This window comes from Euleptes europaea, chromosome 11 (genome assembly GCF_029931775.1).
Source record: "Euleptes europaea isolate rEulEur1 chromosome 11, rEulEur1.hap1, whole genome shotgun sequence".
NCBI classification, from domain to species: domain Eukaryota; kingdom Metazoa; phylum Chordata; class Lepidosauria; order Squamata; family Sphaerodactylidae; genus Euleptes; species Euleptes europaea.
The window spans coordinates 26,570,875-26,712,981 of NC_079322.1; the positions used below are offsets into that span (position 1 = coordinate 26,570,875).

The 142,107-nt window shown below is 44.1% G+C and overlaps 5 protein-coding genes and 2 pseudogenes across 5 annotated transcripts; 4 read left to right on the forward strand and 3 right to left on the reverse strand.

Annotated features, from left to right (window-relative positions):
- Positions 1-27,794: 27,794 nt before the first annotated feature.
- On the reverse strand, positions 27,795-46,593 carry CRTAP (cartilage associated protein). Its single transcript, XM_056857550.1, has 7 exons — positions 46,093-46,593; positions 42,569-42,718; positions 40,958-41,129; positions 34,543-34,671; positions 33,505-33,650; positions 33,206-33,289; positions 27,795-27,924 (listed from the first exon to the last, which is right to left on the reverse strand). The coding sequence occupies exons 1-7, from the start codon at positions 46,591-46,593 to the stop codon at positions 27,868-27,870; spliced, it is 1,239 nt and encodes a 412-aa protein (XP_056713528.1). The 3' UTR covers positions 27,795-27,867.
- Positions 46,594-49,210: 2,617 nt separating this feature from the next.
- On the forward strand, positions 49,211-49,319 carry LOC130484877 (5S ribosomal RNA; annotated as a pseudogene).
- A 1,444-nt stretch (positions 49,320-50,763) lies between these two features.
- LOC130484878 (5S ribosomal RNA) lies at positions 50,764-50,872 on the forward strand (annotated as a pseudogene).
- A 5,377-nt stretch (positions 50,873-56,249) lies between these two features.
- TMPPE (transmembrane protein with metallophosphoesterase domain) lies at positions 56,250-57,637 on the forward strand. The gene has a single exon (XM_056857808.1). The coding sequence runs from the start codon at positions 56,250-56,252 to the stop codon at positions 57,570-57,572; it is 1,323 nt and encodes a 440-aa protein (XP_056713786.1). The 3' UTR covers positions 57,573-57,637.
- Positions 57,638-65,921: 8,284 nt separating this feature from the next.
- On the forward strand, positions 65,922-102,050 carry GLB1 (galactosidase beta 1). The gene is made up of 16 exons (XM_056857057.1): positions 65,922-65,937; positions 66,663-66,870; positions 68,918-69,068; positions 69,691-69,751; positions 72,421-72,515; positions 73,683-73,863; positions 75,430-75,488; positions 77,008-77,129; positions 77,216-77,256; positions 77,892-78,004; positions 84,354-84,428; positions 85,335-85,424; positions 87,454-87,567; positions 93,373-93,504; positions 95,831-96,052; positions 101,772-102,050. The coding sequence occupies exons 1-16, from the start codon at positions 65,922-65,924 to the stop codon at positions 102,036-102,038; spliced, it is 1,947 nt and encodes a 648-aa protein (XP_056713035.1). The 3' UTR covers positions 102,039-102,050.
- A 6,094-nt stretch (positions 102,051-108,144) lies between these two features.
- LOC130484153 (C-C chemokine receptor type 4-like) lies at positions 108,145-109,221 on the reverse strand. Its single transcript, XM_056857058.1, has one exon. The coding sequence runs from the start codon at positions 109,219-109,221 to the stop codon at positions 108,145-108,147; it is 1,077 nt and encodes a 358-aa protein (XP_056713036.1).
- An 18,502-nt stretch (positions 109,222-127,723) lies between these two features.
- Positions 127,724-128,788, reverse strand: LOC130484720 (CX3C chemokine receptor 1-like). Its single transcript, XM_056857804.1, has one exon. The coding sequence runs from the start codon at positions 128,786-128,788 to the stop codon at positions 127,724-127,726; it is 1,065 nt and encodes a 354-aa protein (XP_056713782.1).
- Positions 128,789-142,107: the final 13,319 nt, after the last annotated feature.

Genomic DNA, 142,107 nt, shown 5'->3' on the forward strand with positions numbered 1-142,107 from the left:
CAACCCTGGACTTCCTTGGTGGTCTCCCATCCAAATATTAACCAGGGCTGACCCTGCTTAGCTTCTGAGATCTGATGAGATCAGGCTAGCCTGGGCCATCCAGGTCAGGGCCAAAGTGCCGTCAAGTCGCAGCCGACTTATGGCGACCCCTTTTGGGGTTTCCATGGCAAGAGACTAACAGAGGTGGTCTGCCAGTGCCTTCCTCTGCACAGCAACCCTGGTATTCCCTGGTGGTCTCCCATCCAAATACTAACCAGGGCCAACCCTGCTTAGCTTCTGAGATCTGACAAGATCAGGCTAGCCTGGGCCATCCCAGGTCAGGAGTCTTCTTAAATTCCCACAACATCAGGAGGACAATCCTCAGCTTCTCCTCTGAGTCTCCCTCTTGCCAGGTCCAAAAGCCTCTGTCCAGCCTCTCCTGTGGTCAGCCCCTCCCTCTTCTTCCAGTCCCTGTTACTGTTGCGCCTAGAAAAACGCTATCTAAATGACTCTGATAAAAGATAGCGACTGGAGATCAGGAATTAGTTTAACAGCTTTTCTATTTAATAGTACCAAGTTAAACAGTTACAAAAGCTGGGATTTAAAATCTCTCCAATCCACACAGAGTCAGACTGCAAAAATAAATCAAACTTTCTGTTCTACAGGCAGTAAGCTTTATACAATTTTCAGCAAGAAAAGATACTTCTGGGAGTCACACCATCCCTGTCATCCTTAGCAATGCTGCATTAATCCAGTTCTGTATGCTGAGACATGAATGTTCTCGTTTGCCTAGATACTGAGCTAACTGTACAGAGAAGACGCTGTGTTTCTCGAAGTTGCAACATTGTGGAATGTAGTGCTTTATGCAGACTGTTTGAATTGTGTAAAGAGAAGACGGGGGGGGGGGTCTTGACACGCATTTTACATGGCGTCACGAGGGATTTCTGCACCTGCTTATGTACACAGTCAGTTAGTTGTGCCACAGGTAAAACACCTTTATCGTGGGCACTTCGTTACCGCATTATGTATTCCCACCGATGTATTAAGAGTTTGAAAATGTGTAAAAAATACTGTTCGCACTTTCTATGTATTCCCACCGATGTATTAAGAGTTTGAAAATGTGTAAAAAATACTGTTCGCACTTTCTATGTATTCCCACCGATGTATTAAGAGTTTGAAAATGTTATAAAAAAATGTCCGCACTTTGTTTGGCTCCTTTAGCTGTGAAGACGTCTTCCAACCATTTTTTAGCCATGGCTAAAAGTGATGTTTTTTATAACGTTTTCAAACTCTTAATACATCGCTGGGAATACATAATGTGGTAACCCCCTCCTGTTGCCAGGCAAGAAAACACTCCCCTGTAATCAGCACCTCCCTCTAGAGGGCAGTGTTTCCCGGTTAGTAGGGCTGTCAAAAAAAAAAAAATTCGGTACAGTTCGGATTCGGCCGAATCCGGCCCTTCTGGGTTCGGTACGTGCCGAATTCCGAACTCCCCCGCTTCGGATCCGTTCAATTCGGCCGGAATTCAAAGTTCGGAGAAAAATTCGGCCGAATAAGAACATCTCGGTCGGCGGCTCGCGGCTGCGTGGGGAGGGGCATATTTTGAGCGGGACGTCCAAGACCTTGAGCATGGCTGATTTTGACCCTAAATGAAAGGCACGCCAAGTTTGGTAACGATGGGTTCCCAGGGAGTCGAGATTATGGATCCGGGAAGGAACCCCCCCCCCCCACTGCCCATCGCAAAGCATAGACGGTCCGTGATTCAAGTTACTCGGCTGCTCAGCAGCTGCATTTTCAAGTTTGCACAAATCACTGTACACATTGGACTTTGAGAGCCCACACACGCAATCCACATACTGCATCCCGGGCCCGGGGTGAGGCGCGAAAGATAAGCATCGCATGATCGCACCGCACGACTAAAAGTGGTTGAACTTGAAGGGAAATTATTGGCCCCCCTTCCTTTTTTCTCTCTGTGTGTGTGTTTTCTCCCCCGTCTATAATCTCCCACTCCCACTTTGTTTTTTGGCCGCCGCCCGGCGGCTTCAAGCCCCGGTTGCAAAGGTTGTAGCCGGGGGTCGGGGGCGGAAGACAGTAACGCTGGATTCAAGACCATTACACGCGACTTCCCCGGCATTTGAGAATGAGGTCCGTGGTTGCCTAAGCCGTTTGATGGGACGATGGAATGGATCCACACACAGGCTGCAAGCGCTGCGCTCCAGCTCAGCTGTCCACGACGTTACGGACAGCCTGAGTCAAGAAGCTGCCCGCCCGCCCCAAGTGTGGGGGCTTCTGAAACATCACTGCAAGGTGATTCCCCCCCCCCCCGCAAAAGTCGGACGTCCAACTCAAAGCGCAACCTTCTGTGTTAATCAGAAAACCAGGCAGCATTCGCTTAGGTGAAGAAGGCAAGTGTTTGACAGCTGTCAAATCGACGGCCGCGGTCAGAGACCGAGTGCTCCCGGCCGTGAAATTGACATGTGCCAAACCCTCTGGTCTAGTCCAGACCGGTGTTCGTGAGAATCGTGACAGTTCTGTCTGTGGCGACACAGACAGAATTACTGCAGTGCAACGACCCATTGAGCATCGGAGGAAGTTGGGAGGGGGAGCAGCTCGCATTGAGTAGTACGTGTGGTTGTGTCACGTCAGCTGAGCTGTCTGCGAAATGGCTGCCACTGGAACGGAGGTTTTACTGGAACCTGGCTCCTCTCAGTCTCACAAGAAACGGCCCTTGGCTTGGCGTCTTCGTCTTGTTCCATCCTGATGACGGACCGGGCTGGTGAGAGCGGCTGTGTGTCAGTTTCAAAAAAGCCGCGCCCGCCGCGACTTCACTCACAGTAGCGTTTGAGGCGGGCGCGCGGCTGGAAAGCAGTGCTTTTTCATACCGGGTTGCCAGGTCCAGTCCTGGAGATTTAGGCAGGCCAGTATGCTATCATTTCCCCTCCTTGCCGCCTGAAGACAACGTCTGACATGCCGGCACACTTAACACGTATTGATTGAAGTCTTGCTTGGGGACAACGGGGTGGGGTTGTGTTGGCCAATGGTGTTTTGGGATGACCGTTTGTACTATACTAAAATCTTAGATTAAAAACGTGGGCCGGCTAGGGAAGTTGGACAACAACCTCTCAAGAAGTGTGCATGGTTACATTTTAGAGCTTATTCCGTGGCGGATGCATGGGTGCATAAGTCAAAGCATCCGGTTAATTTAACAATACCAAATAAAACATTCCTTTTTTTCTTAAGTCAACTTTGTTGGCTACAGTAACAGACTACAGTAATATACATGGACTCATAACAGTGTGCATAGGATACAAAGAAAAAACCTTACGCGGGGCTGCAAGATTTTAAAATTTAGAAGGAAAGATTTTTTACCCTTTTTAAAGTTACAAATAATAAAAGAAAAAAGTAGGAAGACGACATGCCTCTGGTTTATTTGTTCAGCAGAAAATCTCGTTCCCCTCCTAGCAGAAGGGTGATGTACACATTTAGCGCAATTCGCTCCTCCCCACAGTAAGGGGGAGGGGGCCTAACAAAAAGACTTCCTTGCCTCTTCCGTTGGCAATCGGCTGGGCTCGGCTATCTTCGGGCTTCTTCGGTAGCACTCTTTGTGGCCTGGCCTGTCTCGGGGGTTGGTAATGGGATGGCCTGGCTAAGGGGGCGTGGGGTGATTTACATACTGCCTTGCAAGGCAATCTGGTTGGATCCATGGACATGCTCGGGGCACAATTAGATTACTATATCATTTCACTCTGGCACCTCCGCCTGTCATCAAGGGGTCTCTTTGTCCTGGATTCCGGGGGGGAACCCTGCCTGTGCACTGGTTTTGTGCCCACTGTATCCTTTTAGGGCTGATCTACTGATGCCCTCGCCTTGCGTAGCCATTCATCAATCATGAGGACGTGCGCTTGCGCAGTTTTCACTATGGGAGCTCTCGGGGGTGGCGCCTATCCGGCGAGTCACCAAAGGTGACCTCGTTGGCTTACACTCGCGCCATTCTGGTTTCGGACCGGATGATCCCGCCGTGCGGGTAAATCCGGGCGAACCTTCGAGGCTCTGACTAACGACGCGATTCCATTTGGTCAGGCTGGAATCGCGTCCTCGGGAAGGGCCTCCATATACTTGGTAAAAGATAGATCAAACAAAATACACAAACAACAACACATGCAGTGAGACATTTATGCACAATTACTGTCTTAGGACTGGAGGGGCTGTCGTATGCAAATTGGCGAGCATACTGGCATGCTGGGGCACCTGTGGCTGTGTGGTGGGGAGGGGACTCCTAGTGCGGCTACATATCAGGTGCTCCGTTTGGAGACCTGCAGGGGCATGTGCGGGGGATTGGGTCTGTCTCTGACCTCCTTAGTGTGGGCTGCTTGCAATTTTTTGTCGGTCGCCATGTTCGGTGCGTCTACAGGTGCCCTTGATCCGGACGACTTTCTAGCCCCTACTCTTTACCGAGCCGGCCTAGTGCTGGCCGTGGGCTGGTGGTCCAAAACCGGCCTGACGATAACTCGCCTGGGCTTCCAGGGCAAAGGCCAGATCTGGCAGTTCCATTCCCGCGAGCACCATAGTGAAAATGCCATCAATTTCCTGATCCTGACTGTTCCCACTTCCCAGCCAATTTTTCCAAAGGGGCAAGCCGAGAAATGGTAGTCCCGCCTATTAAGGTCAAAGAACAGACTTAACAGATGAGGGAGAGGGGCAGGGTGGTGCAGTCACTTCGGCAGAGATCGGCCTTTCTCGGACTTCTCCGTAAGGGGAGGTGTGTAAATCCTCCCTGTTCTCGCGGCCTTTTGAGCTGCGGACCTTCCTTTAGGGATATCACGTTTGAGCCGGGAGGCGTTTTTTGGGGGAGGAGAGGCATTTGCATATGGCGAGAGAGAGGCATCCTGGTACACAATAAATTTACACTTCCATTAATAAAGCATTTTTAATAACATTCCTATACCCATGTGCATGTGAGGCTTCCTGGTTTCTTATTCTTACTCATATGAGAAAAAAGAATTGGACGAGAGGTTTAGTTGGACAGTGGACACAGTCTGCAGAAGGTAACCGGGGCTAGGGCACCAAGTCAGACCGAGGTGCACTCCATTAGCTGTGAGCTAATTCTCCCTGGTGGCATGTCCTCGCACCCACCAGTAAATGCGGTCCTCCCACTAGACCCGTGAGGGTCTCTTGGATTGCGCTCGGGCCTTTCTGGTTTTGGATAGTCAGCCCACTGAGCGGGCTAACTATGTAACCACGACCTTGAGGTCTCTTCCTGACAGGGCGATTCCACAGGGGCAGGAATCGCCTTCTCGGGGGGGGGGCCTCTCCTATACTGGTAAAAGATAGAATCACAAACACAGCAACATTTACAACATTTCCTACAAGTTGCCTTGGTATGCTCTGGGGAGGGGGCCAGGGCCCTTCATGCTCATAATGCGCAATCTCGGTCTGCACCAGAGGGTTAGGTGTATGCAAATTTTTATGTCCAGGGGCATGAAGGGTATCTGAGTGCTCCTGGTGTTTGGACAGGTATCCAGTCAAGGTGCTGTCCGTTAAAGAGATAGCGACAGTAGCCGACAGGTTCTTCAGACCACGGGAGGTGCTGGTCTGCCAGGGGTGCTTTTGTTTGTCGAGGGAAAGGGGTCCCTGTGATCTCAGGGTGGGTGTCTTTGGGAGACCATGCGGTGGTGGGAGACTTTCCTGCATTGGTGGGTGGGCCGTCCAAAACCAGGATGGCCCGAGCGTTACCGCACCCCACCCTGGCGTTTTCCTATTGGTTTTCCCAGAGTTTTTTTCACCCCCGCCATTGCACGGCTTTCCTTCATTAGCCTGAAATCGCTCGTTGCACGGAGGCTCCCGCCTTTGCGGTGGGTGCGATGACACGCCGTCAGCGGAGCTAATCCTCAAAAAAAAATTTTCAATTTTTGTGCTCGGGGTTTGGCCAATAACAACCCCACCTTCACTGTTAAAGAATAGATCTTGAAACGACGGGAGGGGGGGGGGCTCCCTTCTTTCCAACTAGAGGGGACTTTGGAATGCTGGGGCTGTCTCTTTGGGAGGGGGCAGTCTCTTTGGGACGGGGCTGTCTCACCTTCCCTTGAGAGGAGGACTACAATTAATGTGATGCCTTTGCACACACACAATACACATAATTAAAATAATAAAAAAAAACCGCTTTAAAATCGGATGACAGAAAGGAAGAAAAGGGCGGGGGGGGGAAACTTAGAGAGTTCAGTTTCCTCCCCCTCCTCCTTTCCTTTTAGAGCGGCTTATATGCTAGTGCGATTGACGACCCTCAGCTTGGTGAGCTGTCGTTTCTACCAACACCCAAGGAAAATTATCAGCATGGTAAAGCAGGCTTTTTATAACCTTGCAATATTGTGTTTGTTTCTCCCTTCTGAAATTGTTGCCCACACACATGCAATCCACACATACCGCACCCCGGGCCCGGGGTGAGGCGCGAAAGATAAGCATCGATCGCACAACTTATAGTGGTTGCGAAGGGAAACCAGTGCCCCCCCTTTTTTTTTTTCCTCCGTGTGTGTTTTCTCCCGTCCATATCTTCCACTTAGTTCTTTGGCCGCCGCCCGGACTCAGGAGGCTTTTGTCAAGCCCCGGTCGCAAAGAGCCTTGGAGGGGGGCGGGGCGGGGGCCAAAGTTACGCTGGATTCAAGACCATTACACGCGACTTCCCAGCTTTTGAGAATGAGGTCCGTGGTAGCCTAAGTCGTTTGATGGGACGATGGATCATCACACACACAGGCTGCTAGCGCTTCGCTCCAGCTCGCTGTCCACGTTAAAGACAGCCTAAACTGAGTGAAGAGGCTGCCCGCCCCAAGTGGTGGTGTTTCCCCCACTCGCGCAAAAGACGGACGTCCGACTCAAAGCGCAACCTTCTTCTAAAGTCCGAAAACCAGGTAGCGTTCGCTTAGGTGACAGCTACATTGTTTTGACAGGTGTCAAATCGCCGGCCGCGGTCAGGGGCCGAGCGGCGCTCCCGACTCGGGAGTCCCGACTCGAGTCCCGGCCGTTTAAACGACTTGTGCCAAACCCTCTGGTCCAGACTGGTGTTCGTGACTGTTCTGTCTGTGGCGTCTGGCGAGGCAGAAGTTCCACACACCTACCCAAGGAGTTGTAGTAGCAGAATAATGTTAGACCGTGGACAATTGTCCTTGTGGCGGGGTGAAACGGAAGCTCAGCCAGGCCAGCTGTCAGTCAGTAACCCCAGCGCCCCAAAATCTGAGAAGCGATATTGGTTAAGGAAGAGGGGGAGAACAGAGATCTTTGCTCCCCCACCTCCCTCTCCCTCTCCCCCGCTGAGGAAGTGTTTTCACAGACTTTCAAATCTCCCGCCCGGCAACTCCCGTCATTCCCCAACCCAACCCCACCCCAACACGCCGCGCGTTGCTCCGCCCCAGCACTAGTCCGACCTCGTGCGCTAACATGGCGGGGAGAGCAAGACGCGCCCTGCAGTGGAGGGGCGTTGAGGTCGAGGAGATGCTGAGGATAATTGTCCGTCATGGGCTGGCCTTTGACGTGACCCTCAGCGACCTCCCCCAACGCCCCTTGTTTATCAGGGTTGCGCGGCTTCTCTCTCGCGCGGGATATGCGCGGAGGACCGCCAACGCCTGCTACAGGAGGTTTAGCCTCCTAATCATCGCCCTCCAGATGTTTGACTTGTTGGGGGGGGAGCTACCACCCCACTACGAGCGGCTGATGGAGATTCGGAATGCGGCCCGCGCAGAGCTGGCCGCTCGTAGGGGTGAGTCAATCGCTTTACCAAGACCTATTGTTTTTAGGTGATGGGCTTGTTTTGTTGGCCTAATGACACATTAGGGGACATCAACGTACATTTTCAGACTTTAATGGGAACATCTGGTCCTGCCTCAGGCTTTAATTCCACCTTTAGGTAACCGTGTAGTTCCTTCCAGGTAGAGTCACCTTCCTTCTAACTTATGGATTTGCCATTGAAAGCCCTTTACTATTTTCGGGGGTTTAAGCTTTCAAGAAGAGTCCAAGCACCCACCCTCACAGCAGGGGGATCACAAGACAATGAAGACATGACACTCTGCAAATCTGCTTGGTCTTCCGGTTTAAGGTGCTTATGGAATGCAATTGAATGACCTTGCCCTCCCTCATTCTCCCTTTCAGGGCTTTTTTTTGGGGGGGGGGAATTCCCAACTCTAACTTCCCCTTCTCTGCATGCTGGTGAACCTCGGTCATCTCTGCAAAACTGCGGGTAGGGTTGCCAATGTGCAGATGAGGGTTTCCCTGGAGATTCAGGGGTGGAGCATGAGGAGGGTGGGGATTGCGGTTCATGGGCATTCATTGGGATTATGTGCCAATGTGAGGACCTTTACCGCTTACTGTTTTCAAAGTGTGCTGGAGATCCAATGTGATATCTCAAGCTAAAGCCTAGAAGATTAATAACCCAAGCACTCTTCAAACCAGACCCTGCACCCTCACACCAGCTGCACATTGCCTTCCCTGTGTCACCTTCTCATCCCAATCTCAAGTGTGCACAGGATATTCTATTATGTTCCTACCTTCTTGCAGTCCTTCACATCAACTTCACAGGCACTCAAGCAGCGCCTAGAAAGGAAGAAAATTTTACATTCTTCCCATCGTGGTTGCTGGCCCTTGATTCGAGTCAATTAAAGGGGTTTTATTTTTTTTTTATTTTTTTATGCCCCCGCCTCAGGGGCAGAGAGGATCCAAGCTTCTCCTCCAAGCTTCATCCAAGCCTTTTGTAATAATTTTCTGAAAGTCAGCACAATCTGGTTTTTGGGTGCTGCGTCCATGTCAAATGTTTGCTCTGGTCTTCATGATGAGCTTAGCTAGAAAAAATTGGTTTCTCCCTTCTGAAATCATTGCACTCTACAAGTGAGTGCATGTTATGAACAGTGAAAGGTGAATGTGTCAAACCAGTGCTTCGTATAATGGCCCAGGTATGAGGACACCACGGGGAAGCGTAGAAATTTTTTTTAAAATTTTTATTCTGGGGGCATCACATTCCTGGACAATTTTCAAGCACAAGCCAGGGTGCCATGTTTCCCTGGACTTGGGATCTCTCGCATCTAATGCCCCTTCTCATGTCTTCAGCATTTCCCCGTCAACACAGAATGTTGATCTCTTGAAACGGGATGCTGAAATCATACCTTTAATGGAAAGCTTGGTATTTTGAGCGGTGGGTGGGGTCTCCGTTGGGACGGCCAATTAATTACCCCCCCCTGGAAATTGCTCCCACAGTGTTTGAATGAAGATGGAAGGATTCAGCAGGGTAACAATAACCACCCTGCTGAAATTTCCAATCAAAATACCACATCACCTAACAGTTTAAGGCAAAATCTTGAATTGGGTAAATTTACAGGGGTTCCCAGCCAACTTCACACCTCGACAAGGAGGGCAGCAGCTCAACGCGTACTCACACTTGTGGAGCGTAAGTCTAAGAGTGGCACATAGCGCAATTTCTGGGTGGCCTTGCGTTATTGTAACCACACTCCTTCTCTATCTCCCTCTCCCCCCAGAGGCGGAAAACCGAATGGACCTGGCGGGGCAACAGGGCATTCAGCAGTGCCTCCAAGAGCGGTGAGTATGGAGTGTAGGCTGGGCAGGACCGTAACAGGAGTTGTTGCCATCCCCACCTTTCCCATCATTTAACACTCCCCAAAGGCCCACTTTCTGTGTCCTTGCCATCACCCTCCGACCCTCCAGCAGGTTTAAATACACAGTCTGTGTCTCGGACTGTGTTCTGGCCTGCAGTTAGCGGAGACTCACTGAGCCTATGAGCATTAGCCCGCACAGCATGCTTCCACCATGAATGGCCGCTTCAACATGTTGCAATGTCATCATCTGGTCCTAACTTCAATTTACTGTTTTTATCCATTTACAAGCCCAAGATTTCAGTAGCACCTTGAAGCCTTGCAAAAAAGGGGGGTTGGAGGGGATGATCTCTCGTGAGCCAGTGTTCACTTCTTCTGATAAGACGGTGAGCCGTGGCACACTCAAACTCATGCCCTCCCATCACTTATTTGTGTAAGGCTTAAGGTTTGCAACGGACTATTGCCCAATTTGACCGCCACCTGAAAATTAAGGCAGCCGCCCACTGCGGACGATCTTACTGAACAAGGTTTTCCTCTTACAGATACCCTGGTCATGGGCCAGAGTGCGAAATATGGGGGTTGGTGAGAGAGCTGCGTGCCTCCGGTGAGTCCTTGCAGTGATTTGAACCATTTTTCTGTAGTATGAGGGACCACATTGGAAGCCCACATTGCTTAACTCGCTTAGAAGCGGCCAGGCTGCAACTATCTGTGTTCTCTTCTCCAAACCCCCCCCCAAAAAAAAAAAAACACACATGACCTGCAACATGGGCCTAGCTCTACAGTTCTTCCTGAAGGCTTTCTAAGTATTCTATTTCTAAGAAAATTTTAAGCTACTTGGGGAGCTATGACCTGAGTAGCGCTGTGACTTGGGTGGCGGCTCAGTTCAGCCAACGCTTTGCCCATACAGTCATTGATACTGGCATTGCAACCCCCCCTTTCAACACATTAAAGTTGTGAACTGACATGTCAACACTGTTTCCCCCCCCCCCTCTGCAGTGGAAAACCTCGAGCAACGCGTGTCGCTCCTGGAGGAGGAGCGGCGCTAACCAGAACCACGGGGAGCCAGAGGAGAACACCAAGTTCAATAATGTTTTTGTATTTAAACTTGTTCTGTTTAAAATGTTGCTTTATTGAGGTTTTTTCAAATTTTCAAATTTTAATAAAGGAAAAGTTATTATTTGGCATTACACAAGTGTTCTCCGGAAGACTCATAAGGTTACAGACATTTCCCCAATGTTTCCTTTTTAAAGAAAAACTCAAGGTTTACACCATTAAGGGAAGGCCTCAGAGCAATCGGGGGAGAGGGGTTTTACTGCGCCTGTGTCCAGGGCAGCCCTCTCCGGTACGACACATCAACAAGCTGCGTGCAGACGGAGGAGCTTTTCAGTGTGCGTGCCCAAGGTGTCATCACTGGCCTTCGAGTTAAGGGAACCACCCCCCCACCCACATAAGCGTGAAGAACGTTTATGGGTGCGGCCCACACCTTGCTGTGTGGCCTTTGGGCCTGTGTGGAAAACCGGAACATTAATCCTTTAGAACCAATGGGTCATGAGAGGCGTGGAAGCCCATGCGACAGATCAGTCCCACAGTTCAATTACATGGCGCTCAGTGTCAGTAGAGGCTTCCTGGATGGCTCACGCCAGAAAGGAAAATCTGACCTGCGAAGGGGAAAAAAAAGGGGAAATGAGGAAGGGAGACAGACTGCCAAACAGCCACAATTCTACAGAAATTAGTCCCTCAGCACTGACAGGTTTTTTTTTTCTCAAGCCAAAACAGAATGGGGAACGACTCGTGATGAAAGCTTCTGGACTTGAATCAGGAACAGTGGTGGGGAGCAGAGCGGAAGTGGCAGCAGGCCTAATTCTTACACTGAATTCCCTCCACACACAGCCCAATCCCGAACATTACAACGGCAACTCATGAGCATTACGCGTGAAGGGGTCCCCCTTCTGCTACGTGTTGTTCTAAAGCGGGGGTCCTCAAACTTTAAACAGGGGGCCAGTTCACTGCCCTCAAACACTGTTGGGGGCCAGACTGTTGCGGGGGAGGTGGCGGCGGCGGCGCGAGCCGGCTCACCGGAGAAGCATCCTCCTTACAAGCCCAGCCCTTCCCTCCGTAGTGGTTAAGAGTGGCGGTTTGGGGCGGGGACTCTGATCTAGAGAACCGGGTTTGATTCCCCACTCCTCCACGTGAGAAGCGGAGGCTAATCTTATGAACCTGGTTGGCTTCCCCACCCCTACTCACGAAGCCAGCTGGCTGACCTTTGGCAAGTTACAGTTCTGTTAGCGCTCTTTCAGCCCCACCTGCCTCACAGGGCGTCTGTTGTGGGAGGGTATGGGAAGAGGATTGTAAGGCGATTTGAGTGTCCCTTTAGTGGTAGAGAAAGTCGGCATGTAAAAACCAAGGCCATTTATTTATTGAAGGGTTTGCCTTGGATTTGCCACTCTCCAGATGCACATTTTCCCCATCCAAATTCTCCGAACCCTGCCCGGGGAAGGGGAGAGCTTTCTTGTGAGTTCTGAGAATTTGGATGGGGAATATGTGCATCTGGAGAGCGGCAAATCCAAGGCAAGACCTCCTGTGCATAAGTGACCACAAGTCTTTTTCTTCTCCCTGGAGATATTCCCAGCCCCCCCCCCAAGGGCCGGGGAGGGTGGGAGAGAGAGGGGGAAGGGGGCAACTGGGCGGCGTGCGATGCAGGAAGACACCTTGTGCTCCTAGGAAAGGGGATTTTGGATTGGAGAGGGTGGGAGGGAGAGGGGGAAGGGGGCAACTGGGCGGCGTGCGATGCAGGAAGACACCTTGTGCTCCTAGGAAAGGGGATTTTGGATTGGAGAGGGTGGGAGGGAGAGGGGGAAGGGGGCGACTGGGCGGCGCGCAAGGCGGCAAGATGCCTTGTGCGCCCAGGAAAGGGGTTTTGGGCTGGAGAGGGAATAGGGAAGGGGGCGATTGGGGCGGGAGGGAGGCTTCTGGCTGTGTGCACGCCGCCAGGAAGCCCAGAAAAGCTCTGGGGAGGTGGGCAAGGGGGGACTGGCTTTCTCTGTCTCCGGCCCGGACAAAAGCCCTCCGAGGGCCGGATCCGGCCCTCGGGCCGTAGTTTGAGGACCCCTGTTCTACAGTGAGAATTCCGGACCAGACACATGAACGCTTGGGGAGAAAACGGGAAGGGGAAGCCCATGAACCAGATAAAGTCTCACCTTTCTTTGCATGAAGCTCGGGTGCAGTAGAAGCCTCCAGGATGTCAGCCAGAAGAAAGAAACACCAGAGCTCATCCGGGATGCAAAAAAACATACAGAGAAGGTGATTAGAGAAGTGAGGGAGCACACGGAGTTTGAGTCTTGACTACAGCTTTAGACCTCGTTTTGGCTAGTCAGTGGTCAAATTAGTCTGCAGAGGGGAATGGATGCTTTTTCCTTTTTTTTGTTTTTTAAAAATCGGGAAAGAGCGCCTCACCAGATTCCCACCGACACAGTCCACGAGGACATGCGGCGACAACACGCTTTTTCTAACCTCATCCTTCCTCAGTGTCCAGGTCGGGGAAGCCAAACAAGGGCAGGTTGACCTTTAGGAATGCCAACTGCTCAGCGTGCCAGGGTGCCAGGCTTGCGCGCTGTGGGCGAAGAACTTCACCCAAATGAGAAAATAGCCGCTCACTCTGGACGCTCGTAGGAGGGCAGGAGAGGAGCCTCTGGGCCACGACTGCGAGGTCCGGCCAGACTGACTGTTTCGCGGCCCAGTAGGTCAGCGGACACGTCATCTGTGGCTCGTAGGGCTCAGAAAGGTACTCCCTTACCATTGCTTCTCCCGTGTCCTGTCTCCTGCGCTTAGACAAAGCCGCGGAGGGGCCAACTGCCCACCCGATGACGTCCATCTCCATCGCCATCGAGGGGGTGGCCTGCAGGGGGACGGCACAAGATGCTGAAGGTGTGGGATGGGTGACAAGGGAGTCTTCCTCCCTCTCCACCTCCTCAGTGTCAATCCCCCGTTGGGCCCGCAATCGCTCAACTCGCTGGCACAGCTTGTCTCTCCAGCGCAGAAGCTCGCTGGAACGCTCTGCAATGCTGCCCTTGATGCGCGGGTCGCACATGCTCGCCAACATGTAGACTGGCTCCTGAGCGACAGGCATCAGACGGTTGGACACTCCTTCAAGAAGCCTCGTCACTAGGCCGGTCAAGGCTGTCTGATCTTCACCCTGTTCCTGGAACTGCTGCTGAAAGGTCCTCATCCTAACACGGAGCCTGTGGGCCATGGGGGTGAACAGAGCCAGCGTAGCCGTGTCCGAGGAGAGCATCTCTGTGCAATGCTTGAAGGGCTCGAGCACTTGCACAGTCTGAGCAATGATCTGCCACTCACGTTGGTTGAGCTGCCGCTCAGACCCCACGGATTCTGATTCCAGAAAAAATGCTCTGAGGGCCCTCTTTTGCTCCACCAAACGCTCGAGCATGGCGTAAGTGGAGTTCCAACGCGTGTCTACATCACCCTTCACACGGTGCTCTGGCACGCCTTCACGGACCTGCATCTCGCGCAGTGCGTAGTTGTCCTTTGGACTGCGCGAGAAGTGACTTGCAAGCTGCCGGCATTTTACCATGAGCTTCCGGAAGTTGCGAGTCTGCCCATCCATCTTGGATTCAGGTTGTGATCCGAGCCCCAGGGCATCTTTCACCACGAGGTGGAGAAGATGGGCCGCACAGTAGATCCGTGATTCAACACCCAATTGCCCTGCTGCCGCCCTGATGTTTGCGCCACCATCGGTCACCATGAATCCCATGGTGACTTCCCTGCCTAGCCAATTCTGTATGTGTGGCTTCAGGACGTCGACGATGTTGGCCGCCGTGTGCGCCTCCGCGAACTCCTGCGCGTGTAGCATGGCCTTGCAATAGCCGGGCCGGCGACAGTCTCCCTGCCTAACGCTGCCCACCCCTCCCCCACCCACAAGGTCCTGTGGTTGCCACCAATGCGCAGTGAGGGAGATGAAAGATTCCGCATTCAGACTTGTCCAAATGTCGGATGTGAAGTGCACAGTGCCGCCGGCAGCGCGCGACAGCTGTGCCCTCACATGCGCCTTTGCGCCCTCGTACAACGATGGCACAATGGATGTAGCCATTGTGTTGCGAGATGGTAACTTGTACCAGGGCGCGAAGAATTGGATGAGTCTGCGGAATCCAACCTTCTCAACAACACGATAGGGCATATCGTCCACGGCAATCATTTCGCCAAGCAGACGAGTGGCCTTTTTCGTGGCTGCTCTGACCCCACCTCTCGGCATCCTACAGACGCCATCCCCCACACCAAACATCTCTGAAAGAGTGGTTTGGCGGGTCTTTTCTAGGGGAGTCGCAGCACGGGGAGCGACGGGGAGAGCAGCAGACGCTGGCGGTGCAGTGGCCCCGGGAACCCTTGTCAGCGAAGTACCAGCCTGTCTCTCCTCCTGGAGCAGCACCGCGTTGTGGTGCTTCCGGAGATGGTTCCGGAGTGCGGTGGTCGAGAGATGCTTGAGATCTTTCCCTCGACTCACCCGCGCCCTGCAGAGCTGGCACTCAGCAATGCGGGTATCATCCTCTGCCACTTCGAAATGCTTCCAAACCGAGGATGTGAAGTGGCTCCCATGCGGCTTGTGCGCGGAGGTTGCCGCAGGAGCAACCTGCCTGGAGGTGCTCGGGGCAGACTCTTGCTGTCTAGGGACCTTGCGGGGAGGGGACGGCGGGGTAAGGGTTTGAGATGGCTCCAGCAACAACACAAAGTCTTCCTCTTGCGACTCCTCCACCCTCTCCTCACATTCCGTAGTTCCCAAACTGCTTCTGGGAGTTGGAGAAGCAGGCAAAGTCGGCGGGCTGTCCATCGAGTGTGCAAACTCCTCGACCACTCTTCTTGAAGTGGGGGTGAGATACCTCAATGCATCGGTATCGAAACATTCCATCCCGAACTCCTCCCCAGACAGCACCCCCTCCTCCTCCTCCCGCTGCCGCGTGACAGGCCCCTCCACGTCAACAATGGGAGGAGCAGGAGGAGGTACGGTCTGGACAGCAGCAGCATCAGCAGCAGTCCCTGTACCAGTGTGAGCATCACCTCTCACCTGTGCAGGATTGGCAGCTGCGGAGGCACCGTCTGAGAAATCGATCCGCCGCTGCACCCCTGAGGGTGCCACCGAAGCTGATCTACGCACAGGGCGGGGGTGAGCCGAGGCCCTCCCCCTACCCCTCCCCTCCACCCCTCTGGTCTTCTGCAGTGCTTTCCCCCCAGGGCCCCTGTTTCCTGGACGCCTGGCACTCATCTTTCCCCTTGGCGAAACCCAGAGGCGGTTTTGCTGGGTCAGATAAGGTGGCACGCAAGCACGGTGGAGGGGGTGGGATGGGGTCGCGCGAGCCTCAGCGGCGAGAGGGTGCGCCTCCGCACGGAGACCGCACGCCCTTCTCAAGGCAACCGGGGGGGGGGGCTAGGCCGGACCGTGGAACCCCAAGCAAAGCAACCCACCGCACCACTCACAGGCCACACGAGGCAAGCAAAAGCCGAAGGCGCTGGATGAACTCAAGTGGCACCCAAGCACCGGGGGTTGGGATGGGAACGCGGGAGGCCCGGCTGGCGGCGAGAGGGTGCGCCTCCGCACGGAGACCGCACGCCCTTCTCAAGGCAACCGGGGGGGGGGGCTAGGCCGGACCGTGGAACCCCAAGCAAAGCAACCCACCGCACCACTCACAGGCCACACGAGGCAAGCAAAAGCCGAAGGCGCTGGATGAACTCAAGTGGCACCCAAGCACCGGGGGTTGGGATGGGAACGCGGGAGGCCCGGCTGGCGGCGAGAGGGTGCGCCTCCGCACGGAGACCGCACGCCCTTCTCAAGGCAACCGGGGGGGGGGCTAGGCCGGACCGTGGAACCCCAAGCAAAGCAACCCACCGCACCACTCACAGGCCACACGAGGCAAGCAAAAGCCGAAGGCGCTGGATGAACTCAAGTGGCACCCAAGCACCGGGGGTTGGGATGGGAACGCGGGAGGCCCGGCTGGCGGCGAGAGGGTGCGCCTCCGCACGGAGACCGCACGCCCTTCTCAAGGCAACCGGGGGGGGGGGGGGCTAGGCCGGACCGTGGAACCCCAAGCAAAGCAACCCACCGCACCACTCACAGGCCACACGAGGCAAGCAAAAGCCGAAGGCGCTGGATGAACTCAAGTGGCACCCAAGCACCGGGGGTTGGGATGGGAACGCGGGAGGCCCGGCTGGCGGCGAGAGGGTGCGCCTCCGCACGGAGACCGCACGCCCTTCTCAAGGCAACCGGGGGGGGGGGGCTAGGCCGGACCGTGGAACCCCAAGCAAAGCAACCCACCGCACCACTCACAGGCCACACGAGGCAAGCAAAAGCCGAAGGCGCTGGATGAACTCAAGTGGCACCCAAGCACCGGGGGTTGGGATGGGAACGCGGGAGGCCCGGCTGGCGGCGAGAGGGTGCGCCTCCGCACGGAGACCGCACGCCCTTCTCAAGGCAACCGGGGGGGGGGCTAGGCCGGACCGTGGAACCCCAAGCAAAGCAACCCACCGCACCACTCACAGGCCACACGAGGCAAGCAAAAGCCGAAGGCGCTGGATGAACTCAAGTGGCACCCAAGCACCGGGGGTTGGGATGGGAACGCGGGAGGCCCGGCTGGCGGCGAGAGGGTGCGCCTCCGCACGGAGACCGCACGCCCTTCTCAAGGCAACCGGGGGGGGGGGGGCTAGGCCGGACCGTGGAACCCCAAGCAAAGCAACCACCCGCACCCGCACAACACAAACACCACAAAACACCCTCAAACCAGTTCCAGAAGATGAACACAGGTGGATCTCTCACAACTGCAACAATTCTGCTGGATCTCGCCACCAAAATGGCAAACACTGGGGAAGGAAGGGATGGGCGGCAGGCGTTTTAAACTTTCTCTTGGCCAGTTCAAAACTTCAAATCAAAGCTCTGATTGGCCAGGGGAAGATTCTGCTGGGCTACCATTGGCCGTGGGAGAAAGCGGCCGGATCAGCTCCTGCGCATGCGTCTCCGCCGAACCACCGAATTCGCCGAATTCACACGCCGAACACGCCGAACATGAAGAGTTCGGCCATCCGGATTACTCTCATTTTGGAGTTCGGATCCGTCCGAACTGAAAATCGCCGAATCACGGAGAATTCGGCTGATTTTCAGTTCGGGCCGAACCGAATTGACAGCCCTACCGGTTAGTGTTGATTAACTTTGCAAGTGAAACAAGGCAATACACTTTTCAACATAAACACAACTTTTTACAAGGTTTACACTAATATAAAATGAGAACTGTTTAAGCATGATCTATAGATAACATTAAAAATTTGATACAGAATAAATGTTTCTCAAATATCCATAACTGAAAGCAATTCTATTATTTTTCACTGGCTTTGCAAAGACCTTTCTGTTTATAACTGACCTATACATGTTTCCCAGTCTGGATCATCATAGAGCTCTTGTGTTCATAGTTTATTAATTTTAATGGGTGCAAATCTACATGTCCTAATCATGCAAATATGGATTTGCTTCCTTCACTGAAATGAAGGAAGCAATTTTTACATATTGTAGAGCTTCATATGAGCATTTGAATTCCTCCACCCATAGGAAATAACTAGAATGAGGTGTTGAAGTCTAAGCAAGATATGATTGCATGTTGGGTGCTACTCAATTAATATAGCAAACATGATATTCATAATTTCTAGGATCATGATAGAAAACTGTTGCCCTTACATTACTGCTATTTGCCATTGCAGATGTGTTAGGAATTAATGACCTTGGGAGGAGGACATGGCAAAGAGTGTGATCCCTGCATAGGGGTCGTTAAATCATTATTAAATCATTAAACAATAAGGATTTCCTTAGCCTTTATATATTTCTGTAACCCTTTAAACAATAAGGCCACTGATGAGCAGAGAGATCCGTTAGTTATTGAGAATCAAGAGGGAAAAGAGAATTTGTGGGGTCAATCCTTTTCCCTGTATTTGAGTCTGTTTGCAGTTAGTGTTTAAATGATAAAAAATAATTTAAATGGTTGCTTTTAAAAATGAAATGAATAATCCCTATAGAACTGAGAACTGACCTGACCCGGATGGCCCAGGCTAGCCTGATCTCCTCAAATCTTAAGCAGGGATGGCCCTGGTTAGTACTTGGATGGGAGACTGCCAAGGAAGTCCAGGGTTGCTATGAAGAGGAAGGCAATGGCAAACCACCTCTTTAGTCTCTTGCCTTTGGCTGCGACTTGACGGCATTTTCTACTATCTTTGTATATCAGGGCTAGGAGACCTGAAGGCTTCCAGGTCAGGCCTTGGTGTTGAGATAAAAATCTGTGTACAATGCAGACCACATCCCTCACCCCTAGCCCTATCTTCCTTTCTTGAGAATAGTGATGCTATTTACCAGAGAGATTAGGGGAAATTTCTAGAGTGTCACCTGGAAGCGTCACAGCCTCCCCAAACTCCACCCTCCCCACACCCTGCAAATCTCCCAGCATTTGCATAGGTTGTGCTGGGAACCCCAGTCAAACACTGGGCAGGAGAAAACCTGTGAAAAGGAAGTGTTATAGCTGAAAAAAGACAAGAAGTGAAAGTGTTGGGTGAAACATTAACAGCTATGTTGTTTAATGGTACCAACTTTTAAACAATTACAAAGCTGGGATCCAAATCTCTCCAGCCCAAACACAGAGTCAGACTGCAAAAATAAATCAACTTTCTGTTCTACAAGCGGTAGCTTTTTAAACATTTCCTCAGTAAAGATACTTTTCTTGAAATCACACCATAGCTGTCATTTCTTGGCTAATGAAATCAACAAGCATTTCTGCATTAAACCAGTTCTAGCTGAGACATGAATGTTCCCTTTGCCTAGATAATGGGCTAAGAGAGCAGAGAAAACCGAACCGCTGTGTTCGCGAAGTTGCAACATTGTTTGTGCTTATGCAGACTGTCAATTGAAAACAAGAGAAGACAGATCGGAAAGGAAGGGGGCGGGGTTCTTGACATGCGTTTATTTACACGCATTTATCCTGTCTAAAAGGAGGGTTTCTGTACCTGCTTATGTACACAGAGCCACAGGTAAAATACCTTTATCGTGGGCACTTCAAAATCACATTAATGTAAAAAAAAAACCAAGTGCAAAAGCCAAAGAATTCCTGGGGCTAGTCTCCACCCCAAAGGATTCCTGTAACTTTTCTGCCTTCCACAGTGCACTAGGGAATTAAGATTTGTAGAAAGAATCTGGGCCGGGGTATAAACCTACCTGAGCATATCATTAACCGAACAATGAGGTGATTTTGTTAGTTTTTAAGGTGCTACTGGAGTCTTGCTCTTTTCTACTGCTAATGATGTAATTTGACAGGGACGAGATGGGCTTCTTTTAATACCTGAACGGAGACAAAGTTTATAAAAGAAACACAAACTGTGGTCAAGGTAAATGGTGACTATGGGGCTTAACGCACGGCCAATTTGTCTCGCTTTTGTGCCTTAATAGTAGCGAATCTCTGTGGTCCACACGCACGACCGTCCAAGTGCTGCGCATCGGACCCACCTTAGTCGCGAATTAAGGCAAAAAAAACCGGGTTAAGCAATCCCTGTTTTCTAGCGATCTTTTCAGTGCTAAACCGCTACTTTTTTTAATTTCGCTACATTACTGGAACGCCGGCGTGCGTGTAATCACATGACTAGCCCGCTACTAACCTCCTTTCGTTCAAGGACACGCCCCTTACTGGTCTCCCTCACATAGGCGTAAACTTGGGGGGGGGCTCAAGCCCTCGAGCCCCCCCCCGAACTTGCGAGGAGGGACTGAGCCCCCACCCCAAGGCAAATGGCAGCTGAAGCACAGTCTTGTCCTACCTTCCTTTTGTATAGGCTGACCCGTTTTTTGTCACATTTCCTGGCCGTCCCATCTTTTTAATTAAAATGCCCATTTTGTCCTGTTTTGAATAAGCCCAGCCAGTTTTGTTGCCTCGCCCTCACAACACAGCTTTATTTACACTCGGAAGGAAAAGGCACAACTTTCCAGCTTTGGGTGGAAGCAAAACGTGGTCCGTCAATCTGATCAACGCGTTCCCATCCGCTGTGCTGTTGCGAGCCTCTGAAGTGGCACGCTGAAAAATGTACAAGGCTTTCCTTCCCCTCTCCTCTGGGCTGGCCACGAAGCAAAGAGGTGAAGTCGGGATGCACTAAAATGAATGACAGGCTAGCCGATTAGAAACAATGGGAGAGGATGCATAGCCTATTGAAGGAGCCTGGATTGCCAATTGCCTTGCATGAGCTTCATTGAAATACATTACAGCACAAACAGAGTTGCAAAGAAAATGTGGAATGGATTTTCCAGTAAGATCTCTAAACCCAGAGCTCTGGGACTGGAATGACAGCCCATGGGACTAGCACAATCCATCCTGTCATCCACACCAGCTTCTACTAGTGAGTTCGTTTGCAATGCCTGTAAACTTCTGAGGTATGCTAGCTTCACCAGATTGCCGGTTTTCTAACATCTCAGCAAAAAAATACCCACATCTTTTTTTCAGTAGCACCAACGCACCTCCCTCACTCTAGTATGCATTCCACTGCCCCACTCCAAAAAGCCATTTTATGCCTGAGAAGATCAATGCTTAACAGGTTGAGACGATGGTATACCGGAACGCTGGCGTTCAAAGAAAAAAAGGGGGAGAATCGCCCTTTGATTGGATAACCCCTCAGCCAATCCTTGGGCGATGTCACTCCCCTGCTATCCCGCACTGCGAACTATCCCACATTATATGGTTGGTTCAAACGCATGGGGAGCCTCCAGCAGCTACTTGTTTCAGACTTAATGTGGGATAGGCTGGCGTCATGCGTTTGATTATCCAGACTTAAATATTGTGGGATTAAAATATTGTGGGATAACAGAGGAGCGAACCAGGAACATTCTGCCCATGCGTTAATGCCCTATAAAGAAGTGGGCTGGCAGTTACTAAACAGTATGTGGGGAACAGTACAGTGCCGGGGGAAAGAACCCTTTCCCAGGCAGGCTCTGGCTCAGTTGCGCTTGATCAAACAGTTACAAATAGTCACAATGTTCAGTTCTTAGACCCCTGTCCTTAATCCACTCTCCTGTTATGCTAATCCTTCCAACCAAACTCTCTTCTCTTATTCCCACCCTCCAAGTCATAGCTGTCAAAATCTCAACTGACTCCACAGCTCCTATTGCCTGATTCGCAGCATCACTCTCATTGGCTCCTGCATTGCTGGCACACTTTTCACTGCCCTACCTTTTACGGTTAGCATGCAGCAATCTACACTTGGCCATACCTTTTTTCCAGTGTCTTCAAGGCCACTCTGTTCAACTGGGAAGAAACACTTAAAATGTATTTTCTTGAGCATTTGCTAACTACATTATAAAACATTACTTATTGCATTTCGGAGTCTGGTAATCAAAGTGTTTTCCCACAAAGAGCCGCAAAAAAATGAGATTGGTTAAAGCCGAATAGTGCTGTCAAAACATTTTAATCCAAACTTTAATATTATGACTTAAACCTGAGGTGGGTGGACCACAGACGGGGCTTTTTCAGGGATGGCACCCCACCTGTGGAATGTCCCGCTCCTTGAGGCTCACCTGTCATACCTACCCTGCTCTCTTTTAGGTGCCAGGCCAACACATTTCTTTTTACTCAGGCTTTTAACTAAGGAGTCAATATTTTACAATCTGCTTCTAGCCTGAGGCCTGTTTTGCACAAATCCTTTTAGGCTGCTAAACGTTTCATGCTGTTCTTGTGCTCTAATAGTGTGTTAAGTGTCATGATTTTATGCTTTTTACTGATTTTATCATGTGTTCCTTTGTGAACTGCCTGAAACAGGTTCTCTGGAGAGGCGGCATATACATTTTCTGAATAAATAAATACTAAAGGTAGACATTAAATAGTGAATATGCTACCACTTGATAGCGTTTATAAAGTCTTACCTAAAAGCTTCACTCAATTGCATAGCGAAGTAAAATTGTTGTGTGTGTTTGGGGCAGGGGCAGTTACGCAGAGTCACACACCTAACAAAAGAATATACACTTGGTCTTACATTTCATAAAATTTCACATTGGGCTGTATAAACACTGCTGTCTCCAAACGGAGTAGAAATAAAAGGCGATTAAAGGGGGGGGACGACTTATTTTAAAGCTATCTGTTTATTTTAATGCTTTAAATCGAGGCACTGAAGACAGTTGAGATACAGAATGCTGATTTGCTGAGTTGCCAGCTGTGATTTACAAAACTCCTTAGGCGATTTCTTGACTTAGCTTCTTTTTAAGCATGTAGCTTCGATTCCCCCACACTAGGTCATTCAGTCCTCAAGCTACCAGAAAAATGAAGTTGCTGTTTAAAGGATGGCAGACAACCAAGAGTTCAGACAGCTGCTATGAAGGATTAGTTGTGGGTTTTTCTCACTGCCTCGCTACAAACTGCATCACGGCTCCATGTTCAAACATTATTAAATGGGAATGTTTTCTCTGGCACCGTCTACTTCTCCTGACAGTTTGTGTATTAATTTTTAAAAAACAGAACCCAAAGTAGCTTTGGTTTATTGCAAACATTATAGATCTATCTATCTCCCCATAACAATCAGCACATCAACTGCTGGGGCTCAACAGTAGCCACAATAGAGGTTATAGAATAATTGCCTGATGGTCACACAGCCCCTTATTCTCATTATACAAAATGGGTGGGGCAATGCCTCCAACAGTATCCCTAATGGGGCAATTGAGCATGTAGAATACAGCTTACAAAGAAATCTGCAGCAGCTCTTGCCCTGTAAATGCACATAGGTCGTTTATGCATGGGAGTTTTACCTGAGGTTCGTTGCTTGCTGGACCCACACTTTCCTGTTGGGAATCTATGCATCAGTGGTCTCCAAGCTCAAATCAAGTCCCCACCCCTTTAAATGCTGCTTTGTAATTGGCTTACTTTGTAGTGCTTACTGTGTGAGAAAAAAAAACCCAAACCCAATTGCTGCATAAAAAGCACTTTAAGAAAGAAAAAAAAAGGAGCAATCTGAAAGGAGGGGGGGAGAAGAAATCCAAGCCTTGGTTTTAAAAAGATTTTCTTCTGCTCAGAAAGAGCTCGAGGAAGCAGGAAGCATTTGAATCCCTACCTCTGGACATGCTGCTTTGTAATTGGCTGTGAGAGAAACCAAACTTGCCTTATGCATGGGTTTTTCACCCGGGCTTCGTTCAGAGAAGATGGAAGAATTGGGTTAACAGAGGAATGGGAAGACCCAGACATTGCGAGGGCTGGCAGTGAGGTCATCTCTAATGGACAGAAAACTCACGCATAACTCCAAGGAACAATCAAGACAGACCGGAGGTGAATGTGAGTGAAAGTACCCATGCATAAATGACCTTGGTGTAAGCTTAAGTGCTGAACTAGGTTGATAAACAGCCTGGCATGTTTAAAGTGTTTTTAAAGCCAGTGTGGTGTAGCGGTTAAGAATGTTGGACTAGCATCTTGAAGACCCAGGTATGAATCTCTGCTCATGCCATGTAAGCTCACTGGCTGACCTTGGACCAGACACCCTCTCTCAGCCTGCATGGTATAGTGGTTAAGAGCGGTGGACTCTAATCTGGAGAACTGGGGTTGATTCTCTGCTCCTCCACATGAATGGCAGATTCTAATCTGGAGAACCAGATTAGATTCCCCACTCCTCCACTTGCAGCCTGCAGGGTGACCTTGGGCTAGTCCCAGTTTTCTCAGAACTCTTTCGGCCCCACCTGCCTCACAAGGTACCTGTTGTGGGGAGAGGGGAAGGAGCTTGTAAGCCGTTTTAAGGCTCCTTTTGGTAGAGAAAAGTGGGGTATAAAAACCAACTCTTCTTCTTCTAACCCACCTCACAGGGTTGTTGTGAGGATAAAATGAAGGAGAGCAGAACGCTGTAAGCCGCTTTGTGTCCCCATTGGGAAGAAAGGCGAGATATAAATGAGTTAAATAAATAAATAAATTCTGCCATCACGAGCACAATCGCTCTGCTTTTATAATGTAAGAGGTTCCCCCTTTGGTCTGATCCCCAAATTCATCCAACGCTAGCCTGCCACCTTTATCCAGCTGGGGGCTATCAGCACACAGAAGCAAGTCTCTGCACATGCATCCCTGCATAGATGGGGAATTGCAAACAAGTGCTGCATGTGTGGCTGCAACCCAATGAATGCCATTTTTTAAAGCTAAAATCCCACTGACCAGGCATTTGGGAGGAGTAGGAACGAGGGCCATAGGTTCAGCTAGGGGTCTTCCTCAGGCCAGAGCCCTGACATCCCTTGGGGATGCTGTGGAGTGAACCTGGGGCCTTTTGCTTTCAAAACAGCCCTCCCCATTTGAAAGAGCTATATATGTAGGACTCTGACTACTGTGCATGCGCTCTGTTAGAAAGGGACTCTTCTGAGTTAAACGAACTTAGTCCCCCTGAAGATGAGAGGTTCACACTGTCCTAAAGCCACATTTTTCAGTATGACCAGTCTGTGGATGAGCACCAAAACCCTGTGATTCTAGCAGCATGTACCTTCAAAACTCTTTGTCAACCCTTGCATGGTCACATTCACACTAGGTAGATAAACTTCACCTATGTCCTAGGGCTCTTGTACTGTCGAAAAGAACCACCAGATGAAACTCTTTAAAAGGTACTTTATTGTAACACTCAGTGCCACTCACCCACATCGGAATCAGGCACAAAATATAGCACCAACCTCCCAATTAAAAAAAGTTAAAATAAATGGGAAGCCACCCTTACGCCGCACAACTCAGTCTCTAGACTGAAAGAAAACCTGCAGAATGAGACAGTAATACAATGAATAAAAATGAAAGGACAAGTACAGCATCATCTCCCTTCAACAGCCATGCACTCAAAATATGAACATTTTGGACCAAAATGGGATGAAATGTATAAACTTGAAGTGATTTCTGTGGCTCCTCCCCTACAGATCAAAGGGCACCATAAACATTAACAGCACCGTTGTATTATTCTGCAAGAAATAGTTTTGCTATGAAGCAGCAGCTAGAATTGCCAATTCTTCCAGCAGGGTTCTTATTTATGTGATGAGCAGAACTTTAACAGGTGAAGCTTTTTCCATCACTGTATTTACATACCAGAAAAGGCTCTACCTGCTGAATGGTGCAGCTACTAAACGTACTGACAACCCTCGGCAAGCTTAGCAGCAGCCAATAAACACAAAATACAAGGACACTAACTTGAGATGGACTTCCACTGGTGCAAGGGATAAGACCTTAACAAACTATAGAAATCTATACATAAAAGCTAAAAGAATTGCTGCCTAGCAAGTCAGGGAACCTAAAGAAATCCCCTTCAAAATCACAGTTGCTATTCTTTTAACAAAAGTATTCCTTGGAGCATAGTTAATAGACAATTTCACTTGTAAGTTAATTAAATTGGATTGCAATTTTTAAATTATTCTCTAGCATGTACATTTTAGAGCCCCGTGGCACAGAGTGGTAAGCTGCAGTACTGCAGTCAAAGCTCTGCTCACAACCTGAGTTCGATCCTGACAGAAGTCAGTTGCAGGTAGCAAGCTCAAGGTTGACTCAGCCTTCCATCCTTCTGAGGTCGGCAAAACGAGCACCCAGCTTGATGTGGGTAAAGGATAAACGACTGGGGAAGGCAATGGCAAACCACCCCGTAAATATAGTCTGCCTAGTAAATGTTGTGATGTGACATCACTCTTTGGATTAGTAATGACCCAGTTATAAGTATTATATTATTAGTAATGACCCAGTTAATATTAGTAATGACCCAATTAAAAAGCACAGGGGACTTCCTTTACCTTTTATGTACATTTCAGGTATCAGAGCACTTAAGGGCTCCTAAGGCACTAGTACTTTTGAACTGGCAATATAACAGCAGAAATGAGAGTGGAACAAAAAATAGGACTAAAAATCATACATATTGCTTAAAGTGCTTTCAGTTCCTCTCTCGTGGCGTTAATGTGATTGTGTGAAATAACTTGCTTGTCCTGAAGATAGTTTCAGAGGGTAGCCACGTTGGTCTGCAGTAGAACAGCCAGCTTCAAGTCCAGAAGCACCTTAGAGACCAACAGAATTTTCACTGTTTTGGCTTCCTATTTGACAGATAAGAATCTTGTTGGTCTGTAAGGTGCTACTGGACTTAAATCTTGCTTGTCCTGGTCTCTTAACTGTAACGGAGTCCCATTATTTTTTCAACAAGAATTGCTGCTGAAATAAATACAAAAAAAAATAGATGAACTACTCATGCAGGTAAAGAATTGATTATAGAACTAGCAGGAAGTTTCCCCTGTTCTGATACCGGAAGTACAAAATGGCACTGATCTCCCCCCCTCAGGATCAGCTTCATTTGACTTTCCACATTGTTAGCTTTCCATGGTAGGTGGTGATTATGTCCGGTTGGGAAAAGGTAATGAATTCCTCACTTCTGATACAGTGTCCAAATTCATGGTATTCATGGTGGATAAGATCTGCATTATGAATATTATATCAGAAACAGGGAACTAGAAATGAGCTTCTCCAAGACTTACATATGATGAACATCAAAACCAATTTTATCAATGGATACAGAAAATTCAAGATATTTTTTTCACTTACCGTACCTCTACCCCACTGCAAAGTATCTTATAACTGGCTTGAAGATAGGAGACATAACTGATGCCTTAGTTAAGGGTGTTAAAATGAAATCATACATAAGAGATGACCTGACTGATTTGTTGGCATCCTTTAGATATGTTATGGTTTTCCTCCAAGGGTGTCAGAAAGAGCGTAATTCTCCTCAGTCAGTTCTCATGGCTTTAAGAATCAATGTAATTATTAAAATATTTGTACCCCACCTTTTCCCAAAGACTCCTGGAGACTGAGTCAAATAATGAATTTGTCAGAATAAACCAATTTGCAATGTATAAAACAGCACACCATACTTTAGAAAATGTACACGGAGTGTCTGCCTTTCTCCTTCTTTCCTTTGATTATATTCTATTAGGGAAAAACAACATTTGTGCTTGATTTAAGCCACAATGCATTTGCTGAGTGGAATGAATAGAATGAAGCTTGGTGTGTTCAAAAATTTCAACAGAGTATTTAAAAATACTGCTATAAAGAACAACAAAGCTCCAAGTGCGACAGGGTATGAAAAAAGCAATCGCTTGGTGTGGTACGGTGAAGAATTTGCAGGATGGACTAGATGACGTACAAGAAAATGTCATAAAAATCTGAGGTATTTCTAACACCTGAGCTACAAGTGGTGACTGGGGATGCGAAGGAGCAATGGTGTAATTCACTTCTTGAAAAACTTATTTTTTTAAAAAGTTTGTTAAGAATCACTGTGTTCCGCCGTCTAGTTCTAGAAGTTCATCGAGATATTCTACTACTTCGCCCTAGGAAAGATAACAAGAGAACAAATTAATTCTACACTGTGTACCCTAAAGAGCAGAAGTGTCACTTTTTAATGAAGAAAACATGGAAGTATCCGGTGAAGCTCACAGCCCAGCCAACTAACAGTGCCATCCTAAACTGAATCACATCCTTCTAAGCCTGTTAACTTCAATGGACAGTAGGACGTAACTTTGCTTAGGATAGAACTGCAAGCCTGGCTGCCAACGGAAAATTTCCCCTGATGAATACTTGTTATACATCTGGTTGTGGGCTTGGCTGGACATGATGAGAGTTGGCTTTGAGCATGTGCATGTTTTTGCACAGTTGCCACCTTTAAAAACAAACAAACAAGCCTTACTGCATTATTTATTGATATGCTGTGAAAGGCTTCACCTTCTGATTTCAAGCTGCTGCTAAGGGCAGAACATCACCCCAGGCTAGTTTTCCCTAATCAACTCCCTTTCAATGGATAATGCCTTGTGTTTACCAGAATACAGGATCTGTATGTTGTGTTGCTGAAGCCAAAATTACCTACCTGTAAGGCGCTAAATAGTTTGGGCCAGAGTAAGGACCACCCCCTCCTTTACTGTCATGCCCACCAGCTTCCTCATTAACCCTGCTCTTTGTGCTCCCACGCAGAAGTGAGGAAGCTGGTGACCAGAGACAGGGCTTTTTTGACAGTAAGCATGTCTGTAGCCGTTCCCCTTTTGGCTCAGCTGGCACCTACTTCATGTTCTTTTATGAACCAGGCCAAAATGTTTCTTTTCACCAAGGCCTTTAACTAGAGGTTTGATGTTTTTGCTTGTTTACACAATCTGCTTCTAGCCTGAGAACTGTTATAAGGATTGTTCAGGTTGCCAGATGTTTTATGCTCTTTGTCTTCAAATGTTTTTATGCTTTGGAGCTTTATTGGCTGGATTTTAATAGTTGCTAATTTTGATTGTTACCTTTTGTTTGTTTGATTGATTTTTAGGCTACCCTTTCCTGACCAAATCAGGCTCAGAGCAGCTCTCAACCCTTTAAAAACAATTTAAAATCAATCCACAAATTACAATTAAAACTAAAACATAACAAAATCCAGGTGCCTTCAAACCATAGCAGCAACAAATAGAAGAAGAAGAGTTGGTTTTTATATGCCAACTTTCTCTATCACTTAAGGAAGAATCAAACTGGCTTACTATCACCTTCTCTTCCCCTCCCCACAACAGACACCCTGTGAGGTAGGTGGGGCTGAGAAAGTGTGACTAGCCCAAGGTCACCCAGCTGACTTCATGTGGAGGAGTGGGGAAACAAATCCAGTTCACTGGATTTGCCTCTGCCACTCATTTGGAGAAGTGGGAAATCAAACCAGATTCACCAGATTAGAGTCCACTGCTCCAAACCACCAATCTTAAACACTACACCACATTATACAACAGTTACAATAACAACAAAAGCGGGAACCATTCAGAGGGAGGATAGGGAATAAATAATTTAAGTAAATAAAAATTCAGTAATTGGTCTCTGAAGAGACAGCATATAAATGTTTTAAATAAATAAAATGGCAGCTAGTTCCTGGCAAGAAGGCATACATAGATAGGGTTGCCAACCTCCAGGTGGTAGTAATCAAACGCGGCTTACAAGTGCTAGTCAGGAGTGTAGAATTCAAAATATAACACAAGACAATTATTTCCAAAATAAGGAAAACAAACAAATGCAATTCTTGCTATTAAGGTGTATATTGGAAACAATTTCAAAAGTCACAATTCTTGAGCAAAGAAATGTATATCACAATTGGTCCAATTCAGACCCCAATTCCTAGCATAAAGCTTTACAATACAAAATATAAAAGCTCAATTGCTCAATCCTTATTCATTCCGTATAAATAAATCCATAAAAGTGCGTCAGTAGGCAACGGAAACAAGACGTGATACAATGGAGATCCGGTATAATTCCATTTTGTGTAAACTTTTTCAAGCCTTCAGTCTTTCCGTGCACTATTTATTCAATGCATGAAGGAGTGTACCTTTCCTATATATTTGGACGGCAAAGTAAGCAGGGTAAAGAGAGCAGTATCTGGAATAGCATGGCTGCTACAGCAAAGACAGTTATGAAGGTCTGCTGGTGCTGAGAGCCTTGGCTGAGCCCACCTGGGCTGTAAGACTCAGCCTCTAGCAACCATCTATTACTACGGGTTAATGAAGACTGAGGGGGACGAAAGTAGACTGGATCAATGGTTGTCCTTCCTTTCCCCCAAGAGGCTTGTCGGGACTCCTGCAAAGCGGTGGTTTCAGGAATTTACAGAGGACAACTGTTTGCTTTGCTTTTAGCTGCCTCGGAACCATAAAATTGTCACGTCAGTAAACAGACACGTTGCCAAATATTATTTACCTTTCCGGTAAGTAAGCAAGTCTGCCATTACAGAAATGGCCTTCAAAACACTGCAAACTTTGGCATATGTCAATATTTGTGGACGGAGCGATTGCACTAAAAATAATGAAATCTTTTCAAACTAGCAAAAATAAACCTCATAAGTTCTCATTCAGTAACCTTGCTTTATCCCCTCCTTCATGAAAGCATATGCAAAGGTAAAAATCACCGTCCACCTTTCAGCATGCCTCCCATTTCCACATGAGCCTATACTTCATAAGATGCTTTTGTGCCTCTGTATCGGAAATGCTGTTTTTCCAGAAGCAGTTATTGCTTTTACTGGACCAACCATATCATTTGCATTCTTGACCATGCAAATACGGTATTTCCCTTGCAGTGGAACTAGATTTTTTTGGGTAACATCTAGTGTTACACTCATTTAATGTTTGGAGCTATCTAAAGTTTTCTTCCTGTCTACGTGCAAGGTTTAGGCAAACCTACCCATGTGGTTTCTATATGCTTCCTTGCTTGTGGCAGTTGGTGTGGAGTAAGGGCAAGAAGATGCATGACATGATAATGTCAAAACATGGTAATCCTGCCTCAAAATTGGGTTGGATCTAACTAGCTCTTCTGCTGGTGGATAATGAGGGGTTCCCTTTGACTATCAAAAGAACTTATGCTGGGGATCATGCAGTTCTGTATGTGCAAGGGCCATGTGGGACAGGGGCTGTAGAATGGAGGGGAATTAAAAGGGACTGAAAAACCTGGCTGGATCCAACCCATTATGGGGAGAGAAATTGACACAAAGCTGCAGTTTCAATGGAAGGCCTAAGTCAAGCATAAATTATAGTTCTAACCTCCGCTATTTCTGTAATATGTGTAGAGAAGGAAAGGTTGCAGTGGGACCTATGCTTTATTAAAAGGTTTTACTTACTCTCCCCATTTTTTTGTAATAGCTATTGTGGGTCAATGTTAGGGTTGCCAACCTACAGGTGGGGCCTGGAGCTCTCCCACTATCACAACTGATCTCCAAACAGCAGAGATCAGTTCCCCTGTAGAAAATGGCTGCTTTGGAAGGTAGACTCTATGGCATTGTACCCTGCTGAAGTCCCTCCCCAAACCCAACCCTCTGCAGGCTCCACCCCCTCAAATCTCCAGGTATTTCCCGACCCAGAGCTGGCAACCCTAATCTATGTGGAAATGCCACCTGGGATGCAGCAACATGGCGGTGGAGTAAATCCAACTCCTTCATTAGAAGATTGCTATTCTTTTCTCATTAGCACTTTCACAATATGGCATCATCATCCCTTCACGGGGAATGCAGAACCAAAACAGGGAAAGTAATTTGCAGCCAGTCGGCAAACACTTTGTTAAGTGTCAATTCCGTAGAAAGAACCCCATCTCAACATATACTTACTAGATTTCTTGGTGGCCTGCAGACTCACGGTGAAATCCTTAGCAGAGTTTCTAAGCCCTTTGACGTCAGTGGACTTAGAAGGATGGAACTGTGCTTACGACTGCACTGTAAAACACCTGGCCTTGTGTGTGTGTGTGTGTGTGTGTTTAGGCTGTCCGGCAAGAGGCTAGGTGCCCTCAGCTCCCCTTTCCTTCAACAGGAGTAGCAGAAAAAGCTAGGAGTGACCATGAAAGGACTGCAAAAGCATCATTATCTTACATAAGTATGAGAAAGTATCCTCATGCGGCTAAGCATTTTTAAATAACAATCCAATCAGAACTGGTGAAATAAAGTACTTGTGTGCCCTATATAAGAAAAGAGATTAAATGCTGAAAACGGGATTAAAAGATGAAACATTCTTGAAACCATATATCGTATCTTTATAATTTACCACTGCCCCTCAAATGCTTTAATAATACATAAGAATACCGTGAGAGTAAAGGAGAGGACCTTTTATAAAGGGAACTTTTATAATGGGAACTGCCGAATAGCACTTTTAAATTATTGATTTTTAACTGGTTTTTAAATGTAGGTTATGCATTTTATTAACTAGTGGTTTTTATGTATATTATTGTATTTTATAATTATTTATGTTGTAAGCCATCTTGAGTTCTAGAAGGTAGAAAAGTGGCTAATAATTGTATTGTGATTTATTGTATTTTTATATGATGTCAGCTGTCCTGAGCCCAGCCTTTTGGCTGGGGAGTGAGGGCGGGATACAAAACTAAATAAATAAATGTTTAAATAAACAAATACATAAATAAACAAAGAGATATACCGGAGGGGAAGTGGTAAGACCTAGTGAATGGGGACAACCAGAAAAGGTTCTTCAAAAACCTTAAGCCCTATGAAGAATAACAGCTACACTCATTTTTAATATGCTAAATGTTGCCAGGAGACAAGAAATGGAAGTATATGTTACATGGGACAAATTACTGTCTGATGGTACTGAAATAAGGTTTTTGTTCCTCTGCGCAATCTGTTTGCCAAAGTTTTCATTTCTGGTGTAAAAAACTAGAAATTACACTTCAGCTAAAACACAGGGCTGCCACCTTATTTTCTGGCCTCTTTCTGTCTCTTTAACAGCAACCCGCTGGTGAAAAGTACAGTCAAGTTGCAGCTGACTTATGGCGACCCTGTAGGATTTCCAAGGCAAGAGCCGTTCAGGGGCGGTTTCCCATTGCCTGCCTCTGCGTAGCAAACCTGAACTTCCTTAGAGGTCTCCCATCCAAGTACTAACCAGGGCCAACCATGCTTAGCTTCCGAGATCTGATGCAGCCTGACGTAAATAAAGAAGGTGAGAAAGTACAAGAAAAGTTTAACTGGCTCAATTTCTGTATGTCAGACTGCATGGAAGTAGGACCATGGAGGGAAACAGAAGTGGCAACCCTACCAAAACACTGCAAAATGGCATTCCGATTTATTTCAGAAAGATCATTTCTTTTTTAAAAGCCAGTGGCACTTCTCACTACACTTACCTCATCATCATCCATCACGTATTCTTTTGCGAATTCATACATCTCTTTTTGGAGCGTTGTTATGTTGTGATACTGAACTGCTTCCTAGAAGGAGAATAGCAAAGCTTTGGGTCAGAATAGTAAAATAACGCTGCCTCAGCCTTCACAGTTCACACAGCTTTCCACAGGCATGAAAGAGATGTGATCTACTCTCCCTGGATCACTTTCTATAAGTCTACTGGGTTTAATGTGTTAGTGCCTCCTGTGGAACAACATACTCTTGTGGCTACACACTGCAACAATCCTTCCATTTCACTTACAGGTCTCGGCTGGAAGTCTTCATCTGTCAGTCCCCATTTGTCTTTATGATACTGGTAGTAGACTAGATTCTGTTTCATCACTTCATCTTTCTGATCAAAGAGCATGTAACTAGCGACGCACGGTGCTGCGTTCTTCAAATCGTTCACTGAATTAATGCAGAACAAAACAAAAGTCAGCTTCTCAAGAGAATGTTTTTGAGCAGCTAATACTTTAACAGTCTGAATGCAGAGGTCACACTAGGGACGCGGGTGTGTGTTGTGCAATTCGAGTACCTATATGCATATTTATAAATTCTCATTTTGAAAATCTTACAGATCTACAAAGTAGGATTTTACAGACAGGTCTCAAAATCTTTTTTTCTTTCTCCCCATCCTTCCACCCTCCCATACCATACTAATGCCAACATATATGCAAGTCAGTAGGCTGGTTCCAGACTAAATTTTCCATCAGTGGAATGGAACTTTCCTGCCTCCCCCCACCTCCCCACTGCAGCCCACTGATCTCCACAAAATGCTGCTCCTGAGGGGAAACGCTACCCTGAGGAATGACATGGGGTAGGGGTGGGGTCCGGAGCCAGAGTGGAGAATCAGTTTCAACTTCCAATTTAGACTGGATCCAGCCCAATACTAGGATCTGCAGGGATATTTTCTGAGAGAGTACTGATTACCGTCGTTTGCTTCATTGTGGATACATCTCTGTGCACAAGAAATTAAAAATTCTTCATCACACAGAAAACCGATTAGAACTTTTCTGCACAACCAGAAACTGATTTACAAATTATAGCATGAGACAGGACGGTTAAAGGGATTCTGTTAGACCCAGTATTTTCAGTTTTCTGTGCATAGGTTGGAGATCTGTTAAATTTATCATCCTAGTATCATGCACTGGCTCAGTTAGGAGGCAAAACTAGGATTTTCTTTGCTAGAGAACGGAAACATTTTATAAGTGCCAAACATAAATCCAATTGATAAATTAAAGCTGTTTTACAAAGTTAGTAACAATCCCACTTCAGTTTTGAGGCAAATCCCCTTACTTACACTTGTAATAGGCAAACTGCAAATAGTGGTACATAGTTGCCACAAATTTCTCCACCATGTAGCCTCCTATAACAGGTGTCAGATCAGTTTCACACTTCAGTTTGCATTCTAGGACTTGGATATAGTGATCTAAAAACAAACAAACCAATCAGCCATGTTCTGGACATTAGATAGCCATTTCAGATTACTGACCAACATTTCTACTCCGTATAAACCTATCTCCAGAACTTCCAATTTGTTTGGCTCTTGTGAGAGTAAAGTCAAAGAAACACTGATGGTAACAATAAAACATTTCAATCGACAGCTGTGTAGAAGCCTTTCCCAGAAAAATTACTCTTGACTGTAGCGCCATCTATAGGTAGCAACTGACAAAGATTTCTTAGACACAAATGATATTTCTAATTATTTATAATCATGATATATTTATTACTGTAGAACAATATTCACATAACTTACATTGTTGGCATTTCAGGGTTTTATTCAGCAGTTACCTTGGGTGACAATGCTTACACCCAGAGAAAGAGGAGGAATATTCCTAATTACAGCTTAATTAACATAGATAATGGAGTCCTAACACAGAGCATTAAAAAAAAAACCCAGCTTAAAGTGGTGTAAAAGCAGCAGTGGGGAGGGGAGTGCTTAACCCTTTTCCAACCTGCTGTTTTTCCACTCCAGATCACTCCCCGCGTCTTTTCCATTGGCAAAACTCAGAATGCGCATTTACCCGCATTCTGCATCCTGCTGGCAAAAACCCTCTGGCGTGGGATGATTTGTTGCAGTAAGTGGGAAACCAAAGCAATCCTTTTTGCTCAAAATCCCCTCTCTGAACTAATTTTCCTTTTAAAAAAATTTTGACATTGAGGCTCTATCTCACATATTTATGCGTAATTAGACATGAAATGGAGTGGAACTAGTGTTTGTTGTTTAAATATCACTTTTAAATATCACTTTTTCCCTCCATGTGTGGCCAATCTTTATGTGTTATGATACTGATTAGAATACCATGGAAGTTTTGCCCCTGGTAGTTAATGCTCTGATACCACAGGTTGGTCTCCTGCGTGAAACATTTCTTCCCAATTCAGATTACCAAACATCACAGTATTCTGCCTTGTGGCTATTTGCTAGTATTGCATGATACCATAAATTTATACACAGAACATGGCAGAAGTAAACACAGAAAGGTGGAGAACTGTTAGATTCGAGTCCAGTCGCACCTTGGAGACCAGCAAGATATTTGGGGTCTGAGCTTCGAGTCAAAGCTTCCTTCGTGAGCTATCGATGAAGGTAACAGATACTGACTCGCAAAAGCTCATACCCCAAAAATTTCAATGGTCTCTTAAGGTGTTATTCAAATCTAACATTCTACTGCAGACCAACACGGCTAACCCTCTGAAACGAAAGAACTGTGTGGCCATCAAAAATGCAAGATGTACAAAGTGTTTACGATGAATTATTATGCCTAAAGATAATAACGGGCGCTTTCACACATGCCAGATAATGCACTTTCAATCCACTTTCAATGCACTTTGCAGTTGGATTTTACTGTGTGAAGAAGAACCTACAGTTTTAGAAGTCAAAGCTGTATTGAGAGCAATCGGGAGAAACAAATCACCAGGAGCAGATGGGATATCAATAGGGCTATTCCAAGCCACAGAAACGGAGTCCATCAAAATCTTTTTCTTTTTTTAATAAATTTTTTATTATTTTTCCAGATTAATCACATAGTTTAACAATTGACATAAGCAATAAAAAGTAAAAACAAATAGGAATCATTGTTAAAGATATTTGTGTATAATCAAAGAAATATTGACTTCCCCTACACCTCCCTCCATCTTGTGATAAATTAGTAATCTCTTTTGCATAAAATTCTAGTCCTGATATTGTTGCTAATATTTATTAATAGTTAGTACTATCATATAAAAGAAAGAAAAAAGGGAAAAGAAAATAAAAGAAGAAAAATAGTGACTCTCACTAATAATAAATGGATTAGTATAGTAGAAAACATTTAATTGCTGCCATTAAAAATTAATTATTTTGTAAGTCCTCCATTTCTCATTAACACTCATTTAATACATTTTATATTTCTAGTAAATTAATATAATATATGGTTCTATTTCCATTATAGCCAATCCTTTTAACCAGTTCCTTTTTAATCTCATCCAAAAGAGAAACTAGACTCTTTTAAATTAGTCCCTTTGTCCGGAATTTCCAGCATTTCCTTCTTTTCATCATTAACAGTAAGCGTCGAAGAGCATCTTTGGAAATTGTTGGTAGAGTCTCTTCTGCAGATAGATGATCTCCATGGTAAATCCACGTTGCAATATCTTGCACCTCAAATTCAAAGAAAAGGATCCTGACAGCCCCAGTTTTTCTACTCATTAAGTCCTCCAAGCAGATGTTGAAAAGTTCATCAGGCAGATTGAAGAGACAGAGGTCAAAGTCACTCACATTCAGATCCATTGTTGTCAGCTGGGCTATTGCAGTTTGTTTATTGTAGTTCTCGATTTCCTTTGCAGGATTCTTCTGTTCTTCATCTTTCTTGTCAACTAGAGGGCCCTTTAGTATCACCTCTGACCTCATTGTGATAATTTGGGTTTTTATGTCTTTAAGATCGTCTAAGATGATATCCAGTTTTTGATTAATAAGTTGGTATGAAATGTTCATCAGAGAATTGTTCCATCTGTTTAGTCAGATATTCCATGGTTGCTTCTTCTGAGAATTTCTGTTGAAAATAAGTTGGTAAAATCCAGGCAAATATACCAGTATAGTAAATAAAGAAGTGTTGCAGGAATCAAGGTCGTAAACCTTCCGTTCCTTGTGTTCAGGAACTTGGGAGATATTTGCCAGTACACACTAATGCCACACTTCCGATTCCAAGTTCTCTGGCTCTCTCGCGATGATAGATTGTTTCCGGGAAGGACGTGGCAGGAAAGCTTTGTTTAGTTAGAAAGACGACTCTTCGGGGTGGGGGAGATTTCTCCTCCTCCCTCCCCTTTATACGTAGTAGTTCCTGATTGGTAACTGAAGCGTCTTTCAAAAATCTTAGTTGTTATGTCTTCCCACTAATCAAATTGATAAGATTCCTGCTGGGTTATCTGATCTTTTCTTGTTTTTAAAGAGTCATTTAAACATTGAGTGGGGAGATACGGATTCAACAGATGTATTTAGCAGTCTCCCGGGACTTCCAAATCCAGGTAAACCAAAAGAATTCTTTTAAACTTACTCAGATTTTAGGAGAGTAGGTATTCTTACTTCTGTATAGTTGCTTAGATAGTAGTAGATAGGGGAGAGCGAAGCCTAATTCCAAAGAGAAGTCTGCGGCGATTTATAACCCCTCAAGCTAGGCGGGACTGCTACTGAATCTCCGAAGTGTTAAAACTCAGAGAGTTCAGGAGTCAAACCGCTCTTCATCGGCAGCAGGAGATTCCTTGACACCCGTTCCACTATTTAGGAATCGGGAGGGGCGCATTGGCACCCCTATTTAAGACGTTACTTGGTTTCCCACCGGGAGCCTCCGGGGAGACACAGTGCTTCGCTCAGCAGCCCTAGCAGAAGTTGAGGCCATAAAAATCTTGACAAGAATATGCCAACAGATATGAAAAACAAAACAATGGCCCACAGACTGGAAACGATCCATTTACATTCCAATTCCCAAAAAAGGAGACATCAAAGATTGCAGCAACTATCGGACCATCGCATTAATTTCTCAAGCAAGTAAAGTGATGCTCAAAATCTTACAGCAAAGGCTGTTACCATATATGGAACGAGAAATGCCTGATGTTCAAGCTGGTTTCAGAAAAGGAAGAGGCACTAGAGATTATATTGCAAATATACGATGGTTACTGGAGCATATGAGAGAATTTCATAGATTACAGCAAAGCTTTTGACTATGTGGATCATGAAAAGCTATGGCTGGTTTTAAAGGAAATGGGTGTGCCACTACATCTGATCGTTTTGATGTGCAATATGTACTCTGGACAAGAGGCCACAGTTAGAACAGAATATGGAGAAACGGAATGGTTTCCAATTGGCAAAGGTGTCAGACAAGGATGTATTTTATCTCCCTATCTCTTCAATCTATATGCAGAACATATAATTAGGAAAGCTGGATTAGATTTAGATGAAGGTGGAGTGAAAATTGGAGGGAGGAACATTAATAATTTGAGATATGCTGACGACACTACATTATTGGCAGAAAATAGTGAAGACTTGAAACGACTACTGCTGAAAGTTAAAAGAGAAAGTGCCAAAGCAGGACTACAGCTGAACATCAAGAAAACAAAAGTAATGACTAAAGGAGAATAACACAACTTTAAGGTTGACAATGAGGAAATTGAAATTGTTCAAGACTTTCTATTCCTTGGCTCCACCATCAACCAAAAGGGAGACTGCAGCCAAGAAATCAAGAGGAGATTGAGACTGGGAAGGGCAGCCATGAAGGACCTAGAAAATATTTTGAAGTGTAAGGATGTGTCACTGGCCACCAAGACTAGATTAATTCATGCCATCGTATTCCCTATTACTATGTATGGGTGTGAAAGCTGGACAGTGAAGAAAGCTGATAGGAAGAAAATAGATTCCTTTGCAATGTGGTGTTGGAGGAGAGTGTTATGGATTCCGTGGACTGCCAAAAAACAAAACAAATCAGTGGGTTATAGATCAAATCAAGCCTGAACTGACCCTAGAAGCTAAAATGACTAAACTGAAGCTATCGTATTTTGGTCACGTCATGAGACGACAAGAGTCACTGGAAAAGACTGTCATGCTAGGAAAAGTTGAGGGCAGCAGGAAAAGAGGAAAACCCAACAAGAGATGGATTGACTCAATAAAGAAGCACAGCCTTCAATTTGCAAGATCTGAGCAAGGCTGTCAAAGATAGGACATTTTGGAGGACTTTCATTCATAGGGTCGCCATGAGTCAGAAGTGACTTGACGGCACTTAACACACACACACACACAAGGTCTCTCATCCCTGACCTGGATGAGCCAGGTTAGCCCGATCTCATCAGATCTCGGAAGCTAAGCAGAGGCAGCCCTGGTTAGTATTTGGATGGGAGACCACCAAAGAAGTCCAGGGTTGTTATGCAGAGGCAGGCAATGGCAAACCACCTCTCTTTGTCTCTTGCCCTGGAATCCCTACGGGATCTTGATAAGTTGGCTGTGACTTGATTGCACTTTCCACCACCAATAGGTCTATCAATGGCTATTAACCATGATGACAGTGGAACGGGAACTTCAGAATTCTGCCTTTGTCATGTGCTGGAAGCAGTCGACAGATGTTGGCAGCTGGCTCAGCTTATGGGCTTCCCTGTGGCATCTGGCTGGCTACTGTTGGAAAGAGGGTGGACTACGTGGACCACTGATCAGATCCAGCAGGGCTACTCTTATGTTCATATGTGCTGCCAGTTAATAGAAGTCTAAACTCTAAAACACATGCTTTACCCATGTTCCCTTAATTTGTTTCAGCAGAACCAATCTATTTATCTGTGTGACTGTTTAGGCAGCCCGCATCTGTGTCAGCATAAGACATCTTGGGAGCCAGTGTGGTGTAGTGGTTAAGAGTGGCAGACGCTAATCTGGTGAACCAGGTTCATTTCCCCTCTCCTCTGCATGAAGCCTGCTGGGTGACCCTGGCCTAGTCACAGTTGTCTCAGAACTCTCTCAGCCCCACCTACATCACAAGATGCCTTGTGTGTGTGGGGGGGGAGGGAAGGCGATTGTAAGCCGCTTTGGCACTCCTTAAAAGTTAGAGAAAAAGGTATAAAAAACTCTTCTACACCAGCGTAGTGTAGCGGTTAAGAGTGGTGGTTTGGAGTGGTAGACTCAGATCTGGAGAACCAGGTTTGATTCCCCACTCCTCCACATGAGTGGCGGAGGCTAATCTGGTGAACTGGATTTGTTTCTCCACTCCTACACACGAAGCCAGCAAGTTACAGCTCTGTTAGAGATCTCTCAGTCCCACCTACCACACAGGGTGTCTGTTGTGGGGAGGGGAAGGGAAGGTGATTGTAAACTGGTTTGAGTCTCCCTTAAGTGGTAGAGAAGGTCGGCACATAAAAACCAACTCCTCTTCTTCTTTCTGCCCTCCTCACTTTTTGCTTCTTTCACATCGATCCTGATTAAGAATTCTGAAGAGCTAAAAGCCTGCACACTGTTTTGTGTTATTTTACAGCTGGTCTTAAGAAAAGGTGTTACGTGATGTAGCGGAAGTTTGGTTTGGACCGATATTGCTTCATGCAGCCACTAGCACCATCGAGTATCCTTTGAGTACACCTCCCCTCCCTACCTGCACCCCTGACAACCAGTGTTTCCAGAAAGGAAATCCAAAAATAGCACATATCAAACAGGAGTGTTTTAGGAGACTAAAGAAGCCTTCTAGAGCCCTCCCCCCAAATTTTAGGAAACAATTGCCCACCTGCTATGGATAGATAGAACTCTTTAAAATCTGTGATCTCCCGTGAGACTTCACAGGCAGCTAAGCAGTCATCGTAGGCTTTGAAGAAATCCGGAAGTGCCAGCTCCATGTCTGTGATGGAAGTCCTCCAGTTTTCTCCATTGTATGCCCTCACTGCCCTGATAAAGAGAGTCTGAGGAAACCAGGAAAAAAAATCATATAGCATGGGTACTATATTGGCTCTTTGATGCTCAGTAATTTGAAGACTGTGTCTCGCAGGACAAATTTACTGCACAAAAACCACTTTGGTGCAGGAAACTGCATGAATTCAGTGCGTGACAGACGTGTCTATTTTATCATGTATTCATGCAGCAGGAAACCAGTGTTGCTTCCAGCTATCCGTAAAAGGACGTGTATAACTCATAACACGTTACATATTGGCACATAAGATTTATGCAAGAAAGTGATTTCCATAGAAGAAATTTCATCTTGTGTGAAATAGCCCTCAGTATGTTACCATTATATCAGTCTCCCTCTTTTTTTCAGTCACTTCAATACCACAGTATCATGAAGGGAGGAAAATCCAGATAAATGAAACATAACTAATGAATATTGGGGAATAAGAATTCATTTCAGACAGGATACTGTAGCCGAATAATATGCGAAACTAGAAGGACACAGCATCCCTATATGTCTCAGTCAAAATCAAAACATTCTATTACACAAAGCTCTGAAGTCATTCAAGGTTCCTCAGTCCTGTTTGTCTTCGTGCACATTGAAACTGAAGAGCTACACATGAAAATGTAGCGACTAACACATCTGTTAGTCTAAAAAACTAGTCATTTGAAAATATGCTTTACGCGGCTCTATCCTTAGTTATGTCAACTGGAAGATAACAATCCTATAACGCTTTCCTCCAAGTAAGCCCCACTGAAGAGAACTGAGTAGGATTCTCATAGGCCTGCTTTAGGATGCCACTTGTATCTAGGGTTGCCAACCTCCAGGTGGTGGCTGGCGATCTCCTGCTAATACTGATCTACAGCTGATAGAGATCAGTTCACCTGGAATAAATGGCCGCTTTGGTAACTGAACCCTATGGCATTGAAGTTCCTCCCCGAGATCCGCCCTCCTCAGGCTCTGCCCAAAGAACCCCCCGCTGGTGGCAAAGAGGGACCTGGAAACCCTACTTGCATCTGTGCCAAGCTAACACAGAAGATCAGAAGTGATGCACTGAAAATCAAATGGCAAAAGAAAGTTGGTGAGGAGGAGCTGGCTTAGTTAAGATGCTACCTGCAACAGCAGGATTGGGTCCACTCCTTGCACCAGTATTGAATGCAACAACTCTTACTTCCAGTAAAGCATGGCTCCGACTAGACTATAAAAAGTACAGCAAGTGGGATGAGAGAGTAATGACAATTTAATGAATCAAAAATAGCTTTAGTGGGTGTTTCTTTGTGGGGGTGGAGGGTGTACAGAATAGAATCATAGAGTTGGAAGGGGCCACCAGGGTCATCAACCCCCTGCACAATGCAGGAAATTCACAACTACCTCCCCCACACACCCCCAGTGACCCCTACTCCATGCCCAGAGTTCAGAGACAGCCAAGGAATATGAGTAGGAAAGGAAACGTACCTCATATGATTTTGTTTCTAAATCTTTAATGTAATCCTCAGCATCGGGCAGGCTTTTGTAATATGCCATGTTCCTTTTCATCATCTCATCGTCAGGATGTTTCAGAAGAAACGTGTGTGCTGCTGCAATCGCTTTTGGAAAGTTATTTGCCTAGCCAAAAAAAGGATTAACAATACACATTTGAGTATCCCTTTTTAAAGGCCGTTCCCCTCCTTCTAGAGTTTTACAGTGAAATCCCAAGAACACATTCCTCATTACATCTGCTTAGGACTGGTCTCTTTAAGCCACTGGTTCCCAACCAGGGGTCCATGGACCCCCAGGGGTCCACGAGAACTAAATTAAGGTCCGCGAAACAAAGTTATAAACCCATAATAAATTAATATTTTCAATTAAAGGTTCTCTATTATAAAATAAAAAGGTAAAGGTAAAGGTCCCCTGTGCAAGCACCCGGTCATTCCTGACCCATGGGGAGACGTCACATCTCGACGTTTTCTAGGCAGACTTTGTTTTGCGGGGTGGTTTGCCAGTGCCTTCCCCAGTCATCTTCCCTTTACCCCCAGCAAGCTGGGTACTCATTTGACCGACCTCGGAAGGATGGAAGGCTGAGTCAACCTTGAGCCGGCTACCTGAAACTGACTTCTGTCAGGATCGAACTCAGGTCGTGAGCAGAGCTTTTGACTGCAGTACTGCAGCTTAACACTCTGCGCCACGGGGCTCCTATTATAAAATATATATATTCAAATATAATTCTAAGTTTAATGTTTAACTAACAGTTATGATTAAAGTTTATTTTCAAATTCCCGGAATTTTTATTTTGAACCTTGGGGTCCCTGCACCGAACAAAGAAGTCCTAGTGGTCCCTGGTCAAAAAAAGATTGGGAACCACTGCTTTAAGCAGATACATTTCTAAAATGGCAAGATATATAAACCAAGCTTATTTTCAAACCTTGCAAAAATCCAAGGAGTTTAATAAATGATTTGGCTCTAGAGGCACACAAGGAAATATAGACTACAAGCTTTGGACAACTAAGATGGGCAATTCACAGGACAACACATCTTGCTCTGCTGTATCTGGCACTTAAGGGCATATCTGTTTGGCTAAGATTTGAAATACCGGGGTGTTCTAGGTAACAGATATTCTGAGTTGCAGGGAAACCATGTATCAACAAGTAACATGTATGTTTTGAAGCAGACAATGGCCAGACAGGGCCGTTGGATCCAAATGGGTAAGCTGGGAGCATCGCAACAAGCCATGCAACATGGGAACAGGTGCAGGATGCAGTGCTGAAACAGACAAAAAATCTTGGATTGTATCATGAACCTATTGTGAGGTACATGAGAAAAGCTGTTGCTCTGAAAACATCGGTCCTAAATCAAAAGGAGAAAAGGCAGGAACACAGAGGTACAAAAACACACATGCCCAATTGGCTAAAACTGGGTACATGGAAGAGATATGCGAGTGAGGAATTAGGTTTATAAATAGGGGATTGTTGAACATATTTATATTTTCCAAGGAACAGCATGCCATGCCACTGTATCCTCTCAACGCCCTTGTGAGGTAGGTTAGGCTGAGAGACAGTGCCCAGTCCAAGGTTTGAGAAAAGCAGAAAGCACTCTAGGAAAAGGATTGCAGAGAGGGTTACTCTGGGCAGGGCAAGGATATTATGTCTGAGGTCATGTAGGGACATGCAGGGTGTCCTGGCTGCCCCATGACACAGGGAAGCCTGGGGTTCACGATGAAGCCCAGAGATGGGATGTATAACACAGGAAGGGCTACAGACTTTCCACTTTTATATGCAGAGACTCAGTAACGCTTTACTGCATGGCAGGCAGACACAAACCGATGAAGGTTCCCTTCCACTATGGAGATGAAGCAAATAGGCAAAATGTCATCTTTTGAGGCCCATCTTAGAACTGGTAAAGAGTTTGAATCTTTGTCCTAACACAAAGCGTAAGATGGACAACATTTGTTTCATAAAACAGGAATCCCAGTGGCACTTTAAAGACTAACAATATTTGTTCTAACATAGATTGGAGTCCAGTACGCATTTCGGCCATACTGCTCTCAGTTTTGGTCTAAATTATCAGGTTGTTATTTTGTGTTTATTTGAGCTCTATGTCCATATTTATAATTCAAGCATAGAGGCTACAGCAGGGCAGTATACAAGTAATTGATTTTTGTAGGTAATAAATTCATCATACGTAATTGCAGAACATCATTTCAAATCATAGAATAGAACCATAGAATAGAGTTGGAAAGGACTACCAGGGTCATCTAGTCCAACCCCCTGCACAATGCAGGAAATGCACAACTACCTCCCCCCCACACCCCCAGTGACCCCCAGTCCATGCCCAGAAGATGGCCAAGGTGCCCTCCCTCTCATGATCTGCCTAAGGTCATAGAATCAGCACTGCTGACAGATGGCCATCCAACCTCTTCTTAAAAACCTCCGGGGAAGGAGAGCTCACCACCTCCTGAGGAAGCCTGTTCCACCGAGGAACCGCTCTGTTAGAAAATTCTTCCTAACGTCTAGTATTAATTAGACTTAATTTTGGCCCTTATGTATGGTTGTTCTTGAACATATTAATTTTATGCCAATAAAGGAATGATGATGATGTTGAACATAAGAAAAGGCCCATCAAGTCCAGCAGTCTGATCACACAGTGGCCAACCAGGTGCCTCTAGGAAGCCAAAACAAGAAGACTGCAGCAGCACCATCCTGCCTGTGTCCCACAGCACCCAATATAATGGGCCTGCTCTGATCCTGGAGAGAATAGGCATGCATCATGACTGGTATCCGTTTTGACTAGTAGCCATGAATCGCCCTCTCCTCCATGAACACGCCCACTCCCCTCTTCAAGCCTCCCAAGCGCTTGACGCATGAACACACATGAAGCTGACTTATACTGAATCAGACCCTCGGTCCATCAAAGTCAGTATTGTCTACCCAGACCGGCAGCGGCTCTCCAGGGTCTCAGGCAGGGGTCTTTCACATCACCTACTTGCCTGGTTCCTCTAACTGGAGATGCCGGGGATTGAACCTGGGACCGTCTGCATGCCAAGCAGAGGCTCAACCACTCAGCCACAGCCTCTCCCCAAACTGAGATCACATGAAGCTGCCTTCTACTGAATCAGACCATCAAGGTCCATCAAAGTCAGTGTTGTCTACCCAGACCAGCAGCAGCTCTCCAGGGTTCTCAGGCTCTTTCACATCACCTCCTTGCCTGGTCCCTTTAACTGGAGATGCCGGGGGTTGAACCTGGGACCGTCTGCATGCTCTACCACTGAGCCACGGCCCCACTCCATGGCTCTCCAGGGTCTCAGGCAGAGGTCTTTCCCATCACCTACTTGCCTAGTCCCTTTAACTGGTCATGCCGGGGATTGAACCTGGGACCTTCTGCATGCCAAGCAGAGGCTCTACCACTGAGCCACAGCCCCTCCCCTAAGGCAGAGTAAGCCTCAGGGCTACTTAATTCTGCAGGAGAGGCGCGCCGAGCCGAGCCAGGAGGGGGAGCGCCCCTACCTTGAAGTAGGCGTACTGCAGGAACTTGTAGGGCTCGCGGCGCTGGAATTCCTCGAGCACCTCCCGGCTGGGCTGGGCCTGGCGGAAGGCCGGCAGCCCTTGCTTGCAGCGCCTCAGGCACTGCGCCCGGCGCAGCAGCGCCCCGAAGTGGCGCAGCTCCGGGAAGCCCTGGAAGCGGCCCGGCGGCAGGGGGCCCGGCTCGTCGGGCGCGGCCGCCGCCGCCGCCTCCTCCTCCTCCTCCATGCGGACGGCGCTGCAGTTGATGTGGCAGAAGGCCTCGCTGTCGCGCAGGAGGCGGTGGAGGCGGAGGCTGACCTCCAGGTAGCTGACGCTGTCGGGCCAGTTCTCGCCGGTGTACTGGTCCAGGCCGTAGCGGTAGGCCGACTCGAGGGGCATCAGCTCGTCCCGCGGGAAGCTGCGGAAGCTGTAGCGCTCGTACTGGGCCCGCGGCCGGCCCAGCAGCAGGCAGAAGGCGGCCCACAGCAGCCGGCGCCGCCACATCCTTGCCCGGGCCTTCGCAGCGCGGCCGGGACACCACGGCGCCGGAAAGGGCGAGGGGGGGAAGTTCGGGGGCGGGCGGGGAGAGCCTCCCTCCTCCCCCCCCCGTTGCTGCCAGGGGCGGCGGCTGGTGGGCTGGCCCTGCTCCCAACGCCGCCCTTGGAAAGCGGAGGAAGGGGCGAGGCGAGGCGAGCGCTGCGGAGAAGCGCGTTCCTGGAGAAACTTCGGCTCCAGAAAGCCCCTTCTTGCGCCAAACGCTCCCCATTCCCCTATGCTGGCGCTCCTCAAGTGTTTTTTTTTTAATATATATATATATAGTTATAAAAATTAATAAAAAAATTTATAATTTTTATTAATTTTTATAACAAAACAAAAAAATACAATTAAGATAATACCAAAAATATATAACAAAAGGTAATACAAAAGAGTATCCATATATACTTATTACTACATTCGTAGTTACAAAGTTATTAAGACCAAAAAGATACCCCGTCGACCCACCGCCCACCTTAAAAATGTGACCCATCACCCGACTGCCGGAGAAGTGTCCTCCAAGACCACGGTTACACAGCCCGGATAACCTACAAGAACCAATGAACTCTGACCGTGAAAGCCTTCGACAATATTTTGTCCTCTTAACAGTTTTTAAAAATATCTATCAACAATAAAATATAAAGATATTAAGACTAGTTTCTAGAACTCACTAATTAAAGTGGTAAAATCCATTTTTGCCAGTTTATCCCAGTATGTGATGGCCTTTACCCATGTTTTTTAAAATTCTTCCATATCTTTTCCGTGTAGGAATTCAGTTAATTTGGCCATCCTCATATACATCCATAATTTCTCCAGTCACAGATGGTTTGCTGGTGCTCCTCAAGTGTTAAGTCTATCAGAGGGGATTGTTCGAGGAAGGGGGGGGGAGAGTCTACCGATATTAAGTCCGGGATCGTGGGGGTGGAGGAAAGCGCGCCTCGCGCAGGCCATTGGCACATGGGAGGTTTTGCCTTGGATTTGCCACTCTGCAGATGCCCCTTTTCCCATTTACTTCCTTCCTTCTTTGTTTAAATCATTTATTCCTCTTCTCCAGGGGAATATGGCCACTTTGGAAGGGCTTACCTGCATGGCTTTCTACCCTTCTGAGATCCCTCCTGTCCCTAAAGACCTTTCCCGCTGACTCCACCCAGAAATCTCCAGGTATCTGTGAACCTCAGTTTGGCTAGCCTAGACAGACATGGGTGCATGGGGTTGCCAAGGGCCTTGGATGGCAACATTAGCCCTGTGGGATAAAAGTGTGTGGGATGCTGGCCTCGTGTGCAGAAAGCATCGAAGAGTGTTGTTTGGCCCTGCTGGAAGGGAAACTTCACACCCACAAAGCATCCGTTTACCCTTCACATACACACACACTGCTGGAAACCTTCACCGCCACTCAGAAAGCGAGCAAAACTTTGCCACTGCCTTTTTCTCCCTGGGCGCTGTGCTGGCCCTAAGGCCTGGCCCTCTGCTCCAAGCCTCACTGCAGACCCCTGGGGGTCCTCTGGGAGCATTTGGAGGTCAATGGACCTAGGGAAGGGAAGGAAAACATCAGACATCTAAAGCCTTCCTTTACCTTTATGTCGTTATTTCAGTCCTTTAATCCCTGTCTTTTTTTTTCTAGCAGGGACCCCAAGCGCCTCACCAGGTTCTGCTGTCCTCCTTTTAGTCTTCACAACAGCCCTGTGAAGTAGGTAAGGCTGAGTGCTTGTGATGCTTCCCAAGGTCTTCCATGGTGTCTTCCAGGTGCCACACACACACACACACACATGGCACTGTTTTGGTAGAATCGCTCTCCCAGGCTTGGAAAGGTGGGGAAAGTTTGCCGGTGCTGGCAGAAGGTGTGTTTTTCCAAGGTGGTAGCAGCGCTGCCAACAGGAAGAGTTCTTCTGTGCGCTGTCGAGTTTGGAAGCTTGCATTGTTGAAGCTGTGAACCCCCAAGCGATCCTGGAGTGATGATGGAACTAAGTGCCCGAAGCAATGGTTCTGGCGCCCGGGCAGAGTGCTGCTGGAGGTGACATGGAAGTGAAAAGAATTGCCCCAATGGGGAGAGAAGCACATGTGGGTGCAAAAGCAAAGCGTGTGCCTTCTTGGAGATCATAGACGTGCCCTGTTTGGGGGGCAGGCATAGGGCTTCCAACCTCCAGGGCAGGGGGCTGGAGATCTCTTCGAATTTCTGCAGATCTCCAGGCCTCATAAGTCATGTGATCCTTTATTTATTTATCATTTAATTTCCTTCCTTCCTTGTTTGTTTATTTAAATAATTTATTCCACTTCTCCGGGGGGACATGGCCACTTTGGAAGGGCTCGCCTGCATAACATTCAACCCTTCTGAGGTTCCTCCTGTCCCTGAAGACTGTTCCCCCTGTCTCCACCTTCAGATCTCTAGGCATTTGTGGACCTGGAGTTGGCAAGCCTGGGCAGACATGGGTGCCTGGGGTTGTCAGGGTCCTCGGATGGCCAGATGAGTGCTGCATAGAAGTGTGGTAGATGCTGGCCCCATGTCCAGAAAGCATAGAAAAGTGTTCTTCCAAGGGGGGGGAAGAGGGACAGCACCAGGTTGAAGTGAGGCACAGGAGGCAGTCCCAGGGCCTATGGCCATACCACCCTGAACACGCCCGATCTTGGAAGCTAAGCAGGGCCGGGCCTGGTTAGTACTTGGATGGGAGACCGCCTGGGAATACCTGGTGCTGTAGGCTTTTGGCCCTGCTGGAGTCGCTCTGGCTGCTTCTTTTTTGCTTCTTCCTCGCAGCATCAGCCAGCATGCAGGGAAGGGAAACGTCACACCCACAAAGCATCCCTTTACCCTTCATGCACCCACACTAGTGGGGATAGGAGAAGAGCATGTGAGTGCGAAATCAAAGCGTGTGCCTTCTTGGAAATGGACATGCCCTGTTTGGGGGGCAGGCATAGGGCTGCCAACGTCCAGGGCAGGGGGGCTGGAGATCTACTGAGATTTCTGTTGATCTCCAGGCTGCATCAGTGTCGTGATCCTTTATCTATGACTTTATTTATTATACTTTATTATTTATTTATTATACTTCCTTGTTTATTGAAATCATTTATTTTCCTTCTCCTGGGGGACATGGCCGCTTTGGAAAGGGTGGCCTGTAGGGCATTGTACCCCTCCGAGGTCCCTCCCGTTCCCTAAAGACCCTTTTCCCCAGGCTCCACCCTGAAATCTCCCGGTATTTGTGGACCTGGAGTTGGCAAGCCTGGGCAGACATGGGTGCATGGGGTTGTCAGGGTCCTTGGGTGGCCAAATTAGGGCTGCGTAGAAGGCACTGGCAAACCACCGCCGCTAGTCTCTTGCCATGAAAACCCCCAAAGGGGTCGCCATAAGTCGGCTGCAACTTGACGGCACTTCACACACACAGAAGTGTGTTGGACGCTGGCCCAGTGGGCAGAAAGAGGAGAAAAGTGTTCTGGCAGTGTCGTGAGTCAGCCTGAGAATTACTCTTCAGAAGAAGAGGCAGCAGAACAAGCCCTCACTCCCTCTGAAGAGATAACACCGGAACAGCAAGACGGGGCCTCTGAGCCAGAAGACCAGCCGGCTGAAACAAGAGACCAGGGAAGAGAAAGCCTTTCACCTTCAGGGTCTCCTCCACCAGGGGAGAGAAGAAGAGTAAAAGGTAGAATGGCATTTCAGCAAAGGAGAAAGTCGGCCTGGCGAAAGACGTAAGTTGGCGCAGGAGGAATCAGAGTCTGAAGCCGACAGTTGAGCTGAAACACCTGGAGAGTTACGAAGGCAATATAAGCAAGACTGACCGTTAAGTGCCTCGTGGGAGCAATGTTATTGCATGCCGCCTGTCTCTTATCTTGAGAAGCTTCGTTTGGAGTCCGGTTTGCCGTGCTGTTGAACTTGGAAGAAAGCCGTGGCCTGCAGCCAAGACCTTAAAGGCGAGGAGCTTGTGTCTGTCTGTGACCTTGTTCCTGTATTGTGAGTATACTGCTCCTGTCCTTATTAAGGAGCTGCCAGGCCCTCCCGGCAAGAGTAAAATATGCATCAGGCTCTGCTTCCTTCAGCACCGATACGTTGCTGTGTGGAAAGCAGAGACTCAGACTTGCCTGTACGCAACAGGCAGGGAGGGAGGGCAGAGGGCAGGCACCAGGTTGATGTGAGGCGGAAGAGGCAGTCCCAGAGTCTACGGCCATACTACCCTGAACACGCCCGATCTCGGAAGCTAAGCAAGGTCAGGCCTGGTTAGTACCTGGATGGGAGACCGCCTGGGAATACCGGGTGCTGTAGGCTTTTTGCCCTGCCGGAGTTGCTGTTTTGCTTTGTCCTCGCAGCATCCCACAAAGCATCCCTTTACCCTTCCTTCGCCCTGACCTGGATGGCCCAGGCTAGCCTGATCTCATCAGAACTCAGAAGCTAAGCAGGGTCAGCCCTGGTTAGTATTTGGATGGGAGACCACCAAGGAATACCAGGGTTGCTGTGCAGAGGAAGGCACTGGCAAACCACCTCTGCTAGTCTCTTGCCATGAAAACCCCAAAAAGGGGTCGCCATAAGTCAGCTGCGACTTGACGGCGCTTTACACACACACCCTTCATTCACGCAAACACACACTGCTGGAAACCTCCACCGCTGCTCAGAAAGCTAGCAAACCTTTGCCGATGCCTTTTTCTCCCTGGGCGCTGGCCCTCTGCTTCAGTGCCCCCATCTCCCCCCTCCCTGACCCCGTGGGCAAACTTCACCGCGCTCCCTACTGCTTTCCTCCGGCTTCGCGTCGTATTGAGCCGCTATACCCCACCCCACCCCGGGGGGCTGCAAAGAAAACCAGGGCGGAGAGTGCCGGCCAATCAGCTGCCTCGGAAGTCATGGGGCTGGAGGAGGGGGGCCGGGTCTTCGAGAGGCGGGGGCTGCCTTCCTTTTTCTTTTCCCGTGGAAGCCTCTTGCGGACATGCTGGCCCTTTTCTTCCTGCATGCAATATTGGGGAGCTTCGTAAGTATAACCGTGTCTCGCTGTAGTCGGGTCCCGATCGCGGACCTGTCAGCTGCTTGCAAGAGCCGCAGGTTTTCGTTTTTTGCTTTGCTGCCTGCAGTTCCGCATTGAAGTCTCCCAGCGGGTTACACAGTACCTGGAGCTGCCTTGTCATGGAGCGCAGTCCTCCCTGCAGGGGGTTGCTCGCAGGACGGGAGGGGGGGGGGAGAGGAGCTCAGCACTTGCTACTGTGCCATTAGGATTGCAGTAGTAGAAAAGGGCAAGAGTCCAGGAGCACCTTAAAGACTCACAAAAATATTTTCTGGTAGGGTATGAACTTATTTTTGTGAGTCTTTAAGGTGCTCCTGGACTCTTGCCCTTTTCTACTACTGCAGACAGACTAACACGGCTACCCACGGTGAATTAGGACTGCAAAAAGTTTTCCGGGGAGGGGCCGCTCTGCGGGAACGGATCTGAAGAAGCGCATAAGGAAGAGCCATCACCTTGGCCATCTCCTGGGCACGGAGTAGGGGGTCACTGTGTGTGTGTGTGTGTGGGGGGAGGTAGTTGTGCATTTCCTGCATTGTGCAGGGGGTTGGACTCGATGACCCGGTGGTCCCTTCCAACTCTACGAATCTAAGAGCGAAAACTGCAGGGGAAAAGAAGGAGCACCGCGTTTATTCAGGCTGAGCCTCGGCCGCTTTCCTGCGTGATCCGGAAGTATCCGGCTTGAAGCCCAGCGACTGTTATGTGGAAGTGGAGATCACGTGAAAAGTGGGTCGTCAGGGGTGGGGGGAGGCAGAAGGCTAGCATCCCATGAGTGACCACCTGCTGGGCTCCGTGCTTTTGGCTCGGTGCGGAATTTCTCAAGCGCTGGGTCTGGGGGAGCCCTGCTTGCTTCTCCCCTTTCCCTGGAGGTAGAAACAGAACAGCTAGGGTTGGGAAGAAGCTCTGGCTGTTGTGATTGGGAGTGTAAGATTTCTGCCTGGATCTTGGGAACCCCCCCCCCCCCGAGACTTAGCCCACCAGGGTTCTTGGAGCATTCCTTCTAAGGGAATGCCGAGTCAGCATGCCCCAGGGGAACTGTCAATCCCTTTTTTGCTAATCCAAACGGATAAACAGGATGGTAGTGACAAAGAAATCACCCTAGCACCCCTTGCTGGAAGGTATCTTTTCCTTGGAGGCACTGTAGTGGTGCGGCAGCCCTTTAAAGTCACTTATTTTATTAGAGGTAAACTAGGAGTTTAAATTAGTATATGGCCCTTTCAAAGGACTGAGAATTCGCAATCATTCCTGTGATTTTGCATGCTGTTTCAGTTAAAATAAATTTGTCCCTCAATTTTGTTTATGTTTTATTTTTCGCATTTTGGTCCTTACAGACTGTCTGACAATTGTGTGGTATTACCAGAATCTTTGGTGCAATATAGCGGCACACCACATGGGAATAATTTGAATAATGTTGTTTTAAGAGCAGTCTTTCTACAATGCTTAGCATCTGTGCCAGATGATTCTTTAAAGAGAGATGGCTTGTTTTGTATTTAATATTGTGGAACTGTTAGAGGTTGTCGGATGTTAAGGCAGCAATTGGCATAACCTACCTTGGCTGGTAGCATGGCTTAAGAGCAAGCAAGTTTTACGGTCAGTAGGATTATCTCTGGCAGCTTGCATACACAGCTACAGCATCCTTTTTCCTGGGCACCTCTGTCTGTGTTGGCCTACCTGGAGGGAAATGGAGTGTGTTAACTTTGACAGGAGTAGGATGAATATTGTAGGTATAGCCATAAATGTGAATGGTGAAGTGACCTTGCTGTACCCAATCCTCACAACCACAGCCTTGTGAGGGTACCTTAGGTTGAGAGATTGTGATGGGCCCAAGGTCACCTGGCAAGCTTCCATAGTTCAGTGAGGGATTAGAACCCCATCATCCCAGTTTCTAGTCTCACTTTCTAACCACTACACAATATTGGCCCTACGTGCATAGGATCTTGTTGCATGTATCTCAAAGTTACCTGCATCTCCTAGGAAATAATCCCTAAAAATACGTTTTGAGAAGAATGGAGTTAGCTGTGTTGTTGATTTGAACTTGTGGATTGCAGATATTAATTTTTTTGTTATATTGTCCAAATTTAGATCATGGTTTTCTGTATTGTCTTACGGTGTCAGAGTGCGCAAAACAAAGCTGTAATGATTACAGTTATAATGGCGCTGCCACTCTTCTTTGGGTGAAAACAGAGCACTTAGAGAGCTGTTTGGCTCGTGTGGCAGTTGCTCCTTTTCCTTTCACTCTTCGCCCAGTTGTGATGGTGCACCGCAGCAAAACTCTTGACCAGGACTGTTCTAAGCAATGTGAGAAACACATTGCATAGAGCATCTGTTGCAGCCAGCATCACTGCCTACAGGGCTGTTGTAATAGTTCTGACATATAGCAGTGGGCGATCTCTCGTGACTTCCAGATGGGGAGCTCAAGTCATGCTTGAGCGTAAGGGAGATTAGTGCCATTGTATGCATAGTTTACACAGCGGTCTTCCTGGGTGCTCAAAGCATGGGATATCTCAGAAGATCTTATGACAGTCCTTTCATGTGCATCCTTACATTGAAGAAATCTCAGTGTGACTGAGGGTGAGAGAGAGAGCTGCATAACGTTATCAATTGAGTTTGTAGCTGAGGTTTGAATTGGCAGGTTCACGGTTGTAACAACCATACCAGACTGTTTTGTAGTAGAGGAGAGGTAGACTTGAGGCACTTTCTGATAATCAGAGTAAACTATGTGGGATAGCAGAGTGCTGGCAAAGTCTAACCTGTAGCTGAATTGCTTCGGGTTCAGTTTTATTGCATATGGCCAAAGGCCGTTACAAGAATTAATCAGAAAGCACTATAAATCCAGATAACAATAATTGATAAGGTTACATTTTAGTTTCTCTAGCCCGCTGGAACTTATCAGAATAGTGAACATAAAACATTGATAACAATTTAGCATTCAGAGTTATTTGGAATTTAACGAATATAAAATAGCAAAACTACTCAAAACTTGGAATCAAAGCTGTGGGACAGAGGAAACGCTAGTAAGGAGATCTCGAGCCAATTATGATTTTAGTCTCAAACTTTAAATGACTGCCTAGATAGAGTTCACATTTGTGAACAGGAAATCTTCACATCAGCCTCTTATAAACAGAATTTGCAGTTCACGTCTTTTTGGTTTTAATACGTTGGGCCAACTTTATAAGAGACAGCTGGCTCCATATCTGCTAAGAGAAATAAGACCTTCTCTGTCACAGTACATTGGTCCAAATTGTCCAGAATTGTATCTTTAAAAAATTGCCTTAGTACAAGATGCAGTCGGCAAACCAACATATACTGCCACAGATCTTCTGGTTCTGAACCTCCACAAATGTATAGACACGGAATAGCTGATCATTGGGTATAGCATCCTTCCAGCATAGCCATTTGCATAGTTTGAAAACAAATAGATGTAAAGGCTGATAGTAATTTTTAAAATGTGATCATAGACAAGTAGTGTGCCCGAGAATTATCTACTTTAATTAATTTGTACCAAAATGAAAATTTGGATCCTAATATAAATAGCCTATCAAATTCTGCATCATACCTATATATCTGGGCCCTGCAGAGTTGCTTCAGAGAAGCCTGAGGTTTGCATATTTTATCATCATGTATCATCTATATATCTAATAGTGAAAGTGTGATCCCCATCTGCAGATACCTAAATCTGCGGATGTGGGCCACACTTAGCCAAAACAGGTAGTTCTGCAAACCTGGGGAACCCTGGGGATATGCTAGATGAAACAAAAAGGTCTTGACCTTCTGGCAAAAGACACCGATAGAGGAAGAGAGACGAATCTCCCTGGGGAGGGAGTTCCAAAGTTTGGTGCCAAGACAGAGAAGGCCCTTTCTTGGATCACCATCTTTCTAGCCTCAGATGGTGGGGGCAAATGAAGCCGGGTCTCTAAGGATGACTGAAGTGAGTGGGTGGGCTGTTATGGGAGAAGGTGGTCTTTAACATATGTCGGTCCCAACCTGTAGAAGGCTTTAAAGGTCAGTACCAGCACCTTGAAGTGAGCCTGGAAGCAAATTGGAATCCAGTGTAGGTGAAACAAGACTGGAGTGATATGGTCCCTATGACCCACTCCTGTCAGCACTGTAGCCGCAGCATTCTGTACCAGCTGTAGCTTCCATACAGTCTTCAAGGGCAGCCCCACCTAGAATGCATTGCAATAATCTAATCTAGATGTTACCAGGGCATGTAACACAGTGGCAAGATCTTTTCTGCCCAGGAAGGGTCGCAACAGGCTCATCATCCAAAGCTGCTGAAATACATCCCTGGCCACTGCTGCCACTTATTTATCCAACAGGAAGCCCAGGTCCAAGAGCACCCCTAAGCCACAAACCTGCTCCTTTAGGGGTAGTGCACCCCCATCCAGAACAAGGGATAACCCATTTCCTAGATCAGACCTTTCCTCTACCAGCAGCACATTGACAGTTTCATCCCTAAAAATGTGGTAAATATATGAATTAGGTGTCATTAGTTGCTTCTCTCTGGTGTCTACAAAGGGGAGGGAAATGTACTTTTAACATCTAAAGCTGATGGTAGTTCCTGGTTTCAGGCCAAATTTACCAAGAGGTACCTCCAGACCTACATCATTATCGACTGGAAACTCGTGTAGGAACTGGGACAGTTCATGAGTAGAGATGATCGTCAAGCAGTTGTCACTTGAAGCAAGGATTGCAGCACTAGCTGGGATTGTCTTCTTCTCCATGATAGCGTCGCGGACTTTTTTGGCTGAGAGGATTCAGTTGAACAGATTGAGATGGCTGCTGAAGTTGCAGATGGTGCTCTTTGCTAATGCCCTGATGCTCATAGGATCCATTCATATATGGAGAAGCACAGTGACGGTGTTCTGCAGATCGCCAGCTGTTAACTCTTGCTGTTTCACCTTTTGGAAAGTAGCTGTGTTAATGTTCCTGATTTTGGCCCACTCAAGCTCTTTTACAATGCTGTTTCTTGTGGCAGAAGAACCTTATTTTTTTTCTTTAGCAGCTTATACCTGTCTTGGAGGTTATATCATCCTTATCTTCTTCCTCTTCACCCTGGGTTCCTTGGAGCAAGGTTATAAGCTTTTGGTCTACAGAAACACAAATTTGGACACAGTCAACAAAAACAGCAAACTAGCAATGAAAAAAACAGTTCTGGCAGTTATGGTGACGGTTGCATTGACTGTTTGTGGTTTCCTGAACGCTTCCCAGCCTCCTGCAGTGAAATCCGTTGAAATTACTGTTCACAAACTGCCATTGTCTATGGACAAACTGAAGGTGGTATTGCTGTCTGATATCCATCTCGGGCCCACTGTCGGGAAAACCAAACTTGAAATGATTGTAAAGATGGTTAAGGTTTTAAAACCAGATATCACCGTGATTGTGGGTGACCTCACTGATTCCGATGTGAAGGGCCTGGGGTCAGCTGTGGAACCTCTTGGCAAGCTGAACTCCCCTCTGGGAACATACTTTGTGACAGGAAATCATGAGTACTACAGCTCTGATGTCAACAGTTGGTTTGAGCTGCTGAAATCACTCAATGTTCACCCTCTCCACAATGCGAACGCCAAGATTGTGTCCTCCAAGGGCAGGGAGAGCGATTGGTTTTGTTTGGCAGGCGTTGATGATATCGAGGCCAACGTGTTGCGCTATCCTGAGCATGGCATGGATTTAGAGAAGGCTTTAAGGGATTGCGATGTTGATCGTGCAATAGTTCTCCTTGCTCATCAGCCACTTGCTGCAAAATGGGCAGTCGAAGCTCGGCCAGATATAAATTTGGTCTTATCTGGCCACACTCATGGAGGGCAGATATTTCCTCTGAATATTCTTGCATATTTGGTGAATCCATTCTTTGTTGGGTTGTATAAAGTTGGACAGACCACTTTTGTGTATGTCAGTCCTGGGACCATGTACTATGGAATACCAATGAGACTGGGAAGTCGAGCAGAAATAACGGAAATCATTCTGCGCTGTCCCTGATCAGTTCACACCACTTTGTGTTTGATTTCTTTTGGGTTTGTATGATTGATCACCTTGTGCACAAAATCTGTATAACTGAGCAGTTTTTTCCTGGAATTTTGTGCTTGGCTTTGTAGGTAATCCTGTCTTTTTAATTGGCAAAGACTTTTTCTTCTTTTACTGAGTCCTGGCAGGCACGTGTTTAGAGCAGTCATATGCCTAATGATAATTGCAATTTTTTTTTTGGTTTTTCAGGATTCCTCTTTTGAAACACTCAAACAAAATTGGGTAAATCCAATCATCCTCCGAGAAGCTTTCCACCAGCCTAAGGAAAGCCACTTCCAGAGCTGCTTAAGTTGGAGGAAGGCTTCTTGGTCTGGAAGAAGTTGTCAAATTGTGCTCAGTGGAGTATTGAGACTGAGGCCGGATCCACCCTGAGAGTTGTAGCTTATTATTAGCTTATCTGATGGTTGCATTCTCTCATCAGTTTTTACCTGATATTCCACCCTTTCAAAAGTGTGATGAAAATCTGCCTAGTCATATCCTCTGTTCTTCATGTACGTGTCTTTTCTCCAATGTAATGGCTTGCACTCTGGATCTGATCAATAATCCATATTCTATCCCGGTATTCTGCCTTCAACAGTAGCCAACATGAGATTTTTAGGTACTTCAGCATACTTGGTGAAGACTTGATTTTCTGGCTGTTATGTAAGCTTTTTCAGACAAGGAAATAGCTTTTGCTTTTGACTGCCATTAAAACTGCAACCAAAGACTACACTTGAATATAAAGTTAAGGAAGAGGGGGTGAATAATAGCTTTTGGTCCTAATCCCCCTGTTGCAAGTTGGTTGCAACCAGCTCGACTTTAATTGACTTCAGTAGTACTAAAGTATCACTATCTGTAGTTGACTTGAAACCACTTTGTCTAGGCTCAGTGTTAAACCAATGATGTGAACATCTGGCCCTTTAATCGCCATTGATTCGAACATCAAACTTGCATTTGAATATGTTTGCTTTGCCTAATTTAGAAGCAAAATCTTTCCATTTGCCACTCCTGGGCACTTTCACACATGCCGAATAATCCACTTTCAATCCACTTTCAGTCCACTTTAACGATAGTTTGCAAGTGGATTTTGCCATTTCACACAGTAAAATCCAGCTTCAAAGTGCACTGAAAGTGGATTGAAAGTGCATTATTCAGCTTGTGTGAAAGTGTCCCTTCTTGTGATTTGCACCCCAGCGTGTGCTTCGTGTCCATGTTTGTTTGGTTTTTTAAAGGAAATGTGACCCAGACAGGGGCTTCCATCTTGTGGTAAATCTGTGTTAACTGAAAATGTTTCCAACAGCAGAATGGGACTTGCCTTCCTCTTCCTGCTGCAGTCCAAATGACACCCCTCCCCCCCCAATTCTGCTCCTGGGCAGAGCAGCAGAAGATAATTGGTGAAAATAGCCTCCGCTTCCTTTGTTTGTAGAAATTTCCTGTGGGATTAAAGCCAGGTTTAGTAATTTTGAATAATGTATTTTGCACTGAATTAGTTACATCCTGTATTTCTTTAAAAAGCCTGAACTGCTTGAAATTTTTTAATATTTCAGAAGTCTACATTTGAATTTTTTTGGCTCCTTTTCTTTGGAGTTGTATAGGTAAAATATGGATATCTAATATCTGTGGGGTTTATTAATACAGATACATGCCTGGAAGTTGCTGTGCACAAAATAGTTTTTCAGGCCAGTAGCCCTGTGGAATCATGAACATGTTTTTGAGAAGGAGGATGCTCATTTGTGCACTTTGGAGGTTGGTGCTTCCATCTATACTAGCCACTGGCAGCTTCTACCCAAGTCTTATATAGCTAATCACTGCTAAATAGGTTTGTCAATTAAATCCTGTGGAGTTGGGGGTTTTTGTCTTAAATTAAAACCGGACTGTAAATACCAACCCTTCAGATTTGGAGACCATGTTTAAAATGTTTGCCGTGCTTCACGTTTCTGCATCCCTTGTAAAAGCTCTTTAAAGTAGGCCTGCGTTTGTTTTTGCTGTCAAGTCACAGCTAACTTATGGCCATCCCTGGTGGGTTTTCAAGGCAAGAGACGTTCAGAGGTGGTTGCCATTGCCTGCCTCCACGTCACACCCCTGGTATTCCTTGGTGGTCTCCAAATACTTGCCAGAGTTGACGCTGCTTAGCTTCTGAGATCTGATGAGATCAGGCTAGCCTGGGCTATACAGGTCAAGGCATGCCCAGATTATCATCACTCTATTACAGATAACAGAAGGAGGCTGGGGGGAGCAGTTGCTTGCTCAAGGTTGCTGAGTTCCAGCTAAGGCGAGGCCTAAATTGGGTACTTCCTGATTCACAGTGCCTGCTCCTGGCGTCCCTGCTGCCATTAGTCTGATTTCTTGTGGTGATTAAGAACTGCCTGCAGTAAAACTGAACGATGTTGTATTTAGTTCCACAAATCACAAATGTAGATAACTGTAAGCTCAGTGCAAATCTTTGGGAAAAAATCTGCAAAACAGTTTTGTAGATTTTTTTTACAAGGTTGTGGTAAATGCAGTGCATGAAAGCACTTTCATTTTGCCTTCTCAGGTGAAGATTGCACTGTGTGTGTGTGTGTGTGTGTGTGTGTGTATAGTCAACGGCCGTAGTACCTCAGCATATACTTGAAGCATGCCATTTTCCACTTCCTTACTTTTCCCTGTGTACCCAGGATTCTTTCAAAAGTACATATAGCTAGCACTAAAAATAATTGTGCCTGTTTCAGAGTGTTTTGTATATTTGACTGACACTGTATTGTACCTCTGTGAAAGTCTTTGCAATAAAAGCAATTTCATTTAATAATCATCCCTTAACATAAGAACATAAGAAAGGCCCTGCTGGATGAGACCAAGGCCCATCAAGTCCAGCAGTCTGTTCACACAGTGGCCAACCAGGTGCCTCTAGGAAGCCACTAACAAGACGACTGCAGCAGCACCATCCTGCCTGTGTTCCACCGCACCCAAAATAATAGGCATGCTCCTCTGATACTAGAGATAATAGGTATGCAGCATGACTAGTATCCATTCTAACTAACAGCCATGAATACCCCTCTCCTCCATGAATATGTCCACTCCCGTCTTAAAGCCCTCCAAGCTGGCAGCCATCACCACTTCCTGGGGCAGGGAGTTCCACAATTTAACTATGTGTTGTGTGAAAAAATACTTCCTTTTATCTGTTTTGAATCTCTCACCCTCCAGCTTTAGCAGATGATCCCGTGTTCTGGTATTATGGGAGAGGGAGAAAAACTTCTCCCTGTCCACTCTCTCCAAACCATGCATAATTTTATAGACCTCTATCATGTCTCGCCTCAGCCTCCTTCTTTCCAAGCTAAACAGCCCTAAGCATTTAAAAAGCATTTAAGCATTTAACTGCTTCTCATAGGGCAGTTGCTCTAGCCCCCTCATCATTCTTGTTACTCTTTTCTGCACCTTCTCAAGCTCTGCAATATCCTTTTTTAGGTGTGGTGACCAGAACTGTACACAGTACTCCAAGTGTGGTCTCACCACCGATTTGTACAAGGGCAGTATGATATCAGCAGTTTTATTCTTTATTCCTCGTCTAATTATGGCCAGCATGGAATTTGCCTTTTTTACAGCAGCCGCACACTGGGTTGACATCTTCATTGAGCTATCCACTACCACCCCAAGATCCCTTTCTTGGTCTGTTGCTGCCAGCACAGATCCCATCAGTGTATATGGGAAGTTGGGATTTTTTGTCCCAATATGCATCACTTTACACTTTATTGAATCTCATTTGCCATTTTAATGCCCATTCTTCCAATATGCAGAGATCTTTCTGGAGCTCTTCACAGTCCGATTTTGTTTTAACCACCCTAAATAATTTGGTGTCATCTGCAAACTTGGCTACTTCACTGTTTAACCCCAACTCCAGGTCATTAATGAACAGGTTGAAAAGCACCGGTCCCAACACAGATCCATGAGGCAACATCCCGCCATTGTGAGAACTGACTATTGATTCCTACTCTCTGCTTCCTATTTTTCAGCCAGCTCTCAATCCATGAGAGGACTTGTCCTCTTATCCCGTGACTATGAAGTTTGCTTAGAAGTTTCCCTTCAAACCAGCTTCTGTGACACCCCATACGGTGTGTGTGTTAAATGCCGTCAAGTCGCTTCTGACTTATCGTTAACAGCCTTGCTCAGGTTTCACAAACTGTGGCTTTCTTGATTGAATTAATCCTTCTCATGTCAGGTCTTCCTCTTTTCCTGCTGCCTTCAACTTTTCCTAGAATTATGGCCTTTTCCAGTGACTCGTGCCTTCTCATAATGTGACCCAAGTATGATAGCCTCAGTTTAGTCATTTTAGCTTCTCAAGAGGGTTCAGGCTTGATTTGATATAGAAAACACTTACTTGTCTTTTTAACGGTCCATAGTATTAATAAAACTCTCCTCAAATACCACATTTCAAAGGACTCAACTTTTTCCACGTCAGCTTTTCTCCAACATCCAACTTTCACACCCATATATAATATGGGGACTACTATGGCATGAATTAACTTGATCTTGGTTGCCAGCAGCACATCTTTACACATAAGAATCTTTTCTAGCTCCTTCATGGCTACCCTTCCCAGTCTCAATGTCCTTCTGATATTTTGGTTGCAGTCTCCCTTTTGGTTGATGCTGGAGCCAAGGAATATAAAATCTGGAGCAATTTCAATTTCTTCATCATCAGCCTTGAAGTTCAGTAGTCATTACTTTTGTCTTCTTGATGTTCAGCTGTAATCCTGCTTTGGCACTTTCTACTTTAACCTTCATCAGTAGTCTTTTCAAGTCTTCTCTATTTTCGGCCATTAATGTGTCATATGCATATTCAAATAGTTACTGTTCTTTCCCCCAGTTTTCACTCTACCTTCATCTAAATCGAATCAATACAGATTGAAGAGACAGGGAGATAAAATACACCCTTGTCTGACGCCTTTGTCAATTGGCAACCATTCTGTTTATCCATATTCTGTCCCAACAGTGGCTTCTTGTACAGTTTGTACATCAAAACAGGTTGCAGATCAAAACAGACAGCTGCTGTGGCACACCCATTTCTTTTAAAACCAACCATAGGTTTTTATGAGCCACACAGTTAATAGCTTTGCTGTAAACAGATTTTCTTCTGAAATTCTCTCATATGCGCCACTAACCAATGTTAATTTGCAATATAATCTCTGTTGCCTCATCCTTTTCTGAATTTAGCATTTCATATATGGTAACAGTCTTTGTTGTAAAATTTTGAGCATCACTTCAGTCGCTTGAGGATTTAATGCGATGGTGGACCAGCTGCTGCAGTCTTTCACATCTCCTTTTTTTGGAATTGGAATGTAAATTGACCATTTCCAGTCTGTGGGCCATTATTTTTTTCTCCATATTTGTTGGCAGCAGCTAAGCTTTTGATGACTCAGTTTCTGTGGGTTTGCTCTATTGATATCACATCTATTGGTGATTTTTCCCCCCTCCCAATTGCTCTCAGTGCAACTTTCACCACTTTCTAAAACTGTAGGTTCTTCTTCAAAAGATTCTTCTTGGAAGGAACCTATCATCCTTTCATTGCTTCTTTATAGTTGTTCAGTGTATTGTTCCCACCTTTTCTTAATTTTGTCCTGTTCAGTTAATGTATTTCCATGTTGATCTTTCAGCATGCCTAACCGTGCTTTAATTTCCCTTTGATTTCTTGGATCTTGTGGAATCGATCTCTTGTTCTTCCTTTATGCAGGTTATTATAATAGCCCTCTGTCTCTAAGTGGCATTTAGACTTTAGACTACCCTGCATTTAGATTTTTGATTGTTTCTGACACCTTTTACTTTTGCTTCTTGTCTATCTTTAGCAATTTTAAGAATGTCATCAATCATTAATTGAGGCTTTTCATTCCTTTTGGCTACAGGAGTAGTCCCCATATTGGCAGGAAGAAATAGGGTGGTGCGAATTTGCAAAACCACCAGAATAGGGAAAGCAAACTTCAAAAGGCACCTAAAAATCCTATTTTAAGGTTTTTTAAAAAAAAAAGATGCATTGTATGTAAAATGTAACTCTTCATCAGTGACAAACAGTCTTTTTTCTTGGTTCTTGTAGGTTATCCGGGCTGTGTAACTGTGGTCTTGGTATTTTCTTGACGTTTCGCCAGCAGCTGTGGCAGGCATCTTCAGAGGAGTAACACTGAAGGACAGTGTCTCTCAGTGTCAAGTGTGTAGGAAGAGTTATATATAGTCAGAAAGGGGTTGGATTTGAGCTGAATCATTGTCCTGCAAAAAGTATCAAAGGTAATGTGCTAATCATTGTTCTGTAAGTATCAAGATAATGTGCTAATGAGGGTGTGGTATGTTAATATGGAACCATCGTATCCTGAAGTGATCTGTTAATGTGTGAAATCCAAAGCTAATCTGCATGGCTATTGTGGACTGTAGTCTTTGTTAGTCTGGAGGTTTTCAGGACAGGAAGCCAAGCCTTATTCATTCTTAATCTTTCTTCTTTTCTGTTAAAGTTGTGCTGATGTTTATGAATTTCAATGGCTTCTCTGTGCAATCTGACAAAATAGTTGGTAGAATTGTCCAGTCTTTCAGTGTCTTGGAATAAGACCCTGTGTCCTGTTTGGGTCAGTCCATGTTCAGCCACTGCTGATTTCTCAGGTTGGCCAAGTCTGCAGTATCTTTCATGTTCTTTTATCCTTGTTAGTATGCTGCGTTTTGTTGTCCCGATGTAAACTTGTCCATAGCTGCAAGGTATACGATATACTCCTGCAGAGGTGAGGGGGTCTCTTTTGTCTTTTGCTGATCGTAGCATCTGTTGTATTTTCTTGGTGGGTTTAAACACTTTTGAAAGAAACTTTTGAAAAAACATAACCTACAAACAGTGATTAAACCCACCAAGAAAATACAACAGATGCTACGATAGCACAACTTTAACAGAAAAGAAGAGAGTTTAAGAATGAATAAGGCTTGGCTTCCTGGTCCACAATAGCCATGCAGATTAGCTTTGGATTTCACACATTAACTGATCACTTCAGGATACGATGGTTCCATGTTAACATACCACACCCTCATTAGCCCATTATCTTGATACTTACAGGACAATGATTAGCACATTACCTTTGATACTTTTTGCAGGACAATGATTCAGCTTCAGCTCAAATCCAACCCCTTTCTGACTATATATAACTCTTCGTACACACTTGACACTGAGAGACACTGTCCTTCAGTGTTACTCCTCTGAAGATGCCTGCCACAGCTGCTGGCGAAACATCAGGAAAGAAAATACCAAGACCACGGTTACACAGCCCGGATAACCTACAAGAACCAATGAACTCTGACCGTGAAAGCCTTCGACAGTCTTTTTTCTTCCATGAGGGGCTTTCATCCTAAAGAGATTGCTTCTTCTCCTGCCCCATACCAATTTTTTTCCCCACGGATGAGTGTGCAGAATCCTGGTGCATGGTCCTGTGCAGAGGACCTGCTGCTGCATTTGCAGGTAAATGAATTGAGATATGCTCTTGCCACTGAGAGCCTGTTTGTGTACTACACTCACGGAGTGAAAAGGAGCCTATGTAAGCCAGGCTGGAGGGGATGATAAAACAACCAGCTCTCCTTTCTTCCATCTTTGCTTATCATGTCTCTCCTGTGTTCCTTCCTTTCCAAATCCCTAAAGAAAACTAGCCACTGAAGGAGAAAAGCTACCAAAGGTTATAGAAGCCCCTCCAGCTTGTTTTCAGGAAGGCTACAGAATTCAGAGGCAAGGCCTGGTCTAGGAACAGCAAAGAATGATGTGGTGGAATGGAATTTAAATAGTAGGTAGGGAAGCACAAAGAACCCTAATTTGGAAAACTAGCACAATAAGAAATGAGAGCTGGGTACAATGTTTCTACTACTGATGTACTACTGTTTGGTTGGTTGTTTTTCTTTTTTTGGCTTTTACGTATGGAAAATGACATGTTTTATCTGTAAACTGTAGTAATATAAGGGATCCTGATATAGTTTAAATTGATTTTGCCCTGAGCATTGAAGAGTCTCGTTTATTTTCTTCTGAATGCATTGTTCAATTTATATTTTCTGTTGAAACCGAACTCAGTGCGGCTGTTGGAATAACTGAAACCCTCGCATCGTTTTACAGAACTTGTATCTGTAAAATGTCATCAAAGGAGGCATAAGCACTTTGTAGTAGCAGTGTCCATGTATCTGGTGTTTTTTCCTTTGGCCATTAAAACCATAATTTGCAAATGACTCTTGTAATGATATTTTCTTTTATACTGGGTGTTCTTGCTGACTGTGTTTTGTTTTCCATGCGAATACATGTATTGCAGTAGAGAAACTCATCTTTTTTTTATTTCGTTTTGGAAGTTAAATATGGCTGATTCTGCAGGTAAGTGTTGGCATTTTTACCCAGAGGCAAGCAACTGGGTCTCAAGCCAGCCTTATCCACCAGCCCATAAATAAGAATCAATAAGGTGGCCAACAGGCCTGCGGGGGATGGATGTCCATTTAATAGAAGCCTAATGAGTGTAAATGGGCTTTTGAAGCTTTTTATGGCATGGAAGTAAGTAGCATCACCTGGTACATAATAGCCTATTAAAAAATTCCACCATATTGGAATGGACAAGTTTTGGCTCTGAGCATGGCTGCTGGAAAATAGCAACTGAAGGCCTGATTAAACCAATTCTTATCTGCGGCTTTTATGATAATTCTTATTGAGATTTAGTGTGGTGTAATGCCTCATGGGTTGTATAAAATTCCTCTTCAGCCATAAATCTTTCTGTCTGACATTGGACCACTCTCCCTTTTTCTCTCAATAGTGATAGTAAAATGAAATAATTCTATTTTAGCATCCTACTTAATGCCAAGAATAATTGTTTTGATTTAAATTTAAGAGGCTGCTGAAGATATTAGGGGAAATCTAATAGGATGTCCTCCCACGTATTATGTAAAGGTAAGTTTAGACGTGCTTTCCTGAAGTTCTTGGAGGATGAAGGAGATACAAATTAAATCAGTCATAGAGCGGAGGCAGGAATATGTAAACCAGGGGTGGGGCAAGGGACGCATACCTACTTTCCTTGGCCCTTTCTAGGCAGGACTCATCTAACTTTTTAGAAATTAAAAGCATCCATCCAAGTAACATTTCTTTACAGGTTGCTTCCCAGAGAAGCTTTGGGATCGATTATGCCAACGACCGCTTCCTCAAGGATGGGAAACCGTTCCGCTACATCTCGGGCAGCATCCATTATTCCCGTGTGCCCCAGTACTACTGGAAGGACCGCCTCTTGAAGATGAAAATGGCTGGGCTTGATGCGATTCAAACGTAGGTAGCAACAGAGAGTCTCAAACCCATCGTAACAGACAGTGAGACCCATTTGAAGCTGCACTGTGACTTTCTATTGTGGTTCTTGGTGGTGGCTGCTGCTACAGGCGATGAACAGCTTGGATAACAGTACAGGTGTGGTGCTTCAACTGTGGAAACAAAGTGCCTGGAGATGATCATTTTTTCTTCTTATAATGAGAAGGCTGAAACAACACATGCTGTAAATTGGGTATTGTGAGTGTTTGATGTTCCAGAACATAGTGTTGCTCAAGAAGAGTACATGTGTGCTGAATTTGGGATTGAGTGATGCTGTGGCAAGTGATAGCTAAACTGAACTGAGTAGCTTCCTTTATGGCTATCCTTTTAAAAAATAATATTTCTCCAGGGTAGTGCAGACTATGCACGGTAGCCAATAAAAATTTAATTCTGTAACTTCTATTCACATTGTACCTTTGAAAAAAGAACTGTGTACACTTGATCATTTTGGATAGTCTACTAGTGATGGGAAGAGTCAAAAAAGCTTGGTGGGGGATTGAAGCCCTGCTACGTGACCCTTAGAGACCCTGCTCAATTATGGTCGTGGCTTTTAAAAAAAATTATTGCCCACTCTCAAGTCTATTTTTGCAGTTTTGAAGGCTAGAAACGTGCATTCTGCATATATCATCTGTATGCTAATAGCCAAGTCAACCAAATTGGATATTTAAATCCATTTCTCTACAAACCTGAAAAGGGGACCCAGGTTTGCAGTAAAATGTGAAATCTAAAAAAAAAAATACATTGGGGGGTTTAAAAACCCTGAAAATGATAAAAAGAGTGCCTGTAGCTTTAAGCAACGGATTTCCTCAGTAGCTGTTGCTAGGCAACCACAGCATCCCAAGGCTTTGTTCTGTCAGTAAAAGCAAGGGAGAGGGGGCTATGCATTAGAACACTGTATATTGGCTTACAGCCTGTGTGTGCATCATGACATAAGATGTGATTGGATGTGATTCTTTTGTCCCTTTTCACATATCAAATGCAGGATGAATGAATGGGCCTAGGGGAAGGGATGAGAGTGTAGTGGCTAGTCCTGCCTTGTGTGCTCATGAATTCAGTACAGGAGGAAGCACCCTGTTTTGTCCAGACTTTCCAGTTGCATGTACAGAGCCTGTGTGTGACCGCTTATTCACACACTGTGTGTGTTCACTCACCTGACCTTTAGTGTATGAAAAGACTCCACTAAAGTCAACGGGCTTAGAAGGGTGTAACTCTGTTTAGGATTTCACTTGAAATGTTGTGTAGAAGCCCCCCTTCTCTGCACCCCTTGTTGCAGAATGGTAACGAGTTAGCTTGGTGAGTTTGAAGCTTCAGCTACAGACAGTTCCTCATCTTTTAATTGTGGGAAATGAAGAGAAGAAGAAATGTCGGAGGTCCGGGGGAACTAGATTATTCAGGGGAATTCACTAAGAGACTCTTCCTTAGGGGTAACAGAACCAGTTTCTCTAGAAAAATTACTGAAATGCTCTTCTGTGCTATTCTGTTGAGTATCTTGCCCCTGTTTAACACTTTGTTTTATGGCCACAGATCTGATGAGTGCCTGTGAGGAGATGGGTCTTAATGTCTCTTTTGATTTTAAAAGGAAGAAGCTCAGGTTTTCATGGCTATGAAGCAAAACCTTAGCTTGGGTCCAAAAGGCCACAGGAAGGGGGAGGGGGAAACACCACATGATGTTCTATGCCTGCATGTGCAAAACAATGCTCAAGTTCTGTGCATAATGAACAGGGTGCGACTGATTTCCATACTTGTGAAATGTTCTCCAAATCAGTCTTGCTTCCTCTCCTAACCTTTTTGCAGGCTGCTTCTCTGAAGGAAAATAGCTGATCCCATGCGCAAGCCCATTTGCAAAGGGAGAAAAGAATCTCTGCTTCACAGACATAAGTTCGTTTTGTCAATAAGTACAATTATTTCTAGCATAACGATATTGGGGATGATGAATGTTGCAGTTCTTGACTAAGAGACGTAATAAATGATGTGTGTGGCTTTTTATCATCATCATCATTATTATTTACAGGTACGTGCCATGGAACTTCCATGAACCAGAACCAGGAATTTACAACTTCTCTGGTGACCGAGATCTTGAACAGTTCCTGCAGCTCGCTGAGGAGATTGGCTTGTTGGTCATATTGAGAGCAGGGCCTTATATATGCGGAGAATGGGACATGGTAAGCATTGACTGAGTTCCTGGTTTGAATGACTGTTTTATTGATTGATTGATTGATTGATTGATTGATTGCACAGCCAGCATGATAAAATGGTTGGGTGTGTTAGACTAGGATCTGTGAGACCCAGTTCAAATTCCCACTCTGCGGTGGAAGCTTGCTGGGTGAAATTGGGCTAGGCGTACCTTCTCAGCCTAATATGCCTCACAGGGTTGTTGTGAGGATAAAATGGGAGAAGGGGAGAATGCTGTGAGCTAATTTGGGTCCCGATTGTGGAGAAAAGTGGGAAATAAATGAAGCAAACAATAAGTTTCTTTGTCAGCCTCCCCCGTTTCTGTTAGTGGATCAACAAATATTGGTCTACTGAAAGGCCCCCTCACACTCAAAAGTGGGATTCTCAAAAGCCATTCTTTCCCCAGAGGGAATTAATAATCACCATGAAGCAGAGGGATGCACTCGAGGCCTCTGTTCTGTACACTGCTATGTCAGTTCAGTGGCTCACAGAATCAAACCATTAGTTTGTGTGTGTGTATAATGCTGTGGCTGCAACTGCTTACTCAGGAGGAATTCAGACATATATTTCCCAAAGGAAATATTTTCATATAGTTTTCTTTTTCATTCCTAGGGAGGTCTGCCTGCCTGGTTATTAGAGAAAGAATCTATCGTCCTAAGATCGTCTGATCCAGGTGAGATGGAGTGTAGTATTCATCATGTGTGCTGTGCAGCTCATGTAGGTTTGACTGCATCTTACTTCTTTTTTGGGTTTCCTGACAAACTTACTCCTCCTTTTTTTTCAGTCTTGAGGAAGCAGGTCAAAATGAAGAGCTGTGTTGTTAGAGAGTTATGGAAAGTTGATTTTCTGCCAAAGTAGCTCCTCCACACAAAGAACAAGGCTACACACTTTGATTCGCAGCCCAGGGGGAAAAATCCCTTTATAAAACTGCATTGCTCAGAGCAGCATCATATCATATCTATAGAGAGGGCATGAATCAGCAGGTTAAGTAAAGTAATGTGCTGGGCTATCTAATAGCATCATGTAAACTGGCCACACTTCATAATCTCTGAATCTCTCAGATTTGGAATTGAATGAAATCTGCTCTCCCCTTTTTTTGGCTAAACTCTGGATAAGAAGCTTTGAATTTTAACCTTTTTTCTTAAAGTCAACTTATGCAGAATAGGAATGACTGGTATGCTTATGTAGGACTGATTTCTTTGGGGTATGTCAGTGCGTTATGTGTAGCGTTTTGTTTAACCATAGAACTATCAAGGTTATTTTTAAATTAAAAATCTACTTAACACATTGACTTCATTGGCTGGGAAAATACAGGGCTTTGCTTTGAACCTCGAACAAATAAATAAACCTCTGTATCTCCCTTAGAGATGGAGGGGATGTTTTGAGGGAGTATTCAGTTACTGAGCAGTGCTGTGATACAGTGGTTAATGCATTGCTTTATTATCAAAATTTATTTCGATACAACATCAGCTCAGCAAAATTAACAAATGGTAAAAATAAAAGTAAACATATATAATGTGGCAAATATGAGACAGTAAACATAAATTGAGAGGGAAACGGAGAAGAATACAGCCATCCCCCATCAACCAGGCAGAGTTGCTAAAACTAAGCCAACCGCTTTTGTATCCCACATGCCTGCAGGCAAAATTTAGCAACTTTATAAGTTATCTCCTGAGAAGAGCCAGCTATACATTGCTTTAAATTACTGGTTCCTAACCGGGGGTCCGTGGACCCCCAGGGGTCCGCGAGAACTAAATTAAGGTCCGCGAAACAAAGTTATAAACCCATAATAAATTAATATTTTCAATTAAAAGTTCTCTATTATAAAAATATATATTCAAATATTATTCTAAGTTTAATGTTTAACTAACAGTTGTGATTAAAGTTTATTTTCAAATTCTCGGAATTTTTATTTTGAACCTTGGGGTCCCTGCACTGAAAAAAAAAAGTCCTAGTGGTCCCTTGGTCAAAAAAAGGCTGGGAACAACTGCTTTAAATAATCAAATGGAGATTAATGTAATGCATCTCTCATACATGGGCCCAAATGCCCACGTAGGCAGGAAAGTCTGGATTTTCCTGGTCTTGCCCTCATTGATGCCAATTTCCTTCCCGCTGTCTCTGCAGTAGCCCCCCCGCCCCCCCATGCCATGTGTGTGTAAAGTGCCGACAAGTTGCAGCCGACTTATGGCTACCCCTTTTGGGGTTTTCATGGCAAGAGACTAACAGAGGTGGTTTGCCAGTGCTTTCTTCTGCACAGCAACCCTGGACTTCCTTGGTGGTCTCCCATCCAAATACTAACCAGGGCTGACCCTGCTTAGCTTATGAGATCTGACGAGATCAGGCTAGCCTGGGCCCCCCCATGCCATACTGGAGCTTTAAAGAAATAGTTATTGACAGCCATATACTGTCATACAAATATTTTGTTATATGAAGTACTAATTTTTTAAAAGCCACGGGGGGCGGGTGAATGGCTTTCATAAAGAAAATATGGGGAAACCTGCCATGTGTACATTTGTTGCAGCTCCATGGCATTGGCAGCCGCAGAAACACCGCAGGAAAGTGTCACTGCATGGAAAAGGACTAATTCTCAGATCATGTGAAAGGATGAGCACTAAGGTAGATGAGTTTGTGGATGATGTCAGATTATTCAGGATAGTGAAAATCCAAGCTGATAGCAAAGAGTTCTGAAAGGTTTCTATGAAGGCTGGGTGGGTGGACAATAAAATGGCAGATGAGAATCAGTGGAAGTGTACAGCTGACCATGGGGGCAGAAAAATCCTAACCCTGTACATGCCAATGTGGGTTTGAATTGGATTCAGTGACTCAAGAAAGCATTGATGAGGTTGCAGCGGGAACACTGCTGGAACATCTCAGTATGCTGCAAGAGTCATAAAGGCAAAATCAGTGTTGCAAAATGTTAGGAAAGTTTTTAAAACGACAAAGCGTCGTTACACACTCTGTGTCAATCTGTGTCAATTCTTTAATGAAGCGGCAACGTTTTGGCTTTTGGTTAGTGCTGTGTGTTGGAATAGGCAATGTTTGGTGTACAAAGAAGAGAAAACCCTGCAGGGGGCAGCATGAAGACAGAGTCTTTCCTTGCACCTTTGCTGTGTTAATTACTCTGCCTGCCTCATCTTGGAAAAGGTAGCAGAGCTAGAAAAGAGTGACTGCGATATAACAAGTTGAGAGCATCTTCTCTGCAAGGAAGGTCTACAGTCTTTTTCCAGCCTTCTTGGTCCTTTGCATACATGTAATCATTTTTACTACTGTCAATACAATCTTGTAAAAAAAAAAGCAAAAGTACTTTATTTCTATATATATTCTGTCTTGCCATTTCCCCAGATTACTTGGCAGCTGTAGAGAGATGGATGGGAGTCTTGCTGCCAAAGATTAAACATCATCTTTATCACAATGGAGGTCCAATTATTATGGTGCAGGTAAAATTACATCTACATAAACCTTTTCTTTTCAAGCATGAAAATGGAAAGAATTCTGTGTGCTGTTATTGTGACTTTTGCAATTCAAAAGCCTGTTAACCATATAAACCGGGGTCCCCAATGTTGTGCCTGTGCGCCCCATGGTGCCTGCTGACACCTTTTCTGGTGCCTCCTAAGAGCTTTTAGAAAGTGAGCAGGGCCAGGAGGGGCTTTTGCCCAGCAAGCCTTTTGGTAGGCTGTGCAGATTTCTAAAAACGTTGCTTTGGCAGCAGCTGCCACCACAGCACAAGGATCTTCATTGTGTGACTGAAGAAAGTTGGGGCAACCGTTTTGTAGTTGGCGCCACCTCCCATGTCAGCCATTTTATGGCAGCCATTTTGTGGCTGTGCCCACCACGCTGTGTCAGAATTCGAAAAGCGCCTGCAGGCTCAAAAAGATTAGGGACCCCTCATATAAACCACCGATATCAACTTAAATCCAGGCTGTGTGGGCTGATTGTTTACAAACTGAAGCGATGAATGACACTCCTGCTGCTTGTCCAGGAACCCAATTGCCAAAAACCTATGTGTATCTGAAATCCAGGGTACCATGTTAACCCTATGCGGCACCTGTCAATTGGTGACCCCTGTCAATGGCTGTGCAACACCTGTCCAACTGCTGTGCCTGGTATTTGCAGTAGCTCCTGGTCAGAAATTGTGGGTCTGTAATTCTCCCTCCATCTATGCTAGAGCCCTGGCATTAGTGTGCAAGTAGACCAAGACACACTGATAATTAGAAGAGGGAAATTTGTATAGTTCTTTACAATAGTTCATCTACTTCCAGGCAGCCTAGAAAGCTAACATTTTGGGCCCGCATAGTCGAAAGCACTCTGATTACTGGAAAGTATGAAGTCGGCAAGCCTTGGGAAATTCTGATATGACCATTTCTTAAGCTCTGTTACATGCGGTGAGGGGGGACACACGACTTCTCAGGAATCTTGGCAGGAGAGATTTCGTGTAGTAGATAAACTGTTATTTGGGGTCTCTTTGGAGTTAACATGAGAGGGTTTTTCAGGGTGTCCTTTCAACAGATTATCAAACTCTTCCAGCCTGTTTAGGTTTCATGTGGCTTATCGGTTGTCTTTTTTTTTTTTTTGTCATTTAATTTTGCGTTCTTAAAATTCTTTAGGTTGAAAATGAATACGGCAGTTACTTCGCTTGTGATTTCGATTACCTCCGCTGCCTGCAGAATCTGTTCCGGCGCCACCTGGGGGATGAAGTAGTGCTGTTCACAACGGATGGCGCGGGCAGGAGCTTCTTGCGCTGTGGGGCTCTTCAAGGCCTTTATGCGACTGTGGATTTTGGACCCGGTTAGTGGCAGGCTTGGGCTGAAATCCTGAGCTCACTTTCTTAGAAGTATGCCCCACTGAATACAGCGGGACTTATGGCCAACAACATATTCAGAGGACTGGGCAGTTCATAAAATGTTGGAAGATACAACCCTGGATATTTGTAATAAAGCTAATTGCCCATTCCCTAATATCAGGAAGTAACATGTTGAGCTTTAACAATTTCTTCAGAGTAAACAGGAAGAAACCAGCCATTTTTCTTTGCAGTCTTCACAAATGTTTAGGCTGTGTGCACCAGTGACACTTAGAAATTCATCATATGCCCCAGCAGAATACACCTATCTTAGCCTAATGTCTTTTTTCTTTTTCAAGAGATCAGTGAGATAAGCAATCCTAATGTCTTATACCACCTACACATCACTTTGGAATAATTTCACCTTAAATGAGTGGGTGTAGAATATTTGATGTGTTAAATAAAGATAAGCTCCCACACATCCTGTGTAGCTTAAATCTTTCCAGTCAGTTCTAAACTTCTGTTCAACAGGAGCTTCTGCCTTTGTAACAGCATCATAATATTGAGGAATAGAAAAAAGTTGGGTTTTTTGGTAAAAATTTCCCTTTCCCATATACTCACCATGCAAGATGATGCATGTTTGACAAGTTTGTGCTAGCTCTATCATTTTGATTTCTACCGAGTAATGTTGAAAATGTTTTTCCAACAATGTAGTCTGCAGAGTTAAGTGATAACGTTACAATACTTTTCCATTGTACTGACAGACTCCAAGACCTTTCATGCACAGAGAATTCTATTTCATTGTGAGACTAGTTTCTTGGCATGGAGGTCATCAGTTTAAAAAAATTGGGAGGATGGTTCAGATCCCTTGCAGGTTCAAATCAAACCAAATGGCACAGCTATGTGTGTGCTTCTTCAGAATTCAGCACAAAGCCTCGTTTGAAGCCACTCTCCACTGTTTGAGAGCCAGCATGGTGTAGTGGTTAAGAGCAGTGGCCTGTAATCTGTAGAACCGAGTTTGATTCCCCACTCCTCCACATGAGTCCTCCGCTGGGTGACCTTGGGCCAGTCACAGTTCTCTCAGAACTCTCTCAGCCCACGCAGGGGCAGGCAATGTCAAACCACCTCTGAACATCTCTTGCCTTTAAAACCCTATGGGATCACCATAAGTCGGCTGCAATTTGACGGCGCTCCACTGTTTTACCTTTTCAAGATGCCATATGTCTCCACCCCCTTTCCTCTTCCTCTTTAATTTACTGTAGGTAGTTATATTTGGGCCTTTCTCTCATTATTCCTACTTCAGGTTTCCTGTTAGTTTTATCTTGGGCTGTTCCTTAGGTGTGTTGTTATACACGAATGCCTCTCCTCCATAATTAAAAAAAGCTACAAAGTATATGAAATGTCAGATGCCTATTTCTTGAGATCATGCAGTCTTGCATAAACAATTAGTATGTTTAAAAGGAGGGGCGATTTTTGTGTGTGCAGTATGGAAATCCTCCTTAAGAGGGGTGCTTTTGCAGCAGAGAGAAGGCAGCATAGGTATCAAACATGACTGTTTGGTTTGTCAATTGCAGGTGGCAATGTCACAGCAGCATTTTTAAGCCAGAGACACAGTGAGCCGAAAGGACCGTTGGTATGAGACTCCTTTCCTGTTTTGATCCGCTACTGCTGGTAGAGTTACATATTAATGCTAAGGTGGCAGTAATAAAGTGTTTGAGGAGCAGTTTTTTCTGGTCTAGGTTTAGGCTTGAAGGTTTGTCTATCAGAAGGCACAGCTGGTATGTCAGAAGTACAGGCCTGTCACTTGTGACTCATTGCTGTTTCAGAGGCCTCAGGCAAGAAATTACAAAGGAGCAAGGATGGTGAAAAGAGGGAATTTCCCCACGTGGGTGGGGAAAGTTGGTGGAGGTGGGGAAGAGTAGGAAGGCTTTGTAAAGCTAGCTTAAACATTTAGTGGTAATTAAGGCAATGGTAATTAAGCTGGTTAAGAACCCCTTCTTGAGCATCTTCAGTCCAGAAACCCATGAGCACCCTTGTCTGTCCAAATACTGGAAACTGTGTCTGACATGAGCAGTGCTAAAGTATGCCAGCCTTGTTTCAGAGAAGGGGAGAAATCACTTGTGGAAAAGGATAAAGATGCAACATTGAGAAGAGGGTTTTCCCCCCTGATAATAAAACCTTGTCCTTTTCAGCTAATAACATCAGAGTTCAACTCTCTGCCACAAGGGAAGATGACTCATAGATCACAAAATGTGCCACAGAAATATGTACAGCTGGTTCCATAGAGTGGCAAGGGATAGAGGTGATTACTAGTGCCTTGAAGCCAAAGGTCGTTTCCTAAGGAAACTGACGGAATTGGCATTCAGGCTCAGGAAATGCCAATACAACGTTGTTCTGGAGGTTTAACAGATTTTGGCATCCATTTCTTCGATTAAGGTGTTAACAATTAATTAAGACTAATGGAAAGCATATACTGTGCACTACCCATTCCACCTTTATATGCATACCCATATACAAGGAATGGCAAAGCTTGTCCATCTGTATGCAGACATTCTTATTAAACCTTCACATAATACAGTTTCATAGGTTGATATGACAATCTCTAACAGAGAAGACAAAAAGATTAGACAAATTCATGCAGGGCAGATTTTTCAGTTATTAGCCATAATTGTTGAAAAACTATTGGTTGGCTCCTTTGAGCTTTCCATTCACAGTTGTGGATCTTTTCAACCCTGTCCCTTTCACTAGCAACCCACTGTGACCACCCTGCAAAGCCTCTACTGGGGCGCAGGTGACTGTCATTCTTTAAAGACATCATGACATCGGAGTTGGGGGGCTATAGTAGGTAAAATCACCCTCATCCCATTTGCAAGTGGGAAGAGCTCATAGCATCCATATTTAGAAGTGGCATACCACTGATTTCCGGATGCCTGGGGCGGGAAAGCAGGGGATGGCTCTTAGTGTGATGTCCTGCTTCTTAGGAGCATCTGTCCAACCACTTTGAAGCAGAGTTTCTGGATCAAGTAAATCTTTGGCATGATCCAGCAAGGCAGTTCTTACATAATAAAGTATGGGGCAGAAGGGCTGCTCTTGAGCTGCCATTGTTATAGATGTGTTTATTTTGGCTCAGATCTTTCTTTTTCTCATTCCAGGTCAATTCTGAGTTCTATACCGGCTGGTTGGACCATTGGGGTCATCAGCATGTTATCGTATCGACATCACTTGTAGCTAAAAGCCTTAGTGACATCCTGGCACATGGAGCTAATGTTAACATGTATGTAAATCACTACTGATTAAATGAGAACTTGAGAATTTCTGGGGCAGCCTGTTTATTGAGTGCTGACTTGTGTATCTTTTTAGGTATATGTTCTTAGGAGGGACCAATTTTGGCTATTGGAATGGTAAGAAGTGTGTGTTTAAATACTTATTGTTGAATCAAGCTCCTTTTTTGAGACTGCCAAGATAGTTTCCGTTTGAAAAAAGGGAGGAAAGAAAAACCCTGAAAGCAGTCTGAGCTACTGTTCTTCTTTCCACGAACAGAGGAGGAAGTGAATATTCATTGACACTTACATGGCATTAAATGGCAAAATTATGGAAGAAAATCCTTCCCATGTGATGAGCAGCTAACCTGTGGACGTTCACTTTCAGGAATTCAGCATAAGAAACAAGAGATAGGCATGGTCAGAAGAAGATGTGGGCATCCTTCTTCCAGTAGTCCATGGCCAATGATAACAGTGGTTGGTGAGGGAAATATCTCCAGGTTTAAAGCCAGCCTCTGAATAGTGAGGTCAGTCATCTTGGAGCATTATTTGGTCTGTCGTTAGGGAAAAGATGAACATTGGTCACTGTTAGAAGACCAGGTATAGCAACATATGCACCACAGATTGCACCACGTCATGAATTTGGAATGCAGCTGATGTTCCCTAATGGAAGAAGTGTAATTTTAAAAATTCCCTACTGATGAGAAGATTGAGAAGATTTGTATATGAGAAGATTGAGGGTTTTCCCCCCACTTGTATTCCCCCCCTCTATATAGGAGCCAATATGCCTTACATGGCACAGCCGACTAGTTACGATTATGATGCTCCGCTGAGTGAAGCAGGTGACCTTACAGAGAAGTACTTTGCTATCAGGGAAGTCATCGGCATGGTGAGTTTTTTTTCTTTCTAAAGGGTGTTTGTCTTGAATTGGTTTTGACGTCCAGGTTACTACAGGAATTGAAAGCAACTGCTGCTTCTTGGTGTTTTTTAGCTCTGTGGCTGCCTGATTTGCAAATCATCTGAGCAGGATGTGAGATATTGCAGCCCTGAGGTAGATAACATAACAAGTAGATAACATCATTTCCACTGTTTTAGGGATATTTTGTTGTAATATCAATCTCAGTTCATTATAAATCATATCCCAAAAGTTTTTGGCCTTTTCACAAAGCCACCAGGTGTGATGAAAAGAACCAACCTCTTCTTGACATTTCCAGCATTTTGGCGACATTGTTCCATACATTTTAGCTAACTTTTTTGGTGTCAGATACCATCTACAGATCATCTTGTAAATATTCTATCTTAATGCTTGTGAAAGTATAGATTTCATATCTTTTTACCAGAGTCTTTCCCATCTATTCAAAGGAATATTATGACCCAATGTCTGTGCCCAGGTTATCATCGTAGGTTTTATTTGATCTTGTTCTGTATATATTGTCAACAACATCTTGTACATCTTTGAGATTAAATGTTCATTATTCTCCAACAGCATTCGTTGCAAAGTTGATTTATCTTTAATAAAGCCAATCTTCATATCCTGTAAATATACTGATTATTTGATATTGAAACCAGGTCATATATTCTTTTAGTTCTTCGTGTTCTTTTAGGGCACATACCTTATCTTCCCTTACCAAAAGATCCTGATAAGTAACAAATTGAGCTGGTCTCAGTGGTCGTAATGTTAAAATTTCTTGTGAAGAGATCCATAGAGGCATTCTAGGTTCCAAAAGATGTTTATATCTTAGCCAAGTTTTTATTAAAGAAGATTTTACCATATGATGTTGAAAAGCCTTATGATTTTTTAGTTTGTCATACCATAAGTAGCCATGCCACCCAAATCTATTATCAAAACCTTCTAAGTCCAATATCCGTGTATTCTTTAATTGTATCCAGTCATTTAGCCATACCAAAGCTGATGCTTCCGCATATAATTTAAAGTTTGGAAGAGCTAATCCTCCTCTTTCTTTGGCATCAACTAAATATTTATAATTCACAGTGGGTAGCCGTGTTAGTCTGTTTGCAGTAGTCAAAAAGGGCAAGAATCCAGTAGCACCTTAAAGACTAACAAAAATATTTGTTAGTCTTTAAGGTGCTACTGGACTCTTGCCCTTTTTAAATATTTATAGGCAATTCTAGGTTTCTTCCCTTGCCATACGAAGTTCAACAAGTCTTTCCTCCACACATCAAAATATTTTGTTTGCTCAATTATTGGTAGATTCTGGAATAAAAACAACAGTCTTGGTAAAATATTCATTTGAGTTACTGAAATACGACCCAAAAAAGAAATATTTTTATTGGACCACGATATCATATCATTTTTAACTGATTCCCACAGTTTCACATAGTTATTAACTATTAAGTCTTTATTTTTATCTGATCCAAACACCTAAATACTTTACTTTGTTTTCGCCCATCTAGAAGTATCTATAAAGGCTTTTTGTTCTTCTTTTGAAAGATTTTTAAATAATATCTGAGTCTTGTCTTGGTTAATCTTGAATCCCGAGACTTCCCCATATTGTTTCAACACATCCAACAGATTGTTTATAGATTTATTCGGGTCATTCAGAATAAGCAGTAAATCGTCCGCAAAAGCTCTCATTTTAAATTCTTGTTTGTTCACTTTTAGTCCGTGGATTGCATCTATATCCCGTATCTTACAACATAAGGTTTCTAAAGTCAAAATAAAAAGCTAAGGTGAAAGTGGACATCCTTGTCTAGTTCCTTTTTGTATTTCACAATTATCCAATATGGATTCATTTACTATTATTTTAGCTTTTTGCATGTCATAGATGGCATCTATCCCCGTCCGGAATCTTACACCAAAGTTCATTATTTCCAATACTTTTTTCATATATTCCCAAGAAACCATATCAAAAGCTTTCTCAGCATCCAAAAAAATAAAAGCCGCTTTGTGTTGATTATGCTGTTCATAATATTCCATTGCATCCAATAAGATCCTCATGTTATCTTTTATCTGTCTTCCAGGAACAAAGCCCGCTTGGTCCTCATGAATCAGGGTTGTGATATATTGCTTTAAACGATTCGATAAGATAGAAGCATATATTTTGTAATCCATGTTCAAGAGGGATATTGGTCTATAATTAGTTATTCTTTCCGGATCTTTTCCAACTTTATGTATTAACGATATATAAGCATGAGACCACGTCTGGAGAAAGTCCCGTATCTAATATTGTGTTACATACCTTCAACAGTGGGTTCTTTAAATCATCTTTATACAGTCTGTAAAACAAAGCTGTAATTCCAACTGGGCCTGGTGTTTTGTCTGTCTTCTGTTTAGATATTGCTTCTTCTATTTCTGTTGTTGTAATTGGGGCATCCATAACTCTATGTTGTTCGGAGGATAGCTTGCTGATTTTTACATTGCTCAAGTATTTGTCCATTTATTTTCCAGATATAAGGTCCTTTTGATATAATCTAGTATAAAATGATACAGATTCTTTCTGTACATCAGTTGTGGTATAAACCGGTTCTTTTGTAGTCTGTATTTTACTAATTATCTTCTTTTGCATAGAATCTCTCAGTTGGCTGGCTCAGTTTGCCCAGGCGGTTTGCATGTTCAAAATATCTCTGTTTTGCATATTTCATATTTTTGTTCATTTCTTCCATGACCACCAAGTTCAATTGATGTTTAACAACCTTAATCTTTAACAAAATATTTTTCCTCTGGTCTTTAGTTTCTAAAATAAGTTGTTCTAGATTTTGTAATTTCCAGAGCATATCATTTGTGTGTTGTAGTTGTTTTTTCTTCCATGCCATATTCTTCTGAATCATAAATCCTCTTAACACAGCCTTAAAAGCATCCCAAATTATATTTAGACTAGTTTCTCCATTCATATTGTGCTCAAAATAATCCTTAATGAGAGTATGTATTTCTTTTCTTGTTTTGTCCTCTCTTAAAAGTCTATCGTTTAACCTCCATCTAAATGCTTGCCTATTATTCCATTTGAAAGAGACCGGATTATGATCTGAGAAAGTTCTAGGTATTACTTGTACCTTACGCAATTGTGCAAATATAGATTTACTTGCCCATATCATATCAATTCGAGAGTGTGAATTATGTCTAGCGGAATAGAAAGTAAGTTCTTTCGATGACGTATTCATTGTTCTCCAAATGTCTTGTTTTTTAAATTCCTCAATAAGTTGAAAAAAAGTCTTAGGAAGGCAGCCTTCCTTATCATCTTTGGCCTCTGATTTTTTGTCCATAGCACAATCAATAACTCCATTAAAGTCACCCATTAACAGTATTTGCTCTTCAGCATATTGTAATAGGACATCATGAAGCTGCTTGTAGAATTGTGCTTTCCCCTCATTAGGTGCGTAGATCCCTACCACTAATGTTTTTTGGCCTAATATTTTAGTTCTGATCATAAGTATTCTGCCCTCTTCATCTTTGTATACAAGTTCTGGGGCAAATGAGGCATGTGCATAGATGACTAGTCCTTTAGTCTTTGTATTTGATGAAGAAATGAAGGATTGCCCCAAGGAGTGTCTCTTAAGTATTTTTTGTCTTTCCTTGAAATGTGAGTTTCCTGCAAACATATCAAAGAGTACTTTTGTTTTTGCAAAAATTTAAAAATCCGTCCTCTTTTCACTTTTTCATTCAAACCATTTACATTCCACGAGATAACTTTAGCCATGTTGTCAGAGTATTATTGTATTAAATTTATAATCCTCCCACTGCACCTTTCGCCATGTCATCATCATCTTCTTGACTTGAATCTTGCTTCTGATCCGGTGTAAGAACTGTGAGTTCTCTCCTGAATTTTCTCAGAAATTTCCCAACGTCTTCCTTTGTAGTAATAGTATATTTCACATCTTTGTAAGTAAATGCCAACCCTTGTGGTAACAACCACCTGTATTTTATTCCACTTTTCCTCAGAGATGTTGTAAAGTCTAAAGATGTTTCTTTTTGACATCAGATGTCTTGATATATCTTTAAGAAGTATTAATGCATTGCCTTCCAAAACTATTAGATTTTCATAATGCTGTTGCATTATTTTGTCCTTCATTCTGACATCGTAAAAGGATATCATAACATCTCTCGCCTTTGCTCTTTTCAGTTTAGGAGGTAAGGGCATCCTGTAAATTCTATTAATTGCATGGTCCAGTTCTTTTTCTTCTATGTGGAATAAATCAGCCAAAGTTTTCACCAGTGATTCTCTTGTGTCACCACAATCTTCAGGAAGATTTTGCAAGCGTAGGTTAGTTTCTCTGACTTTCAAGTCCATCATAGCCAGTTGATCTTTAGTGGTTTCTTCTTGAGTTTGCAGATGTTCCAGTAGTTTTTCATTGGTATCCACTTTTTTCCTCACTTCTCTATGTTCTTCTGTCATCTTCTTAACCGAAGCATCCATTGTTTTCATGTCAGTTTGTAATGAAGCGACTTGAGTCTTTACATCCTTCACCTCTTTTGTTACAGTGTCCAGTTTTTCAGCTAGCATCTCAGTTAGCTGGCTCATTTGCTTTTCTTGCTGTTTAGCCATTTGTTCCATTTGTTTTGTAAAAATGTCAGTTTGTTTGGCTAGAAGATCTTGGATATTTTTATCTTGCTTCTCCATTGTAGTATCTGTAGAAGGTTTGGTTAGTGCGGGGCTTTGCAGAGATCCGGAGCGTTGCCGTGGAACAGACATATAATCTGGCAGAAATCTCAATAAGAAGGCAGGTTTCCAATCCTTTAGCCCTTGAATATGGTAATTCTAGTATAGCCTCCCAGTGTTTCGCCATTTTTTCCTTCAGTTTTGGCTTCGAATTTAAAGTAAAAATCCAGTTTAAAATATCAAGGCACCATATCAAGAGCAAAGACGCTCTAGGTTGGCTTCTGGAACAGGAAGTAGGAAGTGCCGCGGACCTTCTGTCGTCTCTTTTCTGTGATCAAGCAGGTAGGATGAATTTACCAGTTGCACAGAGAGACGCACTTCCGGTCCTACGATGTCGCTTTGCAGCCAGTTTTCTCTGTCCACGCCAAATGTAGGGTGCCTCTATTTTGCAACGTAGTCGAAAAGTTTTACTGCGGTGGCCATTACCAGAGGAGGGACTTCTTTGACTTCCTCCTTCTCTCCTGGATATCCAAGCTTTCTGTTGGAGGTTAGTTCGTCATTTCAAAGTCTCTTTTGTTTTGTCTATCCTCCGATAAATTTGATAAGCCTCCTGCCGAATTAGTCCGATGTTTTTATAAAGTCCAGTATAATTACTTTTTAGTATGGGAGGCTAGGATTCCGTAGCTGTTCGTTACTTGAATTTCATTTATTTATTTTTCAAGAAAAACAAAGAGGTTCTTGGCACTCAATCAGATTTTGGAGGGTGAGGCCTTCGTTCCTTGATATTGTTGTATAGATGGTATTGGGTAGGGGAGAGCGAAGCCTTAATCCAGAGAGACGTCTGCGGTGATTAAATCCCCTCAAGCCTAGCGGGACAGCATCTGAGCCTGCAGGAGTCTTAAAAAAGCACTCTCGGAGAGCTCAGGAGTCAACACCGCTCTTCTTCGGCAGCAGGAGCATTCCTGACACCCGTTCCACTATTTAGGAATCGGGGGGGGGGGCAGATAAATGCCCCGATTTAGACGTTTCTTGGTCCCCCTCTGGGAGCTCCCAGGGAGGCACAGTGCTTCAGTCAGCAGCCCTACCGGAAGTCAAATTGGGGTCTCATCTCGACCACTTCCTCAGCATTGCTTGTGAAGGAACACATACAGTAGTTGTACTGATCCCTGTGTACTTTTCCTGCAGAGCTATCAGTGGCCACGAAAGGGCAAGTGATGGTAAAAGTTGCCCCTTCTCATGCTGCATCCCAGATTCAAATGGGATCTCCTCACTGCTGCTGTTTCCTGTTTTATAAAGCGCAGCATGTCTAGTTTGCCCCATAGAGTAAGAGTCACTTACTTCGATATGTAGAACCAGTGGACACAGCCCAGTGTGATGTTGGCTTTCACAAGCATATCAGTCTGTTAATATACACAGGAGCTGCATGAAAGCATGGTAGCTCTTATGCTATTCCCATTCATTTCCTAGAGGCTTCCACAGAAGAGCTCCCCCACTCTCCAGCATGCAGCACAGTTGTGCTCAAAGCACACAGGAGTAAGAAATTAAAAAGAAATTCCCTTTAAGACGCTAAAAAAAATGATGCAGTGTGTTCCAGGCAGGTCATCCTTTATATGCCTATCACGTGAAAATGAATAAGATGGTTCTTTGAGGTTCAAAGTCTTCTCTTTGTTGGTCTTATCTTAGTACAAGGAATTACCAAAGGGCCCTATCCCTCCATCAACGCCCAAGTTTGCCTACGGAGAAGTTGCACTAGAGAAGGTAAATGAGTGTATATTGACTTGTAAATGAATGCATCAGGTGCGTTGTTGTTTTGATAAGGAGTCCTGCTCACAATAGGTAGAAATGTCAGTTGGCTTTATGAGCAGTTTGCAAATGATGTAGAGCAGAATAACTGTTCAGTGAGTTGGTCGGTGTGGGGGTTTTGTGCATGGTGTTGGGAATCTGTAGCTTGTCACTAAAGCTGAAAAAATTCTTTAAGATCTTTCCATGGTGGTTTTTGTGACATATCAATGAAGCACTAATTAAGAATTCCATTAAGGGTGGTAACATCTGGGAAATTTTGTTTTTTGGAGAGAGGCATCTCTTCAAGATCTGGGAAGCATAAGAAATATTCTGTATAATCTCTACTACACTTGCATATAAAAATCACATTTTCCCTGTCTTTTGGGTGTGCAGAATTTCCCTCATTACACAGTGACAATATTAACATGGCACGTATCAGGCCAATGATTGGCCTGTTGTATCCACCTGAGACAGTTACGACCATGTTGAAAGCACCAGTAGCTAAAACGGCTAAATGTTTTTAATCTTTTCGTTAATAGGAAAACTCCATCTTAGATAATAATATTTGTTGGGGCTATTTTTCAGGTGCTATGACTGATCTTGAAGAGTACTTCTGTGGATAGAATAGAGGCCAGTTTTTGCCATTTTCCCACCCCCTCTTCTTCTGCCAACTTTGACCTATGCCCCCCCAGGAGTAACATGGGGGGTGGATTTTAGACTGCAGTGAGAGGGAGGAGGTCTGCTCTGCTGATGGAAATCCCTTCTGTCAGTAGAAATGTTGAGTGGGCTCTAAGCCTATACAAGCATGGTTTAAAATTGTTGTTTTGCTTTTGTGCCTTTAAGCTTACTTTCAAATGGTAGCTTGTTTCTCCTGCATTGTAGGTGGGCACAGTGAGGGAACTTCTAAATGACCTGTCACCATCTGGACCGGTTAAAAGTGTCTATCCTTTAACGTTTGTTCAACTGAAGCAGGTAAAAGTTGGTCCGGGAACACTTTTGAGTCTGTATTTTGTATGCTTCATTAAATATTAGGTGATGCAGGATCAGCATACAGTTGAATACTTGATCAAAGATGTGAGTTCAGCTGTTTCATGCTGTGCTGTAGCCTTCTGAGCAAAGCTAATACACATTTCAGGGTGATCTATATTGTCTGTATTCCCTGTGCTGGCTTCCTGAGAACTGCAGCTTTCATTAGGAATTCCTTATAGTCCAGTCTTGGTTATGGTTCTAGCAAGAGCTGCAGGCCACTAATGATCCTAAAATAAACAGATGTACTTGGAGAGAGACCGTAGGAACAGGCAGCCAAAGTACTTGGGGGTGGGGCTGATAGAGCAGCAGCTGGGGAAGCTGAGGAGCAGAACTGTAAGTTTGCCAGTGCGATGATTAGTAACTCAGTAATAGAACTCTGGGGTAAGTGTGATGTCTGAGGAGAAGAGTTGGTTTTTATATGCCGACTTTCTGTATCACTTAAAGGAGAATCAAACCTTCCCCTCCCAACAACAGACACCCTGTGAGGTAGGTGGGGCTGAGAGAGTGTGACTAGCGCAAGGTCACCCAGCTGGCTTCATGTGCAGGAGCGAGGAAACGAATCCAGTTCACCAGATTAGCCTCCGCCGCTCATGTGGAGGAGTGGGGAATCAAACCTGGTTCTCCATATTAGAGTCCACCACTCCAAATCATAGCTCTTAACCACCACACCACAGTTGTCTTAAAGGCTCTTGCAATGAGTGGGCCTGCTGTAGACCCATGAGTGGATGACACTATGGGACAGGATGTGTTTTGCGGGAGGTGTTATGGTAGAAAGAGGAAATGGTGCCTTTCTTTGCTGGGAAACTCCCTTAGCCCAAGGGTTCCCTGGAAAGTACCAGCTGCCACCACTCAGGACCTCCTGAGAACCTCTAGACTGACCCACTGAAAAAGTAGTAGTAGAACAATCACTTATAAGCAACCTGGTAGTACCTGTGCAGTCTAGCACATGAGGAAGAAATTAAGAGAAATATCTCAGAGAAATAGATTGCACTAAGCAAAGCCAAAAAAATGTCTTTATAAAAAGATGTATTTTAAAAGAGAGAGAGAAAAAAGGGAAAGGATGGTTGGATTCAAAATGGGGCGGGGAAAAAGCAAAGCAAAATACAGGGAAAAGCACACAGCAACAGCAACCCAGAGATATTCAAATGAAAATAATACTGTTGAACACCTAGGCTAAACATGTAACCTATGCTGTAGCTGGTTCCTCAGAGCATGGGCAGAGTTCCTTGTGGTATAAAAAAGTCAAAGTAGTCCTTAACCCCTACCCAACTTCCTGTGGACCCAGTTTCCACTTTTGATTTAAGTAACTGTGAAAGAACATGGTTAAGCCAAAATAATTTAATATTTTTTGCTTATTTATTATCCTAATATTAGCTTATTTTCTTAAAGCTAGCCTGTTTTAGTATTTTACTACACAGTAGACAGAAGTTAAATCTAGTGTTGTTCTTCTGACCTATAAGCTGAGAATGTTTGGCACTAGGGTTGCCAGGTCCCTCTTTGCCATCGGCGGGAGATTTTTGGGGCGGAGCTTGAAGGCGGGGTTTGGGGAGGGGAGGGGCTTTAATGCCATAGAGTTCAATGGCCAAAGCGACCATTTTTCTCCAGGTGATCTGATCTCTATCGGCTGGAGATCAGTTGAATCAGCAGGAGATCTCCTGCTACCACCTGGCAGTTCAAATCCCTAAGGAAAGACATCTCAGTACACAGCCACTGTACTGTACCAATTTAAAATTGGTAACGGTTGAAAAGACTTGTACACATTGATGTTGATGCCTTAGAGTTTGATATTATTGAATACATTTAAGGGTACAGTGGCTGTGTACTGAGATTTCTTTCCTTAGGGATTTGCACTACCTTATATCACTACCTGGCAGTTGGCAACCCTATTTGGCACTGCTTTATATCCTTTCCTAACTGTGAACTTCAAAATAACTCTAATCTCTAATGGCTTATTCCCATTTCTCTCTTGTAGTATTTTGGGTTTGTACTGTACAGAACAAAGCTGCCAAGAAACTGTAGTGAAAATAGCACACTCCTTGCGCTGTTTGATGGAATTCACGATCGTGCTTATGTCTCCGTAAATGGGGTAAGACTCCACAATTTCTGGCTTTATTTCTACTGTAACTACAGCTATAACAGTCCCTTCTGGCTTAGGACTTTGCCTGTATGCCTGCTTTGGGCTGGTTCAAGCAATCTCTTTGTAGATCTTCATTCAATGACTTATTGCTGAATTTATGTACTACCTCCATTGATCAGGTATTGTGTTTGAACTAAGGTCTTATGATGCAAGAAATCTAGTATTAGATGTATAATGACTATTTCATGCATGCAAGTGAACACCTGATGCTACAGTTGTCGAGTTACAGACATGCATGTGTGAATGTGAACATATTCAAAAATACATTAGGCAAATAAGGGTAATAATATAGGCAACATGCTTTTACCATCCCAATACCTAAGTAGCCAGAAATCCTATGCTGATACCCACCAGTATGGCTGTGAGTCATGGCCCATACAGTCCCTTCAGAGGCCATCTGTTTCACTCTACCCACCATAATTTGTTAGTAAAGATTCACATGTAATAAAGTTTTAAGAAGCATCCAACATATACCAGGATTGTGGGCCAACATAAAGGAGGAGGGATCTCTGAAATCTGTGTTGTCCAGTGGTCCCAGTAATTTCTGGGCTCTTCCCACAATCATGTACACCCCTACTGTGAGGTGACTGCAAAATGCTGATATGAGAGTAAGAAAAGCATTTTTATTTCATGGCCCCCACAGACCTGGGGCAGCTTACAACAAGGTGAGCCTAAAAGTATGCAGCCAAAATAATTTTTGCTAGTACATGTGATTAATAAAAACCCATAGCAGTGAGTTTCAAAAGAGTTCACCCAATAGTACTTACCATCACCTCTGTCCACAGCCAAGTTTTATGTTCAAAACAGACACATTTTTCACTAGTTCCTAAAGACTAGGAGAGATGCACCCCATGCCATATTTTCTGAGAAATGTCCTTATCTTTAATTCCGGTGTGTTTTGAACAGGAGTTTTAAGAAAAACATTGCTCCAGAAATGTAAGCATAAGATTATAAAATAAGTCAACACCTAAATACCTATTTTCTTCAGTGTTTCTTCACACAATGTTTCTTCTTCTGCACTCAAAAAGAACAAATCACAATGTCTAGCAGCATATTGGTTGGTCCCCATGCAAATTACAAAAGCGATAAACCAGGCTCTCCCCAGAGAAGGCAGGAGTGTTTACACAGAGGACTGCCCAGATATTCAAAAGAAAGGTTTTGCAAATTACCCTCTTTCTTTAGAAATGGCCTGATGAAGACAGAATGAATATGCTCCTAGATCACATTGGAAAGCTCATAAATAGGGAAAGGGGGGGGGGAAGGGAAGAGGAAAAATTAGCCAGCTTTAGATAGCGTTGCTGGCAATCCTACCCTTAGATTTTATAAGTAGGGGATATCATGGGTTGTGGAGACTTCCAAATTAGTACTTCCTCCTCCCATAATTTCATGTGATTTCCCCCAGCATGTAGTGTTCTAATATACACACAACTCTATGCTTCTTAAAAGCTGCTCTTAATAGTAAAACTTATGTATAACATATTTTATAAGCCTTTCACAAACTTTTCTAAAATATTTTTCAAACTCTGAGTCTACATTATAAAAGATCTTCCATTTTCTTAAATTTATTCATTCAAATAAGGCCTAATCTTACATGGAACATCATTTTATAAGTCTTCCACAAAAATTTCAACCACCCCCCCAATATTCCAAACTTTACATTGTAAAAAAAAATCTTCATTTTTCTTAAATTTACTCATTTAAATAAGGGCTGATCTCTCATGTAAAGAATAAGAAATGCTAATTGAACTCACAATTGAAGCAGCTGGATCTTCTATTAAAAAGAGGTACTAATATTCCATCTATTTTTCTCAGGCTCTAGAAGGAATAAGAATAAAAATGCTCCTTTTCAATATACTTACTAAAGGAAAATAAAACCTTTATTCAGACTAGTTGCATACTTTTAGTTCTACTTGTATGTGAATTGATTAAACAGTAACATACTTAATAAAAAAAAAACCTAAATCAATATACATCTACTTCAAGAAATAACAAACAAGGGGGGAAAGTCTCTTACATTCTTTCACATACAGTTATACCAAAATTTACTTCCATTTATAACAGCTAATAAATACTATACCGAAGCTGAGGCGGTATAACTGCTTAAAGAGATCAGTCACAGACAGCCCATTCCTGAGGGGGAGGGCCGAGCCAGAGCACCGCCGCACTGCCTCCAAAGGAGGATTTGCCCCCCCCACTGAAGCCGGCACTTTGACCTTACCTGTGAGCCCCATGGAACCGCTCCATAGGGTTCCATGGGGCTATGCGACCTAGAAAGGTGGCATAACTCCAGGTAAGGGCAAAGGGGGCGTTCCCAGCCTGAAGGGGGACTAGGAAGCCACCTAAAGGCAGCTCTGGCCCCGGAACGCCATGGGACTATGGTGCACGGAGGTGCACCATCAGGACGCAGTGGGAGGCCGAGCCGGCGTTCCAGGGCCACTCTGTCGCGGCAGCGCAGGGAGGCCAGCCTGAGCAGCCCAGCACCAGCACCCATGCCAGTCTTGCTGCCACAGGTGCTGCCACAAGTGGCACGGGCACCAGCGCGGCCACTTGCGCACCTCCTAACAGCTTTCAGCCCTGAAGCTCAGGAGGGGGCTGTCAGGGAGAGACTGAAGTAATTTACAATTAATTTTGAGGTTATAAATGAATCATGGGTACTAGCTCTTCTGCCCCTTGGTTATATCAGAAATTTATCAAATGTTCCTGTCATCCTAGTGCGGCAGCTGATCTTGAGGCAGATCAGCCCATCTCTTCAGTGGAAGGAAAACTTATGTTAGATCCAAGGACTGGGCGAGTAGTGGTGGTAACAGTGAGGACTAGCTTATGGCTTCCCAGATACCTCAAGTAAGAGGCCTAAAAATGTACACAGTATCAGGAAGCCCAGCAGTTACCAACTGTCATAATTTGTATCAGCCGCTCAGGAGATTCTTCTGTGTTGTGTTTTTCCCCTCACTCCCACAATATCTTCTCTCCTCCCTCCCAACTGCCTCGGATCCTTGCAGGCCCAATGGCCGTTTTCAAATCCCAGCTCCTTCATTGGCTCAGAATAGCATTCTGTCAAATGGGTTGCATACCAATGTTCTTGAATGAAACAGGAGTTATCATATCTATTGTTATAACTTAAAAATTCTCTACAAAAAAACCTGACAAGAGAACTAAACTATCAAAAAATAAGCTAGATTTTTCCCCTCTGTGATCTGACCAAAATTTTTAAAAATAGAATACTCATGTAATTATACAAGAGAAAAATACACAAAATCAAAGATTTAGGATTTATGTCTGCTACAGGTCTCACCTAATGGTTGGTTTCAGAATGCTAAAACTCCCTTCAGGCTGTCCACACAGAGATCACCATGGAATATACCTTATATTGCCAATACCCTCAGTATCCCTAAGGAGGGGTGGGGAATATAAAATCCCAAATCAGAAATATCTCCGCATTTGCCTCATATCAGCCAGCAATCTGGGGACAATTTAACTGAGCCCAACTTCTCTCCTAAGGAACTTTTTAAAAAAAATCTTCTTATTCCCTAACCATCTGCTGGGTGGAGGGAAAAGTAGGGAAGATCCACATCCATCAGCACTGGATCTAATCCTAGATCTACTTTTAAAGGCTGGAAGAGGTGCATCAAATCCTGTCTCTTTTCAGAGAGTTGGTTCAGTAGAGTTTTGCCTACAGTAGTGAAAGGTCTATTTTTTTTTTTATTGCCGAGGTCTAACCTGTCCAGCAAAGCCATATGGGGCATGCCGTTCCTTTCTTTTAACATGAATTGGTTACTGCCATATGGGAGAGGCTGGGAAACTTAGGAGTAACTTGCAGCCATGCTCGGATCTAAATCACAATAGCTGACATTTATTTTACAAATAATGTTGAGCATAAACAAAGCTGTGGTTAATATCTTAGTAGATGTAATGTTGTGACCTGTCTGATTTTGTAAATGGAGGGAAGGAACAGAGGGAGGAAGGAGGAGAGTGTGAGACTGGAATGCGCCTGATTCTCCTAACCATAATTGAAAATGTTACATCTGACTTGGCTTTCGAGATCAGGTAGAGTGAGAAACGGTGTTAGGGAAAATCAAGTGACCCATATCTCCTGAAAGTTCTTTATGTATTACTTAATATGCATACCAACAATTGGGGCTGTGGATCTCTTGAGATCCCCTGCATTTATAGCACCTCAGCATTCTAGGTATATTCTAGAACTAGCTGCATATTTATACTCCCTGGAAAGCAACACACATAGGAGGGCCTATACACTGGCCAGATATGCAGCCCTACCATCTGCCATATTAGAAGGGAGATTTAAGAAGATCCCCAAGGTGAAGTTTTTCTCCCTCTCCCATAATACTAGAACACGGGGTCATCTGCTAAAGCTGGAGGGTGAGAGATTCAAAACAGATAAAAGGAAGTATTTTTTCACACACCGCATAGTTAAATTGTGGAACTCCCTGCCCCAGGATGTGGTGATGGCGGCCAGCTTGGAGGGCTTTAAGAGGGGAGTGGATATATTCATGGAGGAGAGGGGTATTCATGGCTATTAGTTAGAATGGATACTAGTCATGCTGCATACCTATTCTCCCTAGTATCAGAGGAGCATGCCTATTATTTTGGGTGTGGTGGAACACAGGCAGGATGGTGCTGCTGCAGTCGTCTTGTTTGTGGCTTCCTGGAGGCACCTGGTTGGACACTGTGTGAACAAACTGCTGGACTTGATGGGCCTTGGTCTGATACAGCAGGGCCTTTCTTATGTTCTTAAGAGACTTTGCCCATGTTACACAAGGGAGCTGGAAACCATTGAGCATGTATTTTGTAGATGTCCCCTCTACAAGTCATCCCGCTTCAATATTATTGATGCTTTGAATAGGGAAATGGGCTCTGGTGATGAGGGTGAATTGACCAAAAGGTTTCTGCTGGGAGACAGCTCACCAATCACCACCCAAGTTGCAAAATATTGTGCAGTAGCAATAAAGCTACGTCGCCTTAATGTACTTCTTTAATCTGTGGAAACGTAAAATTGGGTGATTCCTAATTTTGTTGGCCATGGTTGTAAACATCTACTCTGTATGGTCAGTTTCTGTTTTACCTGGTATGTTAGCTGCAAATAAAATTTATTTATTTATTTTTTATAATTGGGGCTGTGTGAGCTATAGATTTACGGCTGTTTAGACACTCCCATCTTGTGAGCCATTTTGAACAGATCCCGTCTGAGGTGGATGGGGCATGGCTTTTTCAGCCTTTTTAAAAAAAGAGAAAATAGAGGTTTGTTTTCAACTTCTCTCTGAATACGGCATGCCAATTTTTGTTCAGCCGTTTGAACTTTCTGACCACAGAGAGCAGGGAAGCTTAAACTTCGCCAGAACTGATTATTTTCTCTTCAGAAACTGACCCTCTGCCCCTGCAAGATTTCTAGTTAGTTTCAATGATGATCATAGTGTTCAGTCTCTTCAAATGGTGAGTTGGCACTGATTATTTAATTATTTTACTTCATTTTGTATCTCACCTTTCTTGCAGAGACTCATTACGTTACAGACCACTATTTAAAAAACAATTCAGTCAGACAGCAAGGACCTCCCATAGACGATGCATTAGGACCAGGATTACAGAACTGGCAAACAATTCAAAGAGCTACCAAAGGGCGCATTACTGAACCCTCCTTTGACAGTATAAATAAACTAACAAGAGTAACTATGTAATGCAACTTAAAATAGCTTGTGCACTACACCATGTTCCATATTTGTGATTTTTTTTAAAATACAGGTTTCTCAGGGAGTCCTTTCCAGACGGCAAGTGTTAAAGCTCAATATAACAGGGAATGCTGGAGCATATATGGATTTGCTGGTAGAAAATATGGGCAGAGTAAATTTTGGAAGATACAACAATGACTTCAAGGTACATGTTGTCTGTCATAATTATCCAGCAAATATTTAGCCATGCTAATTCTGAACTTGAGGATGGCAGAGCCACACCTGTAATTCTGCTGAATCTGTGTCTGTGACATCGGTTCACATAGGCCCAGTGTAAGAGACTAGAAGAGTCTGGGGACAGTCTTTAACCAGACATAACGCAGCCCTGTGGAGCATTTTGTACTAAACAAGTATTCATTGGAAGTGCAGGCACAAAACCACAAATGCCTGTTGTGAAGAAGAAACCAGGACAGATGCCTAGCACTGTGTGTTGGATTATGAGGGCTTTGTTATGCCCAAATCCTTGTTAAATTAGCAGAGGGCACAAAGGCTGTTGTGCGCAGAGAAGCCCATCCAAACCTCGCCGTGTGCCAGGAACAAAACTGCTAGGAGCCTTTTTGTCGATTTAACTAATATACTTCATTTATTGTAGGAAATCCATTTCTCGATAGGATAGAGTAAAATATAGTTCCCTATCTATTCTAACTAACTAGGATGGAGGGAGATCCAGGACATGCATCCTTCCCTCATGGTGGCAAGATGGAGAAGAGGTGCCCGTGTGTGTGAGGAGGTGAGGAAGAAGCAGGAAGGAAGGAAGTTTCCCTAAGAGTAGCAATCTACACATCAAAGGGATAGTTCAGAGCAGCAGAGAAAGGATGCCCCAGTGTCTTGTCCCCTCTATCTCTCTGACTCCCTAGTCTTGTCCCCCTCTGGAGTCTGAGGTTAAGAGACAGTGCAAAGTCCTTCACTTTCAACACTGTACATTGCAAAATGTGTACACCAGCATGTACCTGATGTGACCTTGTGGTTCTGTAGGGATGAAAGAAAGAAAAAACCCTCTCCCTTTCATAGACTGTTTCTCAACATGTGTTCCCATTTTGAGGTACAATTATTTGAATTGGGGGGGGGGCCTCCCTACAACTTGCTGGAGTGGTGGATAGGCCTGACTCCTCTCTGTATTTTATGTTTTGAGATGGGCCAGGAAGCACAGCATGACCTGGTGTCTCTCCTTTTCATCACAGTCATTATAACACAGAGAGCAGTGTTCTTCCCATTCCCACTGATGGTGCTGGTTAGTCCTGAAGTAGTGCACAGTGGAATTGATATTTGGAATAATTTTTTTCCTCTACAATTGCTTTTGTAGAACTATTATGGGCCATCTGTGCCCTGTCTTTCAACTGTCTGCCTGGGAATTCTCCATTGGTCTGCCTTGGGTTAGAGTGAGCTCCCTTAATGATTCATCAGGGCTAGTTTACATATGATTATTTCTTTACATGTTCTCTCTCATGATTGCCATCATGTGAAGACTCCTCAGTACAAACCATGTCTATGTATATACTCCATTAGCCAATTGCAGTTGCTATTTTTTCACCTACAGAAACAGCTGCTAGCTGTTCTGGTTGACATGTGTACAGCTGACATGATCGATATGATCTTGTGCTCCAAATGGATTTCACAGAGAACATCAATTGGCTGGTTCCAGTCTGTTAAATGCTGCTTAAATGTTCCTTAGGGAGGCTAAAAACATTCTACTGCTTACTTCTGGGAAGGCTTTTTGTGTCATTAGATTTAGCCAGACATGCACCAAAAAAGGCCTCTTAAATCAGCCACAGTTTAGCGGTCTCAAGGTTACATCGCTGGCAGACAGGATGTGGAAACTTGTGTGTGTGAAATGTAGCCTCCCATAAAGTCTAAAGATGAGATCAGAATCCTAGATTAAGTTAACCTTAGAACGGATCTCTGAAAGTGGAGTTTCAAAAAGACTTGTTGGATGTGATCAGGTACTAAGATGGCAGTATTCAGTTTTGGGGCCTTCTGTCTTATGAAGATTACTAATATATCTCTAAATGTTAGCCTTGAGGTTAGTTATTGAGATAAACAAGTAAGACAAGTTCCAAGTTCGTGTTTCTTATCCCTTTGATTTCCTTATAAAATGAACAAATGGGAAAGTTTTATGTGACCATACTGCTTAAGTTTTTTTAAAAACTCTACCTCCCCCCCCCCGCCCCTCATTTCCAGTATTTTAAAAGCACTCTTTTGGTTATACTTTTAAATGGTCAGCTAGTTTCCAGAGAAAGTTATGTCAGCTATTCAGCTTTTACAAATTTCTGCTAATTAGAGATGAACATTATATGAATTTTGAATGAATTTTGAATTCCAGGTAATAAAAAACCCTTATGACATTTAAAAGATACTAATAAACTGAAACTTTTGATAGTTTTTTTTTTAAATGGTTCATCTTCTTCCTTCGAGGTTAGAGTTCTATTGTTGACTTTCTGTCTGATTTATATGCATTTTAAATCTATTTGCAGGGCCTGGTTTACAATATAACTCTTGGTGGGGAGATAGTCACTGACTGGGAGATGTATCCGTTGGACATTGACAGAGCAGTTGGCCGGGGCCTCTATAATGAAACTGGTGGGAATGGATCCAGTTCTGAAGAACCTTCTTTTTATACTGGCAGCTTTTCCATTCCTAGCGGAATACCAGATTTACCTCAAGACACCTATGTCCAGTTTCCTGGGTGGACAAAGGTAATTTTTCATGAAAAATTCATCTGAAATTATTTCTAACCTGAAGTGTCAAAGGTGTAGAGGCACTGTGTGAAGTTGGTTAGTTGGTGTCTGTTGATTGTTATCTTCAGGTCTTAACCAGGATTGAATCTGGATATCTGCCAGTACCCAGCTTGCTGGGGGTAAAGGGAAGATGACTGGGGAAGGCACTGGCAAACCATCCTGTAAACAAAGTCTGCCTAATAAACATCGGGATGTGACATCACCCCATGGGTCAGGAATGACCCGGTGCTTGCACAGGGGACTACCTTTACCTTTTTACCTGCCAGGAACATTTACTAAGTGACGTGCCCCGGCATTCACTGTACATGCTGTAAAGACCAATCAAACTATGACCAATCTGTAGGCTGACAATTTAGTTGGGTAGGAAAGAGATAGAGTTGCTAACTCAAGGTTAGGAAATTCCTAGAGATTTTGTGGGGGTGGAGAGTGGGAGGGATGAGGTTTGAGGAGAGGAGGGACATCAGAGGGGTATTATGCCATAGAGTCCATCCTCCAAAACAGCCATTTCCTCCAGGGTTGCCAACCTCCAGGTAGGTGCATATGAAAAAAGTACAGGATGCCAAGCAAAATGTCAGCTTACCCAAATGTACTGAGATGCTACCCAGGCTCAATGCCTACAATAGTTCACATAATCAAAAATGTGCTCTTCAAATCCAAAGATAGATGTATTTGTATTGCATAGTGCATTATGTATATTGACAATTAACATATAAGAATCTACTAAGCAAAGTGTGGATTAATGTCCACTTGAGCACTGGTTGCTTCCAGTAAGCTTCTTCCACATAAAAAGGTAAGTATTTGCACTCCACAGGTCCAATACACAGAGATCTAGAATTAATTACCAACCTCCAGGTAGGGGCTGGAGTTCACCCAGAATTACAACTGCTTTCCTGTTGCTTCCCTCTCCAAACCTCATCCTCCCAAGGCTCCATCCCCAGATCTCCAGAAATTTCCCAACCTGGAGCTGGCAACTGTAAGAGGGAACTGATCTCGGTAGCTGGGAGAACCGTTATGATTCCAGGAGGTCTCCAGGCCCCATCTGGAGGTTGGTAACCAGAGAAGGAGAGAAGGAATTAGGAAAAGGGGAGACGTTATGGGCGCTTTCAGGAAAGAGAAAGAGGAAATAGTGGGGTAGGGGGAAATGAGATGCCTCCCGCAAGTCCTTGTGGGTTCCTGCTTATACTTATCTATTTTGTATGAAGGTATTTGGTACACTTCACTGCAAAGTCAACATGTGTGGCTATGTCCTCTGGAGCAGTTGTGTTCACGACACAGGACTTAATCATCTCCCATGTAGAAAGTGAAATTGTAGTGGAGGAAACCGCTTGTGGAAAATTAACAAGTTGTATCTTATGGTTTCCTCTCAAAACATGCAGAATTGCAATAACACCTTAACCCAGAGTGCTACTCTGACTAATTCTTATATCTGATCGTAGTTTACTCTTAGAGAGCATATTTAACTCCCTGTGCTCTTAGGTCTATGGGGGAGGCCCGATTCTGTATTCCTCCCTTTAAGGGGCAGGAGTGGAAGGACTTGGGGCCGTATTGCTCCATAGCAGCAACTACACGGTGGCACGTCTGACTTCTCTGCTGCAGATTGGGGGTGGGGGTCACCAGGTAAAACCTGGCTTTTCTGTCTTGTTTGTTTTTTCAAGCTTCTTTGAGTGCCACGGTCGAATGCAGCACATAACTATTAAATGCATTGCTCAGGGGGCATTATTTTGGCCTTCAATACTACAAGAACTACTATTACAATAAGATCAGAGTAAAGCTAACCTACTGTTTGTTTTACTTATCATCTTTGTTTTAAGTGCTATTTTATGTCTTTGTATGTATTTTAGCTCTGTTTTTAATTGTTTTAACGATGTGTACATTTGGGTTTTAATGGTTTTAAAATGTGATTTTGTTATGTATACTTTAATCTGCTAGCTGCCTTGGCCTTTGTGAGGGCAGAAAAGAGGGAGCCATGAACAGACAGGACAGATCTTTCTACAAATATGATAAAAGCCCCAAGTTTGCAGAAAAATCTGAACTCTTAAAAAAACAAAAAACAAAACACCTGTGGGTTAAAACCTTCCAAAATAATAGAAAAAGAATCTGTGGCTTTAAGAAACAAATGACCTCGACTGTTGCTAGGAAACCACCACAGTATTGCCAGTTGAAGCCTTGGTTTATCTCAGTAAAAGGCAGGGGAAGGGGGCAGAGCCCTTCCCAGGGCTATTTTGGCCTTTGAAAGAAGGCTTACTGGGGCCACGCCCGGCAGCAAAAAAAAAACCCTGCAGAGTACATGAATAATAAATATAGGTGAGGGGCAGATAAAAGGTGTGGTGGGTGGGAAGGAGAAAAAGTAGCAGGGAAAGGTGAAGATATAGGGGTTGCTAGAAGGATGGAAAGGAAATAGTGAGGGAGGAGATATAGGGTAGAATGAGGTGCCCTACACAAGTCCTTGTTCTGCACTGCGCAGCTGGCACTGCGTAGCGGCTGGGAAGCGGCTGCCGGAGAAAGAGAAACCTGAAGCTGGGGGGTACAAATAAAGGTACGTTAATTGGTGGGTGGGAAGGAGAGGAGGAAGCAGGAAAAGTAAAGAAGGTAAGGGGGCTTTCAGGGAAAGGAAAGATAAAATAGTGGAGGAGGGGAAAATGACCTTGTGGGTCACCCTGTTATTAGTAGCTAATTAGTAATAAGATTCACCCCGTTACCAGTAGATAATTAGTAATAACAGTACTACTCTAGTAGAGTAAAATTAACGCTACAAAAGGTCTTCCTGAACTGCAAGCAGAAACAGATAAAAGAATAGTTGGGTGTACTGTTCAGCTTCAGCTTTACCAAAATAAACCTCAGCATTAGATGGGTCTGATAAGGGTGCTTCTGAGGTTGAAGCATATTTATCATCTTGTGGAAACAGCAAGAAAGATATCTTAACCCAGAGTAGCATATCTAAAATATGACTTCCAGAAAGGCTAGACATGTGTAACCAAATAAAACAGAAGTCCAGTGGCTCCTTAAAGGCTGACAGAATTTATTCCAACCTAAGAACACAAGAGCCCTTCTGGATCAGACCAGTGGTCAATCTGGTCCAGCACCCTATCTTACACCGTGGCCAGCCAGTTCCTCTGGAGGTCCAACAGGGCGTAGGCCTTCTCCTGGTGTTTCCGTTTGGCACTGGGATTCAAAGGTTGACTGCCTCTGAACATGGAGGTTCTTTCTAGTCACCATGACTAGTAGCCACTGATAGACCTATTCTCCATTAATCTGTCTAATCTCCTTTTAAAGCTGTCAATGCCTATGGCCAGCACTACATCCTCTGGCAGCGAATTCCACATTTTAATCACTTGCTGTGTAAAGACATCTTTCCTTTTGTCCATCTTGAAGCTACTGCCCATCAGCTTCATTGGATGCCCTCAAGTTCTAGTATTTTGGGAGGGGGAGAAAAAATTCTTTTTGTCAACTCTCTCCACTCCCACTCTGTGCATAAGCTTTTGTAAGTCAGATGGATAGAGTGTACGTCTTTAGCTGTTATTTCTACATAGAGTTACAAACTCATGTGTAGGAGTGGGGAAACCAACCCAATTCACCAGATTAGAGTCTGCCACTCATGTGGCGGACTCTACACTTGTTAATGGAGGAGAGGGGTATTCATAGCTACTAGTAAAATGGATACTAGTCATGATGCATACCTATTCTCTCCAGGATCAGAGGAGCATTCCTATTATATTAGATGCTGTGGAACACAGGCAGGATGGTGCTGCTGCAGTTAGTCTTGTTTGTGGGCTTCCTAGAGGCACCTGGTTGGCCACTGTGTGAACAGACTACTGGACTTGACGGACCTTTGTCTGATCCAGCAGGGCCTTTCTTATGTTCTAAATGGATGGGTGTGAGGAGATGTTAAAAAAGAAGCCAATTTGAAACATTAATCAACCAAAGAGAAATCAGTCCATACAGAGTGGGTGGCGGAGGGGCTACTTCTAATTGTAGAGAAGGCCAGAGTGAGATAAACATGATTGAATCAAGCAAAGTACAGTGTGAAACAACTAACTGACATGTGTGAAGGGTGTACCATGTCGTATCTTTTATGGGTAGACCCAAATGGAACACATTACAGTAATCCAAGCCGATGCACCCGCTCATGACCTTTCTCCATTAATGAAACAGGACTTGATTATATTGGACTTTTTCTAGATTGCATCAGCCCTGTTTTGGTTCCAGCTCATAGAATCCATGATATGATAAAGTCATGAGGTGCGGGGGGGAGGGGGGAGAGCACACAGTGAAAATGTTGTGTTGTGTAGCTTTTTTTCCGTACTCCCAAACAGGGATTTTCTCTAAATTTCAGATTTTAGTGTCAATCCTGTTGCATCGGTTACTATAGCAATAACAAGAGCAAGATTCACCACTGTAGTTATTGTTATAGTTTTCCTGAAATGTGTTTTTAAATGTGGCTGGAGAGCCAGAGTGGTGTAGTGGTTAAGAGCAGAGGTTAGGAAGGGTGGACTCTAATCTGGAAAACCGGGTTTGATTCCCCACTCCTCCACATGATCAGCAGACTCTAATCTGGTGAACCGGTTGGTTTCCCCACTCCTACACATGAAGCCAGCTGGGTGATCTTGGGCTAGTCACAGTTCTCTTAGAGCTCTCTCGGCCTCACCTACCTCACAGGGTGTCTGTTGTGGGGAAGGGAAGGGAAGGTGATTGTAAGCTGGTTTGATTCTTCCTTAAGTGGTAGAGAAAGTCGGCATATAAAAACCAACTCTTCTTCTTCAACTGAAGAGGTTGAAAACGCCCCTTTTGACTGATGTAATTATGACTTCTCTGGACTGTTTGTGCCGCTGCTGCTAACTGAAGTTGTTGCTAACTGCTTAGGTGGAGGAGTGAGTGTCACTGGTACCGAGAAGCAGCATCGTTTGCCTTCCTGAGAGGGGGAGGCTGCAACAGCAGCAGGCATTTGCTGCTTGCTTCCTTCGCTCAGCTCCCCACAGCAGGAAGAGCTACATGTGTGCATGCATGTATCTGTGTGCATGCATGTGTATGTGAGAGAAAGCACATGCTCTGCTTCCAAAGGCAGATTGTCTTCCTGCTCTGGAGAGCAGAGGTGAAGAAATGATTGACAGCTGTTTGCTGCTTGGAGCTTGCGAGCTCTGGTCCGGCCCATCCCCTTGCCCTCAAGTTGGGATGAGCTACTCCTTGTCATCATTTCCATACCCCCTTTGACCTGGGCAAAGGACCAGCAGTGGGCACTGTGAATGACTGTACTTCTGGTTGTCCAGCTACTGTGGGCACTGATGCTTCATGGCTGCCTGGGGGACGACGACGGGGGGGGGGCATCTAAAGCCCTCGCAGTTGCCTGATGCCCACCAATTATGCCAGTGAGCCTTGACTCTTCCCATTTTCTCCTTTTGGCCTGACCTGTGTGATGGTGCACATGCTAAATTTCCTGCAGATATCCATCAGGTCACTGAATAAAGAACCATTGTCAGACTTTACACCAGGGACAGAATGGACAAATGTGTATAACTTTGTTAAAATAATGGATGCCACACTCTGATTGATGGCATGCAGGTTTTTTTTTTTGAGAGGAGCTGAATTTTCAGTTAATAAATTCCATATTTGTTTTGATATTGAGTGAACTTCTGAGTCGGGATGTCCAAGAGGGGATTTCTAATGGTTTGATTTTTTACAGGGACAAATCTGGATCAACGGCTTCAATTTAGGGCGCTATTGGCCTGCGTGTGGCCCTCAAGTGACACTGTTCGTTCCGAGCAACGTCCTCGTTTCGTCCGCTCCAAACAACATTACTGTTCTTGAACTGGAAGGTTCTCCGTGTGGCACCCAGAAATGTTTGATAGAGTTTGTAGATAGACCCAACCTCAACGCAAGCCTTCACTGTGAAAGCAATTCTGAGAAGCTGTTTAGTAGAGATTCAGGGCTGGACCTGGACTCTGTATGATGTTTCTTGAATGTTCCTTCTACCTTCCTCTCTTATGCTATAGAGCTTCTTGTTTCCCTCACTCTCGAGTGTGAGAAATCAAATCAGTGTTTAAAAAAATAGGAATGATTTATCTGTGGAGACCTTCTCAAACCAGAGGAAAGTATCAGAGGCAGTGCAAATAGCATTGCCCTTTTTTGCAGAAGAGAGAGAGAATTGTGCCTTCTATGCGTGTGTAAAGTGCTGTAAAGTCACAGCTGACTTACGGCGACCCTAGCAATGGGCTTTCAAGGCAAATGAGAAGCAGAGATGGTCTGCCATTTCCTTCCTCTGCAGCGTCTTCCTTGGAGGTCTCCCTTCCAAGTACTGACCCTGTTTAGCTTCCAAGATCTGACAAAATCGGGCTATATCATGCTGTCTTTCCTCCCGTGCCTACTACAGTCAGCAACAAATGCTTTGTTTACCCAAAAAAAATCCAGTGACTTATGCAAACATTAGTTTATTAAATTGTTGGGCACACATCAGAATAAAAGCCTTTCCCCTCCAGATGAATTTGAATTGCCATCCTCTCGCTCTTACCTCTGTAGTTTTTACCTAGTTCAGATGTCTCCAGTATCAACAGAGCAATGAGCTTACATGATATCAGTATTTGATATACATTAATAATAAGTTTCGTGGAAGAGGCTAATTGCAAGGTAATTTTCTACTTTAGAAAAATAATTTTAAAGCCTTTCTTTTCAAGGCCCAATTTAACTAGTATGAATTTTAAACTGAATTTTAAACCAGGTTGTCCACTTTTGAAACAATAAATTCTGTCTCCCTCTCCCCCCCAAAAAAACACACACACACTAAACATTGGTATTTCACAATGTTTTTTGGTTGATAAACTTCGGCATTTACTCAGAATTTACAGTCAATCCTTTGGCTTCTGCCTCTAAAACTTGGTTCTAAAATTCTAAAATTACAAATCTTATAGAGGTCTGGGTTCAGGAATTTTAGGTTTAGGATATGCAGATCTGATCTTTTAAAAATTGTTGGGTTTTGTTATATTAACTGTACAGTACATACGTTTGGGACTATACAGTCAAATGTCCTGCAAAAAAAAGGAATATCAGCATCATATGTTTGGGACTACTAATCCAGTAAGCAAACAAATTCACCAAGGGAGCCTACTGCCATATTGTGCCCATTGAAATTTGTCTCATTGTCCATCCAGTTTGCACTGTTGTAGAATTCCTTGTTTCTAGACTATGGAAGTGACTTTTATCTGGCTAATATGCAATACAATTGAGGATGACTTCTGGAATTCACTTCACAATACTGAGCAGTGTTCATCTGTGTCTTTCTGATGACTAAAAATGTGCCAAAAGTATGCAACCAGTTCAGTGGAAGATTTAGTTCAGAAGTCATGTGTTCGCACCTTTTTAAAGCTTGTCATAATCTCCCCAGTGTCCTGACATAGTTGCAATGCAAGAGGTGGCCTTTTGTGATGTCTTCCCCAGTCACTCAGGGCCACAACAGCAGAGGCAGGTTACCCACAATGCCATGGTGCATGTCCTATGTTGTGTCCAGACTGCTGTGAAGGCTCTGAGGACAGGCTTGAGCCCAACCTGCAGTATAAGTCTCACACTGAAACCACTACACCACACTGAATCTTGCAGTGTGTTTGCCGCCGAACAGAAGGAAAGTGTTATGTCTGAGGTTATGTGAAATCTCAGCCTGTGGTGTTCACTCGGAGATGTTTCCCCCCCTAACATAAAAGTTAGCAAATTGATTTAATGATGAGTGCATGCAAAGATATGAAGTCATCCATGTGGAGGCTCATTATAATGATATTTATTAATGTTTGCACTAATCTAGACTGGTCCTGAATCTAGTGTGATGCATAAGATCATGGGCTTGAGTAACATTTATAACTGTGAAGAATTTGACCCAGTGATAACCAGAATGTAACACATTAGTTGTGTCTAAATCCAGATAGCTGTGAGGCTTAGGAAAAGACATTTTAAGGATGTTGTTCTGACTGAGAAGATGTATAGTGAACTGTCCTGCTACAGAAATTTAAAGATTTTGCATAGGATGATTTTGAACTCCCCCTAATTTTGCATATTGTTTCTGTGCCATGTTAATCATTGTTACAGGGCAGAGTGACTGTTTCAGGTATTGTTGCCGTCATGGAAATTGTCTTTATTCTACACACTAGATTACTTTTTAACAGTTAGCTACTTTGGAAAAGCTGTAGAAGTGAGGCCTTAAAATGGAGTCAAAGGCTCAATTGTTACATTAAAGTTTGTTCAGGAAGATCAAGTTTTATAGTTTGAATTTATCGAACTGCAGATGTTGTGGATTTTAGGTGAGTGATATTTTTATAGCAGCAATTAATGCTGCACACATACACACAAAGGAAGAGCAAAGAAGAGAAGTTCAGACTGCAATCTTAATCGTGCCTGGGAATGCTCTGTTAAACTCAATGGTACTTACTTCCAAGTAAACATAACTAGGATCAGCCTGCATAAAGGGAAGACTTGGATTAGTCTGTGTGTGTTTTTAATACAGCAAAAAGCTGAAGCTTTTGCTTTCTGTTCTCCCTCATGGAGAGATTATCTCTAAAGATATACATGGAAATATTGCACCTAAAAGCCACCAGGATAATAAATGCATCTTTATGTCAACTGCTATCCCACTAGTTGTGGCAGTGTGGCACTTATGAGCAATTGTGACTGACAAGGAAGCAAAATGCAGAAGTTCTTCATCGTCTCTTCACTTGTCAAGTGGCGGGAAAAATTGATGTCATTCACTGTCTTTGTTTTTGACTTCAGAAAATGGAAAGGTGCAGAACAGTTTCATTTGCTGAGCAGCTGGGCAGAATTCTGTCTGTGTTTCCCTTGAGTTTTCCTGAGTAAAAGAGTTAAACTACAGACTTAATAAAAATGAGAGCTGAAAATGTGATAAAAGAGGCATGGTTGCCATCAGGGCTGGGGCAAAAGGCCCTTTCCCTTAAACAGAGGCTCAAATTTGTGACCTCTGTGAACCCCGGCCCCCCTCAGGAAAACGTGCCCCCCACTCTGTATTTCCATACCATCAACAATTCGTTTACCATTGTGATCTTGAAGTACAGGCGTAGGTCCCCGATAGCCTCATCTGCCTTTCTCTGAAAGCAGAGAGATTACCCTAGCGTTGATGGTTCTAGTTGAGTATTAAAGAAGTCCCTGGTGGGAGGCACAGCTCTCTCACATGTACTATTCAGTCCGTGCTTACAAAAGGTGGATTTACCCTGTGTTGTATCATCAGCCTGTTCTGAGAAGTTCAAAAAAGAAAAACGAAGACCAATCAAATATAGACAGAACTCACTGACAGAATGCTGGTAACTTTATTACTCGTTAAAATGCAAGTTTACAGATATATTCTGTTGGCTTATTCTTCTCTTTCGTGTATGGTCTTGCCATGCCGGTTAAACTTAACAGTAGAGTCTGGTTTTCTAAATAAGGCTGCAATCCTAAAAACACTTTTCTTGGAGTAAGCTCCATTGAATACAAAGGGGCTTACTGTAGAGTAGACTTTCTCCCTTAGTACATTAATTCTTAAGGCGAATGTTCTAATTTTTCTCCTTGAATCCTGAAAGCGGAACTGTCTACTCCAACACGTTAACTCCTCAATTCGACAACTGTAGTCTCTAGAGTCTTATGAGTATGGAAGTGCAGGCCTCGAAAGCACAAGGCGTTTTGATGAACATTTTATGAAATGCTCCCTTCTTAAGTAAACTATCGCACTGTATAATAAATTCACATTGTAGTCTAAAGGCAGATGTGATGACACATGTCTTCTGTATCACTGAATTATTCCCATGTCAAGGTTTGCAGTCAAGGCAACTGCATAGCACCATTTCCAGGTAGGAATGCCAACCACCAGGTACTAACTGGAGATCTCCTGCTATTACAACTGATCTCCAGGTGATAGAGATCAGTTCCCCTGGAGAAAACGGCCACTTTGGCAATTGGACTGTATGGTAATGAAGTCCCTCCCCACACCTTGCCCTCCACTGGCTCCGCCCCAAAAACCTCCCACTGGTGGCTAAGAGGGACCTGGCAACCCTATTTCCAAGTAGTTCCCAGGAGCAAGTTATGATATAAAGCATTATGCGAGTAGCTGAGTTATACACTACTTAGTGTCTACAATTTTAAAGAGGAAAAAAACAGGCAGAAAGCTGGTGATACAAACGAAGGATATTTTATTGTACAAGAAAATGGTTTACTATTTTTTCTTTACAATTTTTTAAAAGAAACGTTTCTTAGGAAGTGAACAGTCTGGCTTTAGGCCTATGAAAAGACATACTACAACTGTAGAATTTGTTGTTTTTTCTGTCTTTAAACAGCTGGCCACTGTGCCAGATCTCTTCGTTTTGCTGTGCAGTAGATTGGTTATGTGCTCATGTGAGACACCTGAGCTTGGAACAAGGCATATGATTCCTTGGATCCATCTAGTTAACATTTGGCATAATTTTTATTGCTGAGAGCTTTGAGGCACAACAACCATTTCTAATTCAGGAACTGAAGTTTTCTCAGAAATTATCCTATGCCAGGGCCTACATGTATTATCTGAGGGTGCCCATAGGTTTTGTGACTTGAATGAATTTATGAAGACATTTTTAGTAACTACAACCTTAAAACAACAAATCTGTAACTATTATTAGTATCTGTGGGCACTGACTTCCCCTATTTTTATGTGCTTAATTAGAAGGAATGGTTACAATCATTATGAACCAGTTCAGCTGAATACTAATAGAGCTTTGTGCATACCATACAATTTAGTTCATCTTTTATTTTATTTTTCTTAATGCTTTATTCGACTGATACCTAATCATCTCAGAACAGTTTATAACAAAATAAGGAAGATCAATTCCACAATGTGTACAAAATAAAACATTGAAATTCCAAGCCATCATTCCAGCATGATTGAAACCTTTTCAATCATGCGTGTTCTGTAGATGCCCAAAATTGAAAAATGTCACTAGTAGTCAGAATAGTACCAGTGGTGTTTTTTATCATTAATCATGTATGTGCTTGCAGAGAAGTACAGCAGCTGACTAACAGTTCTGCCTTCAGCACTGTAAGAAGATTACCTGTGACAGTAAACCGCTTGCAATGATCAAAGGCATTGGGTGGGGATGCTCTTGTTTATAGGACTTCAGTGCATAAGGTGGCATGATGATAGTGCCGGATGCTCATTTCCTTATCAACAATTCTTTCTTTTGCCTCAAAATAGCTGCTTACAACTGTGAGTTCTCTGTGCATTGCCAATACAGATGCACCTCTGAGTCCTACTGAACGGGCTGTATCCATCTTTTGATCTTGCCCATGACCCACCAGTTAGCTGAAATGGAGCTTGGTCATTTATACCAGTGGTAACCAACGAGCATAATGACTACAGTTTTAAAAGAGAGGATAGGTATATAGGGAGAAGTATATAGGAAGAAGACACTTGTGTGCCAAAACTTCTTTTGTATGTATTGGTACTCTAGCTATACACACACCTGTGCAAAGGAATACCACCCCAAATCTTTTGAATGGGAGAGGTATGACTGAGCTGACAGTTTTCAGAACAAGCATGGGAAAATAAAATAATTACAGATTATTCTGTTAAACCAGAGAGACAAAAGTTTACAATATACTTTGAGACTACATAACTGGCACAAAAGCATTAATATGTTGTACACTTCTTATAGCACAATGTAAGAAAGGATAGGATGGTCTTAATGAATTGGTTTCAAGCAGTCTTGCTTCTGAAAGTAGAAAGATCCCAAGATATGAAAGGACTTCAAAAGGAGATTTTATGTGGTATCTTGAGATCTTAAGTACTTTGGTTGACCACAGAGCAAACAGTATAGGGTAGATTGACAGGCCAGGAAGCTTACAATTCTGCTTGGCTACTACCATGAACAACAGATACAGTTAAATGTTTTTCATGATGTTCCCCAAGTTGGCTCCTGCTTTTCCTTCCTTCTTGTCCTTGCCCAAAACAGCAATCGCAGGCTGTGTTCAAGGTTTTCAGTAAAGGAAACATGGGCACACTTTGATGTGTGATGATGTCATGAGTTGATCTGGTATCACAAGAGGTCATTTGTGAATCTTCAGAGTGCCTCTTCATCACTGGAGGATTGAGTACGGGATGAACCTGTCAACTCGGAGAGGAAAGTGTCAGGAAGCCCACAAGGTTTGCAAAGTGTTCTATACAAGATGTTATTCTTAAAGAGCAGCCTGATATATTTCTTGAACTTTTGCCCCATACAGAAGTAGATCACTGGATTGAGACAACAATGAAAAAATGATAGAGTCTGAGATGCCTGAAAGGCATAGTCTAGGTTTGTGCTGATTTGGCATCCTTCAATAATGAGTACATCGTGCAAACACTGGAGGAAAAGCACAATGTTGTAAGGGGTCCAGAACAGGAAAAATACGACCATAACGACAAAGATCATCTTCACTGCCTTCTTCTTGTTTTCATTTCTGCAGTGCCACAGGGCCTTGAGAATATGTGTGTAGCAAAAGGACATGACTGCAAATGGAACCAGAAGGCCCAAAATGTTGAATTCCAAAGGGGTAAAAAGTTTCCATGTCATGTCATTCTTGGGGTAACTTGGCCTGCATATGATACGATTATTTTCAGGGATGGCTTCACTGAATACCAGCCCTGGAACGGAAGCTGCCATGGCCACCAGCCACACAATAAGGCTGGTAAGAGTGCCGTAGCTGACGGTTCTAGCTTTCAAGGCAAACACCACGTGAACCACTGCGAGATACCGATCGATGCTCATGAGCATGATGAAAAATATCCCACTATAAAAGCCAGTCAGATAGACCCACGAGAAGAATTTACATAGCCCGTCTCCAAACACCCACTCGACAGCCACAGAATAAGACCAGAAAGGAAGAGCAAAAACAAAGAACAAGTCTGAGATGGCAAGATTGAGTAGGTAGATATCTGTCATGCTCTTCAGCCTCTTGTATTTCAGCAGCACTAAGAGGACGAGAATGTTCCCTGCCAAGCCAAGCAGGAACACGAACGAATAACACAAGGGAAGGAACCATGATCCAAAATTGTTCACTTCATCTTTTTCACATAACCCTGGACCATCACCATAATTATCATCATATGAGGAAAAATATGTACTTGCTGCAGTTGGTGGCATTTCATCTGAAGCGACCATTTTCTTTCCCGCCTAAAAACAGAAATAAATGTATCAAAATGGCAAATTAATATTTCTCAATCATGGTATTTTAAAAATCAATAAAGTGAGAATGCAGAGCCCCTACTGACACTGAGCGGAGATCAGTTTTAAAAAGTAGTAAGGCAGAGAGACACTGAGAGATAGCATGACCTTGCAAGGTCGCCTGGATTCATAACTGCACAGAAGTTCAGACACCTGATGACGGCAGTCCCATATCTGATGACACTGGAGGTGAACAAATTTAGAAGGGCTTTCATGTTAGCCAGATGTGGAGCTTTGACATCGGCCGTCTTAGAAGGCAGATGAGAGAGTCTGCCCGTGTAATGGTGAAGAAATTGAGACCCACAACCACGTCTTCTTATACTGCCCTCTTCAACATGAGTCAAGAGCTAAGACTATCCCAGAAATTTTAAGAAATAATATAGGACTACCTGATAAAATTTGCATCCAACGACTACTAGAGGATAGTAACCCACAAACTTGAAGATGTGTGGCCAAATTTTGTGTTGCCAAATATAAGGCCCGAAAGGATGCAATTTATAAATAGATAAAATCTGATTGATAAACATTTTAGAAGCGAGAGTATTTGCCTCTTTAGATATGGGATTTTATTGATATATTTTACTTTGTGGATTCTTTGACTGATTGATACTGTTTTTATTGTAAATTTATGTTACTCCTGATTAGATCTGTTCTTTTTTGGTCAAATGACCGTAAAATAAACGATTGATTGAGAATGCAGAGAAACATGCAGCCTGAGCAGCGATTCTTGAATTCAATGCTAGGATTTGAGTTCTTGTATTTTAATATAGTAACAATAAAAATACGTTGTCAATAGAGAAGCATCCGTTTTGTGCAACATTCATTCTGCTCCCAAAATAAAAGTTAGTAGAATGTTTTGATTCATTGTTATTTCACAGCTCCCAATTTTAGGGGTATGACATGCTTTCAGTACATCTTCTTACATCTTCTTTCCAGGTAACCATTAAGCAAATGTACTGATTGTTAGTGAGAATCAGAGGATATGAAATGGCACCCTGTGTAGACTGCTTCAAAATGCTCCATGCAGTTGGCAGTTTGTCGCTTGGTTCTGTGGAAACCACTACAAGTTTGGTTCTGGAAGTTTCTGCTGGGAAGAGAAACGTGGCAAATGGTACACTAAATGACCCTGGCCATTAAAAAGACCTGAAAAGAAGTTTCTATAATTAATTAACTTTGTTGTCTTCAAAGCAGGAAACTGGATACTTCATAATTCTGCCTAATGCAGTGTTCTGCATAACTCAAAAGTTATACTAGCAGTATGGGCTAAATAATAGAATCCTTCCTGGACTGTGGATTTATTAACTACATAATAGGTCAAAGATTTCACAGGCAAAATTTCCCCCATTATTACTTCTCCGTGCTGGCACTCATTAAACTTCTGCCAATTGTGCATCTATGCAAAGCCCAGGAACTCTGCAAGAAGAAAGAAGCATGCATAATCCTATTCTTGGGCATGTTCTTTTTATTTATTTATTTCATTTGTACCCCACCTTTCTCCTCAGTGGGGACCCAAAGTGGCTTACATCATTCTACTCTCCTCCATTTTATCCTCACGACAACCCTGTGAGGTAGGTAAGGCTAAGGGTGTGTGACTAGCCCAAGGTCACCAAGCCGGCATCCATGGCAGAGCAGGGATTTGAACCTGGGTCTCCCAGTTTCTAGTTCAACACTCTAACCCAGGGGTGTCGAACTCATTTGTGAGGAGGGCCGGATATAACATAAATGTCTCTTGGTCGGGCCGAAGATGTGTAACAAATAAATAAAATAAAATGTAATGCCAGGTACTGGAGATACAAACTTTATAGAAGACACAGGTAAAATAAATTAATAATATTGTTTTTTACTTAAAACACAAACAAGTTTACAACAATAAAATTCTTACAGCACTTTCTTTTATTTAACAGTCTTATTGTTATTGATTTAAGAATGTTTGTATTTTAAGTAAAAAATAAAGTAAAAAATAATATCATTAATTGGCTTTGCCCGTGTCCTCTATAAGAGAGAAAGGGAGAGAGAAAGAGGGAAAGAAAAAGAGAAAGAGAGTGGGATAAAGAGAATGGGTAAACCTGGCCTCCAAACGGAGACTTTTCCCCCACAGAGGCCAGGTCCACCCATTGGCTTGCATGGCAGTAGACCTGTCCTCCCAACAGGGACAACTGGTTTCTATGGGCCTCCCACCCAGTAATCATGCAACTAGGGCTTCAGTAGCAATAGCTTGGGAAGGTTTCTACCTAAAGTAGAAAATAGCTGTTTCTATCTAAAATTGCAAGAGGACTGTAAGCATTGTTTGCCATGCCCTGCTTCCCGGAAATCCTCCCTCCAGAATTGCCATCAAGAAAAATAAAGGGACATCACAAATTCGCATACACAATTTACACAACTGATTGAAGTTTGCAATTTTTTTAAACATTCTCTTTTCCCCTAATTTTTAATCTGTAAAAAAAAAAATACCACCACAGCAAAAATATGCATTCGGTCTCATCATATCAAGGGGGCCAAATGCATAGACTTTACCTTGAGCGTGCCTTATTGCCTTTGCGAGGGGCCACGAGGAAGCGGCTTGGTTGTGGGTGCTGGATCACTGGCTTTCTGAGGAAGTGGTGCGTTCGGTGAACAAAGCAGAAAGGTAAGCCAATGACGAAATACAGCAGCAAATATCCTTTCCAGCTCTGATATGCATAGCTGCTTCTTGGAGAGCTGTTTTGACAATTAAGTGATAAAATTGTCTTTCTGAAATGAGTGGCAATTGTCATCATAACCAGCTTTGGGGCTCTGAGTTCAGGACCTGAATGTGCATGTGAATCTTATGAGAAGTGTAGGCAGTTCAGTGGAAAACATCAAAAACATTGCCACAGAAGACTTGCTTTTGACATTTAGTCCCTTTTCTGGTAAATGAATGAAATGAGGATGACACTGGCAGGTTTACTGATAGGACACAGCTGGTATATCTGAATTTTTCTGGTATTTTCTTCAGGGTTGCTTAGACTCTTAATAATTATTGTAAAGTCTCCATTTACCAGGTTTATGACACTTACTGCAACATGTGTAGATCACGATGGATAGCCGTGTTAGTCTGTCTATAACAGTCTAAAAGAGCAAGAGTCCAGAAGCACCTTAAAGACTAACAAAATGTCTGGCAGCCTTTTGTGAGAAGCATTTTGGAGAGGGATGTTTTGGGCCAGGGGTCCCCAACAGGGTAACTATTGGGGCCATGGTGTGCGCCGACATATTTTTGGTGCTCACCAAGTGTTTTTAGAAAGCAGGTGGGTCAAGAGGGGTATTTGCCCAGCAAGGCTTCTGATTAGCTATTGCAGATTTGGTTGGCTATGCGGATTTTTAAAAAAGCATTGCTTTGAGGAGGGGCTGTGTCTCAGTGGTAGAGCATCTGCTTGATATGCAGAAGGTCCCAGATTCAATCCCCGGCATCTCCAGTTAAGAGGACTAGGCAAGTAGGTGATGTGAAAGACCTCTGCCTGAGACCCTGAAGAGCCCCTGCCGATCTGAGTAGACAATACTGACTTTGATGGACCAAGGGTCTGATTGAGTATAGGGCAGCTTCATGTGTTCATGTGTTAGTTGTCATCAATGTGCAGGATACCCAGCTCTATAAGGGGAGAGGCCGTGACTCAGTGGTAGAGCATCTGGAGGACTCCTAGAATTACAACTGATCTTCAGACTACATAGATCAGTTCCCCTGGAGAACATGGCTGCTCTGGAGGGTGGACTCTATGGCATTATACCCTGCTGAGCACCCTCTCCTCCCCAAACTCCACCCTCCCCCGCCTCTTTTCCAAAATTTCTAAGAATTTACCAGAGTTGGCGACTCTACTAGCACTGATGAGCCCTGGTGGCTGCATCACAGAAGGCCATCTTAATCCCAGTACATTTTTAAAGTGCAGCCCCATTTTCTCCCTCTCCATTTCTGCCAGCACACAAACGTTTTTACAAACGTAGAAGTGTGTTGTCACAATGGAAAAGACACAATTAGCTTCAGGGGTTGTGTTGCATAAGACACAAAAATAATTGAATAGTAGGAATCCTGCTGACACAGATTAAACAGTGCTATGCTGTTAATCACTACAAAACACCATTCTGGACCATACATAAGGGGGAGAGGCCATGGCTCAGTGGCAGAGTATCTGCTTGGCATGCAGAAGGTCCCAGGTTCAATCCCCAGCATCTCCAGTTAAAAGGACTAGGCACGTAGGTGAAGTGAAAGACCTCTGCCTGAGACCCTGGAGAGCTACTGCCGGTCTGAGTAGACAAAGGCAGCTTTGTGTGTTCATGTATTCATGCCACCACAGCACAAAGATTTTAGTTTGTCTGTTTTATAAGGACTCCATCAACTAGAAATCGCTTTTTTATTGAAAATATCTGGCTCTCAGCAGTCTGTTGGTGATGTGTACCTTTAACTTGAAAATTACTTGCTTCTTCTAGCTTCTGGCCTTCATCAAAGTGGGTTTCTATATATTGTCGAAGGCTTTCACGGTCAGAGTTCATCAGTTCTTGTAGGTTATCCGGGCTGTGTGACCGTGGTCTTGGTATTTTCTTTCCTGACGTTTCACCAGCAGCTGTGGCAGGCATCTTCAGAGGAGTAACACTGAAGGACAGTGTCTCTCAGTGTCAAGTGTGTTGGAAGAACACACTTCCAACACACTGACGCTGAGAGACACTGTCCTTCAGTATAGGCTGTGGGCAAAAGTGTGTCTTTGTATTGCTAATACTGATAGTCTGAATTGGACTCACAAAAAAAGGATAGTTTTCATTTTACAGGGAGAGGGCTGCAATGGGGAAACACCTCTGTAATATTTAAATAGCTTGCAATGAATCACCTTGTATTCCCCCCCCGCCCATTTTTAATCTTTAACCTGCCCATCTTTTTCCAAGAAGAACTCTGTGGCCTTTAGAACTGCTGAGGGGAACATACCTTCCAGGCTGTTTCTCTGTTAGGCAGGCTGCTGATTAATACTCTTGGGTGACTAGTTTGGCTTATCTGATGAAGGGAGCGCTGACTCTTGAAAGCTCATACCCAGAACATCTTGTTGGTCTCTAAGGCAGGGGTGTCAAGCATAAGGCCCATAGGCCGGCTCCGGCCCCTTGAGAGCTCTTATGTGGCCCACGAGCCAGCCGAAGCAGCCCCCTCTCCTGATCTGGGCTGGCAAGTCTGTTGCGGGCTCACCAGCTGAGGCGGCCACCCCCCAGTTCCAAGATGTCAATGATCAAAAAATGCTAAATAAAAGAAAATACTGTGAGAGCTTTATTGTGTTAAGCATGTTTGTATTCTAAGTAAAAAAGGTTAAAATAATATCATTAATTGGCTCTGCCTGAGTCTTCTATAAAGCTGCTATAAATTTTATGGTACACATGGCCCAGCTCGATGAAGTGATATTTATGTCATATCCGGCCCTCATAACAAATGAGTTTGACATCCCTACTCTAAGGTACTAATGGACTTGAATCTAGCTAGTTTGAGTTGATATTGCATCGGCAGGTGCTGCAGGAGTCTCCCAAACTGAGCCTGCAGCTACTTTTGGAAAGTTGAGAAATTGTTAGGGTTGCCAGGTCCCTCTTCACTACTGGAGGGAGGTTTTTGGGGTGGAGCCTGAGGAGGGTGGGGCTTGGGGAGGGGAGGGTCTTCAGTGCCATAGAGTCATTCAATTCAATTGCCAAAGCGGCCATTTTCTCCAGGTGAACTGGTCTCTATTGGCTGGAGATCAGTTGTAACAGCAGGAGATCTCCAGCCACCACCTGGAGGTTGGCAATCCTAGAAATTGTAGTGGGTTCTGCTATAAAATGGCTACTGTGGGAGGGGGGCTTCCCTTTCCCATATATATATATTAAAGTAAAGTTTCAGTTCAGTGAAGGGAAGGAAAATATTAATTTGTCTAGGAAACGTTCAAGGAATTGTGTCAATTACCCAAGATTACTAATATTTAGCCAATTTTAATGCATGCTGGTGGGTTTTAGTTACCACTTATAAATCTTTGTGGGATTGGGTTTGTGGACTCTGATAGAAATCCAGGTTGAAGCAAATACTGAGGAGTCCATAAACCTGTATATGGATTTTATATGATGTCTCTGAGTGAAAGTATTCTGAATGTAGCATTTGCTATGTGGGTGGGGGGTTTCCCTGACTGAGACTGGGGGAGTGTGAATTCTCCATTCTCCTCTGCCTTCTGTCCCCACATCTGCTCTAGTCAAATTTATGCTCTTCTCAAATTTACTTCTGGGAGTTAGGGTACGCCCCACTTCTTTCTGCTGCCGGTGGAGCCGTTGTTGTGGCAAAGTAGTTTTAATGAGGGCAAATTGAGCCAAGCGATGAACTCAGGGAGAGCTGTTATTCTTTAGGGGGTAGTTAATGCCCAGACTTTACAGGTGGTAGCTGGAGTCTGTCTCTCCATCTCCCTGCCAATCCCATGGCCACTATCTCAACGTCTCCATTCTCCCCTTGCCTTCGTACACCTCAGTGCTTGAGGTAGGGGTTAAGGACAGAGAGACTTCAGAAAGAAAGAAAGGAGCAGAGAAAAGGGAAATCAGGAATGTGCAGGGTGACAAAGGAAGGAGTGTGAATGAGGGAACTTGGAAAGGGGATGTGGATGGAGTATATGAAGGCGGTCAAGAAGCAGGGAAAGCAAGGAGGTAGCAAGAAACTCATTGATGGATGCTATGAACCCATGTTGCCTCTTTGGAAACCACTGAAATGATGACCAGCCTCACAAGAATCTTTGCATCCCTTAGGGTTGGCAGCTCTGGGTTGGGAAATACCTGGAGATTTTGGGGGTGGAGCCTGAGGAGGGTGGGGTTTGGAGAGAGGAGGGACTTCAATGCCATAGAGTCCAATTGCCAAAGCAGCCATTTTCTCCGGGGGAACTGATCTCTGTTGCCTGGAGATCAGTTATAATAGCGGGAGATCTCCAGCCAATCCAAGGCCATCTTTGCATGGTAATTAGCAGCACGTCCCAGGCTGAAGTGCCCTGCATATTTTTTTTGAATTTTGCACGCTGAACTGTCATTCTGGAAGTGACTGCGAAGCCAGCGCATGCCTGCTTTGCATTACAAAACAGCCCATTTAATGCGACCTTTGGTGTTTGCTGCGAAGAATCTCCCTCAAGGAACAATGCAAAACAACAGAGGCGCGTTAGCTATGCATATGCTAATGGCTATGCAAACAGGAACAAAGGAGCAGGCGAGTGGGGGGAGTGGAACTTCTCCTTTTGCGTAGGGGCGTGAAAAGGCATTTTTAAAGTTGCATTTTAAAAAAGAGCTTTGAACGAGTATCAAAATTGACCATGAAAAAATGGCCCTAGTGTGCCTTGCTTTGAACCTGGAGGTTCATCTAAATAACCAACAGTTTTTATATTTTCAAGAGAGCGACTCATGAAAACTCATGCTGGAATAAATGTTGTTAGTCGTTAACAGTGCCGGATTTACGTATAAGCTAAACAAGCTATAGCTTAGGGCCCCACTCTCTTGGGGGCTCGCAAAAAAATTAAAGGAAATATACTTCTTCTTAATTGTATTTCAGTTCAACAATTACTTTGATAAAATACATATTTTGTTATGTGCAAATGGTTTAGATACCTATTAGGTCCATAAATTACCATATAGCATATATTCAACACAAAAAACAGCGTCAATTTGTTGTTGACAAAGGACAGCTGGACATATAAAGGGCCCCATTACCTTCAATAGCTTAGGGCCTCATCAAACCTAAATCCGGCCCTGGTTGTTAAGGTGCTACTGGACTTCTGTTTTACTTTTTTGGTGCAATAGACAAACAGGGCTACCCCTCTGGGATGGCTCCTTTACCTGGACGTGGTTTGCTACCACCCACTGAGATGGGATGCTAAACGGAATTACTCCTGGCTGTGTGGTGATGGGGATCCTGACACTCACCTTGGTAGGTGGAGACAGGGGCAGGGGGTGCCTGAAGTAGCACCAGGTTGATGATTGGTTAGCTCCTCCCACTGATGTCACTGGTCGGTGATGGGACTGGAGGGCAGCTAACTGGGCAATTGGACAATTCTGTTGTCACTTATCGAGGGGGAGAACTATCTTTCAAGGAAATTATGTCTGTCAGAAACTGATGGTACGCAGAGGCTCGGCGAGGTAAAAGTTCAAAACCAATAGATTTTATTAATAACAGCAACGTAGGGTGAGGATTTCAAACAGGAAAACTTGGTTTCAGGACGATAATAGGTTGGTGAGAAACCAATAAAGAGTGGGCACACTTCACTCTTAAATATATGTACAAAAGAGGATTGGTTGTTTTCAGATGGTAACACTAAATTCACTACAAAATGCTGGATACTTGCTTTCACCGAGAGGCTTGCTTTAGTTTATCAGTTACTTCTTCAGATTTCACTCACGTTTACTTAAAACACAAGGTTGCTTCAGTTTTCTGGAGAAAAGAACTACATGAATCACTTCACCAGTTTAATCCTTTAACTGGACTGGGTTCACTCTGGACTCTAGAGAATAATTCTCCTCAACCCTTTAGGTGAAGTGCCTGGTTGTCTTATAGAGTCCAATAAAGACAACAAGGAGGAGGTTAAAAGCAACAGTTCTTTATTTAGCTAAACACAGACCTGGGGTGAAATAACCCACAAATAAGATGCAGAGTTACTCACCAGAGAACAAAGGAACTCAGTATCACTTATGCATTTGGATGGGGCAGGCCCATAGCTGCTGACAAGCAGATTGATACACAAAAGCACCAATAGACGTTAGGTTTCTACTCCACATTAATTAGCATAGCCTATAGATATTTGCCCGAAGGCGTCTCTAAGCAAGTGCTAGGTCTTGTGATCTTAGTAACTAGAAACCACATTCCTAAGGATGAAGGTAAGTCAAAGACACTGTTTTCTCTACTGGTGAAAGGCCGTACCAGGCAAGCAATGTAATCTGTTGGCCTCTTATAGTTGTGGATGCCAACATTCCCAAAGCTTCCATGTGTGTGCGTATGAATACATAGTGTTCTAAACCATATCTGGACATTACAAGGGATCCCTCGGTACATCTGAGTTGACTTCCCTCTTCCTGGTTTTAAGAACTCTCTTTCCCTCAGAGCTATCTCCCAATTTCAATACCAAGACGCACTCTATACACTCGGAGTTAACGTCCTTTTGAACCAGTTGCTGACCCGGTCTTGGGCCTTTTATGCAGGGACATTTCCCCACGGTCACCCTGCTGACTGTTTCAAGGCTTCTTTTTGATTATGCATGCCTTTTTCACCCATCAGAGGTCGCCTCGCTCTCCCCGTGCATTTTGCCCATGCTTTCCAGATGTTGCTTTAGCCAGAATCTGAAAAATGCAGGCAAAATGCATGGGGAGAGCAAGGAAACCTCTGACGGGTGGAAAAGGCATGAATAATAGCCGCCATTTTCTCCAGGTGAACTGATCTCTATCGGCTGGAGATGAGTTGTAATAGCAGGAGATCTCCAGCTAGTACCTGGAGGTTGGCGACCCTAGATTAGAGTAGGCAACGTGTCCCTTGGTACCTTGATAAGGGCTTTGCAAATGCTTGCTTTCTCATCCACCAGCACAAAGTAATAAAGTTAACATTCTCTGCTTTAGTGCAGCATGAAGTTTGCAAGTTCCGAGAAAAGAAAAACAATTATTTCACATAAAAATGGGCCTTGGTATTTGCCTTGCTTCAGCCAGTGCTGATGCCAGCACTGGAGGTGATGCTATAGTTGCTTCCTGGCTTATTACGTCTCTTACTTTAGCAGTGAAGCCCAGAGTATGCCAAATGCATAGTTTTGTGTGGTATCCACTAAGTGGCCTGGCTTGTTTGCTGCACATTTGAAGGAGGATTTCTTTCTTTCTTTCTTTCTTTCTTTCTTTCTTTCTTTCTTTCTTTCTTTCTTTCTTTCTTTCTTTCTTTCTTTCTTTCTTTCTTTCTTTCTTTCTTTCTTTCTTTCTTCCAACCATTCCAGAAATGCAAATATAGTTTGCTAAATTCATGTTTTAATCACATGAAACACAGAAGAAATGTTTCTGGGATCCTAATATGATTTGCCTGTGTCATGTCACAAGGAATATGAAAACCATCTAAAAAAGATAAGTTTTTTATTTGTTCCTTCTAAAAATCTTATTGTGAGACCCACTTTTCGAAGCTGTCCAAATATTGCACAAGCATGAATTACAATAATAATGCTGATGTGGTTTTTAAGTTAATTCAACTAGTTCAGACAAGACATTAAAATGAGTAAAACATTTTCTTTTACAAACATGTCTCACTAGAGGGCAGGATGCATTCATATTTTGTTTGAAGACTGTAGTTTGCCACTTGGAAACTCATGAAAATGGATAAATCTTGTAAATAAAACAATATCGTATTTTCATCATTAGGCAACTGAAGTGCAGACCCGTGAGGGTCCTTGGGGGGGGGGGATCTCATTTTCCCACTCCAAATTTCCCCCTTGACTTTTCTGTTTGCTTCCACTTGGCAGTGTCTGCAGCTCCTCTCCCCTCCCTAGCTGCCTAGGGTTGCCAGCTCCAAGTTGGGAAATACCTGGAGATTTTTGAGGTGGAGCCTCAAAACATGAGATTGGAACACCTAATGGGGTGTTCCAATGGGGATGCTGCTATATTGCCAGGCAAAGTGATAACCATCTCTAGGATTTGGTATAACTGCTAAATACGAACTCCATCTATCCAGGCAGGCGACAGCAGAGGCGGATCTACTGTGAAACTAATGAAGCGTAAGCTTCAGGGCCCCTAATCCCGGAGGGGACCCCTGAAGCAACTTTTTTTAATGAGTGAATTTCTCAACAAAATCGATGGAGTTTTTTAGCGATAGAATCATAAGCCAATGGGTTGAAGTACTTAATATTGACTTAAGAATATGCTCTAATACCCATTTCATATGGCCTGAAAACGTCCCTGTAATTGGTCAAATTTCAAAATTTTCTCGGGAGGCTTGCAATGCTCAAACCCCCAGCTGTAAGGGCTCACTGAGCTCGCCAGAATCTATTCACAGCCTACATTTGGGCAGCTGGATCCTCAAATCCGTCGATGTTGCACGGCTTAATAGTTCTGTAGTTTCATTTAATCATTGTATGGCCCACTTTCAAGGACTGCACCCCACCACTCTGTTCTCCACCATTTCTGCCTCAAAGTCCTTGCAAGGGCAGCAGGGCCCTTTGGACCTTGTTGGATGTTGCCCTATTGTTGCTGGTTGCGAAGGGGCCCCCATAACAGTTCGAGCTTCAGGGCCCCAAAAATGTAGGTCCGCCACTGGGCGACAGAGAACCATTTTGAAAACAGGTGCTTAGCAAAGGACACAAAAGTTTGAGGTCTGCAATTGTCTTGCAAGAAGCAGCCTGGAAAAGCTTCAAAGGCTACATGCTGTTTGCTTTGGGGAGAAGGGATGCTGCTTTTCGAAGGATTTTATGGGTGCCTGCTCCTCCATGCTTATTAGATTGTATATAAGTGTCCTGCACTTTCTACTCAGAATGAAACATTTCCTAGTAGCTGCTGCTGGAACTTCCTATTGTTTGGGGAAGCTGGGAACCACAAACCGATATTTTGCTGAGCCTGCAATACTTAACTTGCTTTATTTTCTGGAAACACTAGTAGATTTGAGACAAAGAAGTGTGCATGCGTGGGGGAAATCAGACTGCTGATGAAACCATTTTTTGCAGAACCCTTTCTACAAGCTTAGGTTGGGTGGGTCTCTGAAATCTCAGAGCAAATGGTTGTGTTTATATATAACCATGAGCTGATAGTGCTGGAAAAATACTGACCCTGCTTAGTTTTTGAGATCGGACGAGATCAGCTGTACCATGCTGCCATCCCTCCCACTTCAATCATAACATTTCATTAACAGAAGTAACATAGGCCCACCTACCTTTCTGTTTTCTGGAAACCGTTGAATTATGGGCACCACAATGCCTGTCCTTCAGGGCTACTAAGAAGGAACTGGGGTTGCCTTAAGTCAGATGTGACTTGACCGGGGCGGGGGGGGGATTCTGAGTAGACCAGCTTTAGGATGGTGCTGTCATGTAATTATTACCTAAGCGCTTTCCAAGACCAATAGCCAAGCCTGATGATATTCAGGCTACCTTGTAATTGGCACCCTTAACTGAAGGTTGCAGGTTGGTCCCAAGAAAAATCCAGAAACAAAAAACAAGTAATGCCTTCTATTAGGACCAGCCAAAATAACACAAAACTGTGTCAGCTTTTGAGTTTTCCAGGATTCTTCACCCTCTAAGATTCAGCTCCAGTAGACAAAGGCATCAAGCAAATAGACAACGTTCAGGGGGGAATCCAAAAAGCTAAGTATAATTGTTGTGCTCTGCATTGATGGGAATTTACTGAACCAGCCTGTCCTGAATGCCACAAGTGGGTAGTGTAGCCAGGTAGCAGTCCAAGGTTAATACCGGGCTGTTCTAGGATCCAAAGTGTCAGTATCAAAAGCCCAAATGCCAAGTCAAAGTCCATTCCAAGGTTATAGAATCATAGAGGTGGAAGGGACCACCAGGGTCATCTAGTCCAGTCCCCTGCACAATGCAGGAAATTCACAACTACCTCCCCCCACACACCCAGTGACCCCTACTCCATGCCCAGAAGATGCCCTCCCTCTTATGATTTGCCTAAGGTCATAGAATCAGCATTGCTGACAGATGGCCATCTAGCCTCTGCTTAAAAACCTCCAGGGAAGGAGACCTTACCATCTCCTGAGGAAACCTGTTCCACTGAGGAACCGTTCTGTTAGAAATTTTTTCCTAATGTCTAGACGGAAACTCTTTTGATTTAATTTCAACCCGTTGGTTCTGGCCCGACCTAGCAACAGAAAATAACTTGGCACCATCCTCTATATGACAGCCCTTCAGGTACTAGAAGATGGTTATCATATCCATTCTCAGTCTTCTCCTCTTCAGTCTAAACATACCCAGCTCCTTCAACCTTTCTTCATAGGACTTGGTCTCCAGACCCCTCACCATCTTTGTTGCCCTCCTCTGGACGCATTTCAACTTGTCCACACCCTTCTTAAATTGCGGTGCCCAAAACTGAGCACATACTCTAGGTGAGGTCTAACCAGAGCAGAGTAAAACAATACCATCACTTCACGTGATCTGGACACTATACTTCTGTTGATACAACCCAAGATCGCATTTGCCTGTTTAGCTACAGCATCACACTGCTGACTCATGTTTAGTGTTTGGTCTACTAAGACCCAAGATCCTTTTCACACACACTACTGCACACACACCCATTCTATAATTATGCATTTGATTTTTCCTACCTAAATGCAGAGCTTTACATTTATCTCTGTTGAAATGCATTTTATTAGTTTTAGCCCAATTCTCCAGCCTGTCAAGATCATCCTATATCCTGGCTCTTTCTTCTACTGTATTTGCTACCCCTCCCAATTTAGTATCATCTACAAATTTAGTAAGCATCCCCTCTGTCCCTTCATTCAAATCATTTATAAAGATGTTGAACAACACAGGGCCCAGGACAGATCCCTGAGGCACTCCACTAGTCACTCCTCTCCAAGTGGATGAGGAACCATTAACAAGCACTCTTTGGGTGCATTCTGTCAACCTGTTACAGATCCACCTAACAGTAATAGGATCTAGATCACATTTTCCCAATTTATCAACAAGAATATTATGGGGAAATTTATCAAAAGCCCTACTGAAATAAATAGCTTCAAGAAAACAACAAAAACCAACACCAATCAATCAACTGGTAGAAAAGATACTTGATTTCCTGTCTGAGGATAATGAGCGTGCCTCTAGCACCAGAAACAAAAATATTTGGAAGATGAGATAATGGAACCAACGTGGTCTACTGGTTAGAGTGTCAGGCTATGATCTGGGAAACCCAAGCTGGAATCTCCACTCTCCCAGGGAAGTTAGCTGGGTGACCTTGGGCCAGTCACTGCCTAATCTACATCACAGGGTTATTATGAGAATAAAATGGAGAAGAGAAGAATGACATAAGCTTCTTTGGGTCCCCATTTGGGAGAAAAGCAGTACACAAATTAAGTAAAATAAAAATACATAATTATTTTACTAGGGAGGAAACAGTAATCATGGCAATTCTTAGGGAAATGTTTGCAAATGTGTTCTTACCAATTAAAAGACCAGATGATCACAGTGCAGAAAAACTCTGCCTGATTATAGCAGTTGCAAAGCTTATCAAACAGTAATTCAGGCTGCGATCCTTTCCTGGGTGTAAGCCCCACTGAATAATCCAGGTACTGGATCCTTTGAGAAGAACAAATGTCATCACATTAAATATCTATTTAGTGAAGTTTTATCCTGCCCTTTCTCCAAGGCAGTGAACATGAATCTGTTCTCTCCTCCTCCACTTCATCTTCACAACAACACTGTGAAGTGGACTATGCTGAGAAAGACTGATTAGTCCCAGTTCTCCCCAGTCCTATCTTCACTACTACAACACTGGGTTTCTAATCCAGAGTGATGAGAAAAGAATATAGTAGGTTAAACTTTACTGTAAGCACCTAGATCTAGATCTTTTCTATGTCCTGCTCCTCTGGGTATCTCCACTGAGATTTTGATTCTAACACAGGGGGTCTGCAATCCATGGCTCCAGAGCCAAACGTGGCTCAATATGGAAACAAATATTGCTCTTTAACAAAAAGAAAGTGAAATCCATGGCTCCATATCCGTTATCCGGCTTTCCCCCAGCTCTCTACAGCTTCAAACTTTCCATCCAGACAAAACGTTTTCAGGTGCTGATCATTTCCAAAGCACATATTCAGGGTTCCGCTTACTGTATTGGTGGCTGTATAGCCTGGACAGAACAGCTGTCCAGATGCTGAAACAGCACCAATAAGCTTTAAACAAACAGCAGCAGCAGAAAATACTCCCTCAGTGAAGTATTTTCTGGTGTGTTTCTGATATCAGTGCCCTAAATAATACCAGAAAGCGCCATAAGCATCATCTGAAATCAAGACAGTCTTAGGAAAGTCCAACCCAGTGGTCTCAAAATTCTGACAAGATCTGTGCGGGTCAGTCAAGAAAAGAAAACAAAGCCTCCTGATGGTTAGAATATTTGTAAGATATTATTTTCTGTGACTGCCTCATTCAGCTGGGTGCTTTTCCATCCTGGTGACGTTAGTAAGGCCGAAGGCCTTCAGAGGACAAGCAGTAATGTTTTAAGTGCCTGTAGGCAAGCGCTATGAGAAACAGAGCCATGGGAATCGCCATAACCATGAGGATCGTAGGAAGGTGCTCAAAAAGTGTTCTAAAGGGAGAGAGAAACAAACAAAAAAGAACTTCTTAAATCTTCAGAGAAAACATTATGATTCATGTTGCCCATCTACAGTTCTCTACTAATGACTATAGGATTATTTTCTAGGATTTTTTCCCCCCAGACCATGTTTTCATTTGGGGAATCCACAGTTTTTACCCAATAGTTGTAAAGAATCTGAGCATTAACGCATACACATTCCCATCCTGAAGAGAGAGTCTCTTCTTTTCTGCATTCAAACCACAGTGTAGAGTCACCTGGAAAAAATGTGATTCCCCCCTCACACCGTGGAAATGAATCATGAATCAGGACTGTGTGGTTCTTGCGGACACCTGTCAGATGGTGCCAGTGGCAAGCAAAATAACTCTTTCCACCTATGTCATTTTCAGCTTAAATACTTAAATGCACTAATTTGCTTTCCTTCCCACCCATCCCCCGACCTCCCCTTTTGGGAGTACCTTGGTCCCTCCAGTGAGTTTTAAAAGGCTACTGCCTTGATTGCCTTTTAAACAGGTACTTCCCTTGAGCCTGTGCATGTTGCAGTAGATCGTTGCGTTGGCAAGCAATTGAGGTATCGGTTACATCCCCCCCACACCTTTCTCCAAGGAGCTCAGGTTCTCTCTTATCCCCACAACCCTGTGAGCATCTAAGATACGAATTCCTTCCATCTCCACTGATTAAGAGTAGAAATGGAGTATATCCCATTAAAAAACAGTCAATGGATTTTCAAAGGCATCCCTTGAGAGCACACCTGCACTTTGGAAACCATCCATGCCTCCAAACAGGTCTGTTTCAACACCCCTACACCTGAGACTCCCAATCTGCCCGTGAGTACTTTTGGAAATCTGAGAACAAATAGTGGGCACCAACACAAAATGGCTGTCATGGGAGTGGCATGGCCAACCACAAAACAATTGCCCTCACTGCAAGGGGCCAGTCATTGTATGCTGTGAGGTTCCAAGCCAAGCATTGTCCTATGATGGAGGCCATTGAGACCTTCCTGTAGATAAAGGTGATATTCATTGGAAGCCCTAGAGGAAAGCCAGGATACACTGTTCAGTTTGGACAGGAGTATGAAGGAAAATGGCAACAGGAAATACTTTGGCGAGGACCATGGCTGTCATGGGCACCACAGTGGGGATCCCACCGTTATGCTCTCATCAGAGAACATAAGATCCATGCTGGATCAGACCAAGGCCCATCAAGTCCAGCAGTCTGTTCAAAGGGGCCAACGAGGTGACTCTACACTGCCCACTGTCTCCTCACTCTCCCACCAGAGCCATCTTCCCCCCCATGGACGCCAAGTTCCCATCCCAGCGGAGACTCCCCCTCCCCATTTATTTGAAATGGCGTATGTGTGTTTTTTGGTGCTAATCTGTTCCCTTGTTGCACATTCCTATGTTTGGCATAATAACTTGTCAGTGGATGGAAAAGGGGGGGGGAATTGCTGGTTTATCTATCCAAAGTAAGGGTTTATCCACGTTGTTGATTAGAGGAATTGCTATATCACAAATGCCAAATCACATAGGTAGTTTACATACGAACACATGGGGTGGGGCATGGATCAGTTTAATGATCTGGTGATGGGCTGGAAGGGGGGGTAAGGGGCCTTGGAAATTGAGAATGACACCAAACTGGGAGACCTAGCAATCCTATAAGAATATCTCTTCAAATAATTTTGCATCACCGTGTCCTTTATGTATGGTCCAGAACGGTGTTTTGTAGTGATTAACAGTATAGTACTGCTTAATCTGTGTCAGCAGGATTCCTACTATTCAATTATTTGTGTTGAGTGTTATGCAGCAGAATCCCTGAAGCTAATTGTGTCCTTTCCATTGTGACAAGACACTTCTACCTGCAAAGACGTTTGCGTCCTGGCAGAAATGGAGAGGGAGAAAACAGGGCTGTGCTTTGAAAATGCTCTGGGATCAAGCTGACCTTCAGTGATGCTTCCACCAGGACTCATCAGCATTAGTAGAGTCACCAACTCTCAGTTGGTAAATTCCTAGAAATTTTGAGATAAAGCCGGGGAAGGTGGAATTTAGGGAGGAGAGGGTCCTCAGCAGGGTATAATGCCATAGCATCCACCCTCCAGAGCAGCCATGTTCTCCAGGGAAACTGATCTCTGTAGTCTGAAGATCAGTTGCAATTCTAGGAGACCTCCAGACTCCACATGGAGTTTGGTAAGCCTAAGAGTAGGGTTGCCAGCTCTGAATGGGAAAATACCTGGAGATTTGGGGATTGAAACCTCAGGATGACGGGGTTTGGGGAGGGACTTCAATGGGGTGTGATGCCATAGAGTCCATCTTCCAAAGCAGCCTCTTTCTTCAGGGGAACTGATCTCTATCACCTGGAGATCAGTTGTAATCCCAGGAGATCTCCAGCCACCACCTGTAGGTTGGAAACCCTACCTAAGAGCCAGTCCTGATTGTTGAGTAAAATGTCTGCCATACTGCCACTGTATGCATGCTTGGGGCTGTCTGTCACTGGCAAAACTCCTAATACTGTCTCAAAGAGTGAGGAAAGTGGGAGCAAAAGAAGGTGGCACCTGCTCCTGGCCTGTTTATGCAATTTACTTTTTACATCTTGGATTTTATTACTGCTGTTTTATTATTTGCTCAGTGATTCATTATTTTCTGCTTATTTTCAGCAAATTTTTAGTTGTGCTGCTGGTTACTGTTTTGTATATATTATTACATTTTTAACTGCCTTGAGTGTTGATCCAGTAAACAGAAAGGCAGGGTATACATTTTCTAAAATAAGCACTTTACAGAATACTAGGAATTGGCGGGCAGACAGCTAGTACAGCTCTCCTTGCTTCTCCTTCCTCCCTATATTTGTGCTGTTGCAAGCCCCCTATACAGCTGGAGATTCTAGCACATCTATCCCCCAATAAGGAAAAAAAAGAAAACCCTGGAGTACAAGTACCGAACTGCTTTTAAAAATATTATTTTTATTAGCGATTATTAATAATCAGTGTACAGCTCTATACAAGTAAGTAATGCAGCAACGTATAAACTTTTATTTTCCAGTATATTAAAGTGGGCGGAATGCATTTCTGTCTTTGAATAGAGTAAGCGGCATGCTGCAGGCTGTGTACGAATGCTGCGGCTTCGTCAAAACCAGAAAAGCGACAGATGTGATATGTGTGTGTCAAATGATAGCTGAGCACTCAAGACATCAGATATTCTCCAGCAGTCAACACTAGTCAGAGCAAGACCGAGCAGTCTTGGTCACTTGTGTTCTGTGTCTGGTTGCTGGTCGGGATGTTCTCTGTAAGGGAAGCAGGAGCTCTGCCATGGTAGTGACTGCAAGGCCCACAAAAGCAAATGAATGAGAGGCTTTTGAGAACCAAGTGACAAAGGTACTTTCTAAATTTTTCACTGGCGAAAGCATAGATTATTGGATTAAGACAACAGTGACTGAAAGCCAGGGTTTCCGTTGCATGCATAGTATAATATAAATATCTCAAGATGTTGCAGCTCTCAAACATGTTGAAAAATTTTAATGTTTGCAGAAAAATCGATACCTGGTGTGGGGTCCAGAATAGAAAAAACACAAGCACCACCTGTAAAATCAGCCTCATGGCTCTTCTTTTCCTGTGGTTTTTGCAGGCGAACAAGGTTTTGATGATCCTGAGGTAGCAAATGCTCATGATGCCCATCGGGAGAAGAAATCCTATGATGTTTATTTCCAAATTGCAGAAAACTGGCCAGGTATCCTCAAGATTTTGAGGATACTGAGAAGTGCACGTATTCTCTAACTTTTGCATGAATACAAAGTGAGGAGCGGCACACAAAATTGCCAGTACCCATACTATCAGGCTAGTGAGAAATCCATGACTGGCCGTCCTGCCTTTCATGAATATGGTTGCATGGACAATTGCCAGATATCTATCAATGCTTATGACGGTGATAAAAAACATGCCTCCAAAGAAACCAATAGAATAGAAAGAGGAAACTATTGGGCAGGAAAGGTTCCCAAGACTCCATCCCCATACAGTGTAATAACCCCAAAACGGAAGAGAAATCACAAAGAGAAGATCAGAGATGGCTAAGTTCAAGAGGAATATGTCAGTGACGCTCTTTTGCTGCCAACCTTTCACAATGGTAAAAACCACCAGGAGATTTCCCAGTAGTCCAATAATAAACACAAGGCTATAAAGTATTGGTACGTAGACTTTCCCAAACTTGTAGACGTCCGTTTGGTCACACTGGGCAGCGGATTCATCATAGACGAACCCTGTGGTCATCTCAATCATTTCCTCATCCATAATGAATGCTGGTTTGAAAAAAAAAGGAAAGGGAAAATGGTTAGCCATGGAGCGGGACACATAGATACAGTCTTAGAATGCAAAATGGTGAGTACAGAGTTACAAAGCTCTTGAACAGCATAATGAAGATCCTCTTAACAATTTAGGTTAACTGAATAGAGCACAGATACTCACTCAGTGGCTTGGGTATAGGGTTGCCAGGTCCAGGTTGAGAAATACCTGGAGATTTGGGGGCAGATTGGGAGGGGAGGGACTTCAATGCCATAGAGTCCAATTGCCAAAGCGGCCATTTTCTCCAGGGGAATGATCTCTATCAGCTGGAGATCAGTTGTAATAGCAGGTGATCTCCAGACACCACCTGGAGGTTGGCAACCCTACTCGGGAGCCTCATGTGGCTCTTTGACATGCCACCTGTGATTGCTCTGAGCCCCAATGTGACAACAGCCCCATGTTTCAGGAAAGTGGGCAAGGGCTTTTTTTGTGGTGGTTTTTGTGATTGACATTTGGTTCCTTGGAACACCTTGCCACAGGAGAGGTAAACTGCGAGACCCCTGAGGTGCAAGCCTCAAGCCAGGGATGGAAGTATTTCTTTTGACAGTGACTGAGTGTGGCTGTCTGTGAGCTATCACAGAGTGATTACCACTGGAATCGAGTGGTTTCTCAACCCAGTTCCTGGTGGGTATTAGGTACGAACAAACAAAAGTTAGTGAATAGAATTTGAGGACACAGTTTGAATGCTCAGTTTAATTTCAGGGGGAATTAGGATTAACTGGCTGGATTGTACCCCAGATTTTAGGCTCTTCCAATATTGCTTCTCCTTGCAATTCTTTTCCAGCCTCCCACATTTCAAAATTCTTTTTTAGAAATGCAGGCCCTAGAACTAAACGTCTACTTTACTGACACACATAAAAGCATTAAATGTGTTTTTATGCACTACAACCAATGCTTCTGTTTCTGTTCGTTGTTAACTGTACTGTAATGACACGATTTACAATTATTCTGTTATTTACAATTATTCTGTTATTACTTAATGATAACAGTTTATACTTTGGTTTTTTTTTTTTTTTTTTGGCTAGCCATTTGGAAATTTTAATGTTAACATTATCTGTTTGACTTTGAACTTTTGCAATAACTATATTGTATGTTTTTGAATTAGCTATAACTTTTATATCAACGCCTTGCAACCTCTGGCTCTGTGCACTTTTGTTCTTCATAATTCAGAGGTTTCTCCCCTTCCTTTTTTTCTCTTTTTTACAGCCTGTGGGTACCTCATCCTTATGCCCAGTTTAGCATGGTAGACATATACAAGATACACAGGAAGAAAAGCACATACACTATGGCTCTCTTTGTTCTCTAGTTTATGCACTGATATCAGTCATCACAATCTAACCTGCTTTCCTTTTAGATTACAATCTTGCTAGCAGTGCCTGTTTTAGGCCTGCAAGGGCTATTTTAGGATGTTTATGAAGAATAATACTAAGTACCATGATCATTTTTATTAGTGTTTATACAGGTGAGGGAGCAGCAATGAGATTTGGGCCAAACTTTGTTCCTTTTGCAGATCCCAATTGTCCATGATTGAACAAAGCTGGCCCGAGATTTTATTTTTACCATTTCAACAAACTTGCTGTTAGATAATTCTGAATTGTTGGAGACTTGCCCAGAAACAAACCATGTGAAGCTGAGAACACGCAATTCTCTGGGTTGAAACACTGCTATGGGAAAATTAATTCTAAGCTTGGAAATGCTTATATCGTAGAATCAAAGGAGATGAATTAATTTGTTTTGATAGAGGCATGTGTGTTTTGTGCAACGGGACCAAAATACGATAGCCATACCCCAAAGACCCCTGGGTTGCATGAGACTTTGGGGATTAACGCATGGGCAGAATGTTCTTGGTTCGCTCCTCCCTTATCTCACAATATTGGATAGTCAAACTCATGACGCTAGTCCATCCCACTATAAGTCCGAAGCAAGTAGCTGCTGGAGGCTCCCCGTGCGTTTGAGCCACCCATATAATGTGGGATAGTAGGGGAGTGACCGCATTGTCATTGCCCAAGGATTGGCTGAGAGGTTATCCAATCAAAGGCCGATTCTCCCCCTTTTTTCCTTGGGACACCAGCGTTTCGGTATACCATTGTGATGGTGTGAAGCACCCGCCCTACAGGGCTGGTTGGGGGGGGCGTCTGTCTGGCCTGAAGAGGGTCGGGGCTTGAGGCGCCTCTTCAGCCTCAGACCAGTTCGAGGGAGAGTCTGAGCTTTCCTCTCCCTCGGAGGCTACCCGGGTGGCTCTATGCTCAGCCTGCTTCCTCCCTGGCTCTCCTCTGGTCTTTTATACTCTTCAGGCCAGAAAAGCTCCGCCCCTTCCACCCTCTGCCCTCCCCCCGGAAGTCCATAAAAGGAGCTCTCCTTCCCTGTAGCGTCACTTCCCTTCCTAGCCAGCAGCGCGGCTCACACCCGCAGCTCAGCTGTTTGTTGGGGCTGGGAGCTTGAACGAAAGGAGGTTAGTAGTGGGCTAGTTGTGTGATTACACGCACGCCTGCGTTCTGGTAATTTAGCGAAATTTTAAAAAAGTAGCGGTGTAGCACCGAAAAGATCGCTAGAAACCAGGGATTGCTTAACCCGTTTTTTTGGGTTTTTTTTGCTTAATTCGTGCCTAAGTTGGGTCCGATGCGCAGCCCTTGGACGGTCATGCGTTTAGACCACGGGAATTCGCTACTTTTAAGGCACAAAGGCGAGACAAATTGGCCATGCGTTAAACCCCTATCTAATCTTTCTGAAAACACTTTGGTGAGAATCTCAGAAAGGAATCTTAAGGTAGATAGGATAAGGGATGATATGTCTTTGTTTCTGATTTCAATTTTGTATCATTTTTGCATCATTGTGATTCTTTTATATTCATTTCAAGAATGATTAACTTGATTTTAAATAAATATCTTAAACATGAGTGATCTTTGCCTGGGATACATGTTTTTTTACAGTTTACTTCCTCTTATATCTGTGGTATTTTCAGTCAGTCTAGCTCAGCACCCACATGTGGTCCCCAGGGGTTAATTATAGAAGCATTTTTCCAGCATACAGTTCTGATTAGTTTTGTAACAGACTTGAGCAAAATTTGTTGTGGATACCTTGCCTTTTATTGACATTATACTCCTCTTCCACACTTTTGAGGATCTTGCCATATGTTTTTAATGTATACAAATAATTTTGCCAGAACAGACATCTACCAATAAAGATCGTTTATCCTTACCTTGAAGTTTATTTTTGTTGAAGAACCTGAATTTGTTTTTCCACCTCTAAGGAGATTACATCTGTGCCCGGACAAGTCCTTTCCAGCTCAGGAAATCTTATTTGAAGGCAGAATCTCAGCCCTAGCTAGAGAGCAGAATTGAAAGCTTGCTATAGAAATTGTCTTTCTACATTGCTGACATTATCTGGGCATCTATGTTAAGATTCACTTCAATGTGCCACCAGATACCAGAATTCTGACAAATTCCCCTTCTGCTGTTACAATTCTGGATGAATACACAACTGTATTAGGTACCATGCTTTCTTCTTTTTGAACTGTTATTTGTACTGAACACTTTGCTTGGCAGTTTCCACAAGCAATCAACAGCTATCCAGATTGTACAGCTATCTGAAAATTTTAGATTTCATGAGATTCTGCATAGCACTTCCATAGTCTACATGCCCACCCCCATCTAATACAATACATGGCTTTCTTTTAAAGTAACTAGCACAGGTCTTACATTTTGGGCCAGGAATTCAGCAACCTTATCCAAAGCAGTATCTACATTCTATATAGGGTTGCCAACTGCCAGGTAGTAGCAGGAGATCTCCTGCTAATTCAACTGATCTCCAGCCAACAGAGATCAGATCACCTGGAGAAAAATGGCCGCCTTGGCAATTGAGCTCTATGGCTTTGAAGTCCCTCCCCTCCCCAAACCCTGCCCTCTTCCGGCTCCGCCCCCAAAATCTCCCACCGGTTGAGAAGTGGGACCTGGCAACCCTAATTCTATAGTAGGCAAATACTGTTGTTTTGGAAAACATGGGGTGATTATGGAGGTTAGGGTTGCCAGGTCCCTCTTCGCCAATGGCGGGAGGTTTTTGGGGTGGAGCCTCAGGAGGGTGGAGTTTGGGGAGGGACTTCAATGCCATAGAGTCCAATGGCCAAAGCGGCCATTTTCTCCAGGTGAACTGATCTCTATCAGCTGGAGATCAGTTGTAATAGCGGGAGATCTCCAGTTAGTACCTGGAGGTTGGCAACCCTAACGGAGGTTTTTGGGCAACAGTTTCAAAATAGATGCAGAGAGCTCTACTTTATACGTGTCATGGTTTTGTTGGGTAGTTGTGGGTTTTCCCCACACAGTAATCTTGGAGATTATGTGCCAGACCTACAGAGAAACGAAATGTGCCTGCCGCTTTATAGTATGCCCATCCTTAACACCAACAATGTATATATGCCTGAAATGGATGGGGTGTTGCTCCATCTGCCAACTAGTTATGGATATGCAACCTGTTCTGTTTTGGCTAACAGATGGAATATACTACATGTTCTCTCTCCCCCCCCCCCAATTAATTAATTAATTAATTAATGTTGATTGTGGAAGAATGGCCAGGAGTCAAAGCTGAGTCATACTAGGCAAGCAAAGTACTCTATACAAAATGTAGACGTTAGATCCATGGAACATTCTTAACGCACCAGCTCTATAGTGGAAACCAGACCAATAGCCCATTCCTGAGGGTGACTGGAGGCAGCGCAGGCACTCTGCCTCCAAAGGAGGTCCCCCCCCTACTGAAGCCGAAACCTTGCCCTTACCTAGAAAACCCAGGCAACCGCTCCACTGGGTTGCATGGGGATATGCCACCTTAAATGGTGGTGTATCTCCAGGTAAGGGAAAGGGGGCATCCCCAGGCCGAAAGGGCTTAGGAGGCCTCCTAAAGGTGACTCCTCCCCTGGCTGGTGTGGGATCACCCCGGGAATGCCCCCGGGACGGTGCACAGAAGTGCACTGTCTAGATGCCAGTGCAAGGCTGTGCCGGTGTCCCTGGTAGGGTTGCCAGGTACTTCTTTGCCACCCGTGGGAGATTTTGGGGGCGGAGCCTGAGGAGGGCGGGGTTTGGGGAGGGACTTCAATGCCATAGAGTCCAATTGCCAAAGCAACCATTTTTCTCCAGGTGATCTGATCTCTATCAGCTGGAGATCAGTTGAATTAGCAGGCGATCTCCTGCTACTACCTGGCAATTGGCAACCCTAGTCCCTGGGCAGCACTGCCACCAGGAGGATGGCGTCTAGGCCCCCCCCCACCGGCATCTGTGCCACCCTGGGCGGCATAGGAGGCACGGGCACTGGCATAGGGGGCCCGAATGCTGCCGCAGCCCCTTCCTGGCCTCCTAAGGACTTTCATCCTTTCAGCTCAGGAATGGGCTGCAAGTAAATCAGAGGGTATAAATTTGGACAAGGACAATTTGGGAAGCAAAACTGTGTAAACTAGTTTTATTTCAGAGAGTGTTTAGTGGAGGCACACTGTTGTGGCAGATTGGGCTGTTTTACTCTTGTGCTTTTCTGTTTTGTTGATGAACTGTTACCTTGTTTTAATGTTTTTGCAACAGGTTCTGCTTTGTTAGTTGCCTTGAGTCAAAGGAGATAAAGTGGGATATAGATGTTTTACATATATAAACACATGAAGCTGCCTTGTAACGAATCAGACCACTGTTCCATCACGATCAGTATTGTCTACTCAGACTGGCAGCAGCTCTCCAGGGTCTCAGGCTGGCATTCCTCATATCACCTACAACTTAATCTTTATTGGAGATGCCAGGAATTGAACCCCGAATCATAGAATTGGAAGGGGCCATACAGGCCGCCTAGTCCAACCAGCTGCTAAATGCAGGATCAGCCTAAAGTATCCCTGACAAGTGTTTGTCCAGCTGCTGGGAACTCACTACCCCTCTAGGCAGCTGATTCCACTGCTGAACTACTTTTACTGTAAAGAAATTCCCACCCCCCTAATAGCCAGCTGGTACTTTCCTGCCCGTAAATTTAAATAATCATGATCTGGGTAAGTTGCTATAGATATTTCAGAGCAGGGGAAAAGAGGGCATTAAACATACAGTGGCTGTTGTCTGTAGCAACCGGCATTTAGTATAATGTATGGCTGCAGCCCCAGCCATCGGAAGTCTCAGATAAAATGAGACGACCTGATCGTAGATGTTGGTTCATGCCCCTCAGCAACACCCCTATAAAGTATGGAAACCACAACAGTCTGATTCTGATATTATTTTTCACTCTGGTGTTGGTTTCACGCCAGGCTTGAAACCAAGCCATCGGCAGCTCTGAGATATTTAACACGACAAATATTATTTTCCCACCTCCGCCATGCCCTTTACATTGCGACGCCTGAAGCCAAAGCAAGTATTGATTTCAGCACGACAGGGACAGGATGTGGCTTTCCACCCAGCCTCTTCATGTGGCAACAAGGGACAATTTCAAGCAATAGCAGAAATGCTGCAAAAAAGACCTGCATGAGCTGACCCTTTGGGGGTTTTGAGGCTTGGGTGAAGACACAGAGGTGCTCATATACCTTTCATCTTGATCCTTTCCTCTGTCTCCATTCCCACACAGCAAGCAACACTTCTGCTACTAGCAGAAGTACTGTGGGGGGGGGGGAACCTCCTTTGGAGGCAGCTACTAGCAGAAGTGTAATCCCACCACAAGGTGCAGTTGATGATAGGTTTTTTTCTGCTGAGTCCTATCTCAGAAGGGAGGGGAAGTGAAATTGAGGATTGTGAGGTTGGATGAACAAGAAAGCACCCACAAAGCCTGGCTCTATAAGCACTTCTTTGAAATGAAGTTCTGTAGTTCTATGCACACTCACCACGTAGAACCATATTTATTTGGGCTCAAGGCAGAGTTTCTTCCCCATAATATTCCTTTTCTTCACATTCCTCCACAGGGGTTGAACCTAAGGGTTTATTATTTCCTCAAGGCCATCGGTTAAATGTTTGGCTTTGTAATTAGAACCCCATGCATTAGGGTTGCCAACTATGGGTCGGGAAATTCCTGAACATTTTGGGGGTGGAGCCTGGGGAGAGCACAGTGTGGGGAGGGGAGAGACCTCAGTGGGGCATAATACCATAGAGCTCACCCTCCAAAGCAGCCATTTTCTCCAGGGGAACTGAGCTCTGTAATCTGGAGGTCAGTCGTAATTCTGGGAGCTCTCCAGGCCTGACCCAGAGGTTGGCAACCCTACCAGGCATTAACAATGGCATTAATTGGTTGTATCTCATTGGGCAAACATTATAGCCACTGTTTTATTTTTTTAAAATTTCTTAGGGGGTCAGTGGTGGAAGGCTCATAGGCCATGTATCTGGCTCCTTGAAGGATGCTGTGCCCTCTTCACAGCATTTCATCCTTAAAGAGATTATGAAGAAGCATCTATGGCAACAGATTTTACAGGAAAGGTGTTTTAAGAAGGGGGGGAATTGAGGTGATGACCCATACCTCTTCGCCTGCTGGACCTCTAGGAGAATTAATTGCTGACCAGGTTACCCCACCCTTGCCCTGAGGCACAGTTGTTAAACCTGAAACTACAATTTTGTTCTTTTCATTCTAGTTTGCTCTATTTTAAGAAACTTGAATTTCCACATATTTTTATGACACAGGTGCTGTGCTCTTCACTCATTTATTTATTTCTCTCCTGCTTTATGGCTTAACAAGCTTCTACAGCAGAGGGCAATAATTTAAATCAACGCAACTGAAACAAGAGCAAAATAACCAATCCAGCATATTTAAAACAAATCAATGAAGTTATCAAACCCAAAGAGAGGGAATACAAAAAAGGACAGGTAAAAAACATAACTTAAGGATCATGCTCCCTCTAACTAGAATTTCCCAACTCTGGGTTGGGAAATTCCTTAATATTTGTGGGTAGCACTTGGGCAGGGTGGAGTTTGGGGAAGGGAGCAAGCTCAGCAGGGATATGATGCCATAGAGTCCACCCTCCAAAGCTGATCTGTGGAGATCAGTTGTAATACTGGGAGAACTCCAGGTCCCACCTGGAGGTTGCTAACTCTACCTCCAATGCTCACTACACTAAAACTGTATTCGATCCAAATCAGACACGATGGGGGGAATCTGTGGTGGAAAGTGTGGTCAAGACACAGCTGATTTATGGCAACCCCATAGGGTTTTCAAGGCAAGAGATGTTTGGAGGTGTTTTGCCATTGCCTGCCTCCTCCGTGTGGGCTGAGAGAGTTCTGAGAGAACGGTGACTGGCCCAAGGTCACCCAGCAGGCTTCCTGTGGAGGAGTGGGGAATAAAACCTGGCTCTTTAGATTAGAGTCTGTCACTCTTAACCCCTACATCACACTGGGTCTCAAAATGGGGAGATCTATCTGCATTTAAACAAATGCACAGCTGTTCACGTCTAATGTGGGGGTGAGGGGCGAATCTATTTATTCAGCAAAAGCAGAGCACACGGGCAAGAGGGGCTAAACCTTGCCAGCTGCCCCCATCTTCGTGCTGTGTTTCATTTCAGTCAGCACTTTCCCCCAGCCTGGTTTACTTCTATTGGAGCCAGTCTTTACTGTGACCAACCACAGTGAAGTAAGGGAAGCACAAGTGTTTCACCACCCTTCCTCATAAATGTCACTTTGTTAAAAAAAAAAAATTGGACACCCCACCCATCTTAGATATGAACAAGACTATGAATACATGTGGGTCCCACCCCAGTATCTATTTTAGCCCTTAGCATTAAGACCCAGAGGGATGGAGTAGAGTGGGCCTTTGAAGGAACAGAATTTTAAAGCCTTGTTACCACTGCTGAGCATGACCAATCTGCTTCTCACGCATCTATGAAAGGCAAAGGAAAGAAGGTGGCAAACATATCCTAATCCTCTTCTCAGATCCAAACTAGGTGTGATGAGAGCCATGGGTAGGGTTGCCAACCACCAGGTACTAGCTGGAGCCCTTTTGCTATCACAACTGATCTCCAGCCAATAGAGATCAGTTCACCTGGAGACAATGGCTGCTTTGGTAATTGGACTCTATGGCATTGAATTCCCTCCCCTCCCCCCTACTCTTGCTCCACCCCAAAACCTCCCACCGCTGGCGAAGAGGGACCTGGCAACCCTAGCCATGGTGCCAACCTGTGGCCACCAATGCCATTTTAAAGGAGAATTTAGCTATTTAAAAATTGCTGCAAAGGTCAGGCCTGTGGTTAGCGTTGCCAGCTCCAGCTTGGGAAATACCTGGAGATTTGGGGGGGGGGCTGTGGAGGGCAGGGTTTGGAGAGGCGAGGGACTTCAATGCCATTGAGTCTAGTTGCCAAAGCAGCCATTTTCTCCCGGGGAACTGATCTCTGTCGCCCGGAGATCAGTTGTAATAGCGGGAGATCTCCAGCCACCACCTGGAGTTTACAACCCAAAAAATACAGTAACAATATTATATGAATACAAATTCTTTGTTACAAAATTGTCAACACACAACCCACCAACTAGTGTATACATACAAAGTATCAAAAAGATTAGTCTTTTATAGACAAAATTGTTAACATAAGAACAAAAATATTTATATTACTTATCTGATATAAGAAGAATTTTGTATCTTTTTGATACTTTGTATGTATACACTAGTTGGTGGGTTGTGTGCCGACAATTTTGCAACAAAGAATTTGCATTCATATAATATTGTGACTGTATTTGTTGGATTGTAACTAACCATTGTACAGCAGTGTCTACTTTTTGCTAACCACCTGGATGTTGGCAACCCTTCCTGTGCAGCAGCAGCTACAGGCAATCTTGTTTCCCCATGCCTTTTAAAGTGCTGAAACAGCTGTTTGTGTGTGTGTGTGTGGGGAGGTTCCAGTACTTTAAAAGACATGAAAGGGGGAAACAAGATTGCCTATTGCCAGGTCAGCTCCAAGATGGTGATCCTATATATTCTCCATAGACCAGACAAAAATGAGTTTTCAGTGGTAGTTTGTTTCACCTCTAGGATTATTGTCCTAATGCCTTTCTTTAGATTATTTTCCATGCTGGGTTTGAGGTGAGGGTGGGACATGATTTTACAACTGGAGCGGCTAGATATAAAAAGAAGAATGAGAGCAGAGTTCCCCTTTTTATTGCTGTAGTACACTTCCTCAAAGGGTGACTTATCTGTACCTTTCAACAGTGCTTCCAGCTATGGTTTTGTGGTGTTTATGAAGGACAGAATTCTTGTAGCTTTAAGATTTAAAAAAACCTAGTGACCTGCAACTAACAATGTGAGTTTTTGTCATGACTGTGAGTGCATTTAATAAGGAGCTTCCTTCATGTTTGGTTCAGCCATTCAAAACAAAACTGAAATAATGGGGAAAGGTTCTTCCACTCCAAACTAAACCAAGGTGGCATGGGAGGACCTTATTTTAATGTTGCCAGCTTGTAGATATAGGCTAATATGAATGTGAGGGGAAGGGGGGGGGAAGATAACACTCCAATATAGAAAAAGAAAAAACACTCCAAATATTTAGAATTATCAAATATTGTTGCATGTTTCCACATGTGTGTGAAGTAATATAAATCACATATATTGTTTATGCTTCACAGTATTACCATGTTACACAATGGTTACAAAACATGTTTTAAGTAAAGACATCGCAATTACAAAAATAATATCGCTGGCGCCAAAATGTGAACTTTTAAAATTACGCCACAGTTTCAAAGCAGATTAACAGCTGAACAAGTACCGAGGTTCAAGACTTGTTTCATCAAAGGAAGTCTTGCAATAAAGCTACAGTTCTATAATCAAATGAACATATTTTATTATGCTCAATACTTAACGTTGCCAACCTCCAGGTACTAGCTGGAGATCTCCTGTTACTACAACTGATCTCCAGCCGATAGAGATCAGTTCACCTAGAGAAAATGGCTGCCTTGGCAATTAGACTCTATGGCATCGAAGTCTCTCCCCTCCTCCTCAGGCTCTGCCCCAAAAACCTTCCACCGGTGGCGAAGAGGGACCAGGCAACCCTATCAATGCTAGTCCACAATGCAATTTTGTAGTTCAGGAAAAAAATAGTTCAGAAAGAAATGATACTTTATGGGACCTTGGAGACTACTGCCAAATTTTTTAAATGGTATCTCTTGATCCTCGAGGTTACTCTGTAATTACAGTTGTGTAATTCAGCACACAGACATAAGTTTAGCAAAATAAAGTGTTTTAAAAAACTCTCCAATAGTGTCAGCTATGTATATTACATTTACCTTCCCGGTTATGCTGCAATTCCCTCTTGTAGAGTTGCTAGTGCATTTCTGCCTCCTGTTCCTGTTGTGCTAATGGTGCTATCCTTAAAAAGTTAGCTTAAACATGCTCAGCTGGGAGAGGGTGATTACCAAGTGTAAACTATCTAATTCATTCAGTCAGTTTTCTTAATCTCTTACTCATATGTAGCACGATGAGTCTAAAGAGGAATTGAGTCTCCATGGTTCCAGACTTTTCCATTTAAAAATAAATTTAGCTTCTAATTGATGTATTATTGCATTATTGTTCCCCTGGTTATCAATCTTTGCTAATATCTGAAAAGTTAAGTCATTTTCTGTATGGTTATTAAATAATGTGATAGTCATGGGTCTTCCCTTATCTGGTTTCTAATCCTGGATGCATGTTCTAATATACGGGTTTTTATTGCAAATGATATGCAGCCAATGTAAATTTTATCACATGAACAGGTGATCATATAAATCACCCAAACAGAAGAAGGAGGAGGAGGAATTGGTTTTTATACGCTGACTTTCTCTACCTTTTAAGGAGAATCAAACCCACTTACAATCTCCTTCCCTTCCTCTTCCCACAACAGACACTCTGTGAGGTAGGTGAGGCTGAGAGAGTTCTGAGAGAACTGTGACTAGCCTAAAGGTCACCCAGCTGGTTTCATGCGTAGGAGTGGGGAAAGCAACCGAGTTCACCAGATTAGAGTCCGCTGCTCATGTGGAGGAGTGGCGAATCAAACCCAGTTCTCCAGATTAGAGTCCACCATTCTTAATCACTACACCATGCTCGCTCTCAAATAAGAATATTTGTAAGTGCCAGTCGTCTTGGGCAGATTTCAGTTGTATTTTTTTGTAAACATTGGCCATTAGTATTATGTAATGTAGGAGGTGATGGGAATAAAATATAAGAAGCCCTGAATGTCAAGCTGTAGTAAAGATAGAGTTGCTGGGTCCCTCTTCGCCACCGGTGGGAGATGTTTGGGGCGGAGCCTGAGGAGGGCAGAGTTATGGAAAGGAAGGGACATTAATGCCATAGAGTTCAATTGCCAAAGTGGCCATTTTGTCCAGGTAGGGTTGCCAGGTGCCTCCTCTCCTCCGGCGGGAGGCTTTTCTTTGTAATTGCGCATGCACGCGCCGACGCACGCGCAGCTCTTCCAGTTTAGAACCGGAAGTGCCACCTCGCAAGGGGCCTTTACCTCTTAGTTTGAGTGGTAAAGCAGCCCTTTACCACTCAAACTAATAGGTAAAGGCTCCTCACGAGGCAGAACTTCTGGTTCTAAACCGGAAGTGCCACGCACGTGCACATTTACCCGCCGACCCTCAGGTGGTCAGTGGGCAGAGGGGTAAATTGCCGTGGGTTTGCCCGCCACCAGCGGGCACCTGGCAACCCTATGTCCAGGTGAACTGATCTCTATCAGCTGGTGATCAGTTGTAATAGCAAGAGCTCTCCAGCTGCTACCTGGAGGCTACCTCCAGCTGCTACCTGGCAACCCTAAGTAAAGATATTGTTAATAAGGATGGAAATAGCTGTAACTCTTTTCATGGCAACTAAAGTTAGTATTTTATTAGTTGGATAAAGAGATCTCTCATTTGCAGGAATGTCTTTCAAGGGTGTGGAACATGGTTATGTCAATGAAATATAAATCATTTGTGGATGCAGAAAGATTGACTTGTGATCGGGCTCATAGAAGGCTCCCTGCAGACTTTGATTGTTCATGTGGACATCCTGGATGGAAGGGTGAGTGGGCGCTAGCCTAATCAACAAAGATTGTATTTCTGTTTACATGTTACAGTGAATGCATGTACATCCCGTTTGTAAGAAAGAGACAATGCACATTCATTTTACAGATGAAACTGGAAACTAACACCAGGATAACTGTGGAGTTTAAATCACACATTGAGGTGTATGTGCGCTGAACACAACATGAGAATTACTCAATGCATGTATGAAGAAACATCAAGTGTACAATGTACATGGACTGTATGGGTATTCACTGTAACTTGTGAACAGTCTTTTATGTGCTTTAAATGGTGGAACTGGCCTTTAGCGTGGTGTGATTTGTGATGTTT

What these genes read in the sequence shown, in the direction of transcription:
- LOC130484720 (XM_056857804.1), bottom strand. Translation starts at nt 128,788, where the DNA reads ATGGATGAGGAAATGATTGAGATGACCACAGGGTTCGTCTATGATGAA.
- CRTAP (XM_056857550.1), bottom strand. Translation starts at nt 46,593, where the DNA reads ATGTGGCGGCGCCGGCTGCTGTGGGCCGCCTTCTGCCTGCTGCTGGGC. An exon ending in GTTCTATCTATCCATAGCAG is followed by an intron (nt 34,672 to 40,957) that starts GTGGGCAATTGT and finishes GTTTGTTTTTAG; the next exon opens with ATCACTATATCCAAGTCCTA. An exon ending in GCAGTTTGCCTATTACAAGT is followed by an intron (nt 33,651 to 34,542) that starts GTAAGTAAGGGG and finishes GCATTAATTCAG; the next exon opens with TGAACGATTTGAAGAACGCA.
- GLB1 (XM_056857057.1), top strand. An exon ending in CAATTTTGGCTATTGGAATG is followed by an intron (nt 77,257 to 77,891) that starts GTAAGAAGTGTG and finishes CCCTCTATATAG; the next exon opens with GAGCCAATATGCCTTACATG. An exon ending in CTTATGTCTCCGTAAATGGG is followed by an intron (nt 87,568 to 93,372) that starts GTAAGACTCCAC and finishes TTTAAAATACAG; the next exon opens with GTTTCTCAGGGAGTCCTTTC.
- TMPPE (XM_056857808.1), top strand. Translation starts at nt 56,250, where the DNA reads ATGATCGTCAAGCAGTTGTCACTTGAAGCAAGGATTGCAGCACTAGCT.
- LOC130484153 (XM_056857058.1), bottom strand. Translation starts at nt 109,221, where the DNA reads ATGGTCGCTTCAGATGAAATGCCACCAACTGCAGCAAGTACATATTTT.